The following is a 144,179-nucleotide window of genomic DNA, read 5'->3' as shown; positions in this document are numbered from 1 at the left end:
AATGACAATGAGTGAAAGAACAAGCAAAGCCAGCTCCTTCCGCTCCTCTGGGCCACACTGACCTCCTATCAGATAGAGATAGCTGTTCTGGAAGCTGAGGAGATGGTTCAGTGAGTAATAGCACGGGCTGTTCTCTGGAGGACCCAGGGTTGATTCTGACAACCATCTGTAACCTAGTCTCAGGGGATCTGACACATGCAACACAGACATAAGTGTAGGCAAAATGCCCATATACATAAAATAAAGGGGAAAAAATTAAAAGATAGCTGCATGAGTCCTTTAAATATTATCAGTTTTATATAAATATTACATATTTATATTACTTATATAAATATTTTAAAATATTAACAGAATTCCTTTGTATGAGTTATGCGTTTAACCAAGGCCAGAAACTAGTCTATTGAATTTACAACTTGTTTTTATTGTCTCCAAATGAGCCAACCAATTCTTGACATTGAAGACCTTGCTTGGGACCTTGCTTGGGACATAGTTCATGAAAGAATTTTTATGAGATTATTTATATGAGATTCCTATATAGAAATTCTAATTCCCCCATTTTAGTATGTGACCTTTTGGAAACAGATGTTGCAAATATAGTTAATTAAAAGTATGTCAGATGGTAACAGGCTCCAATTCAGAATGACTCATGTACTTATAAAAGGTGGTATTTGGACTTAACTACGTAGGAAGGAGATCATGTGACACAAAGTCAGAGATGTGCAGAGCAAGGAACACCACAGATTTACCTACAGACTCTCAGGAGTCAGTTGGGGGAAGAACAGAACATACCCTTTTCTCAGCCTGGAGAAGAAAACCAGGCCTGCTGGCATCTTGGAATTGAAGTCTTTAGAATCACAAGACCAGTAAATTTTTATTCTTCAATCCCCAAACCGAACAAACCCCAAGACTTTCATCCATACCACCCCTCACGCTTTTCTTGGTCCTCTTGTTTCTTGCCCTACCTTGAGTATCTGTGATGGGGAGACAAAGAACCAAGAAGGATGGTCTTGAACTTCTGATCCTCCTGCCTCTGCCACCTAAGTGCTGACGTTACAGGCAAGTCGCCACAGTGCATGACTCTTGCCCTTCCCACCCCTTCTCCCCATTTCTCTGCTTCAAACTTTCCCTGTCTCTTACGGCTCTCATCAAATGCACCGTAATGTATCATGATATACCTGGGCTTTATCTTATGTAATTAAATCAATATGTCTGCTTTTGTTGCAAAGTAATAAATATATACTATTTTAAAATGTATTTTGGTGGGGGCTGTGGAGGTCGCTTGGTGGGAGAGCACTTTCTGTGCAAGCATAAGTACCAGAGGTCAGATCCCCAGCACCTATGCAAAAAGGTAGGATTTTGTGAAGTCTACCTCTAACCCTGGCCTTCAAAGGTAGACAGGAGCATCTCAGGTGCTCCCAAACCAGCCAGTCTAGCCAATGAGTGAGAGACCCTGTCTCAGAAAGGAAAGAAAGAAAGAAAGAAAGAAAGAAAGAAAGAAAGAAAGAAAGAAAGAAAGAAGGAGGGAAGGAGAAAGGAAGGAAGGAAGGAAGGAAGGAAGGAAGGAAGGAAGGAAGGAAGGAAGGAAGGGAGGGAGGGAGGGAGGAAGGGAGGAAGGAGGGAGGGAAGGAAGGAAGCACTTAAGGCCTCCATACTCCTATGCATAGGCATGTGTACTTGCAAACACTCACATGCACACGTGTGTGAATAAACCAGGCATGATAGTACACATCTATAATCCCAGAATTTGGGAGACTTAATCAGAGGGAAAAGAAGTCACCCACAAGTACAGAGGCCTGTTATCATGTTCCAGATGTCAACAACAACAAAACAAAACTGGAAAACTAGATTCCACTTTTACCAGCTCAGTCCTGGGGAGGCCCCCTGATTCAGAAGGCAAGGAAAAATTCTCTTTCTTTTCACTTATTTACTTTATGAAGTGTGTGTGGGGGGGGTTGTTTGTTTGTATCTTGTTTTGTTTTTGAGATAGTGTCTCATTCTGTAGCCCAAGCTGGCCTAGAATAATCCAGGCTTTGAATTTGTGATGATCCTTCTGCCTCATCCTCCCTGCCTTAGTTATTTTTCTATTGCTGTGAAAAGATTCCATGACAAATGCAACTTAGAAAAGAAATGGAACTTGCTTACAGTTTCAGAGGTTATACAGCCCATGATCACCCACTCAGGGAGCATGGCAGAAACAAGCAGGCACAGTACTGGAGCAGTAGCTGAGACTTAAGTCTAATCCACAAGCACAAGAGAGTAATCCACAAGCACAAGAGAGAGAGAGAGAGAGAGAGAGAGAGAGAGAGAGAGAGCACCCCACCCACACTTGTTTGAAAACTGAGCCCCATAGACCTCAGGTATTTGAATGCTTAGTTACCAGCAAGAAGCACCATTTGAAAGGATTAGAAGGATTTAGGAAAAATGGCCTTGTTGGAAGAAGTGTGTCAGAGGAACTGGGCTTTGAGGTTTCAAAAGTCTATGCTGAGCCTAGAGTCTCTTTCTCAACCTAAAGATTAGGGTATAGCTCTCGGCTACTGAATCATAGACTGCATACATGCCATCATAATTTCTGCCATGATGACAACAGATGAAAGCTCTGAAGCTGTAAGACAGCCCCCAGTTAGATGCTTTCTCTTATAATAGTCACACTGTTCATGATGTCTCTTCACAATAGAAGAGTGACTGAGGCAAAAGCCTATCAGGAATGGCATTGAAACCTCAAAGCCCACCTCCAGTAACCTCCAGCAAAGCCATACCTCCTAATCCTCCCCAAATAATTCTATCTAGCATATGAGTCTAGGGTGACCATTCTCTCTCAAACCACCACACTCCCAAAGTCCTAGGATATAGGCATGAGGCAGCATGCCTGACTCTCCAGAAGTTTTGGTATAGATGTAAACCTACATCTGATTTACATATAATTTAATTTGTTTGTTTTTTGGATTTGGTTTTTTTGAGACAGAGTTTCTCTGTATAGCCCTGGCTGTCTTGGAACTCACTCTGTAGACCAGGCTGGCCTCAAACTCAGAAATCCACCTGCCTCTGCCTCCTAGAGTGCTGGGATTACAGGCATGCACCACCACTGCCCAGCGTTATAATTTTTAAAGATACATTTAAGAATACATATTGTTTTATATCTTTCTTTTCTCCAATTCACAATAGATTTCTGTATTATATATATATCTTTGCCAAGGTTTCTATTTTATTTAACCTGTTTACAAAAAAATGTTTACACAGAGTTCAGTTTATTACTGTAGCAATCAATGCTAAAATTAATGTCCCTATATTTGTATTTCTGAGCATTTATTTGACTGTGTCTATAAGATTAAAATCTCCTAGAACTATCAGGTCATGCCATTTTTAATTGATTTATTTATTTTTCTTATTCTAGGTACATTGATGGTTTTGTTGGCATGTATGTCTGTGTGAGGGTACCAGATTCCCTGAAAGTGGAGGGACAGAACCGTTGTAGCTGCCATGTAGGTACTGGGAATTGAATCCAGGTCCTCTCGAAGAGCAGCCGGTGTTCTTAGCCACTGAGCCATCTCTCCAGCCCTAAATATGCATTTTACATGTCCTCAGATATTTTCCATGGACCTTTGTAGCCAACAGGGATGGAGCTGCAACCATACTCTGACAATTAATAATTGTGTTACTTCAAAAAAGTTATTTTTAGGTCAGACATGATGGCACATACCTGTAATCCCAGCACTCAGGCAGCAGAGACAGGTGGATCTCCGAGTTTGAATCCAGTCTGGTCTACAGAATGAGTTCCAGGCCAGAGGGCATCATAGTGAAACCTTCTGGTGAGACCCTATCTCAAAAAAAAAAAAAAAAAAAAAAAAAGACCAAAGCAATCTCACTTTCCTTATCTATAAAATGGGTATAATTTAGTCTGCCTCGGAGTTGTCAATGAATCAAACAAAACAACAGTTCACACACATTCATCCCTTTCTTTCTCATTCATATCCAGTTCCCTAACTTCTATTTTAGTTTTTGCAAAGATTTGGCAAAGATACCATTCCATGTCAGCAAATATTTATAGAGCTCTAATCTGCAGGGTTTAACAATAGCTGAAGGGACTCTGTTTCTCTGGTTTTTTAAAGATGCACATTGTCTGCTTTAGAGTTTTCAGTACTGAACAGGAGAGGACTCTCCAGATTCTAGTCACCCCAAGGACATGGTGTTGAAACAGTAACAGCACAGTCTGCTAAAAGCTGCATGGTGGTCCGGCATAGGAGTGATGGAGAGGGAATTCATTACACTGTGCCCCTCCTTTCCTACGTAAGGGAGACACTGGGGCGGAAGACCAAAGCATTGGGCTAGAAATGACCTGAAGCCTTGCGTTTGCTCTTGAGGCTGCGCATATAGGTGGCGTTCTTCTCCTGCTCTCTCTCCCTGCTCCCAGGGGAAAGCGGATGCGCCAAGAAGATGTGCCACTTTTGGTCCCGTGGCTGTCCTCTGCTCTGGAGCAGTTCAGAGATGTTAATATTTTCATCTGAGAAATGAGGTTAAACTTGAGCCTGGTGAACTCTCACTTCCGCTTTCATCTGGGCGTGTTAAACATCCAGCTCGCTTCCTCTTTCTTACTCACTTTCTGCCAAAATTCTCCCTAACCCCTGCTGTCTACTCTATCCGAGTCATATCTTACTTTAAGTCGCCCTAAATTTCATATTGAAACTCTACTACTCAAGAAATTCTTAGGAAAAAATAACTGCAAAGCCTTTCCAACAACGTTTAAGGCCACCAGGGTCCCAGGGGAGAAAACTTCATTTGTCCACATTGTACTGGCTTCTTGGCCTGTTTCACCCACACTGTCTATGACAATAGACTCTTAGAGGTTCGTAACTTTGTTTCATTTAAATCTTGAGAAGCACTCAAACCACTGCTGTGCTCAATCACGCACACAGCCTAGGGTCTGCACGTCACACAGCTCTTCGTCTTAGAATGAGGCAGACTGAACAAATGCTTTGAGTTGCTTCTCTAGAGTTGATTTGTCTACCTCTTACATATCCAGGCCCTAGTGTTCTTCCACGTAGATGATTTCTCTAGCTCCCTCCTAGAGTTTCTCTTTCCAATCCACACACCTTAAAGCTGTGAGATTGCTTTTTCTAACATGCCGATTTGGCATGCCCCACCACCCCCTCTTCAGACTTAAATGGCAACAATCTGTGACTAAATACAACAAACTGTGCTTTGTTCGCTTATACAAATGGGTCAGGATGCCTACCAAAAGTCAGTAAATTAATTTAAAAAGAAGAATAGATAGTAATTAAAACACAAAACCAACCAATTGCATAACATACTGGCTGATCTTTGCAAAGAACCTGGGTTCAGTTCCCAGTGCCCACAAGGCAGTTGGTAACCTCTCTAATATCAGTTCTAGGGGACCTGAACCCCTCTTTCAGACCTCTCCAAGCACTAGGCACACAGGTGGCACACCCTCTTACATTCAGGTAAAACACGCATCCTAAAAATAAATAAATAAATCTGTTTTGAAAAGTAAAGCACCTTGGTTTCTAACAGCAGGAAAGAGTTTTAAAGGTCTGCTTTTAAACATGTTATCAGTTGGGTTGTGTAGAGTGTTCCCTTTGGTGTCTAGTTTCTTTGTTCAAGCTTAGGGCTGAGATTCACCCATGTTTCTGAATGTAGCGATTGTCTATTCAGTCTCATCTCTGAGTGACGTTTCATTGTATCAACCCAGCTCTGCTGATGTCTACATTCTCCTTGTTTTCTGCTTCTGCTTTGGTGAATAGGGCTGTTATGAACGTCCACATGCATGTAGCACATGTCCAAATTTATTCCAGAGGATCTCTGGATGCCTAAAATAATATACACTGTGTCATCAAAGTCTTAAACTTAGTTTTCAAAATAAAAGGCAAGATTTGAGATATAGCTGTGTTTGAGCTTCTCTATGAATCAAATTCCTAGGCATAGCAGTGGGTCTAAAAATAAATGTGTATTTCAAAATAATAGTGTGCATAAGTGAAATTTCAGAACTCCAGCCAAGCTACAACTTGCTAGGAAAGTATTTGTGATTTCAATTAGTTACGGAATCATAGACACTGGAACGCATTTGTGATGTATTGAATACAATCCTAATTGATGAGAGGTTACATTTTAATTACAGAGGGTTTTATCTTGTTGCTTCCTTTGTTTGCTTCATTGTGGTTTTGGTTTTGGTTGTTTTAGTTTTGGAGACAGCCTATCACCATGCAGCTAAAGATGGCCTCAAACTCATCAAGGTCAAGAGACCTTCCTTGGTCTCTTGAGTGCTAGGATTACATTCAGAGCTCCCACCCCACCCCACCCCCTTTTTTGGATAGGGTCTTGCTATATAACACAGGCTGGCCTCAGCCCATCCTTCTCCTTCCCTAGTCTTTAAAGAACCGGCATTCTGGGCATATTCCTCCCTAGACAGAGGTTACTGAAAAAATAATCATTTTCTCCCTCTTTCATCCAAGTTCAAGAAATCCCATAATTCTATTACATTGAGAAATTTTATCTACATTTAAGTTCCTTAAAAGCAGGGAGCCTAGTCTAAACAATTTATCTTATTTTTCTGTAGCTGTGATAAAATATCATAACCAGAGCAACTCGTAAAAGAAAAACTGTTTCATTTAGCTTATGGTTTCAGACGATTAGAGTCCATGACCCTGGAGTGAAAGAACAGCTGAGAACTGTTGATCCACCACCATGAGGCAGGAGGAGGGGCCAGGAGCCACAGGAGTCTTTTGAAACTCCAAAGCCCATCCCTAATGACACACAGGCCACCCCTTCCTCCAACAGGCCAGGCCTTCTAATTCTTCCCAAATGGTTCCACCAACTAGGAACCAAGTTTTCAAAAATACACACTTATCCCTGTGTTCACAGATGCATAGGTGCACACATATACACACACATGGAGTCCAAAACACAGCATTCAGGGTTGACCCTCAGGTGTTGATCCATCCAGCGTCTACTTACTGGCCTCAAACTTGCTAAGAAGGCTGGCCAGGAAGCCTCAGGGAGCCTCCTGTCCAGGCCACTCTAGCACTGAGATTACAAGCACGCATCCAGCCATGCCTGGCTTTTTGTCTTAGGTGCTGGGGCTCCAACTCAGATCTTCATGCCTGTGCAGCTGGAGCTTCAGGGACCGAGCCTCAGTCACTAAATAAATATTTTTGAATGATAAACTCATAAGTGACAATAGTAATATTGAGCTTGTCATATGTGCCACATAATGTGATAAGATGTTTAAAATGTTTTGCCTTTTTTCCTCTTGGGTTTTTATTGCTTGTTTGTTTGTTTGTTTGTTTTGTTTTGTTTTGTTTTGTTTTGTTTTGTTTTGTTTTATGACAGGATCTCTCTATGTAGTTCTGGTTTTCCTGGAAATCTCTAAGTAGACCAAGCTGACCTAGAACTCAGATTTCTCTTGCCTCTGCCTCCCAAGTGCTGAGTTAAAGTGCCAAGTTTGTTCGTTTGCTTGCTTCCTTGCTTGCTTGCTTGCTTGTTTTAGACAGGATCTCACCATTTCTGGTCAGCCTTGAACTTATAAATGTCTGCTTGCCTCTATCTCCCAAGTGCTAGGAAAGAGTAACCTAAGTCCTTTAAATAGCTAATGACAATGTCTTAAATCTTCTTTACAAATTGTTGGTCACTCTCAGCAGTTTATTGATGAGGAACCAGAGACTTGGGTAGGTTATGTAACTTGTCAAGATCTTTTTTTTGGGGGGGGGGGGGGGTTGGATTTGTTTTTTTCGAGACAGGGTTTCTCTGTGTAGCCCTGGCTGTCCTGGAACTCACTCTGTAGACCAGGCTGGCCTCGAACTCAGAAATCCGTCTGCCTCTGCCTCCCAGAGTGCTGGGATTACAGGCATGTGCCACCACTGCCCTAGAATTCCAAACACACAAATTTCTGATTCCTTAACCTATAGCAGACTGCTGACTTCAATGCCTTACCACTGACAGTTGAATGAAGGAAGTGATTATTGTACACATGAAGGAACAAATGAGTGAATTTAACCACCTGTATTCTACAACTTACAAAACAAATGTGGAGAAGCAGTAGGCTGGAGTTAGTGACCCAGTGCGGTCATTGAAGGGTGTTTCTATGTGTGAGGCAGTTTCCCCTTTGAAAAAGGTTACACCCAGGTACTCATTATCTACTGCTCTTTAACCAGCTGGACAAGCACTGTGTTCGATGGCTTGTGTCTACAGAGTCAGGCTGAAATGGGTAACTCCCAGGCCACAGGTGCATACAGGCTGTTTGTGGGAAATTATCTGATGCCCCAATTTTTCTCCTGCTAGGACAGCACTCATAAAAGTCATCCTCCAGTCTTGACATTTTATTTTATTTGAGATGCAGAGGAAGTGATGCAAAGGTAAGAAGGAACCCCGGGGCTCAGGAATTCCAGACAAATCTCTTCTCCCACAGGCTCGGAGAGTGGCTTGTTTTTACAGAGGGCTAAACCAGACTGTTTTTCAGAGCTCAGATTCTTCTTATTCAAAGGAAATAGATTAAGTGTGTTCTCTTTAAAAAGGTTTTCTCAGGCCAGCAAGATGGGCTCAGCGGGGACGGGTGCTTGCCTTCGCCAAGCTTGGCGACCCAAGTTCCACTACTGGAATCCACGTGGCAGAGAGAGAGCCAGCTCCCGAGAGCTGCTCTCTGAACTCCGAGCTCAGGCTGCAGCACAAGCACGCACCCCTCAGTTAATTAATTAATTAGATGTGGAAAACATTAAAGGTATTCTTCAAGGAAGGTCTCCTAATCTTTAAGAGAGGATAAGATAACCAAATGTTTAAACATATTTCTGAATTTAGTCATTCTCCTGTTATCAATTTAAAAAATTGTCTGAAGACTATTCATGTTTAAACATATTTAAATATATAAATATTTAAAGTAGGGGTGGAAAAGGGAAGGTAGGCGTGGTGGTACTTGCCTTTAATCCCAGCACTTGTGAAGCAGAGGCAGGTGGATTTCTGTGAGTTCAAGGCTAGCCTGGTCTACACATCAAGTTCCAGAACAGCCAGGAAGAGATACCTTGTCTTAAAAAATAATAATAAAAATTAAGGGAAGAAAATTGCCATTATGATCACTCTCCAATTATTTAGTTTCCAGAGCTTTTGTAAATACATCCCCCCTACACCTGAACCCACTTGTGCATGTAACCCCATATGAGCAGATTCAATCAGATAGGCAAACGCAGGATCTTCCTGTACCATTTTCTTTTTTCCTTGTCAATATGTCACGGACATTACACAGATGAACATCGGGGGTTATTGCTAGCATGTGGAGTTCCCTTTGGGGAGTCCACATAGTTGCTGTTTACAATCCCTTTTACTGAAAGCTTCATATTATTTCTTTAGTTCGCTCTTGGAAACCACAAGGCAACAAACAGCCTTATGACAGTCTTGTGAAAATCATCATTGTGGTGGTTTGAATAGGTACGGCCCCCATAGACTCATGTGTCTGAATGCTTGGCCCATGGGCGGTGGCTCTAATAGGTATGGCTTTGTTAGAGTGGGTGTGGCCTTGTTGGAGGAAATGTGTCACTGGGGGCAGGGGCTGGCTTGAGGTCTCCTGTGCTCAAGCTCTGCCCAGTGTGGCTCAGTCTCCTTCGGCTAACTCTCGCTAACTCTCGGCTCCTCCAGCACCTTGTCTGCCCATGCTTCCCGTCATGACACTAATGGACTAAACCTCTGGAACTGCAAGCCAGCCCCAAATTAAGTGTTTTCCATTTTGTTATTGTGGTAGTCATGGTGTCTCTTCTCAGCAGTAAAGCCCTCGAACTAAGACACTCACGTTTGGATTCTGTATCACAGCCTCTTTTACATGGGTTTACTAGGTCAAAAAGCCCTGTTTCGATGGTCAGGAGTTACGGACAAATTCCAGAGCTGCCATTTTGAAGCCTCATTCCTGAGGACATTTTCCATTAAGTTTCAACCGACTGAGATGCACAGTTCTGGAGTATCACACTCCCATACTTATAAAATCCCTCTCCAGAAAATTTGATGTCTTTTTCCCTCAAGGGATATTTTAGCTTCTGCTCAAACTATCTTTTATTTCAGGAGGGCATTATTTATTTGCAGGAAAGCTTGAAGTCCTCTAATGCCCCAAGTAAGAAAGGGACCAGCACTTCCACAATACATATTTTGTCCCTGGCCAATGAATACACACATGTAACTTCACTAAGCTCAGGTTCAAGTTCCCATCAGAAGTTTTTCAATTGCACAAACAAAAATAGCCTGTGGTTTGAAAGGGAAGGGGAACACTAGGAAATGTATAGGAAGTGATTATTTGTTTAAGACTGGTGCAAGGGAAAGGTCGTTAAATTGCAGGAGAAACAGCTGAAACAAGAACTTGAAACATCTGTGTGGTGGCGCACACCTTTAATTCCAGCACTTTGGAGGCAGAGACAGGCAGATCTCTGTGAGTTCGAGGCCACCCTGGTCTATATAATAGTGAGTTCCAGGACAGCCAGAACTACATAGTGAGACTCTGTTGTAATAAAACAAAACAAAATATCTGAAACCATGCCATACATTTCAGGCTTCAGAAACATTGATTTTGTGGTATGCTAAGAAAAAGAATCTTCTTCATAAACTTATTAAGCACCGTTATGTCAAGACATTTTTATAGAGATTGTTTCTAATCTTCCCAACAAATTTCTATATAGCTGGCAATCTCTTTCTTGGACAGACAAGGAGATAGGCTCCAGCCATTCACTCAAGGTTTTGCAGCCAATAAACGGCCTGAGTTGACTCAGGTCCACCGAATTTTCTTTCCTGTAACTGCACTGTCTGTTTTACCACTCAAGCACTCGACTCAGACCTTCATGCAAGTGGATATGCTGATTGAAGCACAGCTTGGCCCAGCCACTGGAGCGCACGGAGATAAGTGATTTTTTTTCTGTGGGAAAGCGGTTAACAGGTCACCTGTCAAAGCACATTGTAAATGAGGTGCTAAGGACATAGCACAGTTGGGAGAGCTCTTGTCTGGCATGCAGATAAGACCTGGGTTCTATTCCCAGCACATCATAAAGCTAGATATGGTGGTGCGTGTAATCCTGGAGCTTGGGAAGTGGATCAGAAGTTCAAGGTCATCCTCTGCTAACTTGGAGTCTGAGACCAATCTGGTTTTCATGTGATCTTATGCAAAACAAAAACAACAACAACAAAAAAAAAAAAACTAAAAATGGGGCAAGTTAAGAAAATAATATTATAGATGAAATTCTGCAGTTGACACTGGATCAGTAAACTTTCACACCGTCTTCCTTCCATCTCTATTTTATACAGAAAGAAAGAGACATACAGAGTAATGAAGAGAGTTCCTCAAGCCCACAGCTGCCTGGCACAGAACTGTGATGACTTACCTACTCACCTATCCAGTAGCAGACCCAAGCCTCCAAATTTACAGGCACATTTTTAACATGTATGTAGCCACACATCTATATATACATATATAACTATGAAAATGCTGGCTCCTTTGCTAGTTTATTCATAACTGGCTGTCCAGGGCTGTATACCTTTCTTCAGTTTCTGTCTTTCACAGAAATAAAGGCACAAGAAAGGATCAGGGACAAGACCATCTTGTATTGTCCTTCCTTTTCAATGCTCTGGATTCCAGTTCATCATAATAATGAAAGTCTTGACACGCTTAAGGCTGTGGCATGGGAGAAGAGGAGAGCTGGAGAGTTCCCAGGAAATACAAAAGCCAAGCCCAACCGGAGGCATGCCCTGTGAGAATTCTGCTGCTCTTCTGAGGGACTCTCTTGGACAGAACAATCGCACCGCACCGCGCCCTTGGAGAAGGAGATAAGGCTAAGAAAGGCCTTTAAGAAAACCCGACCATCTAGTTGGAGGAGTGAGGGCAGAGTGAATAGGGTCAGCCTACGCCTTTAATCCCAGCACTCAGGAGACAGAGACAGATCTCTGTAGGTTCAAGGCTAATCTGGTGTACAGAGTGAGTTCCAGGACAGCCTATAGCCTTTCTCTGAGTTCTACACAGAGAAACCCTGTCTCGAAATCCAGAAAGAAAGAGATAGATAGATAGATAGAGAGATAGATAGATAAATAGATAGATAGATAGATAGATAGATAGATAGATAGATAGATAGAGAGAGAGAGAGAGAGAAAGAGAGAGAAGGAGGGAGGAAGGGAGAGAGAGAGAAGGAGGGAGGAAGGGAGAGAGAGGGGAGAAAGAAGGAAGGAAGGAAGGAAGGAAGGAAGGAAGGAAGGAAGGAAGGAAGGAAGGAAGGAAGGAAGGAAGGAAGGAGGGGAGGAGGGGAGGAAAGGAAGGGGAAGGGAGGGAGGGAAGGAGAGAGGGAGGAAATAAAGAAATCACCATCGGGTTGCAGTATGTTGTGCCATAGGCCGACATCAAGGGGGCTGGCTCAGAAGACCCATCCTTGGCTGAAGTGGCTGGCCCTGTGTGTTTGAAAGAAGATTGCTTGCTGTGAGCACCACCCTTTATTCCATCCCAAGTACACCCCATATGAGAGGCCCTTCTGGTGGCAGAGATACCTTCCTTACAGAGAAATTAAACCACCTCTCAGGAAAAAAGAACCCACTGTCTGGAGAGAAAAATACACTCATCCCCTCATCTCAAAATCTCTGTAGCATAAGATAAATTGGATTTGAAAACTGAGGGCCTTGTTCTTGAGTCTGGAGGCTTGACTTAGATTAGATACTTAAAGTCTTACTATTTAACTTAGTGTAAAACCCGGGTGAGCACATTGCTGTAAAGGCTGCAGTTAAAGCCGTGCAGTTCAGTTAACAATTAACATCCAAGCCATCTGAACCTCGGAAAGTCCACTTAGTTGACTGTCTAGTTCAGGGAGATTTTTTTTTTTAAATGTAGTTTTAAATAGTCAGAGAGAACATCAAGGACAGGTAGATGGAAAGACCAGGTTCTGACTCACTCAGGCTTTGGGGGCCACTGTGTTGCAGGGATCCACAATCCAACATCTGCTACTCCGTGGCTCTTTGATCGGAGGCAAATTGCTCCTTCCTACCCTCACCCCCCACCCCGTGCCATTGTTTCTATAATAGGGTAATGTCTGATGGAGAGCTAAGGGTTAAATGAGTAATAAAATAAGAAGCTTACAACAGCTCCCATACAAGGCAAGTCCCCAGCAAAGGCTAGCAACCATACTCCACATTTTAATGATAAGAATGACGACCTCCTGCTGCTCGCTTCTGAAACTGGACAACTGGCCATACAGCATTCGTCTGGTTTTATATCAGGATGTTACTGTTATGTTTGATTTTCACAAATAGCAACCACCCCTAAAAACACAAAATAAAAAGTTCATGAGAGCGGCTTCCACAGTCGACCTCTACAAACGCGGCCAGCAATCTGCGAGTGATTAGCTTTCATTTTTATTGCTCCTGTTAAACTGTAACACGCGTGTTCTCTCTCCCTGGGTGTGGTTTACACTCCGAATGCTGCTGGCTGTGCTCAGTACCCTATCTCAGCCATCATGAAGAGTGAGATGGTGAGAAACTGTCCCTCATTCTCCTGTTACTAATTTCTTACAGTTATTAATTTCTTAGAGTTTTCAAGTTATGGGTCCTTAAGAAAATATGGGGAGGAGGTCATCAAATGACAAAGCTTTGACCAAATGATAAAAAGGGCAGGATGTTCTATTTTCCCTTGGGGGCCACTGAAGGAAATGAGAACTAAATTTGACACTACGAGTTCTCAGGCTCACAAATTGATGTCTTAGGTTATGCCCCGCCTGTCCCTGACCATATAATCCAAAGGTAGAGAGAGACTCCTCAGTCGGAGTGACAGCTGCATAGAAACTCTAAGTGTTGAGAGTTTCCAGGGAGGTTTCTGTCTGATGTGTAAACAAAGGGCATTGTGAAACAGGATCCAAGGGCTACACCCAGCCCTTCTTTTCCTTCCTTCTTCAGTGGTGTGACTGTTGTCAGTCCACAGGGCTGTGGGATGTCTGTCAGTCCACAGGGCTGTCCATCTGCCTGTTCAGGCTCTGCTCTGGACATTTACACTTGGGTGAAACTTATGGTGTGACCAGCTCCCAAGAAGGACTTGTGAAATCTCTCTCTAATTGCAAATTGCAAGATTTATACCATTGGGTCCTAGCTTATAGGACAAGCAAGAGAGACCACGTTAACATAAGTAAGGCAGGAATTTACCGCAAGACTCGCTGCTTATCCTGGGGAAAACACTGCATAATCTGGCCTGGGAAAGACAAGGTGCCAAGTGAGTTCTGGGAGATCTTTGAAGTCTTATCTAATCACATTCTCTTCAGGGACCTCCCCTGAGTAGGACTCTGATCTTAAGTCTTTGTAGCACTCTCCTCCAGATTCACATGCATGCCTGGGAGGGAACATCGGGTTGGTCCAGCTTGGGACCCATCGCAGAAAAGGGCAGGATGCCAGTGCCATAGCAGTGGGGCACAAAGGGGTTCCTGGAAGGATTGTGGAGCACTCTTCCCAGAAAAGGAATGGATGCTGTGCAGACAAAAATACATGTGCTGCAACCACCAGGGGAATGTCACAGACCTGTATACACAAGGTCATTTTGGATGTTCCAACAGCTAGGCAACCAATGTACTCCATATGTCAGCCCCTGCGAGATGACCCTATTCTGCTCTCCAAGGACCTTATATAAGTCAAATGAAATAAAATAGACTTCAGGATTCTTTTACTGCTTCTTTTTCTTCTCAAGAGCTTTAATCAATGTTATAACCAAATATATATATTTAGGTTGGCCTTGTGAACTCATGATCTTTCCACCTCAAGGGCCCTCAAAGTTAGGGTTACAGGTATCACTAAGAATTCAAGTATTTTGGGATGCCACCAAAATGTGGTTTCTGAGGTAAACTACTGGGTTAGTTTGTAGTTCACAGTCATGTAAAGTGCTGGCCCTACAATTTTCTAAGCACAACCCCAGACTCATGAAAGCAGAGTTTTATAGGGATGGGTTAAGGTAAGGGCTGTTTTAAAATATTATGTAAGTTGACCAGATTTTGGTGTCACTTAGCTTTGAGAACTACTGACCCAGATTAAAAGGAATTTCCAAGTGTTTACTGAGCTCCTTCCAGTGCTGTAGACTCAAAGGCTACATACAACAAGAAACAAGATAAACCAAGCGCCTGCTCTTCTGAGACTTAAGGGGAGGAAATGACTTTATAAATAGTGTTTAAAAAGCAGCAAGATAATTATAGGATGGAATAAGTTCTCAGGAAGAGAGAACAGGGGACATCTCAATCCTAAGAGAATGTTCAGTTTTTCTTGTCAAACCTTTACCTCTCACATCTTCTCCGTATCAGATATTGGTGCTAAATATCTTGAAGGATCGAAGAAATGATCAAAGACTCGTGTCAAAGTCCTGGGGCCTCCATCTCCCATTCCCCTTCCTTCTCTCACGCACCCTGTCCATGACATCCGCACGTCATATGTGAACTCTGCCTCCAACAGCAATGCCAGCCAGACCATCAACCTCTGCTCTTATTCACAGCTACCCCTGCGACCAGACCTCAGTTCCTCTTGTGCTTGTGACTTCAATTGCTTCCTAACTGGCTTTACGATGTCTAGCCATATCTATGTAGCTTTTATTCTCTGTACAGCAGCCAGACTGAGATTTCAAGTAGAAATGAGACTCTCCTTGGCCTGAAGCCTTCTGGGGTCAAGCATGTCCCTCCTGGGATCTACCAAATTTACAGGGTCCAGCCCCTGAGCTGCCTTGCGGCAGCAGCCATGCTCCATCCATCACAGTGCTCCGTCACCCCGCCCTCCCCCCTTCCTCCTCTAGCACGCCACTGAACTAACTTGCCCCTCCAGCTTCCTGACCACAGACCATTTGGGTCTCATCTCACACTAACCAGAGTAGAGCCAGTCCACCACATTCACCATCCCGAAGGGCGTTTCATACATCGTGTCTGTATCTGTGAGGCTCCTCCCTTTTAATGTTATTTCCACTCCGACATCTGTGCTTTCTCAACACCATACAAATGTTACAACGATTGAAGGGATCTTTATTTTGTTCACTGCTCTGTCCCTAGGACCAGAAATGGAGCTGGCATGTCACAGCAAGTCAACCGAAACTGTTACCTTGGAGAGTGGAGATGTACTTGAGATGGGTAACTTAGGCTGTCAGTAAGGAAGCCTCTTTGGGATTCTATGGTTAATGCTTCTGGGTCTTTTGGCTGACATCAAGGGTGGGGTTATAGATTATAGAATACATAGATTGCCACTTTGTTCTTCGCTAAGTCTACACTCCAGACGAACAGATTCCTTGCTATTCTATAGACCTACCTCCTTGCCCCCTCTTTTCCTCTCCCTCTTCAGTGCAGATACCTGAGTTGTGCATTCCCCATGTATACATTCCTGAGCATAATTCTGGGGGCACTTGACCTACTGACCCACAGAGTGTACATGCACCCCTGTGTCCTACTTTCTCTACCATCAAAAGACCATTATCGAACCAGACATTTGCATTTTAGTCAGGGTACTACTGACTACTGAAAATTTAGGTCAGTGTACTACTGCTCCCAGGAAGGACTTGTTTCAAAAACTCTCTTATTGTAGATTACAAATGTTCATATCACTCTGGTACTCTTCCTATACAGAGACCCCCTTCCTGTTTTCTCTAGGACAATTGTTCCCTCTCTGAAGACACTCAGGGGTTGACCTTAGGGCCTGTGCATAAAAGCAAGTACTCCACCGTTGAACTATCTTATTCACCCCCTTTAAGGTATTTTATTTGGGGACAGACGCTCACAGAGTTGTGCAGGGTGGCCTTGAACCCACTTTGTCCTTCAGGATGGCTTTGACATGCCAGCTTCTTGCCTCAGCCTCTAGAGCAGCTGAGGTGACTGTCCTGTGCCACCAGGCCCAGCTCCCCTCTTTGATTCCATTTGTGTATTTCATGACTAGTGTGTGTGTTGGAGGTGCTATTTATCTTCCTTGGGCCTCAGTTTTCTCATGTGAACAAGAGGATTCATGCTACTGACTTAGCAGAATTGTTATCAGGACTAAACATACGCAGAACTCCCCACCCAATGACCACCACAGAATCACTCGTTATGTGGTGGCTACAGCAATTACTATTTCTTCTTGTTGTTAATAGAACTATAGCTGGATCATAGTAATTATTAATAGAAAACATTACCCATAACATGACAGCACTTTAGGACATGTTCATCATTTGCTTGAAGATTCACGTTTATTATCATATGGGGTGATTTTGCAATGAGTTCCTTCATACATTTGTGTTTTATCTCCCAACCAGACAGGCTGCATGTGCCAGATGAGTCCATTGTTCATAACAAGGACTCAAGAACTATCTGTAATTATGCGTAAAGGCCCCGAGATTTAGAGACTTGAATTGTGTCAGAGCAGAAACTGATTTGAAACCCAGATCAGTTGCTCTGCCGGTTTTGTCTAAAAGCGTGGGCTTGGTTGCACCTGATACCGAAGTCGTGTGCTGGTTCAAGCCCTGCCTCCCACTCATTCAAAAGATGTGTGTGAGCACCAACGTGTTACACGTAACTTCTTCAAAAGTTAGGAAATTCAGGGGTCTGAAGGCAAAAAGCCCAGTGGTAAAACATGTGCTTAGCATGTGTGAGGCCCGGGATGCAATCTTCTGTACTCCCCTCTCAAATCATAAATGAATAAAGAAGGAAATTATGGCATTAACTTGTCAGCGTTTCTGGCATGTTTATAAACTGTATTTTTGCAGTTTCACTCTCCCAAGAAACGGGTTTCTTTGTTGGACTATAAGAACTTAAAGGACACACAGAGAGCTCCGCATGATGAACAGTAGGTTCTGGAGTCAGAAAACCTAGGTCTGAATCCTGGCTCTACTAACTATTTGCTTTGAGGCCCAGAGATCATAGCAGAGGTAACAATAAGGCTCTTCCCTCAGTTTCTTCAGCTACGAACAAAGCCACTTGGAACGAGCTTTAACGCTTATTTGGAGCATGAAATTGAGCACAGAAAACCCTTGGCACTGGCACGCTTTACTTTGTTAAGAGATGGAGACCGAACCTTGGGGCGTGGTGCATGCTCAGTAGTTGCTCCATCAACATCCCTGGACCGGGACTGGCATACTTTGAGGAGCCAAAATATGAACAAAAGAGGTGGTTGGTCTACTAAGAGCATCTCCAGAGACCCCAGGTCTGGGTTCCAGCTTTCCCATGACTGCTAGCAACCCTCTTTGGCTCCAGTTCCAAAAGGACCTGAGACCTTCTTCTGGCTTCTGCAAGTGCCAGGCACACACGTGGTCCACAGACATACCTGCAGCCCGAATACCCATGCACATAAAATAAATCTTACAAAGAAGCTCAAAGTGCGAGCCGTCCTTCCATCGCTAGCTGATGTTTACTCTACAAAGTACAAACAACAAGGACAGGGAACAAAGAGAATGCAAACAAAACTCTTCCTCTGGGCATGGAAGGGAACAGACACACACTCCAGTTACAGTTTGTGTCAGACATCAGAACAGAAGCTCTCCATAAATTGAATCATTGAATTCAATTAATGGACTGAGTTAATTCAATTCGCAGTCAAGCGGGTATCATCTTAAGGGCGAGAGTACCAGGGCTCATCGAGGGGCAGTGTCTTGATCACGTTTCCAGAAGGTGGGCCAGATTAGTCTCTATCTAGACACGTAATGGAGAAATCACTGAGCGGCCTCATGGATGTGAGTCTCTGAGACACCATACGCACAGCATAGATTCTATAGGGCCACAGTGTACCCAGAGACTCCTCTGGGGTGATTCAGTGTTCAGCCCAAAGGTTAAAGATTCTAATTCAGCATATCTGAGGTAGAGCCTAGGGATCAGAATTTTAGCAAACACTGTGAGTGATTCCATTGCAGGTGTTGTCTGATCCCATCCAATGCATGGGCTGTCAAGAGAACTCAGAAGTTAAAGGCCTCGTTAGATAAGCCTGGAGACCCAAGGTCAATCTCTGGGATCCACACAGTAGAAAGAGAGAGGCGAAACTGTCCTCTGACATCCACATGCCTATGGTGGCATGTGTGTACTCATACGCAAAAAACAACCAAAAACAACCAAATAGATCAGGCTGTCAAGACGGGCTCACTTCCACAGACGTACTGAAGATTAACAGCCAACATGACCATATGATGAGAAGATTTCTGCACAATGGATGTATTTTAGGTTTTACACAACAGTTGCCTCATTTGCATTCCCTTGCCGGCTGGCTTCTCTGTACATACACGGATGACTTTTTCATTTCTTTCTTTTTTTTAAAGGGAAGTGAAGTCTTCATAGTTTCCTAAATAAAATTGGCAGAGTGGGTTGTTTTGAGGACTCAGACAGACACCAAATCTAAACCCTACCTGCATCCTCATCTGATTCCTCTCTCTCTTCCTTGGCTTCAACCTTCGCTGGGGCCTCAGCAGCAGCAGCAGCAGCAGCAGCAGCAGCCAGGGCTGCGGTGATGCCAGTTGCTACAGTGGTGGCAGCCACAAATGCCGATGGACACGGTTGAGCTTTTCAGTAAGTGCGAAGGTAGACTCAGACCCCACAGACAAAGCCAGGACCCACATGTACTCTTTGACATGTAGTCTGGAACGTGGCATTTAGACAAAGGTCTGCAGAAAAATCGTGGGTAACATGGTGGATAACACACACACACACACACACACACATCAAAGGAACTGAGGATGCGATTTTTTCTATGATGTCAAGCCCTCTGCTGTCAAACACGTGCTAGATGATCAGCCCAAAAAAGAAGGAGGCAGACAGTCCAGCATCTTTTGTGATGGGTTTTACTGACTCCTCTCTCTCTATAGCCTTATCCTCTGCACACCATCAGAATGTCAGATGTGCCCCTGGAGACTTCAGTGGCGAGGCTCAAAGCCTGGGAGAAGGAGGTCTTCTTGGGCTCCAGTCCAGTGTTCTGGCTTGGCACAGTGACTTGACGTGAGGCAATAGTTAGCCCCAGAAGCACCTGATTGGCCATTAGCAAGCTCTTGATCTCAGGGAGGTCCTCCTTGGTGAAGCCCATGTGCCCTACATATATGGCAGGAGTTTCTCCAGAGTCGGCCTGCATCCCAGATGCCCTGGAATGGCCTTGCACATGCCAATGCTCTGTCCCATTCCCCACAGCCTTCCTTCCAGGGGACATGCAAGTCTGTTGTATTTACTTGGGACCCACACTGCCTGTCCTCACAAATAACCGTTTTGGATAATCCTCAGAAGTTGGATGATCTTATAGAAGTCCTTGGGTTTCCAAGTCACCCTGTCTTCCCTGGGCATCACAGTGGTGAGCGTACCAGGGATTGTCACACAAGATTTAAAGATGATGTCACTTTCACAAGAATGCCTGATGTCTCTTTTTAAACCTATCATTCTCAACCTTCCTAATGCTCTGACCCTTTAGTAGAGTTCATGTTGTAGTGACCCCCAACCATAAAATTAGCTTTGTTGCTACTCCATAACTATAATTTTCCTACTGTTATGAACTATAATGTAAATATCTGATATGCAGATATTTGATATGTGACCCCTGTGAAAAAGGGTTGTTTGACCCGTAGGTTCGCTTCATAGGCTGAGACTGTTTTAAACAATGATGCTGTTTATTCAAAATGCTTTGCTGCAAAATGTGTGTATATATTTTGAGTTTCCTTCTCCCTCTCTCTCTCTTAGGTTTTTTGAGAGAGAGTTTCTCTGTGTAGTCCTAGCTGTCCTGGAACTCACTCTGTAGACCAGGCTGGCCTCGAACTAAGAAATCTGCCTGCCTCTGCCTCCCAAGTGCTGGGATTACAGGCGTGCACCACCACCGCCCGGATGTGTGTGTGTGTGTGTGTTTGTGTGTGTGTGTGTGTGTGTGTATATATATATATATATGAAAAACTTATCAGTTTATGAATAGAGCAGCTGACAAGTAAATGCAAACATAATTATATATATACATATATATATACATATATATATACATATATATATATATATATGTATATATATATATGACAGCTAACAGCACTAACCCAGGCACTTTCAATCAGATCACATCACCCTTAAGTTCCCTTCACACTGCCCTCCTTTTGACTACCAGAGAACTTTAAGAATCTGTGGGTGGCCAGAGCAGCCCCCACCCAGAGCTTTCCACCTTTCTCCTGTTCTAAATGCATTTTTCCGGAGGAGGGGTGGTGGCCAGGCACAGGGCTGGACCTGACGACTCTTAAATTGATTTCATGTGACTTTGTATGTGCTATCTATGAGTGGGCCTCTCAATATTTCTTATTCTTATGTGTAGCAGTTGTTTGCTTGCTTATTTAGTTGGTCACGATGGTTTTAACCCACCAAATAGTACTTATAAATACTTTAAAAAATTAAGAAGAGGACCTTGAGAATGATTGCTCACTAAACCTCAGGGATTTATCAAGCCTGATTACTTAAACAGTTGTCTGTCGGATGTTAGCTAAAGTAAATCATTTGAAATCAACCATATAGGTCACATAGTGCTAATAAAACATGCCGAGGGATCCTAGAGTATTGTGCCCTGATTATGTCTCCTTGAGGGACGGAAAACTCATTAGCATGAACTCCTTGTCAGTCCTTCCTGTCTTGTTCCTCGATTCCTCTCCAGACAGGTTTGGCATAAAGGGGCTATCGGAATGTAAGCAGTCTGATCAAGTTGCAAGCAAATGGCTCTTCTACCCCTCTGATTGCACACATGACATCACATAGTATGTGAAGGCTGCTATGCTTCATTAAGTTTACCTTTCTGTCTGAGTACTTAAATTTTGGATGACTGGGCTATGGAGAAAGTTCTCTATACATGTGTAGCGCTTCATATTCAACTGCAGATCATATTTCCCCACCCTGGGGAACATCCCCAAAGCTGAGAAATTTTTAAATTGGAAACAGCAGGGTTGTGTGTACACATGTGTGCATATGTGTGCGTGCCTCTGTGTGTATGTGTCATGCGTGCATATGTGTGCATGCATGTTTGTATATGTGGTGTGTGTGTGCATGTTCATGTGTGTGTGTGTGTGTGTGTGTTTGAGAGGATGCTATTTTTTTTTCTGAAGCAGTAAGTAGCAGAACAGGTCATTTAGGAAAAGTCTCTTGAACTAGATAATTGATTTGAAATGCTTCTATCTACCTATAATAACACCTTATTTTTTATAGTGCTTTGAGAGGTTCAAAGCATTTCCACATTTATGTTTCATTTGAAATTCATAAGCCTGTAAACAGTTAGTACGAGTACATCAAGCCGCCTCCACCTGAGGCCCAGGATATCAAGAAACTTGTTTGAGGTCGTATAACCAGTTGGTGTCACAAAACCAGAACACCAAGATTTGGAAACTTGGGCCTATATTTTCTTGGCAGAAAGTGTCTCTGTCACAGCTTGATCTGCCCGGAGCTCATGTGGAGGTTTGTGGCTACAATTTAATTGGAGAATACAAATCAGGCATGCTTAACCACTCTGCAGAAGGAAAGCTGTGTCTCTTAGATCAGGACTGTGTCAGGAAAGGGGAGCAGAGAATGGACTCCGTTCTTTCAGACAATGCAAATTAAAACCCAAACAAAACCACTCTGTGATCAGTTCCAGGGCATTTGAGGGGCAATTCATTCACTAAATTGTGCATTCATCTTTTTTTTTTTTTTTTTAAGAATCTATTAAGTACCTTTCTATAAGATACTGCACTCAGTATTTTGGGAAAATACAAAGAAAAGTATTTAATTTGGGGTTTTGCATATGCTTTGAATTATGCAGATAATCACTGTTTTATTCATTGTTCACTACCAACTCATAGATGAAAAGACTTCCAGGCAGAAAAGAAGTATAAACAAAAACAGATGATAGAAGAAACTGGGAAAAATGAATTTCCTTCAATTCTGTCCTGGTAAGAAGAATGTTGTTGTTGTTGTTGTAGCAATGTGACAGAAACTCTCTTGCTAGATACACAGAGTGCCAAAGTCGTGGAGTCATCTAACAGAAAGTATATTACAACACTAATGCTTCTTGGAACATAGGGGGCTGGGGAGTCTCCACCAGGAACACTGGTTCAAGAATGGAATAATAAGCTTGTCTTCTGCCCCAGGCCTTCAGTATCCCCAAAGCTTCTCCAAAGACAGAAATACATTTATATAATGCTTTCATTTCCATGGCTCCAAAATAAATAAATAAATAAATAAATAAATAAATAAACCTTTCCCTGGCGGCAGGCATGTTTGATGGTGCAGACCAAAACAAAGGCACCAGTGTGCCCAAGGAAATAACAACTACTGGAAGGTTCTATGAGATAAACATGAGTTTGCTAATGGGAGGTTGGTTTTTCCCCCTTGTTGGCTTTTGTATTGTTTTATTTTTTTAACATTCCTCTTGACGACTTTTTTCTCTTTCTGGTGCAAACATGTTCAAACCTGAAGGCAAAATTTGTGTAGATACTGTAAGTATCAGTTCATTTATTTCTTTAGGGACACACACAGTGATCTTGATGTAACTACTTTGTTGACAAGTCTTGTTAAGTCCCCAAAGTGAATGATTAAGAAGTGTCCAGTTTCGCACATATTCACTTACCTGGCCTTCGTGGGAAGAACGGGCACTTAGCATTAACTCCAGCTCTGTCCATAATGGAGTTCCATGCTTCCCACCTCTGGAAATGACGGGTAAGCTCTAAAATCTGTTCTAGCTCACTGGATGATGCTCCAGCTTTTAAATAAAAGACAGGTACAGTCAGAGTGTCAGCAGTGGTACTCACCTGGAAGTCCAGCTCCCTGGATGCTCAGGCATGACAGTCTAGCAAGACTCAGGGCCAAGTAGAGTTTTCAGTGGAAGTGTGCTCACCTAACTAAAGTCAGTGCTCGGCGTGCGAAAGAAGTTATTCGTACTGATTCAGATCACATGGGAACACAAAGCACAACCAGCCATAACAGGTTTGAGAGTGTTCCATTGTTCAGGACCTGTAGCAGAAGGGCTGTGCCCACAGGTGGGCATACAATTCTAATTCAGCCCAGCTTGCTTATTCCTGTTACAAAATAATTATGTGACTAGCAAAAATCAACTCCAATCACACTGAGCATGAAAACTTATAACCCACTGCCCCAGCCCTGGGGATCGAGCCCAGGATGTTGTGCCTGCCACTCACACACGCGCGCGCCACCAGCAGCCTCATTCTCAGCTCTCAAGTACTGGTCAACTCACAGTTTAAGGAAATGTAATTTAAAATGGGACTCAGTGCATCAGCCAGTGAAAGTACAGGTATGCCACAAAGCCATCTTTATTTGAAATTGAGAATGGCTTTTTTAGCATTCTCTTCATAAAAATTTCAGCCCAAATCCTACATTGGACAAAGCAGAGACCTAAGGGACCAAATATTGTTAGCTACTTGTTCAGTACCATACAGGCCATTAGCTAAAGCCATGGGAAGAAAAACCAATGGCAGAATATTTTCTATGGTTTTATCTGTTCTTATTTGGATTCCAAGCCTCTACACTCAATATAATAAGAAGGGTAATTGGTGCTTTGTGCTTATATGAAAGAATATTAAAAAAAAATTGAGACTATAATGCAGTCTTCTGGTGGGCAGGGCACATCTTCATAATCTAAATAGTAGATTTGGAAGCATTTAAAATAAACAAAGCCACTTGGATTTCCTAATTTTTCTAATTTTCAAATTTTCACTCAATAGATCTGTTATAATTTTCTAAAAGTAATTTAGATATATTTTATTCTGGATATAATAGATTTTATAAGATAGACAGACATAAACATTGAAATCTATCAATAAAATATATTCTGATACTAAGTGCCAGTATTAAAAAATATATTAGAATTGGGTATAGCAGTGCACACCTCTACTCAGAGAAGTTGGGAAGCAGAGGCAGGCAGATTTCTCTAAGTTCGAGGCCAACCTGCTCTACATAGCCAGTTCTAGGCCAGCCAAGGCTATATGGCAAGACACTGTCTCAAAAAAAAAAATACAAACACCTCCCAGATTACATATATAATTAATATAATATATAATCATATAATGTACAATATAAATATATGTGTAAAAATAAAAATGTAAATATAAACATGTTAGAAGTTTCAGCTATATTTATAGGCATTAGTACTCACATGAGGTTTATGTAATTATTCCTTTCATACTTGTAGTAAATACTAAATAGTCTATGGTTATTTAGTACAGTAGTTGGAAATTAAAGATTAGCACACGTGGCTGATCTGTTTCAAGGCACACAGCTTTATTTTAACAATTAACTCCAATATTAGGAGTAGAGAGGGCTCTTTAAAATTAGTGCTTCTAGCATTTCTCATTGACTCGCTCCCTTCACCCAGTTAATTTTAACCTTGACCTCCCACAGCTGTACTGCTTTGCTCAGTCTAAAAAAAATTTCCCGATTCCACGCCCCCCCCCCCCGCCCCTTTACATCTGATGAAGCAACAGTGGAGAGGAAAAACCAAGCCCATTCCTTTAAGAAAGATTCCGCCTCCTCTCTTCTAAGCCAGCGCCTCACGGCAACCGTGGAGTCTCTTAAGTCACACACTTTACAACTCAGCATTGGGAGAAGCAGCCGCCGCTGCTCCGCGGCTGCAGTGGGTTTCCGTGCAGCACTGCAGAATCCACACCTAGCCAGGGAAGACGGACACACGTCGGCTCCCCTGCTCGCAAAGCAGCTTTGGATCGCCTGCAGGTAAGCACGTCTCTTTCGCATTTTGTTCAGAATGCGTGGGAAAGGCAATGGTCGCGGAATGCACTCTTCATCAGCCATGCTTAAAACGTTATGCGAATCTGCCGTCCTTTGGAGGTGGCTTGGGGTCTACAGTTCTGGCACACACACGTCCTGTGTAGTGGAGACTATTATATGATATGTGCTCCTACAGTACTTTTTTTTTCTATGCGTAAAAAGGCTAACCTTGATGCATGCAGAGCATTTTTCTTTTTAAATGCAGAAAACACAGCCACTCCCAATCTCGCTCTCAAACACTGCAGATATTTTTAAATGGCAAATAAAATGACGGGCTGAGCGCTTCCTAGATATCATTTTCTTTTTAAACCTTAGCAAGTCTTCCCCCACGATTGTTGAGGAGTGTTTAAAAATAAGAAGGCATGGTCTTTTTTTTTTTTTTTTTTTTTTTTTTTTTAAGCAAATGGGCGATAGTGGCAGACTAAAATTTCTGTAGTCCAGTGGAGAGGGAAAAGGAGGATACATGAATTGCAGTGTGTTCCAAGAACGCTATTCATTTGCCACACTTCGTATGTGGGAAGAGGAAACTACATTTTAATTAGCACATTTTTAGGGAAAGGGAATGAAGATGAGGAGGCTGGCGCGAAGTATTTGAGGGGGAAGAGAGCCTGCAGATGAGGAAGGAAATGAAGTGGCCTGTCGCCAGTGCCTTGGAAAGGACGGGAGATAAGGGTGGGGAATGAAGTTTGCTGTGTGTGTTAGGGTGGGGTTAACCCCAGGGACCATGAATCACTAGAATGGCGCTGGGAGGAGTGTGCTCGAGGGTGAATTCGTGCAGTGGAGAGGGCATGTGTGCCGGAGCGGTGTGCAAGTCGTGGGTGGCGGAGGAGAGCAGCGTGTGCCTGAGGTCTATTTCGAGAATAGGTTGGGGTGAGAAACACGTCTGGGAGGCGGGGTGGGCAGCCCAGAGTCACCTGTGGAGGGATCCCCGACTCTGCAGATGAGTGTTGCAAAGTTTGCCTGGCCTTAGACTGATTTTGAAGGCTGCTGGCGGTGCCTAGACTTCTCATCTCCCAAGAGGTCAGCTCTCAGAAGGTTTAAGAGGCAATTAGCCAAAGTAGGAGTGTAGAGTTTGAGCTGATCCAAATGAATATAAAGGCCCTTGCCCCGTCCCTCTGTGGGAAGTGAGTAAAGGCGGGAGGCTCCCCTAAACGCAATTGTGCTGAGAAGAAAATCGAGGCCCCTCCTGTGGCGCCCGTGTCGAAGTTCAACTGTTGTGGCCTCTCCCCCCAAAACCCAGCAGACTCAGTGGGCCTCAGAAGCTCAATCTGAATGCTACGGCTCAGCTGAGATTCATTGGGTGGGGGAAGCTCGTGGGATTGGGGAGGCAGATGTTTCCGTGGCGTCACCCTCCCACTTTCAATCGGCTTTCTCTCGGGGTCGTTTCCTTCTCCGGCAGCAGATCGGAGCTGCACGAAGGGAGGAAGACCTTGCAGAGGCGCCAGGCAGGCGCCCTGCAACAGGCCCTCCGCCTGCAGAGCACGTAGGCCCCCGCTGCCGCAGCTGCACAGACACGGAGCTGGCAGCACGAAGGGGGCCTCGAGGGGCGGGGCCAGAGATCGCAAGGGGCAGCAGAGGCGGGGCCTGGACGTGCTAGAGCCTGTCGGGGGCGTGGCCTATTGGGAGCGGAGCAAGAACGCTGGCCCGGGAAAGGGCGGAGCCAGGGGCACGCTTTTGAGCTACGAGAGCCTAGCCCGTACTGGGCGGAGTGAAGGGCGCCGCTGGGGCGTGGCCTATGAGAGGCGGGGCCGGAGCTCTCGGGCCATGTGGGGCGGAGCCTTGAAGCTGGGGTGCTGGAAGGGTCAAGCCTGTAAGGGGCGGGACCAAGGGTCCTGGGGCGTGGTCTATGGTAGGCGGGACCAAGGCTCTGAGGCCTGTGGGGCGGGGCCTTCGGGATGCTAAGTGGGTCTAAGCCTGTAGGGGGCGGAGTCATGGGTTCTGTGGAGGCGGAGCCCAGGGGGCGGGGCAGAGGACGTTCGTGGGTAGTTCGGCTAGTCCCGCCAGAGCGCGAGGCGCCCGCCGGTAACGGTCGTCGGGCGAGGGGCTGGAGGGAAAGGAAAGGGCTTTAATGATGTTTTGAAGCAGCGAGAGCTAGACGCGTCGGCGGCCAGGTGTCGGCACTTCCCGCTGCCGCGGGCTCGGCATCCAGGTCCTTCGTCTCCACGCCCCCTCCCTTCCCGGCCCTCTCCTCGGGAGCCGAGCGACGTTAAGAGGCGGCGGCGGACCGGGCGGCCGCTGCAGCCCGGCGGTGGCGAAGGAGGGGGGCACAAAGCCGGCTGCGCTGCGAGGTAATCCTGCGGGAGCGGAGGGCCTGGGGTCCCGCCGCGCTCCCCACGCGAGGGGGCGTCTGACGAGCTGGCCGCGCGGCCTCAGGTGAACCATGCCTGGAGCGGGAACGCGAGCCCCACGGGGCCGAAGAGTGCAGACCTGGGGGTGAGGAGTCGGGGTGCTGAGGCGCGAGGTCGGGTCTCGGGCGCCGCAGAGTGGGCCGCGACTCACCTTGGCGTCCCCGGTTGCCCCCGCGAGGGCGTGGGGTTGCAAAATCCTGTTCTGCCCGGAGCCTTGCTGACCCCGACGGTGCGCGCGGGGACGGTGAGAGGTTCCCGCGCTTGGAGAAGGTGGAAGAAGACCGTGTTGATTTGTTGTTGTTTTCCCCCTGGTGGCTTAAGAAACTTAAGTCACAAGTTGAAATTGTTCAACCACTTTAATGTGTGTGACCCTCCCCAGCGCACTCTAAAAGCGCGCGCGCACGCACACACACACCCTCCCTCCAAGCATTCCTGTTACTTTATTCTTCTTTGCGGGGTGACAGCAGCAGGTTTGGTTTGCTGGTCTTTGGGGCACTTCCAACCTCGCACTTCCAGCCTCTTTGGAGGTATGTAATAGCTGAGGCAAGGCCACTGTTAAACCAGGCCTCTATTAAAATGACAAGAATGGCCTCAGGTGAACGTGGGTTTTTTGTTTTGTTTTGTTTGTTTTGTTTTTTGTTTTTGCAGAGATTTAATTGCAAGTAGATGCCCGTTTAAAGTGGGAGTGTAAGGAAAACCACTAAATATCCTTGGCACATGTGCTCTTGGAATTGACTTTGCTAGAGTGGTGTGGGATTTAGCTCAGCCAAGAGGCTTTGAGTGAGGATTAGGAGCAAGGCTCAGGAAGGAATTGATAAGACTCTGGGGCTTGGGATGAGCTACACAAACATGTGTGAGTTCTTTACGGCGAGTTACTATGAAATTATAGAAGTTTTAGAGTTAGCAATATGAAATGATAGCCTTTCTTAGAATGGGCTCCCTCTTCAGTGTGCTGAACATGTGCTGATTTGGTTGTAGCAGACTTCTAGTAAAAGTACAGTGTAATGTGCCTTTTTAAACTGAAGTTACCTGGCCAATAGAATGACCTGTGTATTTAAGGTACAGGACTGACTCATTGATAGAATTGTTTCTTTTCAAGAACTTCTGGAAGATGTTATAGCTAAATCACCTTTGCATCTTACTTAACTTGCAGGGTAACTTTTTTCCCTCTAAAATTGATCAGATTAACTGTAGTGAGGAGTAGTGGCAGGACACTCTGCGACGTTGTCCCACCTAGTTTAATTGACCCAGGACTGTCAGCATGTTGGTAATAGTTGTTTTAAAGGAAAAAAACCCAGCAATTTACTACCTATCTAGAATGCTAAGCATAATTGAAGGAGCTCTTTAGATACTTGGTTAAGAGATGTGTTACTAAAGTGAAACATTTTTGCATATGGGATATTGGGAGGTATTTGATAGTTTTGGCATGTGACAGATGATCACATAACCCCTGAAAAGATTTTGTGTGACTTTTGGAATGTGATATGTAGTCAGTGGTAAAGGAGAGTGAGGAGTTATGCTGTACACTTACTGTTGCTTACCTTTTGTTCAGTGATGTGCAATGCTTTTTATAACTTGCTTCACCACTGTGGTTGATAGCAAGTTATATGATAGCAAAGAGATTGGTTGTAAATTAGGAGCTCCTTAAAGCTATGCTTAGAATTATTATACGTAGCTCACATACCCCTTTCTGATAACTGAGTGCAATGTAAAGTTAGGGAGAAATACTAAAACATTAAGCAAAGGAAGAGGTCTGTCTGAAAGACATATACAAGTCGCTGAGCTCTTTCTCACCTTAAGCATTTTTGTTATAATTAATGTTTGGTGCTAGCTAGTTCACATTCCTTTGGAAAAAATTAGTCGTGTAGAATGAAATAGGAAAACTTAGCATGTCTAATCAGCAGTGCTGCCTTTCCCTTTAAACATAAGCTTACGTGAAATTGTTCAAGTCCAATTTGACAGTTGCTGAACAATCACAAATCAAGTCAGGTATCAGAGATTCAGAATTAATGCTTAAATACTTTATTTCATGGCTCTCATGTTAATGTACTCTCCTCTGAACTTGGGGTCCAACCCAGTAGTTATAGCTGCAGTGTTAGGAGATCTTTGGGGTTTTGTCATTGGTTTAATTCTCTTGGCTGAGAGCCAAGACAGTTTCAGATTTACTGTAATGGTTGCCTGTGTTAGATCAGCTCTGAAGTACACATTAGAATACTCGGACTGTGATGTGGAAGGAGAAGGTTTGTTACCTACTAGATGCATATAGAATAGTCCTTGGTTATTTGCAGTCTTGTTTTCAGAATTTTAGTGATTACTACTCAAATACAGTTTAAAAAAATTAAATGGAAAATTACAGAAATGAGCAATTCTTAAGTTTTAAGTAACTTTATAACAGTATATTATATGTTTTCTTGGTTATTATATTCCTGTCATGCCTAATTTATAAATATTATAAAAATAACCATAGAATACATATACTAGTGATTTCAGACTTTTACAGGAGTCTTGAAACGTATCCCTCTATTTCTTTTAGAAATGGTGAATTATAGGGTATGTGTGTTTTGAGTATTTCTAATTGGGATTCTGTTATTTTTAGGTAAAATTAATGTATTTACTTGGTTTTCATTCATTAAATGTTTACTACCTAACAAAAATTAAAAAGTATTAAGCAAAACGAGTTTTGTAGTTTATTTTGTTTATTTCGTATTTGAGAGTCAGAGTCTTGTTTCCCTCAACTACTTTTGTTGAACATGTCAGTGAGAAAGCCCCTTCCATCCTCTGGGGCCTTATGTCCTACACTTAGAGAAGGACACCCTAGAAACCCTGCAGAATGGTTCTGACTTTCATACTTGTCTGAGAGTTCCAAATGACCATAACCAATAAAAAGTTTAAAATGGACAAAATTTAATCTTTTTGAGACACAGTCTCATATAGCCCTGGCTGGCCTCAAGTCCACTATGTAGCCTCAAGTCCACTATGTAGCTGAGGATGACATTCCTGAACATCTGTTTCTTCTGCCTCCACCTCTGGAGTGCTGGGATCAGAGGTGCACACCGCCACACCCAGTTTTGTGTGGTACTGGTATTCATGCCCAAGGGCTGTGCTTATTAGGTAGTACTCCCCCAAATGGGTCACATGGCTAGTCCCAGTCGTTGACTTTCAAAACAGTGTTTGAAAGTTTGCACCTTGAAAGGGTAGCATAGATTAGTCTTAACTGTGCTAAAATAAAAATGAATAGGCTCAGCATATAGCCTCAGATGGAGGTTAGGTCTAAATTGAGCCATTCAAAAGGACCCACAGCATTACCTTATACCTTTACACCTTCTTCAAGGTCGGCTTTGGTTAAAGCTTAGCTGAAGTGTGAAGACTTACTGATAGAAGATGGACTTTGAAATCTGGGTTTCAGATTCTCTGAAACTGGTAGTGAAGATACTGCTGTGCAGGAAACACATCAGCTAACATTTAGGAGTGATACTTCCTCATATGAGGCAATAGCTTGGATATTAGGTTATAAAGCTCATTTTTTTTGAAGGGCCCGTGGACATACCTGATATTTCCCATATCCAGCTAAAGGTAAAAATATATCTGAGAAATGTAATGCATTTCTTAAATGTGCTTAAAACCAGTGTCTCAAGTGTATACATATATATGGTGTGTGTGTATGTATCATGTGTGTATCTATCTATATATACATATATATATATTTCATGTGTATATATGTGTGAGTATGTGCTGGCATTTTATTTTACTCTTGTTTGCATGTATATGTTTGAGTGTGCACACATGCTCTGACTCTGAGACTTTGGGTGCACATACATGCATGTGGAGATCAGAGATCAACTTTGGATATCATTTCTCAGGAGCTATTCACCTTGTTTTATTTGTTTTTTTCTTTGCTTACTTGTTTGTTTTAAGACAAGTCTCACTGTGTAGCCCTGGATAGAACTTCCTAAATAGATTAGACTGACCTCAGATTAGAGATTAGGCAGTCCTTTGTTCTTAAGTGCTGACTGTAAAGGCATGTGCTGTCATCCCTGGCCTCATCTTGTCCTGGCCGGGACTTGAGGCTGCTCGCCTTTAGGTGTCTTTCACCACCTTGCCAGTGCTGGGATTCCATTCTCAGCCTTTTCGTTTTTAATTTACGTTTTAGTTTTAAAAATTACATACATTTGTTTGTATGTACGTGTGCGGTCATGTGCATTGTGTCATGGGGTCTGATGTGGAAACCAGCTTGATGGTGTTAGTTTTCTCCTTCCATCATGTGTGTTCTAGGGATCAATCTCCAGTTGCCAGGCTTGGAGGCAGGTGCCTTTACCCACTGAATCATCTTGCTGGCTTTTTATTCGGGTGCTAAGGATCAAACTCAAATTCTTATACTTTACTTAGTGATCTCTTTAGCCCCTGTATGATAATTTTAATGCTCATAGTATGTGTTAAGGCAGATAGATATCAAACATTGAATTACAGGCAGAACTTATGTCTGAGTAATATGCATGAGTTCATTATTTTATTGTTTTAGCCATTCCCTTGAAATGAAGTTTGTGATATTTTATTTCCCGTCTCTCACCGAGAAAACCTTCCCTTAGGTGGAATGGGAAGGGTCACCCAGACCTGAGCCAACCCTCACCTCCGCTCTCAGGGCCCGCCAACTCTCTTGCTCTCACGGTGGCTGCCACCTTCGAGTAAGCTGGAATTCTGAAGTTTCTTGGATCTTGGGGATTTGGGTTATGTCTTTAATTTGTCATCATCGTCATTGTCATCAGTATTAGTGTGGCATTTCCCACAGTAGGTCCACTTATTCTGTGCAAGGATAGCATTTCTTCCTTTCTCCTCCACAGCATTCTCATCTTTTGTTCTGTAGGAATGATGGCGGAACATAGTTTACTTACTATGCCATAGGGTTCCCCACACTACAGAACTTTGAAAGCACTACTTGCAGTTCTTTAGAAATGAATCCAACCTCTGAGAGGCAGAGGCAGGCAGATTTCTGAGTTTGAGGCCAGCCTGGTCTACAGAGTGAGTTCCAGGACAGCCAGGGCTGTACAGAGAAACCCTGTATTGAAAACACCAAATCCAAAAAACAAAAAACCAACAACAGCAAAAAAAGAAATGAACCCAACAATTGTTAGCTGCTCTTGTGTTTCCACTTTCTAAGTGGGAGAGGACTCAATAGGGCCAGTCTTGTAATAGCCGAGGAGATGCTGGGAAAGGCGTTGGCTTGTGAAGGGGCGTTAGACCTTGATGCCTGGGACTTCATTGCTGCTTATGGGTTTGGGGTAGCTGGTGGAAAGAAGAGGGATTGGCCATGAAGTGAGTACCCCGCTTTTCTGCCACACCCTTTCCTTTCCTTAAGCATTGGACTAGTGTGTCGCCCTGCCTTGCCGCTTGCTTACGATGTTTATCATCAGGATAATATTCTCTCTCCTGGGGAAAGGTGACCCTCTTTTCAAGTTGATTCCTGTGTCATTGCTGAAAATTAGCTTTTGGGAGGAAATGACACTGGAAGGAATTTCTTCCATTTCCACAGTTGACTTGCTTTTTAAATCTCACAGAAAGATCTCTGAAAACAGAGATATTAAAACCTCACTCATCATCTAATGGTTAGGAACCATTTGTGTGTGTGTGTGTGTGTGTGTGTGTGTGTGTGTGTGTATGTGTATACACCCACATGTGTGTACACAGCATGGTTTGCATACCTGTGAGCCCCAAGGATCTTCCTGCCTCCATCTTCTGGGGTCGGGGTTTTAAGTCCGCACCCCCCAGGATGCTTTTCTTGGGGTACTGGGGATTGCACTCAGACTCTCATGCTCTGGAACAGCTTTGCCCGCTGAGCCAACTCGCCTCAGGAGCCTTTATTTTTTATTATAATTTTAATGATCCTTGGATTTATTTTTATTATTTTATGTATATGAGCGACGCATCTGTGCACCACATCTGGTGCCCTAGGAAGTGGTAAGCCCTTATGTGGGTGCTGGGAATTAAACCAGAGCCTTTACCAAGTGCTCTTAATCACTGAGCCAACTCTCCAGTGCCAGCCAGTCTTTATTAGAGTAAAATACATTATCAGCAGTGAATGAGAAATCCTCATTGCCTTAAACATGTCTTAGCTTTGTAAAGCTAGATCTGTAGTAGTTTTGTATCAAAATGTTTGATCTACTTAAGTGGATGCCAAGACTGACTTTCTTTTAAAAAAAAAATGATTTATTTCTTTTATGTGCATTTGTGTTTTGCCTGCATGTATATCTGTGGGAGGATGTCAGATCCCCTGGAAGTGGAGTTACAGACAGTTGTGAGTTGACATGTGGGTGCTGAGATCGAATCCAACCCCTAAAATTGCTCCAGCTTACTTTCAATTAGTGTTGAAACTGGTGTGTTCTTTGTCAATGATGAAATCATAGTTCTCTGCATCATAGACAGAGACATAGTCACCAGCCATGGGAATACTGTCATGTTATTACTAAATGCCATGGGGTGGGAGGGCATTTTATGCCCGAATAAGAAAATTATTCTTGTTTGCCAAAGTAAAGTCTCTGAGAAACTGATTACTTGGTGGCCAGTTGAGTTCCTGGTTGCACGTTGCATTTGATGGATATAACAATCTCAACTTCTCTGGGCTCTTTGATAGGCAGACCAGGCTTCTCACAGATTAGGAGAGTACCCTTGGGCTATTTTAAGGTTTCTGGTTTGAGCCATCTGCTTTGAGGAACACATTCCTGGAGGAATTTGATTGTCAGTTAAGTACTTTGAAGAAGGAATCCCTGCTCTGTGTCTCTCACACCTGAATGTCACAGCAGTGCTTCCCAGAGCTTGCTGAATTTGGCCCTGAAGAGAAGAGTACCATCTACTGAGTGGCCCGCATCAAGTTGAGCAGTGTCTTAAGTTTTTCTTGCAAGACTCAGGAAGTTTCTGGAGAAACCAGGCCTTGACTCATTTGGAGGATTTGAAAGGCTCTTAGTACCAAGTGGAATTGTTGCCTGCTTAATTTTAATTATGTTTCTCAGCGGGAGGCCTGACTGCACAATGAAGAACTAATTCAGTGCATGCTGGAATGCATGGGAAAGAAGAAACCTTAAGAAGTTGTTGGATTGATATTAAAAACAGTCTAGTCATGATGAAATTAATAAACTAGGTGGTAAACTGTAAAATTGTCTTTGAGGTATTTTTATTCCTAGGTCTGGTTATTAATGGTTCCAGCAAACTGGAATGAAGCTTTTCCTCTTTGTGCCTTCTTCTCTGTCTCAGTGAGTGGACACACTGATTCATAGTGTTTTGTTTTTGTTTTTTGATGTATCCTAGCTGTCTTGTAGGTGTTTGCTTTTGTTTCCCTATCTTCCTGACACTGTAGTTAGCAGGAGTAGATGCAGCTGGAGTTAGTAAAGACTGCTAGAGGTCAGTAGAGGCCACCTGGAACAAGCCTGTCATAGCCAGATAGAAGAAACTTTGGCAGTAAGAACTGAAAAGAAGCTTTGAGATTGTTACTCTAAGGCTACCCTTGACTGGTCTACATTCATTATATAACTGATCATTACTGTAAGAATGCCCTTGCCTGTTCTACATTCGTTATATAACTAATTAAGTAGCCATTCTCATTAGCCCTTAAAAACTGCCAGAATCATGTTGAAGTATTATATTTATCTGGTTTAGTGAAACTAACTTTCAGGTGAGCATACAGTCAAAAGTTTTTTAGTGACTCAGCGTCCTTTCTAAGCACATGTCCATAGGCTTGCGCGTGCCCTTGTTAGTGACTGCACAGAACGTTTGAACCAAGACTAGATTACTTCTGTCATCATTGGAAATTTTCTTTTAGATGGAGGAGCAGATTGGGTAAACAGGATTGAAATTTCACTAGAGTAAGGAAGTATTCATAGCATAGATTTTTAAGTACTCAATATTTGGTTTTTCTGTATTATTTGTTCTTTTTGTTTATTAGTTTAAGCCAACAGAAAGAGTTTATTTAGCCATAAAGTGAGTTGTTTCCCATGCTATAGCCATTATTCCTAAAATATATGTCTTCCTGGGAAGGATGAGTGAGTTAAACTTACAGGTCTCTGCTGGGTTCAGTTATGGGGTGGGGAATAGAAAGAGAAGGGACTTTCTTTTTATGTATCATTTATTTTAATTGTTAGGGTTTGCATGTGCATGTCAGTCTGTCCATCTGTCTGTGTGAATACAGATGTCTGAGGATCCCTCTCTGAGAATACAGAGGCAGGCATCAGATCCTCCCAGAACTGGAGTGAAAGGCATTTGTGATACAGGTAGGGAGTCATCTGATGTGGGTTCTAGGAGTTGAACTGGGGTCCTCTGCCACAACAGGATGTTTCTTAAATGCTGAGCCATCTTTCCAGCTCCTTATTTTTTTTTACTCCTAAATATTTTTAAGTTGTAGGACTTTCTGTAGGGCTATGATAGCTCATGTCCATAGCATGATAAAATTCAACTACCTGCCAATCTGAGATCCCAAGGGGAACCTCAACATCATGTGCACACCAAGGACTCTCTGCACACCACGGAATATGACATACATCATCTATAGTAATATTTTATTGAATTCATGGAGCCATTCAATTAAGAGATCATAATTGTGTGTGTGGTGGCTCACACCTGGAAAACCTGCACTTGGGTGGTTGAGATTTTGAAACAGGAAAATTGTGACCAGTTTGAGAATACCCTGATCTACATGGAGAGTTACTGGCTAGGCAGGGCTGCAGCATAGGACCCTGTCTCAAAAACCAAACCAAAATAAAACAACAAACCAAACAAAACAAATGGACAAATTACATGCTTACTCTTGTGTGCTGTTCTTATTCATGTTATATAATTTACCCTTAGTAGATAGCCTTACTAATTTAGAAAGCTAAAGGTCACTGTTTTTTTTGGGGGGGGGGTTGTTTTGTTTTTTGTTTTTTGTTTGTTTGTTTTTCGAGACAGGGTTTCTCTTTGTAGCCCTGGCTGTCCTGGAACTCACTCTGTAGACCAGGCTGGCCTTGAACTCAGAAATCCGCCTGCCTCTGCCTCCCAGAGTGCTGGGATTACAGACGTGCGCCACCACCGCCCGGCTTAGAGGTCACTGTTTTGATATAACTAAAAGCTTTAAAAAAAAAAAAAAAACTACATTATGTGTCTATTTATGTGTTTGTGTGTGAATTTGTGCATGTCCATGTAGTACCTACTGATGCCAGAAGGGGGTATCAGATCTTCTGGAGCTGGAGTTATAGGCAGTTTTGAGCTGTCCCTATGTGGGTGCTGGGAACTGAACCTGGGTCCTCTGTAAGATCAGAGCATACTTTGAACCACTGAGCCATTTATCCAGCTCCTAATGAAAAGCTTCTAACATTGTAGTTAGAACACAGTATGTATTGAACACCAGATGACAGGCACAGAAAACAGATTCCATAGAAAAGAACACTGCATAGAGTACTTGGAAAGAGGGATAAGAGTAGGCCTGAAGGGAAGCTAGGGTTTCACTAGTTAGAAAGAGCAGAAAGAATACGAGCGAGAGAGTCTGTCCATGATTTTTTTCTATAGCATGATGAAGGATATTTTAGGGAGTAGCTCACAGTCACTTCTTTTTCTTGTTTGTTCTAGAATGTCTCAGTTGTGAACTTGGACTTGGCCAAGCTTACAACTTATAATTTACTCCTTATAGAAGAGTCTGACTGTTGAAGGCACGCTGGTGTCCTTGTGTGTTAAGTGTGAAGAGTTGCGGTGCATCCTCTAAGACTCTCGGGATGCTTGTCAGTGCGAAGAGCATGATCCTCACTCGCTCTTGGCTGGGTGTGAGGCAGCTGAGGCACCTCTGATGGGGTGCCGTGCAGATCACGGGGTGGGTCTCTGAATGCTCATGCTGTGCGTGTCCTTGTCTGTGTGTCAGCCAAGAGGATAGATAGCATCATTGTAGGAGTGTGTTACCTCTGGAGTTGGAGCTCCTCAGAAGCCAAGGGCTGTAGCAGCAGCAGGTCCTTTCCACTAACGTTGAGACAAGCCAGGAGGCAGCGTTTGTAAAGCAAACTGCTCAAACACTGGGGTGCATTTTCCCAGAAATGGTGACTTCAGCTCTCATCCTGATTGTATTGTGCTTAGGACTGTAAATAGTAAATGTTTCGTGGCCTCTGTTTAGATTTCCATCTTTGAGCAGCTTGATGCTTCTTCCTTCCATTTGTTCCTTTATTCATTCAGCAAATGTTTATTATGCAGTTAGCAGTGTGCTGGCTCTGTTGTAAGCACTGAGGACTCAGTAAGCAAAACACACAAACTCTTCTGATCTAATGGAGTTGATGTTTGAGAGAATAAATAGAAATAAATAAATGAATATATTATAAGTAATGTCATGCAGAAATAGAGAACAGGAAAGAAGATAACAACTCTGGAGGACAGACTGTCAGTTAAATAGAAGGACAGACAGGACCTCACTGAGCAGGTGGCAGGTGAGAAGGGAAAGGGTTCTGTGTGAGCATATGAGGAAAAGCTTGGCAGGCAGAGGAGACCAGCCCAGAGCCCTGCATGCCCACCTAGCTGAGGATGGAACAGAATGGGGAAGAGGAATCAGGAAGCCTGGGGTGGTGCTGGACAGAGATGTGGCGGCTGATGTGTGTTTCTTTCCTTCCTGTGGATTATTCTTTTATATATATTTCATCTGGATTGCACTTTCCTCTCCCTGTAGTCTTCTTCCCACCATTTCCCCTCTCCCCTAGATCCACCCTCCCCTCCCCTCTCCTCCCCTCCCCTCCCCTCCCCTCCCCTCCCCTCCCCTCAGAAAAGAACAGGCCTTCCAGGTACTTCAACCAAATACAGCATAGCAAGCAACAGTAAGACCAGGCACATATTCTCACACTAAGACTGGATGAGAGACAACTCAGTAGGAGGAAAAGGGTTCCAAAGGCGGGCAAAGGACTCAGAATCAGCCCCTGCTCCCACAATTAGGAATTCCATAAGAACACTGAGATCACAACCATAGCATACACTGACATGTATTTTTAAAGGACTCTTTGGGCTGTGTTATGAGCGTAGGGCATAGCAGGCAAATGTGGCTGCAGGGAGACTGCTTAACAGGCTGATTCAGTGACCTAGATGAGGAATAATAAATACATCAGTACAAGAGGTGAAACTGGGTTGGGTTCTGGGCCAACAGGATTCTATAACTGGTTTGTGGGGTGTAAATGAGAGAGCGCAAAGCTCGATCCTAAATGTTCAGTCCCAAGCAAAAGGCTGCACACGTTTGGAGAAAGGGAAGTGACAGCGCCTAATCTGAGGCGCTGTATGTATAAGGAAATGTATTAGCAGTTTGGAGATCAGTGCTCAGGGACACGCCTGACAATCATCATGGTTTCTTCTTCTATCTTTTTAAAGGAAGGCATATTCAATCCCTTTAATGACTAGAAGGAAAATGTTGCTATAAAGGCTTGAAATATTATTATACATCCTTAGTGCTTTCAAGGCTTTTAATTTATCTTATTCAAACCATACATGTATTATAACTTCTAATAGCACATAGTACCCAAAAAAATCCTTTTTGTAGAATAATTTACTTTTAATTAAAATGTAAAAACAGAAATTAACCTTGTTGTAGTTTTTTTATTTATTTATTTATTTTATTTATGAGTACACTGTAGCTGTCTTCAGACACACCAGAAGAGGGCATCAGATCCCATTATAGATGGTTGTGAGCCACCATGTGGGTGCTGGGATTTGAACTCAGGACCTCTGGAAGAGCAGTGAGTGCTCTTAACCACTGAGCCATCTCTCTAGCCCCAACCTTATTGTAGTTTAAGAATGTCTGTGGCTGTAAGTGGAGTAGCCTGGCTGTTTCCCAGCTAACATGGTTAAAACAGTAGTGGTTATCATTATCCCCCGACAGCTCTGACAGCTATATATTCAAGAGAACATAAACATGTTTCCACAAAAAATTATTCAGCAGTGTTCATATAAGCATTATGCATAATAGCCAAAAAGTGGCAACTGAGCATGTCTTAAGATAGAATGAAGTGCTCAGACTGACAGACAGACTTATGCAAATGAAGAAGCAGGCTCGGAAAGGTGCGTGCTGTCCTTTCACTTTCAGGATGATTTAGCAGACAAATGTATAGAGGTGAGGAGATGAGCAGTTGCTGCAGCCGGCGCAGAGGAAGGAAGGGCTCCTCAGAGCAGTGAGGGCTGTGGTGTTGTGACTACTTAAAAAAGAATAAATTTAACGCTACAAGGATTATACCTTAGGTTATAAGAAAGTATCAGGGAAATATGTATTGTGTGCATTTATCTATTCATAAGAAACAAGCTGTCGATGTGACTTATTTCTGAAACAGCACTGCTGTCCCAGGAACATGGTGGATGAAGCAAAAGTTACCACACCCAACCTGGCTCAGCTTTGCTTCAAGAGCTTAAGATGCTTTCATACAGAGAGGAACCAAGAGGTGTTCCTGGGACGTCATGAGTGCATCTCTTTAGTACCCGAAGAATTTCCTAGATAAGCAAAAGAGGACTCTGAGTCTGATTCTCTGTGTGATACCACCAGTCTATGGGCTCCAGGGAGCAGAGCCAGCTTATAAATAAGTCAATAAAGGTGAGCTGTGTTTCCATACCTATAATTAAAGAATATGGGAGCACTCAAATTACAGTATTTTTTGGCAAGGCCAAGATGATACTTAACTAGTGAAATGAAATATATTACCATTGAAGATGACCTGCTTAGGAATTACATGAAAGGGTGCTTTAATTTGTCATATGCCATCTACCTTAATATTTAATTTTTATTATTACTACTACAACCACCACTACTACTTTTGGTTCTTTCAGCGTGCCATATAGCCCAGGTTGGCCTCTAGCTTATTGTTTAGTTGAGGATGACCTTGAATTTCTTATTTTCTTGCCTCTAGATTAAAGGAATGCACCACCACACTCAGTTCTATGTGGTGCTGGGGACTAAACTTAGGGATTCATGATGCTTAGCGAGTACTCTACCAATGGAGTTACAGTCTCAGTGCTCCCCCACCCTATAATACAAGACTACAGATGTATGCCATCTACTGGTCTTTACTTTTGCTAAGATATAATTTTTATGGCATAAAATTAACTCCCTAAATTTATTTTAGAAGAAATCTTTCCTTACTGCAATACAATTTTCTAGAAAAGAGGGATAATTTATTTGATGGCTATGACTCCCACTCCATACCGAGTGTAAAGGAAGTGTGTCCTGGCATGATGTCTTACACCTGCCATGGGATGCTGAGGCAGAGGGACTGCTACTAGATACAGGCTACCTGGCTACATAATGAGTTGTGGGCCAGCCTGAGTTGCAGTGTCATATCCAAGTAAAGGAAAAAAGGCAGAGGGATGGCAGGCAGAGGGGATGCTTAATCCTGTTGAGGAGAAACCAGTCAGGGAAGATTTGGACTTTCATAGGTCCATGAGGTTTGGCTCCTAAGGAGGAAGGTGAATTATCAGCGCTGGTAATGGAATCTCAAAGCCATCGGCGAGGGTGTGGTAGGAGACGAGAAGTAGGAACTGTAAGGTCTAGAGCACTTGTGTATGACCTTGGGTAGTGTTTCAAGACATTTAGATTTTATTCTGTGGCACCTGTTTTAGTTAATGAAAGTCAGAGACTCGGCATTGAAAATGCCGTGGTAGTGAAGGGCATGCGTGAGTGCTGGCAGAGTCAGGCTCGTGGGGCTTTTAGAGATCAGCAGGTGGGCCTAGCCATGGCTTGGGACAGGAAAGGGAGTGAGCGCCAAGTGGTCTGGCTTCACCACAACCTAAGGATCTTAAATAGGGGATTGTTTTGATGGGTTTCTCTCGAGGTCCACAAGCATGGGATTACTGCCTTACAAAAGGGACCTCAGGGACCTCCCTTACCCTCCTGCCTGGGATGTAGCAGTTAATCAGCTATGAACAAAAAATCTGGCCCTCACCAAACACCAAATCTTTTAACTTCTGGATATAGATTTCTCAAAACCTCCAGAATCATGAGAAATAAAAAATGTGTAAATGTCTTTTCTGTGGTGTTAGCAGAGGCCCTCATGGATGATGACGCACTACAACAGGAGATTTGAAGGAAAAATTCATGCGGCTTGCTGAAGATCCCTGTGGATGGAAAGCCAATGATTTTATCCCATTTTCACTACTATCGCTTGATCCCAGCTGTCCTACTAGAAATTCAGAAGACTTAGCAAGTCTTGGCAATATTCTTCCTTCCAAGACATGCTTTAGAAACATGACTATTTATTAATCTATTTGACTACTTGTCAGCTAGTCTCACTGACAGTCTTTGAGGTTGCTTTCATTTGTGGGTTTAGTCATAACTTTGGCCAAGGACTAATCCTTTTGTGTCCCAGGGAAGCTGCATCCCCGTGTTACACTCTTGGGCTTTGCTTTAAACTTTCGTGAAGTGAAATAACAAAAAGGAAATAATCGGGTTGCATTGGGTGTTGCAATACCATGTCTATTGTGTCTGAACTGTAGGAAGTCATTGTGCCATTTTAAAGATTTTCTTTGATTACAGTTAGTGGTTCCTCATGGAAGCTTAAAAGTAACCAAATGTGGGTTACTTGACAAGCTAACAAATGGCTGGATTATGTAAGACGCTAAGTAGGGATGTCAGTAATCACCTGCAGGGTCACTCTTGTTTTGTAAATTGAATGGAGGCTTGAATCCTGCAAAACCTCATAATCTGCTCAGTGAAATGATTAGCATAAGATTTGGATCCTCTGGTGTTTCTGATAGGTATGATTGGACATTGGTATTTATCTTTATAATAAGATGTAGAAAACACTGATTTTAAAGTGATTTTCCAGAGTAGGACTCAGAAAAAACTGAATTCACAAAATCAACTTGTAAATTATTTTTAAAACTTGCTTTAGTGTTTGAAAGTTTTTTGGTTTCTCAAGACAGGGTTTTTCTGTGTGTAGCCCTGGCTGTCCTGGAACTTGCTCTGTAGACCATATTGGCCTCAAACTCACAGAGATCTGCATGCCTCTGCTGAGTTTAAAGGTGTGCACAGCCACAGCCCAGCTAAAAGTTTTAAATATTAAATAATAGTGGGTGCTCAAGAGATGACTCAATGGTTAAGAGCACTTGCTGGAGGCCTAAATTCAATCCCTGGTCCCACCTGGCCTTCAGGACCACCTGCTATTCCAGTTCCCAGGGGTCTGATGCCTTCTGGCCTCCATAGGCATACATGTGCATAAATTTACTTGCAAACAAAATACTCACAAATGTAAAATAAATCTTAAAAAATAATGTTTGACATGATTTGTTTATCCAAAATTATTCTTCATAAAATATAAGATGTTGTATGAGCATAAAATATAATGAAAACAAATCAGAAGTATAAAAGGTACCCCAAGTGTTTCAAAATTAAGATTTATTTAAGTTTATATTAGACTTAATATTTTAACCAAATTTTTGTAAAATACCATTTTGAAGTATTTAAAATTATTTTTGAGTAAGAAATAGGACAAAGTCTATAAGATACAGAGTTAAACGTGGAAAATTGTTATTTCATCATTAAATGGTTCAAATATCCCTTGTACATTTTTCTAGAAGTGTTTATTTTAGGGATTCTGAAACAAGACTTTTTTCCTGCATACACCTGTCCAGTATATTGCTTTAGAAGAAGTAAAGCTAAATTTAGTCTCAGAACAGCCTGGAGAGGTCACAGTGTGGTATCCCAGCCCTCCTGTCTTTGATGACGCTCCCTGTCCTTCCTGCCTTCCCGCCTTCCCATCCTTTCTGGGAAGCAAGAGTTTCCTGAAGTTGGACAGATGTTTTGGTAGGGCCAGGGAATCTTCAGAGGTGCTGGCCAGTTGAAGTCTGCCTCCAGGGTCTTTCTGAACTGCTGATGTTTTACTTTTTACTTGGGTTTTATAGTGACAGGAGCAGGAATTCTGAAACTTTCAAAGTTGGAGAAAGGGAAGAAAAGGAAAGTCTAGAATCTCAAACGTCTTCCTCTGTTTCTGACAGAGGACTCAGATTGTGAAGGGACACTTGAGGCTGTGTGCCCTGCAGTGCTCCCGCTCCGCGTGCCCCAGGCTCCCACTTTGCAGTCTAGTGCTCTCTGCTTTCTCTCGGGAATCCCGCGGTGCAGTCTGGGGACCGCGTAGAACTCCACTCGGCCTGGCCGAGATAAGGCTTTGTACAGGTGAGAGACCGTAGGGGCTGGGGATTGGGGTTTTGTTTTGTTTTGTTTTTCTTTCTTTCAGGAAATAGTACTTAGTGTTCTCTTCATTTTATAAATCTTTCATTGAATTGGAGTTTTTTTTTTTTTTTAAATCTGGAACATGTCATGAACTTTCTTGTTTTCTTAACAAAAAGCCATGCTGATCTTCTGTGTATTGTTTCAATTTAGTATGCTCACCACTGAACCAAGTCATGTATATGGTAAATGTTTCTGACATGTTTAGGAACATTATATTGAAAATTCAAACTGGATGATTTGGCTGCCTTGACTTTTTTTTTTCAAGGAACATATTTAAATGAGAAACACTTGCACTTCTCCAAAGCAAAAGGTTTAGATCATTTGTTTGAGTGAAATAGATTATAGAACTTTTGACCCCAATTTTCCATTATTTTTCACTAAGTGAGCTATTACATAAGGCACAGTAAAGAAAAGAAATCTGTTGTTAGAAATGTTAGTGTTTTGAAATCTAGTTCTGTATTTATCAGAAAGAAATAAATTTAGTTATTAAAAATCTATTTTGAGACTAGGAGACATCTCAGACTGTGAAGTGCTTTGTCTGTGGGCATGATGACCTAAGTCTAGACCCTGGCGCCCACATTTTCAGGTAGGGTCTCACTCTACAGCTCAGGCAGGTAGGCGCCTCCTTCTGCTTCCTGGGTGTTGGGATGCAGGTGTGAGCTGTCATGTCTGGTAAAGGACAGCTGTTAACATTAGAGAGCTCTGGTTCCCATTGCTGCTGGCCTTTGGCAAGAGATCTGTGAGCCTTCCCATCATCTTCAGATGGAGAACTGGGCTAAAGACAATGTCTCATCTTGCTTTGAAAGTGATGTGACAGGACATTAAATAAAGTATGTCATAAGTATAGTATCAGTTCATAGTTGATCAATAAATATGTATTGACTAAATCTTTCCTGCTTGCTATACATAATCCCTACTGAGAAAGAAGAACGAGGCAGCAAGAATGAAATGAAGGTAGGGGGTATGTACCAGGACTGGCCTGCCCGGCCCTGGATCGATTGGGTGTCAGTGACCAGAAGAGCAAAGTAAGCCTTGTGGTTAACTGAGGTGACTTTGCTTGTTTGTTTGTTTGTTTGTTTGTTTGTTTGATACAGACTCTCAGTGAGTAGCTTTGGTTGGCCTGGAATTTGCTATATGAACTTATAGAGCTTTGCCTGGGATTAAAGGTGTGCACCACCACACCTGGCATAGTTATAGTCAGAACTATAAAAAACAGGTTTAGAAAGAAATTACGTGAAATTGTTCATACTCTGCTTTGCATATAGTAAGAAACTGATTTTAACCTAATTTCAGTGCATTTATCTCATTAAGCAATAACATCTGTTTGTTCCTAAAACTTATTTCAAATGTTGAAGACAAAAATATCAGTTTTCAAATTTTTTTTTTCTTAGCTAGGATACAATTGTATTGTAGTCTGTTCCTTCAAAATAGTTCATAGAGTACCGTTCACAGAGTGCTGGATTGTTGGGATGACTATAAACTTGTGCAGTGATTAGAACAGAGGAGAGCTCTAAAAGGAAGAAAAGCAGCCACTTGATGACTAGCTAACCTTAATGCAGTGATTTGTTTTTATTCAACTTTTAACATTAGTTACATTCTTAGACAGAACGCTGACTTTTTATGACATTAGCCGTATGATGTTTTCTGAATCTACTTAGAAGGGTTTTTTCAACTACTTATATTTATGATTTGCTATGTGCTTTGGGAAATTTATTTAAAAATCCAAAATATTGAAATGTGGTCAAAGTGTAGAGAGTTCCAAATAGATGATTATTGAACTAACTGTGAACTCTTCAAAACTTCAGCCTCCCCAGTATGTAGATAGATCTCACCTCTGGTATTGTTATTGGCGATCAGTCATGTTTGAAAATCCAGTTGTTTGCCAACACCATCTGGTTATGCTTTACACACTTTGAACATATTCTTGAAGAAAAGCAAGCCATATGGACAGTTTTCTTTACTGATGCAAAGCTGTTTCAGGTTTGGTTGAACGTTAACAAACTTAGCTGAAGGCAGAACATCCAAATGTGTGAGGCACAACTATACTTCCTAGATGAAGGTTTCCTACGGTTACTTGTCCTTCATTTTCTAAACATTATTTCAGTGAAGTCCCTTAAGGAGATGGTCTTTCTAAAAGTGTTCTTTTAGATTTGTAGAATTTAGGGTAAACCTGATTGGAATGTGTTCCACTACTGAGCAATCAAGAATGGTGTTGATAGATGTGATTGGTCAATATCCCTTCATCAGTTTCTAAGGTCCAGCAACTGTTGTCAATGCTGTGTGTGTGTGTGTGTGTGTGTGGTGTGTTTGTCATTGCTGACTGTATCAATTTTTGATATTCTGTTGTTCCATTGCAGTACTCAAGGTAATAGAGTCTTTTGGAAACATAAAGAGAGCTGTGAAATGATTATAAATTACTAGAAGCTGGTCTAACCAAAACTTATCAAGTAAGAGAGATTCCTTAGGGTAGGCTCTTGCTTGCTGCCAAATTATAGCACTCCACTGTCCAGAATGCATGCACCAGCCACATACGTGTGACCATTGCCCCCTGAAATGTTGTTTAAGCACACAATAGATTTTAAAGACTAATTACAGAAAAATGATGTAAAAATCCTCAATTTTTAATATTGATTATACTTAGAAGTGAACTTTCAGTGTTTCATTAAACAAAATATATTAAAATTAGATTGTGAGCATGTAACCCCAGTCCTGGGGAGGGAGTATAGTGGTAGAGACAGACAGACAGTTCTCAGCAACTCTCATCAACCAGTCAGCCTAAGCAAAGCAGTAAATTCTGGGTTCAGTGAGAGACTCTGCCTCAGAAATAATGAAATAAGTAAGGCAGACAAGCCATTGAGGAAAGACATCCTCATATTAACCTCTGCCCCACAGGTCTCATCTGCACGTGCATCACACATTGCACCCTGAACCTCATGTAAATTAAGCAGTTGTTTTTGCTTTTGTATTTTTTAAATGGGACTCTCTATATCACAGATTAGCCTTGGGCTTATGATGATACTCCTGCCTCCCAAGGCCAGTGTTATAAGCACACATCACCTTGCACAGCAGATCTTCCTGTTTACTTTTGATATACCTTAGAAGTGTATATGTGCCTCTGTGGCTAACATCCTAGTTCTGAAGAGCAGTGCTCCGTAAAGGACGTGCTGTGCTCCTTGTTGGTGGGAACTGGTGGAAATCCAGAAAAGGCTTCCTTAGTTCCTCAAGCTTCAAGGACTCCAGCCTACATGTTTGGCCAGTTTAGGTAACAAGTGCTGTTTTTGTTTGGAGGAGTTTAACTCTGCTACTGCCTCTGCTCTGTAGCTTTCTCAGGGTAAGGTTAGAAACAGGAAGTGGTTGTTCCACTCTAATAGGTGCTTGCTGACTCTTGACCAGCCTTCTTGAAGACAGGTGACAAAAATAAATTTATACTTACTGTCTTAGTTCCCATTGCTGCAACAAACACCATCACCAAAAAACAAGTTGAGGAGCAAAGGGTTTCTTTGGCTTACACTTCCATATCCCTGTTCATCACTGAAGGAAGTCAGGGCAGGAACCTAGAGAGGCTGGAGCTGGTTACAGAGGCCATGGACGGGTGCTGCTTACTGGCTTGCTCTCCATAGTTTGCTCAGGTTGCTTTTTTATAGAACCCAGGACCACCAGCCAGGGATGGCACTACCCACCACTGGTTGGGCCCTCCACCATCAGTCACTAATTAAGAAAATGTCCTGCAGCCAGATCATGGAGGCATTTCTCAATTGAGGTTCCCTCCTTTCAGATAACTGTAGCTTGTATCAAGTTGACATAAGACTAGCCAGCACAGCTAATGTTCTTTGGGCACCTGTCATGTATGTACATTACATAAAACATTCAACCTAGTGTTGTCTGAGCTAATATCATGATATCATGACGTACACATTTTAATTTTCTTTCTTTCTTTCTTTCTTTCTTTCTTTCTTTCTTTCTTTCTTTCTTTCTTTCTTTTTTTTCTTTTTTTTTTTTTTTTTGCTTTTTTCAAGACAGGGTTTCTCTGTGTAGCCCTGGCTGTCCTAGAACTCACTCTATAGACCAGGCTGGCCTTGAACTCAGAAATCTGTCTGCCTCTGCCTCCCAGAGTGCTGGGATTACAGGTGTGTGCCACTACCACCCGGCACATTTTAGTTTTCTAGGTGCTTTGGTATGAAGCACTGTGTAGTAGGTAAAGGAGTCTCTTACCCAAAAGATCCTTGCACTTAGGATTCTTGTATTGTTTCCCTCCAGGCTACCCTCTAACCCCATTGTGTACCTGGTGAGGAGTTCATGTTTGAAGTTTTCTTTTTAAAAATTTAATTGAGGAAAATTATGTTATCACGTACAACATGTTTTAAAATAGTATTGCACTAAGCATATTTACACTATGGAATACTACTCCTGGATCCTGGAATGGGGAAATCATTTGAAATGTAAATCAAGAATATATCTAATAAAAATAAATACATAAATAAATAAGAAACCATTTAATTGAGGAAAATTATGTTATCATGTATAACATGTTTTAACATAGTATTGCAGAGCATCTAGATTAACTATTTACATATGCCTTACCTATTTTACATATTTTAAATTTATTTTTTTATTTTTATTTTATTTCTTGAGATGGGGTCTCACTATATAACCCTAGCTAACCTGGAACTAACTCTGTAGACCAGGCTGGCCTCGAACTCCCAGAGATTCTCTTGCCTCTGTCTCCCGAGTGCTGGGACTAAAGGTGTGTGCTGCCGCCGCCGCCGCCACCGCCACCGCCACCGCCACCACCACCACCCAGCTATATGCTTGTTTTTTGTGGTGAGAACACTACAGTCTACTTTCTCAGATGTTTTCAATAGAGACTTCAGGTTATGACAGCCTTTTGAGCAGTGTGAAACATCAGAAGCTTGTGAAAGAATGGCCTTCTCATGTTGGAATCCATCACCAAAAGTTCTTCAGAAGCTTTCAGGAAAAGATACAGGAAGAGTCTCTTCTAAATGCCAGGAATACCAAATCTTAAGCTTCAGAGACCAACCACATAAGAAAGCCTTCTTACAGACAGAGTGTTGAAGGAAAACAAAGGGATGAAGTAAGTCCTGGGCTGGATAAGCCTTGTGTAACCTAGGCCATGCCTTAGTGGCCAAGCCCTTGACACTGCTGCACTGAGAAGGAACAAGCAGACCTGTCAGAGCTCTGGCATGCTAGCTGCTCAGTTGGACTGGCTGTGACTGTGATGTGAGTGCTCTGCAGCTGGGGACTGCCTTGGATCACCACCTGCTGTCCCCACTCAGGTTCAAGTATCTGTTACTGACTTTGGAAAGACAAAAGGAAGAACAGAAATATTTAAAAAGTAAAGCAAGACTGGAGAGGGGAGCAGTGGTGATACCTGAGCACATTTGGAGAGCAGAGCATAGCCAGGCAGAGTGCTGTGCATTGCGGCCTCAGCACTTGGCAGCTGAGGCAGGAGGATTTAGGATTCATGGCCTGCGTGGGTTTCAGAGTGAGTCTGAGGAGAGCGACGGGGAGGGGAGCACAAAGTGCAGGAAGTGCCAAGCATAAGGGCCTTTCTGACAGGTGTGGGGTTCCGTGTTCCTGAGTCGGGCGCACAGTGCCCTCCCTGTAACTCTAGGGAATCTGGAGTCTGAGATGACAGGGGTCTGCAGTTGTCTTGCCTACTCTGCCTTTCCTTCATGACTGAGATCATGGCAGATTTAAATGCATGTTGTTTGTGCTCATATGCTACATATGTTGTTGTTTTTATATTGTTATTATTTATCTGAAATATCTGAAATTTCATCCAGAGGAAATATGTTCTATGCACCAAAGCCATCCATATTGTGATTAAGAGCAGTGAGAATTCACTGCACAGCCACATTAACCAGTGCTGCTTTGGCTCTCACCCTGGGCGTTATAAAGGGACAGTGGCCTCCTGGGCGACGGGAGTGTGAACCTCATGACTTCTCTAGTTCAGTCCCTCATCCCTTTAACCCCTGTAAAATTGATTTGCTTTGTAGGTCAGTTATATAATGTTTGTATGCATGATGTTGTTCTGGGTAAAAAGCTCTCTTGAATGGCTATTTTGGAAGAAAAGATTGGGATATATTCATAGCAATAAGCTTGGTTTGCATTTCTGGGTGACTCATGATCTTCAGCTTCTAACCAAGTTAGTGAAGGGTTGCTATAACTACCAGATGGCAGGCTTTTCTAGTCCAGAGTGAGATGCCAACAGGCTAATAACAGAATAGACATCTGCAGAGTTAAAGCACTGTGCACAGGATTGGAGTTTTATTTAACTGCTCATCTAGTGTAAAGTGCATAGTCAAAGGAGGTTCAAATGCGTTTGTGTGTGATACAATTGTTTGGCTTTCAGGACAGTCTGGGAATGCATTTGTAGTGTGTATTCTGTGTAAAATGCTGTGTGTCTAAAATCTACTTGGGATCCATCCAGCTGGCAGGTCAGATGTGCTCAGTTCCAGAGACGGGGACTCATAGTGGAAGCAGTGTTCGTGCAATATAATTACTCTAAAATTAGTTGCTTTATAATTAAAAAATTCTCAAATGCTATCTTAAAAGATACACAGTACAGACATTAAACATCTAGCAGAAATACTTCATGCTCGTGTTGTATTCTTACTGTTAGAAGCTTACAGAAAAACACAGGGAAATAAATTAATGAGCTACCCTCAGTCGATTTTAATTTCTGCTTTGAGTTCCTAGGATAATAGGTGTCTCCTAGGACTCTGTGAACAGACAGATGCTAAAGTGCAGAAGGCTGAAGTGGTGCAGGGCATGTTCTTCTGTGTAGAGAAAGCTGTGGTCATGTTCTCTAGGGAAGCAGGTAGATAAACCCATCTCCACTTAGTTCAGGTGAGACAGACCTCAGATGGGATGTCACTGCTGCGGCCCCTGACACTGTGAGGAGGGCTCTGCAGAAGGACAGGAACACACCGCCACGGGTTCCCATTTTATTCCCATGCCACTCACTCACGTGCTGTATACCTCATCAGTTTTAGAGATTTCTCAGCAGGATAGTTCCAAGCATGGCGGTAAAACCACTTTCTTGTACCTTCTTTGAAAGGTTCACAGTGCACCTTAGCACAGTGCAGACTGAGACTGAGACGTGTGCTTATGGGTGGACCTCAGTTAAATTCCAGTGTTTTCTTCAGTGACTACAGCACCAAAATCAACATCCCCCCCCCCCAAATCAATCCTATAGTGGAGCTCTTATTTCTGGACACGTGATTACTCTTTTCCTTGAAAATTCACACAAAAGATGTAGTTGTTAGTTACATCAGTTTTTCTAAGGCCATTTTACATACAAATATTAATTTATTTTCTGTAAAATGTAGGTTCTACAGAGAATGTTTTTGAATTACTATATATTGTATATAATATAATATAATATATCATTTGGATGTATTTGATGCTTTTTATAAATACAGATTTCCTTTTGCTTAAAAATAACATTTACTTCTGATCATATAATTTTCTTAACAAGCTATTTCACAAAATTATATATATATCATAGGATAAAATATAACTATTTTAAATTTAATGATTATATTAAGGTATGGTAATGCTATTTAAACTAGACTGGTTGGGTTTTTTTTTTATTGGTTATTTTATTTACATTTCAAATGTTATCCCCTTCACAGTTTCCCCTTTACAAACCCCCATCCCATTCCCCACCCCCTGCTTCTATAAGGGTGCTCCCCCACCCACCCACGCCCACCCACTCCTGCCTCACTGCCCTGGCATTGCCCTACACTGGGGCTTCGAGCCTCCACAGGACCAAGGGCCTCTCCTCCCAGTGATGCCAGATAAAGCCATCCTCTGCTATATAAGCAGCTGGAGCTGGGGGGCCCTCTATGTGTACTCTTTAGTTGGTGGTTTAGTCGCTGGGGGCTCTGGGTAGTCTGGTTGGTTGATATTGTTGTTGTTCCTGTGAGTTTGCAGACCCCTTCAGCTTCTTCAGTCCTTCTAACACTTCCACTGGGAACCCTGTGCTCAGTCCAATGGTTGGCTGTGAGGATCTGCATCTGTGTTGGTCAGGCTCTGGCAGAGCCTCTCAGAGGCTCATACCATGCTCTTGTCAGCAAGTACTTCTTGGCATCAGTAACAGTGTCTGGGTTTGGTGTCTGCAAATGGAATGGATCCCTAGGTGGGGTAGTTTCTGGATGGCCTTTCCTTCAGTCTCTGCTCCGCTCTCTGTCCCTGCATTTCCTTTAAACAGGAAAAATTCTGTGTTAAGATTGTTTTATTTTTAATTGAAAGGAAAATTAAAGATTTCAGTGTTCCAAACTACTGCTTTATAATCAATTACATTGAGTGAGATTTTGAGGTTCTTTCTAGACAATGGACTCTAAAGGATGTTCAAATTACATATACATACCAAAGCTTATTATGGTAGAGTCTCTAACCTGAGTATATACATCAAAGATTTTAAGCATTTTGCTTTCCATGAATTCCTTAAGAGTGATATATGAAGGGGTTTTTTTGTTGGTGGGTTGGTTTTAACAGCTAAATTTGGACCCTGAGTCATTTCAGGGTTGAAACTTGTATCATTTTGTGAGTAATAGAAAATCCTAAGTATAGATAAGCTAAGTAAACCAGTGTATAAAGTAAGTAGGTTAAACAAAAAAGCCTAACTATCTGACGTGTGGTTTATAACCAACTTCCTACCAGAAAAGATTCTCCACCACACCAAATACCGAGATGATGTCTTAATTTCATTGTATTTAGGAAGTTGTGTATGTGGCTTTGGCTTACATTTGCTGAATAACTAAAACCGGTGTTTTATTGCAAGGCAGTATTTAGGACTAAGCCCTCAGACACTGAGTGGAACATTGAGGGCAGGAACCTTTCTTATTGAGATGAAAGGGCTTTTTGTAGTTACATAAGGTGGTGTTCCTTAGGTGATCATCCAAACTGTGTCATTGTTCAGTCTGTCCATCATCCACTCTGCACCCCAAGGTGTGAATCTCTAACCCCACCCATCAGCAGTCCATGCTTTAAGGGAATTGTAGGCTATAAGGGAGTTAGCTTTCATTGGTCATGTTGGTCAAATATATATGTGTGTGTGTGTGTGTGTGTATACACACAAACATGTGCCCCGTCTCCTTTAAAGCCAAATTATTTGTCTTTATGGATCCTGCCTATTCAAGTCCCGCCACGTAAGTTTCTCACCCTCACCCCCATGCTGGGAAATGACTATTTGCTGTTGTGCCAGAGTTTCTTAGTGTGCTAATTTTTGCTTTTGCTCCTGTGTTTTTGAATTTCCCCCCCTCCTGTTTGTTTGTCACAAAGAAAAACATGGTTTTCTTATGCTTTCTTATAGTAGTTTCATAGTTTCAAGTCCTAGAGTCTTTAATCCAGTTTTATTTGATTGTTTTTTAAGTCGTTAAAGCAGAGTTCAGGTTTCTTTCCTTCTGCTGCTCAGAGTTCCTCTGCCTCCCCTCAGCGGCTGAAGGGATGTAGAGGGGGTGAGATCCGAGGATCTGCTTCAACAGTTCATGCTTGCACACTCCCATCACGTGCTGTCCTTGATGGTGATGTGTGAAAGGACCATCCATACAGACTGGATACAGAGAGTGCCACACTGGGGCCACCAGAGAACTTCCTGATGTCAAATTCTGATGCTGTCGGTGATGGCCAATGTTCATGGAAGCACACTCTGAGTGTGTCTAGGAAGGCGTTTGTAGAGAAATTTAGCTGAGGAAGGAATATGCAAGCTGGTCAGCACCATCTTAGGGACTTGGGTCTCAGACTAACTGAAATAAGAAAGTGATCTGAGCACCATTTCATCCTTCTCTGCTTCCTGCCTGTGGACCCCAGAGACCGGTTGGCTCATGCTCTGTTGCCATGCCTTCCTCTCACAACACACCTCCAGCCGAGCCCTTTCACCCTTCAGTCACTTTGTCAAGTATTTAGTCACAGAAATGAGGAACATGATCAATATGCTGCCCTTAAGCAAATCATTAGGGAAGTTATTTTTTCCTACAGATTTCCACATTCTGTCATTAAAAAAAAGCATATTAGACATGGCTACCATGAGTGAGGTGAGTGAAAAAATTTAGTGGGAAATGTGAAGTGGTTTTCTTCCCAACTCAGTGAAGACAGTGTAAACTGTTGTTTGTTTGTCTCAGAATGCATCTCTGGCTGACTTGGAGCGTGCTGTGTGGACCAGGCTAGCCTAGAAGGCACACCAATCTGTCTGCCTCTACTTCTGAATTACTGGGATTAAAGGGGTGCACCTCCACTTCCTGCTTGATGTTGTAAAACTTGTCAAGATAAAAAGGTCATTTAATGAGTTAGTTTACTGAAACATCAGTGAACAAATGGACAGTGTCAGGATCACACAGCATGCATACAGTAGAATAATTTATATGTAATTGCACAGCAAATTTTTATGATTATCACCTACTATAAGGACTACTTAAATTCATATTTAACCATGCACTGTCCTATTATAATATAAAACAGATAATAGATTTATAACAAAGATTATGTCACCGAAACATGTATAAGCTGTGTTCTTTGGACTGTAGTCTATGTGAAATGAGAAGGCATTGACAGATTTACAGGAAGTGGAGTGATGTGGTCAGGTTTGTGTTTTTAATAACTTATTTTGGCAGTGGTATTGAGAATAGCTGGAGGGATTTAAGGGGAAAGGTAAAGAGATCACTGGTAGTAATCCAGAGAGAAAGAACGAAGGTATGAGGGAAAATGGTGAAGTCAGAAGAATGTGGAAGGGGAAGGCCCTGGCTCAGGCATGGAGGAAGAAAATGTGGGCAAACGGGCAGACTTGTCCTCCCCTCTCCCAACCTCATTCCGATTCCCTCCCGGCCTCCCCTCCCACCTCCAGTCTGAGCAACAGTAAGAGTTTGGTTGTTTAGCATGAAGGTCAAGATTCTGGGGCAGGCGTGGGAACTAAAACAGGCAGCTAGAAGTACCAATCTGATCTGTCAGACCTTGGCCGGAGACATGGTGACCAAGGCTGTGGCTGACAATATGGCTGTCCAGGTGAGTACAGAGTGCCGCCAAGACTGGACTCTGACACAGAACACTGCATACAGTCAGCCTTTCTCATGGCCCAAGCACAAACAAGCTTGGGGAGGGGGTTACCAGAACATGGACAACCTATCAGTGGCTCCACCATGAAGAAAAGGACACCCCTTCCTTTAGCAACCGCTAACTGCGAGTTAATGAAGTCCTCTGGGGAAGGGTGGATCCTAGTGGGCCCCTCCCCATTCATGGTATTCAGTCTTGAGCATATTATCACACAGTGAGTTCATGAATACAACGGCTATCTCGGCTATCTCGGGTCTTCTGCAAGACTCTTTTTCTGCTAGACATCTCCCATCCTGTGGTTTTTACATTCTTCCGCCCTCCTTCTAATTATTCCCTGGCCTGGCAGCTGTATACATGTCTCGTCAGGGCCCGGCACTCCATGGTCACTTACTCAGGGCATACTATCTTCCTGTGCTCAGTTTCTCCAGCTAACTTCTCGGCCACAGAGCCCCTTTGAGAATTGATGAAAGCTGTGGACACTCCCCCAGGAAAATTTAAGGATAATTTTCCTTCTCTCTTTGAGAGAATTCAAGTTGAATTTTCTGAAGTTTATCCATGGAATTTTGGAGCTCCTGTGAACCCTGTATAAAGAAATTCCTTATTCTCACCAGTAGTTGCAGACACCTTTACTCTTAGCCCTTGGGAGGCTAAGACAGAAAGATCTTGAGTTCAAAGATGCCTTGGCCTATAGCAAGACCCTGTCTCAAAAAATTGAAAACACAGCCCTGGAGAGATGAAGATCAGAACTCTGGCTGCTTTTCCAGATGGTAAGGGCTCAATTTCCAGAGCCCACATGGTAGCTCACAGCCACTTGTGACTCTAGTTCCAGGGCACCTAGTGCCTGCTTCTGGCCTCTGAGGATAGCAGATGCACATGTAGAGCATTGTCACACATGCCGGCAAAATACACACATAAAGTAAAAATCGTTTTTAAAAATTAAAAACAAAACCATATATAGATAAATCTACTTCTTTTGTAACTTCATGACTTTGTTGCAAAATAAGGTTTTGAAATAGAGTTTGTGACTTGATTGTTATAAATGTATAGTAAATATAAACCAGATGGCTGAGGGTGTTAAGATCATAGCAGATGAGGGAAAATAACCCCGGCAATTTACTGTAGTGATTCTTCTACAGTTTTTACATTTCAATAATTAAAATAATGGTCTTGATACACTTTCTGATTTCTGTTTGTTTACAGTGTGGATACATTCCCTTTTTTGAGTATTTTTGTATAGCATATGGTTATTGGTATTAGGATAGTCTATCTGGATTCTACAAGGTCATTTAGGTGTTAAATTAATTTTATAATCTGCATTTCTAAAAACGCTCCAGGAAACTGTAATACATATGCTCTCATACCCTACTGTTTTTGTGTATAAAGTTAAAATAGTAAAATGGGTATTATACTGTGGCCCTGGTCAGTGTCCTGTTGTTGTGAAAAGACACCATGACCGTGGCAAATCTGATAAAAGAGAGATTTAATTAGGGGTTGCTTATAGTTCCAGAGGTTTAGTCCATTACCATTATGGCAAGGGAGCATGGCGGGCAGGCAGGCATGGTGTTGAGAGTTCTCCATCTGGATCCTCAGGCAGCAGGAAGAGAGAGCCACTGAGCCTGGCTTGGGCTTTGGAGACCTCAGATACCTCCCCCAGTGACACACCTATCCCTACACGGTTACACCCCTGCTCCTTCTCAAGTCGGGCCACTCTGATGACTAAATATTCAGATATATGAGCCTATGGGAGTTGTTCTTATTCAAATCACAGCTACACAATAAGATTATTGTTTTAATCAATGTGCCCAAAGTAAGAATGAGTGAAATAACCCAGAACAGATATTAAAATGAAGCTTTAATTCTGATGTATCTGTTTTGACAAGTTTGACTGTCACATACAGCAGTTTGTCCATATTTATCAGAGTTAGTTAAATACTCCTAACACCTGCTTCATCAATTACATTTATAGGAATTAGATTTACATTACATATATATATGTATATATGTGTATTTATATATGTATTATATACACACGCATATATATACAGCCAAGTTGTGCATTATAGCTGAGTTGACAGTGCTGTAATTAGCCATGTGTTGTAAACACTGAAAAATGAGTTCATTCTGCACAGACTGACTTAGGATAAAATGCCCATTGTATATTACTAATTTTGAAATTTAAGTTGCAGACTGCACAAAGCACTACCTGGTTGGTTTTGGGGTTGTTTTTCTTTCATTTTTGGGGGGTGTGGTAGGGTATTGTTTATGAAATGTGAATAAGAGTTTCTGTTTGTATTTACTAAAAGAATACCAAACAAATGATTAAAATTTACTTTGGGGTGATGGTGTATAAGTAATAAGTATTGTCTTCATGATTTACTAATACTTTCAGAAATCGAAAACACTGCATAAAGCTTGAATTCTTAATCACATATATCTTAATGTGATTAGATGACGTTGCTTTTGTTTGTTAGATGGAGCATGGGCCATTGAGTTAGAACTAGATTCATATTGGGACTGTTACTTAGCTGACTTTGCAGGAAAACCAGCATTCTGGTGAAATCCATTAAAATACTTTGCACAGTGCTTAGTATCTGGTAGGTGCCTGATAATATTAGTTGTTATTATAATGCTTCTAAAATCTTCTTTAACTGACATTCATGTCAAACTGGAAAATATTCCAGCATGAAAAGTAGAAATAACATCCAGGCAGATGTTTTCACAATGTCTGATTGAACTGTTGACCTTTGTGCCCAGGTATTCTGAATTACGCTGTGTAAACATAGACTGTGATGGTAAGTTAAGGCCTTCCATTAGCTGCTTGGCTGCTTACCACTCTCATACTTAATTTCAGAAATGTTGTATATTTTCCGAATATTAGCCGGCTTCAAAATACATATATTTTGTCCTAAGGACACAGTTCTGTATTTGGTAGAGTTGATAGAAAGATGAGCTGCCAAATTTCACAGACTAAGTTGTTAGAGGGATGGTATTTTCTAAAGTTGAAAACCATTCAAGACCTTTACAGCATTAGTAACTTGTTTTTCCTTGAGTCTTCATATTCTATAACATAGAAATACTCAGAATAAAAAAAAAATAAAAAGATTAAAGGTATATTTACCAAAGAAGCAGGCCTCAAGAGACTTGGATTTCTAGCCTAACCTGCTATTTGCTGACTTGATGTCCCCAGTCCATAGATAATCTTATTCCATGAAATTGTTCTATACATAAAGTGAAGTATAGATATGAAAGACACTGAAGGCTGGAGGCTCCATGCAGATAGAATGAGCCGTGGAATCCTTTGCACTTAGACTTTCTTTGCTTTGTATGTTTTATCTTGTTGGAAGACACAGAAGCCCATTATGTCAATTTTCTTAAAGGAAAGAGATAGTGATGGTAAAAATGGAATTTATTATATATGCATTCTAGCCACTGTATAAAATTTTGGCTTTGCTAAAGAGCGTACTATTATATAATGTTTGTGCTAGCATGCATATGAGTTTATAACCTAAAGGTTATTTAATTGCAGACTGGTCCCAGCCTGCCTTGTTTTGTGAGACAGGATCTTTCTATGTAGACTAGGCTGGGCTCAAACTCAAGAGATGCACAGATGTTGGGATTGAAGGTGTTGCCAGTCACCAAAGACATCAATACCAAAGTTCCTTGCAAATGTTATTACTAATGAGATAACTGGCTGCTTCACTGCAGCCTCTTCCTCAGGCCCAAAGTTCAGGGAATCCTTAATACTCAAGCCAGCACAATCTACAAAGTCCACCAACTCGTGTGTCTCTATTTCTGTGGACACATTGCAATTTGTATGTGCAGATGCTTTGTTTCTGCATTGAATAGTGTGACTTCCTGCTGACAATGGAGAATGAAACACACACACATGCACTCGAACGCCCGTGGGCCCAGGAGGACAGAGAGAGGGAGAGAGGGCAGGAGAGAGAGCTGGGATTCTGGGGGTGGGGGTGGGGTCAAGGACAAGGTGTGGTTTAGCTAATCTCAGTAGGGGTCTCTATAGGGGAGCAGCCTCAGACTACTTTCTAATGCAGAAGTTGTGGCTGATCCTTTGTACACTGTCACCAGCTGTACAAGGACCACAGGGGTCTTACTATTCCCATGGGTCTGAGGTAGTGGGGTCCTTGACATGACTGTGCTCATGTCTTCAATACACACGACTTGGAACTTCATCCTCCCACAGAATGGCCTGTTTTCTCATCAGTTGATTCCTTTATTGAACAGTGTTGGATGTGACTAGCAACGCTTACAAAAAGCAGTAAAGTGTGAGTGAGAACCAGCAAACTTTCCAGGTGGAAAATTGGCAGTGTTGTGGAATAATAGCAGCCATTAATGCTGCCATATTAAGAAGTAAGATAGGACATTATCACTACAGTAATAAGGGCTGATATAGTCATTAGTAGTGTGTAGAGATGACTGCCCAATTAAAACAATCACTCCCCATTCCAGGCGACAGTGGATATACATTTTAGAAGCAAACGAATATCTTTACTTATACTTGAGGAAATAGATTTTTTTTTGCAAAATAAAGAATTTGGAATGGAATGTGAAAAGTTAGTTTCTTTACTTCACTGTGAGCAAGAGTTAACAAATAGACACAGGAAACATATAATTCAGGTATTTTGGAGCAACAAGAGTAAATTTTGAGAATGTGGAGTTTGAAACCATTTACACAATTTTACATTCCAAGATTCCAAAGGCCAGCCTCTGTCAAATACAAGGCAGTGTTCTCTGTAGCCCACCTTCCTCAGTGTCTTCACCACGCACCTAGAGCTGAAGGGGAACGTAGGTTCTTCTTTCAGAGTGTATGTAGACAGTGGTCATTCTCTGCAGATTCCTGCAGACGTGCGTCTCTCCTGGATTCCGATGGTCCGTGGGGGAAGAAAGCACTGGGCTGTTAACAATTCCCAGTTCTTTCCCCAAAGTTTCTGTGGTTGTCTACATCTTCTGATGCCTTAGTTGATGGAGGTGGAGCATGGTGTAGTGATTGTGTTTCCTCAGGTTATGCCATACACCCCTTCTGAGTCTCAGGTCTCCCGTCAGCCCCTTCCATAGCCCACACCATACTCTGTGAGTTGGATGTTCTGTGGCAGCTGGCCCATCTGCACATGCAGTAGATTACACTGTTGGAATAATTGCCAGTAACGCCCCTCAGTGGTGGCTCTAGAAAATTCTCCTTTTAAAACGATGGAAGAAGGAAATTTTACTACTCAAGAGGTATTTTTAGTTTTGCTACCAGATCTTTTATCCCTGGGTTCATAGGTTAGATAATATATTCATCAAACTTTAAAGGAATGTCTTTGTAACATGTGTTGAATATATATATATATATATATATATATATATATATATATATATATACACACACACACACACACACATATATATATATATATATAAAACATGTCTTAAGACTGGAGTGTATTGTTTCATTAGCAGTATACTATAGTAAAGGCTCTTAGCTATCTCAGAATTGGAGATTTTGTAGGAGGTTATTTTTACATATAAGGTTAACCTTTCCATTAGGTTGGTTTTTCGTAATTAAAAAAACATCATATATGTGTTCTGTATCTGCATCAGTCCCCCTCCTTCTAACTCATGTGTCCTGCCCCCCAACTCCTTCTTAAAGTCATGGCTTCTTTTCTTTATTTTATTACATGTATATGAATAAAATATATAAATGCATCCTCCTGAGTCCATTTAGTATTTCTTGTTGTTAGGTTGTTTTCTACAATTACATTCTTTTTTTATTTATTTTATGTAAATGAGCACATTGTCCCTCTCTTCACACACACCAGAAGAGGACATTGGATACCATTACAGATGGTTGTGAGCCACCATGTAGTTGCTGGGAATTGAACTCAGGACCTCTGGAAGAGCATCAGTGCTCTTAACTGCTGAGCCATCTCTCTAGCCCCACCAGTTACATTCTTTAGACATGTGAATGAGATATAAAGTGTTTAGATTATTCTCTAACAATGCATACCAGAAACAGTATAGTGACGATTAGCATACATAGTGTAGGTGTAAGTATTTGTCATCTCTCTGAGACAGAGGGTGGTGACACTGGCAGGGCTGGGCAGTGGCCTCTCACAGGTGCTGGCTAAGCACAGGCTCCATGTGCCAGGGAGGGGCTGTCTCCCTAGGAAACTTGTGTGACATCAGACTTGTCTGACCCAGCAGCCTTTAGAGTTATGTAAATTAGATAGTTTTATTTAAATGAGATACTCTTGACTCAGCAGTTAAGAGCCCTGGCTGCTCTTTCAAAGGACCAGAGTTCATTTCCCACCACCCACATGGTAACTCACAACTGTCTGTAACTCCAGGGGATCTGAACCTCCTTTTTTTGGCCTCCTGTTGAATCAGGCATATATGTGGTACACAGACCTACATGTAGGCAAAACACCCCCACAAATAAAATAATAATAAGTTTAAATTTCTTTTTAAACATTTATGGAAATCAAGAGGATAATTTTGCCTTATAAAATACTTTTTTTGGTTATGTACCCTTCAGTTTTACTATTATTAATACTATTTACTTCGGGACTGAAAGATTCCTAACGACTTAAAGACTTTAAATTTACAATTGTGTTTGCATTGCAAGTACCCATAGACATGTTTGGACTCGTATGCCATGGTGCATGTGTGGAGCACAGCTGAAAGTCTCTCTCCACCCATGGGGCCCTGGGGAGTGGACAGAAGTCTTTTGGTTGCTAACCCCTATTTTTGCCTGTATTCCTTCCATTACAACAAAAACAGTTTGATTTATGTTTGATTGTTTTATTCCTGCCTAAGGCTAAAAATGTTGCAGGATATTTGCTCATACTATGAACCCTGAGATTATGTTATTTACTGGAAAAAAAAAAAACAAAACCCTGTTTCTTATAGTGTGGCTCAGCCCTTAGTACACACCTTTAATTTCTCTGGCTGGAATATAGACACACCCTTGGTTAATGCCAAACAACAAAGGTAAGGTTGTAGAAGGAAGCATTCATGTTTGAAAGTGATGTCTCATTGAGGGGCAGACAAAGTGATGAGCCAGAGGAAGACTTGTGAGATGCCCAACTCTACAGGGGAGGCAAGGGAAGCTACTTAAGAGAGTAGTGCATGGAGAGGCACTGTGTGGGAGGCAGTTCTTCTGGGAGAGTTACAGAAACAGGTTGAAGAAAGAACAAGCGGACTGGTGAACGAGTCAGAGAATGAGGATTCAGAAGAGTAGAACAGATTACCAGAGTTCTAAGGAGGCCAAACAGAGCAGAAAGTCAGAGGCTGAGAGAGAAGCCGGTTTAAATCAGTCAGCTTGGAGAGTAGATTGAGCCAGAACGACTGAGTTGAACCAGCCACCCAAAGCCCAGAAAGAGCTAGAAAGGGTGAGGTTATTCAGCAGTAAGTCCCAGAGTCTGAAAACATTGTAGGTCTAGATAAGATGGTACAGAGTCTAGAAGCTTCCAGGACTAAGCCTAGGTTAGCAGGCGGAGGCAGTAAGCCTTGGGGACAATTACACATGGGCAGATAAAAGTTACTATTGCATAAAAAGCAATTTTAATGAGCAGAATTTTAAAAACTTGTTATGTCCTGATTTCTTTATTATGGAAGTACCCTTATGTACTTCATGTGTGCCAACAGATCCCCAAATGGGTGTTCTGTCATCCCTTTGAGGACAGCAGATGTTGCACGTAGAACGCAGAGAGGGCAAGCAAGCTTCCTGGCCCTCCACAGAGGATGTGCTTGAGCCGCAGTGGGGAAGAATAGCTGCTGTTGTGAATAGCGAGTGACTCACTAGCACACTCAGAACACTGTCCTGTATCAATGAACCTCTTCCCTTTTGTTTGGTGAGATCAGGAGAGTGGAGGATGCTTTAATTATGTGTTTCCTAAAATTGGGCCCCGTGCTCTAGGACTCAGCATGAATTTCTGTGGCATAGACAGAAGCTTAAAATACTGACACATGCAGTTAATCCCAGCACTGGGAGGCAGAGGCAGGTGAATTTGTGAGGTCGTGGCCAGCCTGGGCTACAGAATGAGTTCCAGAACAGCCAGGGCTACTCAGAGAAACCTTATCTTGAAAAACCAAAAAATAAAAACAAGTTAAAAATGAAGCTGCAATCTGTGTTCACTCCAAAATTTTCCTTTTAATGGTGGCTACAGCAGTAGAATTTTTGTTTTTAAGATTGTTATCTACATTTTCATTAAAGTTTGGAAGCTGCTCTAATGAGTCAAACAAAGTGATTACGTGAAAGAAAACAAGCTCGTTTCTGAACCCTGTAACGGCAGAGAGAAGGCTTGTTCCCCAGTATGCCACCAACACAAAATGGTGTTACTGGTGTTCAATACAAAATATAAGTATACTCACTAAAATGAATAATAGTTTTAAAATAATCTGGACTAAGGCTAAAATACGGATGAAATGTATGTGTGCATGTGTAGAAAATTTGAACCTATATAATCATTTTTAAAAGGTATAGATTTGGAAAGACTGGTCGTCGTCATCTAAGAGCACACCGGCCTCCTCATCCAGCTCATGTGGGCTCAGTTCCCAGCACCTGCCTGGCAGCTTACAACTGCTTGTAGAGTCCTCTTCTAGTCTGCGTGGCCCCAGGCACACACATGGTACAAGGCCACACCTGCAGGGAAAACACCCATACACTTAAATAAAATGTAAAAAACACAGTGTTTCATGTTTAAAACAATAGCTGCAGGGAGTAGGAGGCAGGTGAGAGCAAGGGCTGTATGTGATTAAAGGCATGTTATGTGCATGGATGGAATTATCTAAAACATTTAAAAGGCATGATTATACTGTAGAATTAATGGTGTCATTCCCTTTAAGCGTGTTTGTACTTGAAGATAGTCAGCCCACTGAGGTGAAATGATCCTTGACCGAGGCGAACTGCGTTTAGTTCTGTTACTCCTAAAGAGACTGTTTCTGCTTGCTGGGTGTGTGTGTGTAATGTTTTGTTTAAAGTCTGTTAAAGTCTGTGTGGTCTCCTCCTTCAGGAAACTTTTTATATACAATGTCTTTTTTTTTTTTTTTGTCATTTCCACTTTGATATGAATTAAGAAGTTCTCACTTTTCTATAGCCAGGAAATGTCCCAGCAGTCCTGGCACTTGTGTGAGAGGGGATGGTCTTGGAACAGTCCCCTCTCCCTGCCATGTATCCTACGCTGCCCCTTCCCTGTGCTGCCGCTGCTCGGTGCATGTGTGTTGTCTGTGAATCGGCTCTTCCTGTCTCAGAGCTAGTTGTTGTGTAGCACACTCAGGCTGGTGCTTCCTGCAAGGCCTAGGGCAATAGTGGTCTATTGCACTCTGAGGTAAAAAGGGAGTTGGGGAAGTCATTGAAAATTAAAATTGTATTAATTTTAAAGTATTTTTAAGGCATTTTCTTTAAAGATGTCCACAACTCCCTGCCTTCTAAGCATGTCCATTTGAGCACATGACTGTCTCCTTTGTCTGGAGCTTGTCTTGTTGGTGTATGTGAGGTCACGCTCCTGCCCATGCACCTGGAGCCTTTATGCATCCAAGCAGATTGTTTCTAGTATTGTAAATCCATTCCACAGCAGGGGCTGGGGAGCCCTCTTCTGCAGTGCTGTTGCTACTGTTGGCTCTGGGCCACTGCTCTCCAGCGCATAGTGCTCTGGTGCCTAGAACACTGTGTCAGTGTCTCTTTGCTGTACTCAGTTTTCTTTTTAATTACTGTTTGTAAGACACGTGAGTTACAAAGCATTTCAACTCCATACACTCCCTTTGACCTCCATTGCCTGGGATCTGGATTAAGTCCCTGTCTGTGAGTCACATCATGTTCTGTGAAGGGCAAAAGGAAAATTCAGATTTCTAAGTTATACTTGTTGCCACGGAAACAGCTTTCAGAAGAGGCAGGCTATGTATTGTGTGTACAAGTATGCGTTCAGGAGCTAAAGCTAGTTGGTCATGCTTGCTACAGCCTGTTTATGCTGAGTACAGCAAACACATCAGACCCCTGGGGTTCTGTTTTGGGAACATGCTAACTAAAGGTTACCTGTGGACTTCCCAAAATATTGTCATTTGTAGACTTGCAGATACTTCATCAAAGAGGCTTGTGTGGGTGTACTGCGCAGGCCCAGGTCAGAGGGTGAGTGTGTGCAGGAAGTAGGAAGTGAAGGCAGGCGAGCTGGAGCTTGGGAACAGTTGTGTTTTCAGATGCTGCTTCCTGTTCAGCTGAGGAGAAAGTCCTGTAACCTTGCTGCTTGCTAACGAGAGGCCTGAAGCTTGACACATCACAGCTGTATCCTGTGCTCGGTGTGAAATGCATTTGCTTCCCCCCTGTTCATTTAGTTTTTCTGATTTCCTAATACATTAAAGTTGATTCCAATGTTTCATGGAGTAAGAGGTTGGGTGTGTGCTCAGAGAGATGTTAATGTAAACAACAGCGAAACACTAAATTGTAGGCACAGAGAGAATTAAAAGTGTGTGTGTGTGTGTGTGTGTGTGTGTGTGTATTGGTTTTAGTTTTCTTTGTATAGTCCTGGCTGTCCTGGAACTTAATATATAAACCAAGCTACCTTGGATCCCAGAAATCCACCTGCTTCAGCCTCCTGAGTGCTGGAATTAAAGACTAATTCCATGGCTGGCTTTAAAACTTAATTTATATATCATGTTTTTAAGCATATGCGTGTTTTTCCTGTATGTATGTCAAGCACTGCATGGATGAAGTTGCAGTGGAGACCAAGGAGGGCATCGGAATCTCCGGAACTGGAGTGGTAGATCGTTGTGAGCTACCGAGTGGATGCTGGGAACTAAATCTGGGTCCTCTATAAGAAAGAGCAGCCAGTGCTCTTTTGAGCCATCTCTACTGAATTTTCTTTTTTAAGAAAAGGTTTCTCTGTGTAGCCCTGGCTCTCCGGGACTTGCTCTGTAAACCAGGTTAGGCTCCTCTTTCTTTCTCTCTCCTGTTTCTCTTTTCTCTGTCTCTGTCTCTCTCTGTCTCTCAATACAGGGTTTCACTATGTAACCATGCCTGTCTTGGAACTCGCTGTGTAGACTAGGCTACCCTTGAACTCACAGAGATCTGCCTATCTCTGTCTCCTACATGCAAGAATTAAAGGTTTACACCATCACTTTGGTCTTAGAATCAAATTTTGAAACTAAGTCTCAGAAGTGCATGGATACTTTAGGTTAGGCTACAACATACATGGACCTCCATGCCTAGATTATTTCTGGTTTTGGTCATTTTGTTTTGTTTTGCATGTGTATGTATAGATGTTTTGCCTGCATTGTTTATCTGTATCACATTTGTGCCTGGTACCCAGAGAGGACAGAAGAGGGTCTTAGATTCCCTGGAACTGAAGTTACAAACAGTTGTGAGCTGCTGTGTGGGTGCTGGGAAATGAACCCAGGTCCTCTAGAAGAGCAGCCTGTGGCCTTAACTGCTGAGCCATCATCTCTCCAGCCCTTTTATGTAGTATTTTTAACATTGTGTATTTGCCAGTTTATTTGCTCTTGATCTCAGCTCTTCTTTACTGTTACTTTGTCATCCAGATTGTTTTGTTGGATATAGTTCTAAACAGATGTTTAATTCTCACAGAAGTTGCCATTTTTGTTATGCCTCTTTAGTCTTATTTTGAAGTCTGCTACAAGTGAGTCAGTTTCTTGTAGGTGAGATGTGCCTCTGAGCTTCTAATTTGTTCCCAGCCATGTTTTTCTTGATGCTGGCCTCTCCCTCATCCCCTCTGTTAGTTCTTTTGGAATTACACTCTCTATTTCATATTCTGTTTCATCTTCCATTGTTCTTGGAGAGGAGGATGGTGTTTTGTTGTTTCTCTTGGGTTTTATTTTATGCCTACTGTGCTTTGTCACTCCGAGGTATGAAGTTGACAGGGTTCTAGCTATGGGACTTCTTAAGCCATCTATCTGTTATTAATTATCAATTTTCATTACTGAGGATGGTAAATGGTCTGCCTCTGATCGAGTTAGGACCAGTCTGTATTGAGCACAGCACTCTTTTTGTTTTATTTTATTTTTTTTTTTTTTTTTGGTTTTTTTTTTTTTTTTTTTTTTTTTTTGGTTTTTTGATACAAGATTTCTCTGTATAGCCCTGGCTGTCCTGGAACTCACTCTGTAGACCAGGCTAGGCTCGAACTCAGAAATCTGCCTGCCTCTGCTTCCCAGAGTGCTGGGATTAAAGGCATGTGCCACCACTGCCTGGCTTATTTATTTTATGTATATGAGTATACTGTAGCTGGACAGATGGTTGTGAGCCATCATGTGGTTGCTGAAAATTGAACTCAGGATCTCTGCTTGCTCTGTTCCTGCTGGCTACGGCCCAAAGATTTATTTATTATTATATGTAAGCACCCTGTAGCTGTCTTCAGACACACCAGAAGAGGGCGTCACATCTCATTATGGATGGTTGTGAGCCACCATATGGTTGCTGGGATTTGAACTCAGGACCTTCGCAGTCAGTGCTCTTAACCGCTGAGCCATCTCTCCAGCCCCACATTACTCTTCTAGAAAGGAGACTGCTTCCCTTTGCAGGGCATGTCAGATTGCCGTGAGCCATCCGAGACAATATATCCTTCTCTTGGTGTAGACTTTTGGACCACTTGGTCTGCAAATTCCAGATAGAAAGCTGAAACCGTCCTTGTGAAAGAGAGAAGACCTGTTCCGGGGTCTTAGGAAAGAGCCTCTATTTTCCACTCACTGTTCTGGGGGAAACGGAAAGCAGAAGGCTTGTTCATTTGGGTTTGAGTGTTTAAAGTGTTCTGTTTTAAACAGTTTTGCTAGTCTAACCCAAGGTGGCCGCAAACCGTCTTCCTGCCTCAGCCATGCCCCATCCGCAGAGCGGACAGGTATGTGCTACCACGCCTGCCTGTTTCTCTTGTCTGCCTGTTTGAACGTTTCCTTTGTCCCTGTGTTAGTAGGCACACGACATGGTTGCCTAAGTTTTTTTGTCAGACATGGTCTCACTTTGTAAATCAGGCCTACCTGGGGCTTGAGATGCTACTGCCTCAACTTTCTTGGGGCTTTGTTCATTCTTAACTAGTGATGTAACTCTTCATAATTCCAACTTACTGTCATCTTTTTCAACCCTTAATTATTAGTGAATTTTAAAAATTGTTTCTGGTTAACATAAAAAATGATCTGAAACACACATGAAGAAAGACTTCCTGCATTCCCTCCTCTGTTGGTCAGGTAGGACGATCCGGCTTCCAGGTCCCGATGGTGCCTGCGTCCTTATCCTTTTCTACAATTTAGGCAGTTTCTATTGGGATGTAATTAGATGTCTAGGATTTCTCGAAAGGACTCTATAGTCAGACTGTAGAGTTTCAGAGTCTGGCTGTGTTTAGTGGTGGAGCATTTGCCTGGGTTCCATTTCCAGCACTCCTCACCAAACCAAACCAAACCAAACCAAACCAAACCAAACCAAACCAAACCAAACGCACTTCTGCCTGACTCGACTGCAGAAGAGGTCAAAGTCTGCTTTTCAGCATTAGCTACACTTTCTGTTTTTAAACTGAGCAGAATGTTAGTGCAAGAGCCACTTCTGCTCTGCGTTAAGAATGTTAGTCTAGGAACACCAACTGCTTTGCTTTATCAGGTTCGTCTTGACTTCTGTGTCACAGGAAAAGCAAACACTGTTGAATGGATGGTACCCTTTCTCCAGTTCTCTAGACAAATAGAAATTAATGCTTACAAGAATGAACAGAGTTGATTAATGTAGTAAATCATCCACAAGAAATGCCTCACTAAAACCTTAAAATATCTCCTCATTGGAAAGGATTATGCAACCTTTCCGTTACACAGAACCCAAAGTGTTCACTTTCATTAACTTTCCTTTCTGAGAGTATAGCAAAAAAAAAAAAAAAAAAAAAAAAAACTATTAAAGTTGAAACCAGAAAAAAAAAAAGTGATTTGCTTCCTACAGAAGTCCTTTCTAAAGTCCATCTTGTGGCTAGCCACACAATTGAAAAAAAGTGTAGTAATAATTGCTTTCCATTCACAGGTTGGTCGGTTGGGGATGGGGTGTGTGTGTGTGTGTGTGTGTGTGCACGCGGGCGTGTTCATTCCTCTTCTCAAGCACATGGCCTCAGACATACTAAGTAGAACCCTTTACCGAGGAGCTTCGAGTTAAAACCAACTCCAAAGGCAGCTGGGGCCATCTCTGCCCGCCCCCTGTTTTGTCACGTGCTGCATTGGCGCTATGGGAATCAGTTTAAGGGAGTCAAGAGTTGGTCCAGATTAACAACTTGGCAGCTTGGAACCCAGCAGAGCCAAGTCCTGCTTATCTTGAAATCCGTTTTAAATGCCTAGCCATTGAGGCTTGTCTCTATAAGCTGCCAAATCTAAAATCAGAACAACAAAAAGTTGTGCTCATCTAGACAGCCCCAAATTATTGTCAGTATAACTTATCTGGGCCTTGTTTTTTCAAAAATGGCATAGTTTATGGGAGTAAAAAGTTATATCTTCATGAGATAATGTCCAGGATTAACATGGACTTCTACTTTTCTCTAAGTTCTCAGTTTTCAGTTTTCATTTTCCTCTGTGAGACAGATGTATGTACTGCCTTTCTGAAATGCTAAAACTGCTGTTATATCTACTTTATCCTAGTTCTGTGATTTAGTTATTCATTTTTAACATACTTTTAAAGAGATAGCTGTTTATACATCAACTTGTTCTATGTTAAAAACTCCCCTTCTCTTTCCCTTTAGATTGTGTAACCTTTCAGCTAAACAAAACCAAAATTGTTCATTTGCTCAACCGTCTCACCCCTTGAAGTCAGCCGCAGTGCTCCCTGTGGGTGTGGCCCGCCACACTTGATTGTCTTATCTCCTGCCACCACCCTGCTGCTCACAGCCCTCTCTCTCTTTTCTTAATGTTATTCAGTTTGTGGACTGCCCCAGAAGCAGTTGGTTTTGTGGTCTGCTTTTTCTTCTGTATATTCTGAGGAAGTTACTTACATGATGGCTTAAAGGTACATGTGTCATTGAGAAATTTCTGCCCCAGGATTAAACTTTTCTGTATGAACATTTCAAAAGGCAAAATAGTTTTTGCTCTTATTAGAGCTTACATATTGCAGGTGTGAACTCACAAATGTATAGAACATTTCTGAATGACTCTTGCTTATGTAAACTATTTGTTCCCCATAGTTGGCTCTACCCCAGTATAATGTGATTAAATGCCTGAGAGATTATATTTAAAAGAACCTGGCAAAGACTCTAAAGAATTCACATAATATCAATAACTCTACCTTAGTATCTCTTTCATACAGACTTTATTTAGTTATTTTAAATCATTTTTTCTCATGATGGTATGCTGCAATTGATCATTATGTTCTTTAAATTCATTAAAATGGGGAACATGTTTATACTTTGTGTGAACATAAGTATTAAATTTTCATATCAAAAGTAACTTGATCAAAATATTCAATCAGTAATTTGACATAATTCCTTTCACCCTTACAAAAGAGTTCTTTTCATCCTTTTAGCCCTTATCCCTTTTATTTCCAGAGCTCAGTGTCAAACTGAAGGCCTTCACGGGCTGTGCTGCCACTCAACCGCATTCCCAGCCCTCCGCAGACATTCCTTTTCCCAGTCCACAGAACAACCCTGTAGTCAGCATCTTCCCCTTCTTCTCGGCCCTTCCTATAACACGTAGCCTCTTATGCTGGAGACCTGTAAGGTCTTCCACTTGTTGACTGGGCCTGCTTCCCTGCATCAAGCTGCCGTAGGCTCCTGAGCTTGAGGTCAACCTGCAACCTTCCTGTACCTTTTTCTGAAGTGACGACAGTGTGGCAGACTACAGTTTGACCAGCTTAATTTATTAATTAACTAATAATAAGTAATTCATTGACTGAATTATTTGTATGTTATTGTTTAGCCCAGGGTAAAAACACAGATTGTTCCCAAAAAGTGTGTAAATGGCTCTTGGATTTCTTTTCTTAGCGTGCAGGTCAAAGGTTAAAGTAACAATATAAACATATGACACAGAATTGTGTAAGTTGCCTAATAGAGTGTAGGCTCCTTGTAAGTGAAATTATACAAACCACTATACACTGTTAACCAGTGACAATTTCTTTAGCATCAATTGCAATAGCTTATATTTTAGTGTAAAGTTGTGTATCAAATACAACTTTAAGAAGTATATTGTCTTTGCATGTCTTTCCCTCCCCCTCTCATAGCATATATGCTTTTAAAATCAAGTTCCAACATAGGATGGCTGCAATCTTTCCTGTTGGGTCTTTTCTTTGACTCTCTAATACATAACTGGTACCATAACACTACACTATTACTACTGTTTAAGAAGTTATCTTCTCCTTGTATATACTAAGTTGATAACATTTTAGGGTCAGGATCACTCTCGTTTTTTGCAGTCTGTGCCATGAGACTGTGGTGCATAGTAGATGTGCAATAAATTGTTGTTAGTTGAATAAATGAATTAAAACAGAATGTAGAAAAAATATTTTATTGGTGACTTGGTTTACCAAGTTGGACTTTAAACATAAGTTTTAAACATGTAAAGTCAGAGTGAGCACCTGGTGAGTACAGTGTAGATTTACCATAGAGCAAGCTGATGCTGTAGGAACCCCTGGGGGCAAAGTTCACGGCTGTCCAAGCTGTATTTATAAAGCATGTTTGTTTTGGTTTGGTTTGTTTTCCTATCATGCTGCCAGTTTGCCAAATAGCTGGCAAACCTATCAGCTATAGAATTCGAAAACACCTCTGGACACTTTTAGCTGAAAACAGAATAATGCATGAGCTGCAGAATGAGGGTAGAGATGGGAGAAAAGTGTCTAAACCTCTTTCTTTCCTGGAGGGAAGAGCACATGACAGCATCTGAGGACAGCATCTGAAGGAGGGCACAGTCTTACTGTGTGGTCACTATTTGAACTTAGCCATGTGAGTTCCTCACGGAGGCTGAGGAAGCAGTTCCGCAGAAAAGCGCAGCTCACATCTTTACAGCTATGCGATTAGTTTTGTTTTTGTTTTGTCTGTTATCTGGGAGACTTAAGCAGAGGATAAGGAGTTCATCACTAGCCTGGGTTCCATAGAGACTTGGACATCAGCAGGACTACAGGGCGAGACCCTCCCGCTCACAATGACAGAGTCTGGTTGCCTTATGGTGCTGGGCATCCCGCTGAGGCCTGGGCAAGCCTGGGCAAGCGCTCGTTCACTCAGCCGCTTCCTGGGCTCCAGACTTTCATTGTTTACTTTATTCATAAATTCACTTCTTCTGTGCAATAGGGATTAATGTAGGACTTCATACATGCCATGCAGGTCTCTTCATACTAAGCCGGACTCCTAACACTTCACACTTTCTAAAATTTGAGGCTTTGGTTGCCTAGATTGGCCTTGAACTCACTCTGTAGTCCAGGCCTGGAACTTAAAAACACTTCTCACTCAGCCTCACAAGTAAATAAGCCGCTAAACCTAGGAACTTGAGATATTTTTAATAGTATATAATTTATTTGCTCTTGTGTGTGTGTGTGTGTGTGTGTGTGTGTGTGTGCGCGCGCGCGCGCGCACATGCACAGAGGCCAGAAGAGGGCCTTGGATTCTCTGAGCTGGAGTTGTAGGTCCGTGTGGCATAGGCAGTGGGAACTGAACTTGAGGCTGCTGCTGGGAGCCAGCTTAGTTGCTGAGCTCTCCCCAGCCCCTCCCCTCCTTTTCCTCTGGAGTCTTTGTCTCCATCCGAGAGGTGGTGAGTTAGACAGACTGCCTGTCTGTCAAAGAGCCAAAGCCTGCTCTGCTGATGCACCTCAGGTTTGGCAACCTTGGCGATATAGTGCAATCTTACTAGTTTAACTTCTGTCTGAAAATGGGAATTACGGCTAATCTACAACTAATAATTTGTAAAATATCTTGTCTACCTTGGTAGGCGCTTTTTGTTATGGTCCAGGGGGAAAAAAAGGCCTATTTTAAATATTGACCATCTTTCATTCATCCTTAACTTCCTCTTTTTGAATTGCTACATTTTAAAGCCTCTGAGTGGTTTGTGTTTGTTTTGTTTTGAGATAGGATTTCATTTGTAGCTCTGCCTGACCTGAACCATACTACATAGAGCAGGCTGTCTACCTCACAGAATCCACCTGCCTCTGCCTCCTAAGTGCTGCATTAAAGGTGTTCATCGCCATTATGTCTGGCCTCCTTTTGAGTCCTGGATTCTCTCTTTTAACAATTAGTAGTCTACCAGAGCATTACAGAAGCCAAGGCCAGCATTAGCATCCATATTTGTGTCAGGTGGCCCTGCCTTTAAGTAGCTCAGCATTAGATATACCAGAGAGGCGTGAAGAGAGGTAAGGAGTGTGGTGCTGGAGGAGAGCAGAGGGTGACACCTGAGGCTGGAAACTCTAGAGTAGCTGCTTTCCTTTGCAACCCGTCTTCACAGGATGAGTAAGTAAAATCTTTGTCTTTCCCAGATGAGAAATTAGAAGAGTAGCAGAGGTTTTGTCAGACAGGAATTTTAACTCACAAGCTCAGAGAGGTAACTTGTCTTCTAAATTACCAAGGGTTGTTGTTGGTATCACCACCACCACCACCACCACCCACCACCCCCAGCCCCCGAGAAACAGAAACCCTGAGAAAAATAACTTCATCCTTATGCAGGGCTTTTCCTGAGCCCTCCCGCGTCCAGAAGCATCTCTGACTGGAGCTGTTGGACAGCAGACTGCTCTGTGAAGCAAGTCCACCTCTCCCTGGAGCACATGACTGTCAGCTGCTGGCTTTGGTTACCTTTTGAATTTTACTCCCTCAGCTAAATCTCTTGTACAATTGCTTGTCCCCCTCCCAAATTGAGCTTTCTTAAACCAAGATTTTAACTATAAAATAGGCCTACTGTAAAAATAGCCTATGATTAAGAAGACACTTAGAGGGTTTTTTTCTTATTACAGGTTTTATGCGTGTGTGTGATGGGGGTGGTTTCAAAGATCAGAGGATAGCTTGTAGAAGCTGGTTCTCTCCTTCTGCCCTGGGGTCCTAGGAATCAAACTCAAGCCATGAGGGCTGGACAGCAAGCCCCCTGCAGACAGGCACTGCTCACCTACCCACATCCTTATTTTTTATCTCAGTTCCACTGGTTGCACAACCTTACTTGCTTAACCTCTCTGGTTTCAATCTCATCTGTAGGGTCATATGTAAAGCACGCTACAGTCTCCCTTGTTTCAGCGGCACTCCTCTGGCGGCATCCCATGTGCTCAGTGCTGTGCCAGGCCTGGCACTACACCTTCTTGTTCTCTTCTTCCTTCTCATCTTCTGGCACCTGGCCTTCTCACTGAGTGGCCCACCTTAGTTTTTACAGTGAAATAGCAAAGATATAATTAAAATCCGAGGGACTAGAGACATGGCTCCATGTCTCTCGAGAGCATGTCCTGCTCTTCCAGAAGACCTGAGTTTGGTTCCCAGCAACCAGATTAGACTGCTCCAGTCTGGTTACAGCAACCATCTGTAATTCCAGCTCAGGAGATTTAGAGACCTGTCCTCCACAGACACCTACACACATGTATACATACACATATACAAACACATGCACATAAAAGCAAAATAAAAGAAATAAAATAAAAAATTATAATAAGCTAATTACTAGAAACTCATTTTTAAATTTCCTATCAAAGACCTTCATGAAGTCTTGTTAATGTTAGCTCAGCCCACAGGCTGTCATTAGTTTAGTCTGATAAACAGCTTACACAGAACCCGCTTTCCTTAGCCATCTTATAGGTGGAGAAATTCCTTCCCCTGTGCATTTTCAGCTAGACTAAGTGTCCCACAGAGCTGGATCTTGCCAGACAAAGGTTTAGTTGCTAATGGTTATACCATACTTCTAGAGGTCATGTCACATGAGCAGAGATAAGTCACTTTGTCCCCTGTATGTTTTCAACTAGATGGCATTTACTGGGAAAGAAAAAGGCCCATTTTTGGTAGTGCCTTCTATTTTCAGTCTACCACATATTTAAAGTGCATTCATTTAACAAATGAAGCTCCAGGCTTCAGAACTTGAGTTAAGGCAATTTATTATGTTGGGCTGAGTTCTGGTACCAGACCCTGGTGGGGGTGAAGGGGCAAAATTAATGTCCCATCTATATTATGCTTGAGAATGTACAAGGATTAGGAATACCTAAACTCTTATGCAGCTGACCTTGACTGGTGACCAAAACAGAAAGGTTAAGAATTCAGAGATAGCAAGTTTCTCATTTCATTAAAAACAAATAAGAAGCAAAGACAATAAAACTAAAATATGTTAGTTTTTATGCTATCTTTTTTAACTTTCCTAATAACTAGTCATAACCATTTTATGTACTGAAAATTCATTTATTTTATACATGAAAATATAGTATAACAATGGTATTTTACAAGATTTAAATAACAAACATTTAATATAAAAAGGGAGTTGAAGGATAGAGAAAGGGCATAGGCTCCTTTTAATCTTTGTTTTATGTATGTTGGTGATTTGCCTGCATGTATGCCTGTGTCAGGGTGTCAGATCTTGGAGTTACAGTTGTGAGTTGCCGTGTGAATGCTGGGAATTGAACCCAGGTCCTCTGAAAGACCAGTCCGTCCTCTTAGACACTAAGCTATCTCTCCAACCCTGAGGATAGGCTCCCTTTTGAGGTATATGATCCCACACTGTAGTTGTTAAGCCCTCTGGCACTCAAAATGCTTTCACTTAACATCCACAAAGCTGAGGAGCAGAAGGAAAGAAAGTCTCACTCTTTGACCATTACTCTAGAAGATTGGATCTGTAAATGTTAATCTTTGAAATGACAGATGTATGTGTATGTCAAATAATGTCTGAACTAACTAGAAAAACTTGCTTTATTGTGTGATTGTGGTATAAGTACCATTTCCTGAGAGCTTTTACATTGAAGGTTTGGGGTGTGTGTGTGTGTGTGCGCGCGCGCAAGTATTAGTTTTATCTAACTATGGGCCATGTGGGTTCCTAAGAATGTCACATCTTGTCTATGCCAATAAATCAGTGTGTCTCTTCTTGTTACTAAATCTGATGTCATTGGCAGAGTTTCCTCTCTTGGAAAGGTAGTACTCAGAAATGAGAATTTCTAAAATGCATTTCTTCTGTCTGTGATTGGGGTATTTTTGAGTTTTTAAAACTATGAAATAATAATGACTAGTCCCAAGAAAACAGAATCTGGATTTCATTTGTCTCCTGACTGTGATCTTAGGCACATTCCTGACATGTCACAAGCAGCTCGTGTCTCTGGATGTGCAGTATCAGTTTTCAGTAGTTTAAAGCCCCAAAAGGAAACAGACTGATTTTCCACGCACAAACAGCTGGGCATCTGGGGATGGAATTAATTGCTGATATATTGGCTGTGTTTTTCTTCTCCTGTCATTTCCTTTGCAGCTGTGAAAGTGAAATTTGACTTGAAAACAGACATTTCCAGCAGTGTGAATCCAAAAAATATTAAGAGAAGATTCTTCTAATAAATAATAAAAGCTGGCACCTTTGGGCTTTACAGTACTGGGCGTTATGAAAAGGGACAGAGGTTGGTAGCAGGTGACTCATAATTCCACAGATGGTGAGAAGTAAGTGCAGGTGCTGCTCTGTGAAAGGAGCCGTGGAATGGTTACTTCTTCATTTGAGGGGACTTCATAATCGAGGAAGGCTAGATCAGTGAACATCCCTTCATAAGGTCCTTAAGAGGGTGTTCCAGGCTGTCTCTGAGACTAGGAACGTGTCCAGTATTCCATAGTGATTTGTTCTTTCAGAATGACGGTATAACAGTTGTGGAGGGTAATAAGACATTTATTATTAAACATTTTCCTGGGTTTCTCTCAAAACCTTTTCTGTTGTTTTACATTATATGTAAAAAATTCATGGCAACGTAAAAAAACATGCTTGGATATTTTAATCAGAGAAACATATTCAATTGTAATAATTATAGAATGAAAAATTAGCTCGCACCTCTGAGTGTTTATGTGCAGAAAGTGGTATTTGTTTAAAACTAATTATATAATTATTGCTTAATAATAATTTATACTAAAAATTACTTAAAAAGATTTTCAAATAGTATTTGTATTTGCATTCTATAGAATATCTTATTTGGAAAAAAGTCATATAATAAAATTTTAAACTAAAATTCTTATAAAATGTATTAGTAGATTATTGTGAAAATTTTGAAGTATGATTTATTTTAGTGATTATTAACAAATTACTTTCTCTTTTATGTACACATTTAATGATGTACCAAAGAAAGTCCATAGTCACATCCTTTTTCATATATATACATATATATATGTATATATATATATTTTTTTTAATTTACAAGCTTTATGGTAACCCATGCCTTTAAGCCCAGAACTCAGGAGGCAGTATCAGGTGCATCTCTGAGTTCAAGACCATCCTATCTAGCAGGTTATTCATAGACACCTTATTTTGAAAACCAAATAAACAAATAAATATTAAGATTAAAATTAAACCAAAAATCTTTTTAACTTTCTATGATTCTGGGATATTTAATCCGAAGACAAAAGTTTCTGAGCACAGAGGTCTCAGGTGTGCATGGGCTGAGTAGGTGGATGAAGCTGATTCCACAGCCTGTGCCATAGGTCATGTGGCAGAAAGCAGACATTAAATTATTCTTCCCTGTCATTATGTGTGTGGCATTTAGTGGGTCTGGGTTTGCCTGAGGCCCCAAAGGTCTACAGAACCATGGCAGACATTTCTGACCCCATCCATTTGGAAGAGAACTCTAGAACATGACACCTCTCTGTATGGATGAAATAGCAGTATCTGGTAGGTCAAACCCACACCAGATTAGGGCTCACATTGAGTTCATTTCATGAGAACTGTGAAGCTTCTCTAGTTTTTTTTCTTTTTTTCTTTTTCCTTTATATAAATTGTGTGTGTGTGTATGTATGTGTGTTTGTGTGTATGTATGTATACATACTTGGACTCAATATGTGGAGGTCTGATGACACTTGTAGAAGTCAGTTACCTTTCTCCACCATGTGTGTTCTGGGAATTAAAGTCATCAGACTTTTAGCAGCTAGGGGACTCTACCCAGAGAGCCGTCTACTCAGCCTGACATTCTTGTTTTGAAGACAACTCTTGCTAATTAAAATTGTTATGCTTTTATTGTTTCTGTGTTGCTAAAAGTAGAGGATTGGTAAGGAGGAAAAAGTGGATAGTTTGTGTTATATTCAAGTCCCCTAAAGTAATATTCTAGAGCAAGCAACGTTTCCGACACCTTGAGCTGTGTAGAAACTGCTGTTACTAAACTTAGAAGCTGGCATGGTCGGACTTCCTTAACAGTAGTTCACGTTCACCTCCGTGTGTATGGGTTGAGCTGCCTGGGCTGCCTAAAGAGCCTATCTCTGCTAAAAAGAAACGAGCCTGGAGCTTATGCCCTGGCGGGAAAACTGACCCGCAAGCATGGCCTTCTCCTCTGTCTCTGAGAAGAACTAACCAATGAATTTTGACTCTGGGGCCCTGGAAAATGCTGTGGCAATATTAATGTGCAGTTTGCTCTGACTGTAGTCTGTCTGGGTGTGTTGTTTCCCCCAGAGTGGGCTCCACCCTTGCACTAACCACACTGTGGATATCTTGCTGCTTAAAACAAAGATCATTTTAGGGCAGCATTGCATCAGAATTGCCACACGAAAACAAGTTTAAGAAATGTGCAGAGGCTTCGTGGGTTTTGTAAGTAGTACCTTGTGTGTTCTATTACCAATAGCTACTGGCTGAGGCGGGGACAAGGCTGAGAGGGTCAGCAAACCCTGTGCCAGTCACTAGCAGCTCGCAGTGCTCGTCTTTGAAAGTAAGCTGTGGCTTCTCACTCAACTGGTTATTTTAGGTCTTTCTTATGCTATTTATCTACTTGGTCTTGCTTTTAACTGTTTGTGGTTATCATTGACTATTTAAAGAAAGGAAAATACTAGTAGTTTACCAAGTGTGCAAATTTTCTAACATTAAAATGTTAAAAGAAGGGTTTTGTACTGAATTTATTAGTCACTTTTGCAGCATAATTGGGCAGTACTGCATTTCGAGACATCGTGGCATGAACTTTGTGTGTAAGAGTGGGTTCATTGAATTAAAAAAAGGCAGCCTCTAAAGAGCCTTTATTTCTATCATAATGATGCTTTGTCCTGTTGCTGTTGGGTATTTGTTGGAAGAGTTGGGGCAGGCTGCAGCCCAGAGTTCTGTTCCATGCCTGGGCAGTTCCGTCGGTTCCGTGCCTCTGTGTTCTCTCTAGAATTTGTGACGTGAATGGTAAGTTGAACTGTAGGAGAATTATTGTTCAGTGAGGTCTGTGTTGAGCAATTTTTTTTTAACTTCTCTTCTCAGAAGTCTGGGTTTTGTTTTAGCTGGGTTTTAAATGCCTATAAAGTGTTCAATTATGTACTGACCAGAGTGGGCATGTGGAGAGGCCGAGATTTGTGACTTGTTCTCTTGGTTGTTTGTTCATTATGCGCTCTTTCGGGGGTAGACACACCCATTCAGTTCCAGCAAGTTTAGCAGCCTGCACCAGTCGAAATCATGCTCAAATGTTGAAACTGGCAGATTTCTGTCGAGCTTTTGAAGTGACGTTGTGTCATCTTTTTTGTTCTTAAACTTCCTGTCAGCACCTTGCTTCAGCTTCCTCTGTCATTGTTTGCAAGTTAGTTGTCTTGACTTGGCTAGGAGGGAGGGAAGGAGAAAGGTCTGCTGCCGCGAGAAGGTGGTCAAAAGATGAGCTTCCTTTGGACATTATGTTCCTCACCTATGAAATTAGGAATCCGGGTCAGCCCTCCTGGACACTTCCCAGGTTACAGGGCTCTAGATCTCTTTGTAAAATACACTTAACCAGAAACATGAACCGAGCAAAGATTTTTAGCTCACAATTCAGATTCATTCATATAAATGACAAGAAAACTAAAGCCCTGCATTAGATGCAGCTTTCAGGAATTTTAAGACATTTGTGTTCTAGTATCTGGGATGCTATATATCAGCTTATCCAGAAAATGGATTCCAAGTGGAATGGTCCAGCATGTCTGGGAAGGCTGCTTGCCTTCCGTGAATACCTCTGGGCTCAACCTGCAGTGTTATCAGTATAGACTTGACTATGTAGCTTTTAAACACTCCTCCAGGATATTTTGCAAAATACATTTCTCATGTAATACAGAAAACATTCTACTGTTTTCTGTTTCATTTTGAAAGATGTTGACTTTATTCTGCTGAAGCACTCTGTCGTGCCTTTACCTGTAGGAAAGGAGAATTGGACTTAAACTTTCACAGCTGTGCCAAAGCGAAGCTTGACAGCCAGCTTGCTGCTAATTGTGAAATTAAACTATTTTAAAATGTGTTTTTATTTGGAACTTTTATTTAAAAATCAATAGTTAATGTCTACTAATACTCTTATTTTTTCTTAAAGTTACATAATATAAAAAAAGAATAGAGTGGCTATTTTTACCAGGCCCTTTATACCTGTCCCCTATACCTATTTTCCAGGAAATATACCTATTTCCTGTTTGCTGTAGGAATATGGACACATTTCTCCTCATTCATGCCATACCTTGTTCAGGAAAACTGACACACACACACACACACACACACACACACACAGAGATAAACTCACACACACACACACAGGAAAACACACACACACACATACCCTGACATGGAAGGTTGGCAGATCTTCTCTAGAGAAGTAACTATGATGGCGAGTCTGACTAGGCATGGCCTGGGGAGTCCCTTCAGCTGCCTCACCAAGAAGTTGCTGCCAGGGCTTTACAGTTCCCCTCTGCTCCAGTGTACCTCCTTGTTGTTGTTTTTGTTGTTGTTGCTGTTGTTGCTGCTGTTGTTCTGTTATTGTCACTGAGCACCTTGGATTTCTTTATATTGATCAAACTTGTTAAAAAGATGAAGGAATATAAAAGCATACTTGATAATCTCTTTATTACCCTAGTCCCCTGAACCTTACTCCCCAAAGAGTAATTTCTTCTCTATTTCTCTAGAAATTTCCAATAAATATATGTATGTGAATATGTCTATATCTACCCAAATACTTAGATGACTTTTTAAATTCCATGTAAAATGAGCTATGCATACATATTATGTGTTTAGCTCCTACTTGGTGAGAGGCTGTGTGGTGAGTGCTGTGTTATACCTCAGTGTGTGCTCAGATGGGCTCTCGCCCGATGGGTCCTGTCTGATGGCGTCTGGACCACGCTAGATTGCTTCCCATAGAGTCCCTCTGTTGCACGTGCGTTTGTTTCACTGCCTCCGTTTTGAGACAGGGCTGTGAGCTGTAGTGAAGAATGCCAGTGCTTCATGAAAGCAGATCCCTCACCCACCTTCCTCTTCTGACTAGACAGCCAAGAGCAGGCCCCATACCCAGGACCCAGGACCCAGTACCCAGGACCCAGTACCCAGTACCCAGTCACGCATGGGAGGGTAAGACTTGCTCCAAAGGGGAAGAGTTTCTAGCACAATAGTGAAAAAATGTTGGATTTGAAGCTTGGTAACTTGAATGTGAGACTGTGGGATCGGGGTACCACGTCACTTCTTTTTATCCTTTTTTTTTTTATCATTTGTAAGTTGAGAGGCTGGCTAGAGGAGTTTTAAGCCTCCTTCCAACTTTAGTATGGATGTAGTCTTTTGTCATAATGTTGATTTAACTTAAAGGACCCAAATTATATGATTTCTGTTACTGAAATTTAACATCTTTTATATATATATATTATAAGGTCTGTACTTTATCTGAATATGGCCTAAGCTATGCTGTAAGGGGAGCAGTGGGATATTATTCTGTACGTCACAGGAGCATCCTTTTCTGATGGTTCTTTGTCAGCAATGTAAAGCCCATTCCAGAAGTAATACCACATCTTTTGGTCAAACGTTAAGAGAAAATTGTGAAATGATATTTGCTTTAAAAGTGGGTCTTGATAATTTCAGTGAGTCCGCCTTTAGGAGATGATCCCAGGGCTCTTTAAAAAATGGCTCCGAGAGCCAGCAAGGTGTCTTAGAAGGCACTTGTAGCCAGGCCTGATGGAGGAGAAAAGCAGATCCCTCACCCACCGACCCGGTGATCACCCTCACAGTCGTGTGTGCACTGGCAGATGAACAAATGGGACTTGTAACTTTACAAGTCGGCTTCATTTTGTTGAAAATCCTTTCACACCTTAGCCCTCTCACTCTCCCCTTGTCTCTTGAACACTGAAATCGGCACTACTTGACACCATCAGTTTTCTGCTTTAGTGCTGAGGAAGCAGGCTGGGAAGTGACCTGTACAAGGTCAACCTGCTACTAGAGTTAAAAGGTACCAAGGTCTGGGGGTTCTGCTGATTCACACAAGGTGTTGAGCGGTGCCTGCCTCAGTGTTGATCTCATGCTTGAGTTGGACGGTAGCTGTTCCAGAAGCAAATGGCACCAGAACTGCATCTGTGGTCACAGCCACACAGTATGACATCTCTGGAGGCCTGGAAGTTGGGGAGTCCCTGTGTTTGTGTGCTTGTTACACTGGCTTCTCCGCAGAAAGCCTGGTCTGCTTTAAGTAAGTGTACTTTAAAAATCTGAGTCTGCTGTTAACCCAAGTAACGGTAGGTAAGTACTATATTTACTGACCAGTGTGTAAGTGCATGTGTATTACTGTCCTACACGAGCACCCTGGTGACTGAGATGGCCCCACTGCATACATCAGGCCTACCCCAAACTCCTGGTCCTCCTATTTCAGCATCATAGATGCTGGGATCAGATCACAGTTGTGTGGTACCGTGCTTGAGTCCTATCTCTCTGTCACTTTCTGTTATCAACTGGCTATGAACATTAGCAAAAAACTTGTTAAAATTTGAATTTGCAAAAATACATGAAACAGTTCGTTTTCAGTGTTTTAAAAGAAGGCCGTTAGAGCAGTGTCAGTTACTGTCAGCACTCTTCTGTCCACAGATCTGCTAGGGTGGTTTTTTATTAATCAACCTTTATATGAATTACACAGTGTTGTAGTACTTGAACTAATAAGTTAAAGCTCTGTTTTCCCTATTAAACTATTTGTAAGATAGGAAAGCTCGCTGTCGTCATTGTGCTTCTTACATGATTTCTTTAAACAATTGCTTATATGAAGTTAAGGCTTGGGAATGCTGCTGCTGTGTTCTGAGGATACTCTGATAGCTTCTTTGTCAATTCAGCTATTGTGGCATTTTCAATGGAGGAAGTTCTCCATGGTTTGGATATACAGGATGCTGCTATCCACAGGATGTTGAACAAGCTTTGCTTAAACATTTGAAGCCGTTTTAGGAAAACAATTCACTGACAGCAAAATGGACAAATAGATAACGGTTTGTGCTGAAGCAGAAATCCATTTTAAAGGACAGGGATAAAGAAGAGGGGAGGAAGGAAAGGAGACAGGGGGTTGGGGGAGCTGGAACAGACACATCACTGCGCAGGTCTGACGCAGTCCTCCCTGGGAGCCCAGTGTTTGCCTAGAGTCCTGTGACACACAGTGGGAACTCACTTCCTATCAGGAAATGCTGATTTTCAATGTATTATCTTGTTGAGACAACCACAGTGAACAATAGGCTATTAACATTTTAGAACAACAAGTGTCATAACTAAGCCAATATTTGCTTTGTTTTGAGTATTCTTCTAAAAAAAAGCGTTGGCTGAGCTTCAGAGTACATCGGACCATTAATAACCGCCTCAGCGCTTCATAAGCAGAGTCCTGACAGCTACCCAGGCGCAGAAGTATCCGGAGGGACCCACCTGTGCAGGCTCAGCCTGCTTTGCCGGTGTGGAACATCAAGAGTGTGCATACTTCAAGTCCGTCTTTGTGGTGTGGAAACTGTTTGCTCAGAAACCTGTTTGAATTTTCACATACATCGTGGAAGCAAGGGAAAGCCTCAGACTCAGTTCTGTTTTGAAGTGGCAGACCCTCATAGGTGCTGGCACTTCCAGTTTTACAAAGTTACAACTAAACCTGTGTGTGTGTGTGTGTGTGTGTGTGTGTGTGTGTGTGTGTGTGTAAACACATGTGTAAGCGCCTCATGTATGATGTGTGTGCCTGGTGCTCACAGATTTCTCACAAGAAGCTGTCAGATCCCCTGAAACTGGAGTTGTGGGTGGTTGTAAGCTGCCCAGTGTGTATCCTGGGAAGAACCAGGATCCTGTGCAGGAGCAGCTAATGCTCCTAACCACTGAGCCATCCAACTCTCCACCCTAAGGAACGCTTGTGACTTTTGAGTTAGAAAGAAGCAAACCTTGTTCATTTGGATAATTCATACCTAGTCACTACTATACTTAAGTGAAAAAGTAAAACTACAGAGCTAGAAAAGATGTAAAGATCTTTTCAAGAGAGGTCAAGTCTCTTCGGCTTGTGTGTGGTGTTTGGGTCTTCACCTTTTCCTTCATCTCTCCCTGTACCATCTTACTGCTAAGCTTCTCAGCGTCTTCAGATACTGAGGGTCTTGTACACCTCTTTCATTTGGCAACTGATAATCTGGTGTTTACGATGATTTACGTCTTCTTACAGACATCTTGTATTCTCTCCATGCTTACACTAGGAAGTCCTGGGCTGGTGGGGTGGCTTAGTGGGTGCTGGTGCTTTCCATCCAGACCTGGTAACCCGAGCTCCACCCCAGAGGGCACAAAAAAATGGAAAAAGAGGACTGATCCCCCAGAGCTGTCCTCAGACCTCCCCCACATACATGCCACAGCACGCCCCCCCATGTGCACCTCCTCCCCCAGGTGCACACCCTTCCCCGGGTGCACACACAATAATAAGTAAATTTTAAACTAGAAAGTTCTTTTTAAAAGGGACTAGACTGTTACCTATATTGCTTTATGCCCTTTCCCTAATACCTGAATTGGCAAGTAATTGTTTATAAATTAATATTTGCTCTTTGGATCAGTAGTATTATCAGAATTGAGTTTTTGTTGTTGTTCTGTTTTATGTGTGTGTGTCTGTGTGTATATGTGTGTCTGTGTCTGTATGTGGGGGTGTGGAGGTGTATGGGGGTGTGTGAATGTAGGCTAGAGTTCAGCATCAAGTATCTTCCCCTGTCGCTGTCCACCTTATTTTTTGAGACAGGGTCTCCCACTAAACCTGGAGCTCACTGTTGGGATAGCCCGGCTGGCCACTGAACACAGTAATCCGCCTGCCCGCACAGCCTTCCCCACTGCAGTGTTTAGTCACAAGTGTGTCTGAGAGCCTCTTCGTAGGTGCGGGCGACCAAACGCGGTCCTCGGTCTTGTGCTGGAACATGTTACCCATTCAGCCATCTTCCTTTTTAAAAGGTGATATTTTTATAGTATTGTTTTTATCTGGCCTCAGTATATGTAATAAGTATAGCTTTTTAAAATTAAAATTTAAAAATTGCTCTTTTTATAATCTCATGCTTCTCTTTAGTAACTTTGTAGTCAAATTAATTAATTTCAAATGTAAATCACAGTATTTATTTCCTCAACCACCCTAGGTACATGGTCAATTTGATGAACCCCAAAGTTTGCTATAGATCTGTCTTGGTTTATTCTTAGGTGGATAGAGTGCAATATCATAGGCCAGTGGCCCTATTGAGTAACTTTTAAGTGCATAATAAAGAAGTTGTTAGTCCAATTTCTCCACAGATGAGACAGAGTACTTTTGGAGCAGTGGAGTGGAATAGACGAAGGCTAACTTTTGATGGGAGGAATGAGTTGGCTCTGAATAAGATCTCAAGATAGAGACTGATACCCAGATAATACAGAGAAGAGGGAAACAGTCTAAATATAAAAGAAACATGGCAAGCCTTTGGGAGAAAAGCCACTTCCTATTAAACCTAAGAGTGACAGGCCTTTGAAGTCTCTTAAAGCCATTTTTCAGAGCCTGCATGTTATTTTAGATCACATCAGCGTTTCTACCATGAATCCTAATGTTTGTGTGCTTGTTTTGTTTTGTTTTGTTTTGTTTGAGACCGTTTGATGTAGCCTGGGCTGGCCTGGAACACACAATGACAGGAATGACCTCATACCTCTGAGTCCGTCTCTACCTCCCAAGTGCTGGGCTTACAGCATGTGTGCCACCCTAGCTGTTTCTTATGCTGAGGACTGTACCCTGGGGTGGGGCCAGGGAGCACCAGGCTTGCACTCTATGACGGAGCTACATCCCTAGTCTTCTAGTTTGTTGTGGTTTTTTTGTTTTGTTTTTTTGTTTTACAGATGGGATTCTTAAGATGCTTTTCTACCTTAGTAGGAAGGGCTAGGGAAATAGTATTCTGGGAGAAAAATTGTAACAAATGGCTTGTGCTTCTCAGTAGCAGCCAAGAGCCCTAGGAGCTATCATGTTCACACTGCCTTTTAGATATTTAAAATAAAACTTTGTAGCCTTTTCACAAGAGTATAACACTATTCCTTGAAATCTAAAGTAGACACAGCATGTTCACAAAACTCTGGAGAAGTACTTAAATTACTAAGCTATGCTGATGGCTTTTCCTTTGACAATGACTTACTTGATGTGGACTTTGAGTCCAGCTAAATAGACACTGTAGAGCTCCACTGTCAGTCAGTCCTTGTGAGCCGAGAAAGGCAAGAGTGCTGCTGGGGCCTGAATGTACACACAGCCCGCAGTGGACGGGGCCTTCGCATGGCGGCCACAGAACCGGGCTCGGTTCAGAAATGGTATAAGGTGCTTCAAATTGTTATGAAAACAAAGCCTCCAATTTTTCTTGTTTTTAACACTGACTGCATGCTTATCCCTTTGAACTGGAACTTAAGGTATACATGACTTTTTCAAAGGCTACTTATTGCCCACTAGTTTCAAAAAATAGTATCTTAAGCAAAACCTTTATGGTATTTTAGTAAGTGTTATTTATATTTCAGAACTTTCTTATATTGATGGAATATATATGTGCAAGTGATCTATAGTCTACATTCTGTGTATCTTCACAATCTAACAATAGAGTAAGAGTAAATAGAGGGCTTCGGGCGAGGTGGCTCTCTCCAGACTTGTTTACTATGGAGACATGATAGGCTAAACCAGAAGAGTAATGCCTCATATTCTTTTAAACTTGTTACATTCACTGTAATGAGGGAAGATCAGGAAAGACAGTATCTCTTGCAGGAATTACTAGTACTCATAAATTAGTGTTTGTTTCTCAGTGTCCTTATAGATTCTCCATTAAGTTCTCAGACAGCTTGGACATTTGGGTTGTTTCTCTTCTCTCACTGTGTGTTCACTCTCTGTGTGTGCCAGAACAGACAGACATCTGGAAGGTGAGTGCACAGGTCAGAAAGCACCAAGACACACTGCTCACGCTCCCACTCTGTCAGCTGGTCTGCTTACCAAGCTGAGTTCTGTGTCTATATCAGACAAAGCCTAGATCTCTTTAAACAGCAGTTCATGTCAGACACTGTTCTGTGTAAAGTAATGGGGTGTGTGTACAGTCTAGGTACGAAGACCTAGCCCTAGAAAAGACCTTTCCTTTTTTTTTTTTAAGATTTATTTATTTATTATATGTAAGTACACTGTAGCTGTCTTCAGACACCCCAGAAGAGGGTATCAGATCTCATTACAGATGGTTGTGAGCCACCATGTGGTTACTTGGATTTGAACTCAGGACCTTTGTAAGAGCAGTCAGTGCTCTTAACCACTAAGCCATCTCTCCAGCTCCCTTTCCTTTAAAGTTAAATATTTTAATTGTCTAGATTCCACTTTGTAGACCATTGAATTTTGCAAATAGCCAGGGATGTTTCTTTGGTACTGATTAGAGGAAAATTCCCAAGTGCCAAACCCTTCATTTCATTCTTCTGTGTTCAGATAAACTTCATTTTGAAGATAGCCAGTCTATGAAAATACATATTTTACAAAAGAGTTCATATTTAAGAGTGGGAACCTTGATTTGAGTCTGGGATAGGAAAGAAGTTGAAAAGTTTTGCCAAAAGATCTTAACAACTTTAAGTCTAAAATAATTCAAACTTTGGAAATAAGAGTGGAGATGAAGAGAATTCTGGTTCTAGAGCCAAACACAAGAATATGACCATGGATAAGTAGTGTTTGTCTCTGCTTGTTTCCTGTGGTAGTTTGAATAAGAATGGCCCCTGGAGGCTCATAAATTTGAATGGTTAATCATCGTAGTCCCTGTCTGTCCATGTCTTGCAGTCCCAAGACCCTTTGAGAAGGATTAAGAGGTATAACCTTGTTGGAGGAGGTGTCACCAGGGTGGGCTTTGAAATTCAATAAGCCATCTCTATCTCAGTTGGCCAACTCTGCCTAATACTTAGGATCGGATGCAAGCTCTCAGCTACTGCTCCAGCACCATGCCTGCTGACCTGCTACCTGCCCCAGGTTGGTCATGCGTTTCTCCACATGGCAAGAGAGAGGTAGCTAAGACTCTTCTTTATCAGTAAGTTGAGGTAACAGTATGCTTCTGCCTTAAAGCAATTAAACAGAGCATAGGAGCTCAAGAAAAGTTGGGTATTTTGAAATCATTCTCCTCTTGCCATATTTTTATTCCCGTGTAATTTGGTGAAAACACAAGACTAAAATAGGGCAAAGTGGCTGGACAAAGAAAGAATTCAGGTAAACAAACCCTTAAGAAGAGGGCAGCTTCTCAACAAAAGACATTAGGAAGAGCCCAGTTCTATGACCAGTGAGTATGAGAGATTTATCTCGCCCTGCCATGTAGGCAGAGCACAGGGACAGGGTATTTTTGGAAAAGGGTGGTAATTGGTAGAAGTCCACAGAGGAATGATTAGAGGTCTTCAAAATTAGTAACTCAGCAGCCGGGCATGGTGGCACATGCCTGTAATCCCAGCATTTGGGAGGCAGAGGCAGGGGGATTTCCAGCCTGGTCTACAGAGTGAGTTCCAGGACAGCCAGGACCACACAGAGAAACCCTGTCTCGAAAAACCAAAAAACAAACAAAACAAAATTTAGTAACTCAGCAAGGTTTTTGTCTGTTTCTTAATAGTTGAGTAAAGCCAGATATCAGGGTGGAATCTAGTAGCAACATGGACCTGACACTCAGCAGCACTAAGTCAGCTTCCTACAGGCTCTCATGGCCTGAGGGGGCCAGTCCCAGTATGCTGCCAGAGTTGTAGACTCGGCTTAGTTTCTTCAGTAGAGAAAAGGGCAGAAATGCATGCACACAAAGCAAGAATGTCAACTAGACATGTGGCCTTGGGAAGCCACCCTTGCTTAAGTGAGAAGGACAGTTCATCAAACTACTGTTCTGTGATTTGGTACCTGCTGTAACATCTCAGCTCTGGGAGAGAAAGACCTGCTGCAGCTCATGTTTGTGATCGGAATTCTTGTTGAGTCATCTTCATGGGGTTATACAAAGACAGTTTTGTTCACAATCTAACGTGATAACATTTTCTTGCTTCATTTTTCCTCAGAAACTTTTCATTCTACCATGCATGGCAAAGGTTACAGCATGGTGAAAAACATTGTCCTTGTATCAGACGCTTTGTTTGAATTACTACTTTCATGTTTTTCATTTGTTTTGCAAAGCTTTGGCTCTTCAAAAGTGTGTTCTCCACACCGTTCTGATAGTAAACTGTTCCCTAAATAGGTATTAGTGTGGAAAGTCTGTTAGGATAGTACGGTTTGCTAGTGCTGCCATACAGTACACAACCAGATAGCAGGACACAGCATTTTGTTATACTCTTGAGAGTTTTGGAGACTAGAATCTCAAGATGTCTCCAGCTGGTTCCTTCTAGAGGTTCTGGGGGGAATGTGGCCATGCCTCCTTTCTGGATGCCACCCATGCACAGTTGGTGTTCCTAGCTTGCAGCCCATTGTCTCTCTCATCACCTGCACTTTGTTGGAGTATGTCTCCTCTGTCATGTCCAGAGGTTCTCAAGACACAGCAGAGCTTGGAGCAGTTGATAATCTAACTCAGTACAGACGCTCCTTTACTTATGGGGTTACTTCCTGTAAACCCTTAATAAGGTAAAAAGTTATTCATAAGCCTAACCCAGCAAACACTAGTTTTCTGCAGTGTTTATAGAAAATGGTATAATATATATACATATATGTATATTAATTATACTGTATAGCAGCTTAGTAGACTGTAGAGTACTGACTGTGATTGTGGTTGAGTGGGTGCCCAGTAGCAAGAGAAACTCATCGCAGGATCCAGCCGTGGCACAGTGCTTCAGAGTGTTACTACTCTTGGCTCCAGCACCACCTGGTGACCTCCAGCTCTCTGTAGTTTTGGTGTCAGAGGACCTGGTCCCTAGGATGGCCTCAAGCGTTGCCGCATGCATGAGGTGCACAGACTTGCAGGCACCCACACAAGAGCATAAATGAGAGAGAGAAATCATATATGGTGACCAAAGTACCACTAGTATATGTTTAGAGAATATTATTTTACTTTTCTGATATCAGAAGTTACTTAATAAAGATTTTAGTTTACTTGAGAATAACAGAGAGCACCTACTGTATTAGGCCTGTAAAAAAGATCAAAATTCAAAGTATAATTTATGTTGCATATATATATTGTTCTCAAAGTGTCATGTAGTTTTAAAAATCGTGAATCCAAACCATTCTAAGCTGGGGATTATCTATTTCCTAAGGAATATCAGCCTTTAACTTTAAGCTTGGCAAGATGACTTAGCAAATACTAATCAAGAATTTCTTGGGGCTTGAGAGATGGCTCAACAGGTAAGAGCGCTGACTGTTCTTCCAAAGGTTATGAGTTCAAATCCCAGCATCCACATGGTGGCTCACAGGCATCCATAAAGAGATCTGATGCCCTCTTCTGGTGTCTGAAGACAGCTACAGTGTACTTACATATAATAAATAAATCTAAAAAAAAAAAAAAGAATTTCTTTTTATGGACTTCCCTTAAAAACCATCATTAGGTTTCTACCCTGGCAGGTTATAACGAAAGAAAGAGCACTTGGAAGTAATTTCTTGGCACTGTTTTCTGGACTTAATGTGTCACACATCTATGGCTCAGCACTAAATTTCTAACAAGAAAGCAGATCATGTTGTGATTATGTGGACCTTCTTCCCAGCCCAATTATAAAGGCTGGAAGATCTTGTTCAAATCAGACCCCTTTGTAGTAAAGATCTGTTGGCTTTTACAGCTGTATTTTATCAGCTATGGTAAAGAAAGCCAAAGTCTACCGCTGAAATCCCTGAAATAGATCAAAGTCTCTGTTAAATTTTTGTGTTTAAAAACAAAACTTCACTTTTGTTTTGAGTTATTTTTAGTTTTTTTAATTGTATGTGTACATGCATGCATGTGCATATGTGAGTGTAAGTGCCTGCAGAGGCCAGAGGTTCCCTGGAGCTGGAATAAACAGGCAGTTGTGAGCTGTCCAGTGGGGTGCTGTGGCTAGAACTCAGGTCCTCTGCAAGGGTAGCATGTGCTCGGGACTGCTGAGCCATCTCTCAGCCCCTTCCTCTACTTTTTTTAAATGTATTTTTAATCGGATATTTTATTTATTTACATTTCAAATGTTATCCCCTTTCCTGGCCCCCCTAAACTCCCATCCCATCCCCCCTTCCCCTGCTTCTATGAGGGTGCTCACCCACCCACTCCTGTCTCCCTGCCCTCAAATTCCTCTGGCACCAAGCCTTCAAGTGGACCAAGGGCCTCTCCTCCCATTGCTGCCCTACAAGGCCATCCACTGCTACACTGCGGCTGAAGCCATGGGTTCCTCCGTGTGTACTCTTTGGTTGGTAGTCCAGTGCCTGGGAGCTCTGTGGGGTCCAGATGGTTAATATTGTTGTTCTTCCTATGGGGTTGCAAACCTCTTCAGCTCCTTCAGTCCCTTCTCTAACTCCTCCATTGGGAATTCTATTGGGAACCCCGTTGCTCAGTTCAGAGGTTGGCTGCAAGCATCCACCTCTGTATTTGTCAGGCTCTGGCAGAGCCTCTTAGGAGACAGCTATATCAGGCTCCTGTCAGCAAGCATTTCTTGGCATCCACAATAGTGTCTGGGTTTGGTGACTATAGGATGGATCCCCAGGTGCTGCAGTCTCTGGATGGCCTTTCCTTCAGTCTCTGCGCCACATTTTGTCTCTGTATTTGCTTCCCTGAGTATTTTTCCCCTTTCTAAGAAGAACTGAAGCATCCACACTTTGGTCTTCCTTCTTCTTGAGCTTCATGTAGTCTGTGAATTGTATCTTGGGTATTCCGAGCATTTGGGTTAATACCCACTTATCAGTGAGTGCATACCATGTGTGTTCTTTTGTGATTGCGTTACCTCACTCAGGATGATATTTTCTAATTCCATCCATTTGCCTAAGAATTTCATGAATTCATTGTTCTTAATAGCTGAGTAGTAGTACTCCATTGTGTAAATGTACCACATTTCTGTATCCATTCCTCTGTTGAAGGACATCTGGCTTCTTTCCAGCTTCTGGCTATTATGAATAAGGCTGCTATGAACACAGTGGAGCATGTGTCCTTGTTATATGTTGGAGCATGTCTTGGGTATATGCCCAGGAGTGGTATAGCTGGGTTGTCAGGTAATATTATGTCCAATTTTCTGAGGAACTGCCAGACAGATTTCCACAGTGGTTGTACCAGCTTGCAATCCCACCAACAATGGAGTAGTGCTCCTCTTTCTCCACATCCTTACCAACATCTGCTGTCACCTGAGTTTTTTATCTTAGCCATTTTGACTGGTGTGAGCTGGAATCTCAGGGTTGTTTTGATTTGCATTTCCCTGATGACTAAGGATGCTGAACATTTTCTTAGGTGCTTCTTGGCCGTTCAGTATTCCTCAATTGAGAATTCTTTGTTTAGCTCTGTACCCCATTTTTTAACAGGGTTATTTGATTCTCTGGAGTCTAACTTCTTGAGTTATTTGTATATATTGGATATTATCCTTCTATCAGATATAGGACTGGTAAAGATCTTTTCCCAATCTGTTGGTTGCCGCTTTGTCCTATTGACAGTGTCCTTTGCCTTACAGAAGCTTTGCAATTTTATGAGGTCTCATTTGTCAATTCTTGATCTTAGAGCATAAGCCATTGGTGCTCTGTTCAGGAAAATTTCCCCTGCACCCATATGCTGGAGGCTCTTCCCCACTTTCTTTTCTATTAGATACAGTGTATCTGGTTTTATATGGAGGTCCTGGATCCACTTGGACTTGAACTTTGTACAGGAGATAAGAATGGATCATTCGCATTCTTCTGCATGCTGACCTCCAGTTGAACCAGCACCATTTGTTGAAAATGCTTTTTTCCACTGGATGGTTTTAGTTCATTTGTCAAAGATCAAGTGACCATAGGTGTGTAGGTTCATTTCTGGGTTTTCGATTCTATTCCATTGATCTTCCTGCCTGTACCAATACCATACAGTTTTTATCATTATTGCTCTGTAATACAGCTTGAGGTCAGGGATGGTGATTCCACCAGAAGTTCTTTTATTGTTGAGAATAGTTTTTGCTGTCCTGGGTTTTTTGTTATTCCAAATGAATTTTCAAATTGCTCTTTCTAACTATGAAGAATTGAGTTGGAATTTTGATGGGAATTGCATTGAATCTATAGATTGCCTTTGGCAAGATGGCCATTTTTTACTATATTAATCCTGCCAATCCTTGAGCATGGAAGATCTTTCCATCTTCTGACATCATCTTCCATTTCTTTCTTTAGAGACTTGAAGTTCTTGTCATGCAGATCTTTCACTTGCTTGGTTAGAGTTATAGATAATGTACTATTTTATATTATCTGTGACTATTGTGAAGGGTGTCGTTTCCCTAATTTCTTTCTCAGCCTGTTTATCTTTGATCTTCTTGAGTCCCAGTCTCACTGTGCACTCCAGGCTGCCTGTTCACGCCCACCTCCTCCTCTGTCTCCCGAACACTAGGAATGTCTGCTACCCTTCTGGCTTTCTCAGTGTCACGTCCCCGTGCATTTGATGTATTGTACTTAACGCTTAAGATCCTAATGTAGCCGGGCAGAGACAGGCGGATTTCTGAGTTCGAGGCCAGTCTGGTCTACAGAGTGAGTTCCAGGACAGTCAAGGCTACACAAAGAAACCCTGTCTTGAAAAAACAAACCAAAAAAGACCCAAAAAACAAACAAACAAAAAACCAAACCAAAACAAAAATAACTGATGGTTACTTAGTTTTAGAGGTAAAATGAAATTTTTCACATTTTGCGGATACCCGTAACTGATACATAGCAGTTAACTATACAATTAATACCTACAACTTCCAAAATACTGAGCAGCATTTGTGTGGTCTTCTGCACCTTTCCACTAATGGCTCCTCACCCAAATACTTTTTTCTTTTTTGCCTAGAATTCAGAATTGTATGACATATGCTTCACTCCTTTAGGACCCCGTTTATAGTCGCTGCCATGTCAGTCCTCAGTCGCCCGTCTCCTCAGTGTCTGTCTGTACAAAGCTTATTCACATGTTTCATTCAACAGCAACAGATTAAAAAGAGCACGTGCATAAGGAGGAAGCATGGGTGTGGTGGGAGGCCTGCTCCATCTGGGAGGACTGAGCATGCTCCTGCCGCCATGTCTGTCTAAGCACATCTCAGTAGGATGCTCTTCATCTCTTATGTAGTCTGGAAAAAACACATTGGGGCTAATTCTCTAGCTGATTTTTGCTTCTAATTTTTTAAAGACTTTAAGTGAAATGGCATAATAATGGAAGGTTAATGGGTACTTCCTTATCTTTAATAACTCATCACTTAAGAAAAACATGTTTTTTCAGTATTTACATCAAACCATTACATAATTACCTCATTTCTACATCTATTTGCACATACTAAGTTGATAGGCCAATAAGGCCATTCATGAACTACTGCACTGTACCCCTTCCTTTTAACATTATTCATGTGCCAATAATATTTATTAAGTATAAACAAGCATGGTGTGATAGCCCTTTTCACTTATATTTCATTGAAGAAGTAAATTTAGACCATAGAATAACCTAAGAATGACATGTAGAACTCATACATGTCATTGCTATGAGTTTTTACCAATATATGATACCTTGAGCATTCTACCTTAAAAAAAAAAATCTCCATCTTGAAGGATGGTTTGATGTCATCTGCAAAATGTGATCTTCAAATCCAACACAGTCCAAGAGAACTGGCATGCTATCAAGAGCCACTGGCACAGTAAGGTGTAGTGTCCTGTCGGATAATCAAATCTTCCTCCTTGGGGGATGTGGAAAATTACCCCTTACTATTATTCAATGCCAGGTTTCCTTGTTTCCATTTTTTCTAACTTCATGTTCTGGTCACTTTCTCAAATCTACTGACTGCTGCGTCAATTGTATATAAAATTATGTCTAGCAGATGAAAGCAACTCAAACTTAAATCAGTGGTTAAGGATATGGCTTGTCACAGTCTGTGCAGGGTCTAAGTTGTTTTCTAAAGCTTCAAATAGCCTCATGTTCCATAGGAATTGTCAGAAGAGCTAACACAATAAACAGCGCTTGGTTCTTAACTGAGTGCTGCTTTGAAGTCCTATTTGATTATTATTCCAAGTGTGGGACAGTAGGCTGAGACTTGAAAGCACAGCATCTCTCCTTATTGGAAAACAGTTAAAACTACCAAGAATTTTAAGTTTGGAAAGACGTTTTATAAGTAGACATTTTGTTTAAATTGTTCATAATATAGGTGTACTATGAGCAGGTTAAGGGTTATAACTGCAGCCAGTGCCCACTGTTGTGGGGACTGTACCCACAGGCCCCACTCCAGATTAGCAAGATGGTCAGGAGCGTCTCTAGTGGGATTTTAAGGTAATAATTTTATAGGGCTATAAATTATGCATCATAGACTTTTCCTGTTCATTGTGTGTGACTGGTGGGCTCTTTGCTGTTGTTTTGAAGCAGGCTCTCAGGTAGCCCAGCCTAACCTGGAACTTGCTAGGTAGCCAGAATGTCTTTGAACTTTTCATCCTCCTGCCTTCACCTCCCAAGTGCTAGGATTATAAGCTTGTAGCACCACACTTGGTTTATATGATGCTGGATATCAGCCCAGGGTTTCATGCATTCTACACAAACGCTGCCAGTTGAGCTAAAGCCCAGTGTGGTTTTTCATGTAGTCACAGAATTATATGGTTATCATCATAGTTATTTTAACATTTCATCATTCTTTATTAAAAAAAATCTTACTAGAAGCTACCCCTTATTTTTTTCCCAACCTTAAACAACCAATAATCCAGATTCTGCCTCTGCGGGCATGCCTGTTCTTTTTTGTTTGTTTGTTTGTTGTTTTTGTTTTGTTTTGTTTTTTTTTCAAGACAGGGTTTCTCTGTGTGGTCCTGGCTGCCCTGGAACTCACTCTGTAGACCAGACTGGTCTCGAACTCAGAAATCCGCCTGCCTCTGCCTCCTAAGTGCTAGGATTACAGGCGTGCACCACCACCGCATGGGCATGCCTGTTCTAAGTATTTCATGTAAATGTGTGGACCGTGATAACTGCTTCTTTTAGCTTTCATAGTGTTGCAAGATTTAGTGTGTTGCAGAATGTCCATACTTCATTTTTATGTTTGTTTTGTGGCTGGGGATTGTGTGTGTGTGTGTGACATCTGTGGCCCTATGGACATGAATATGCACCTGTGTTCATGCAGAAGACAGAGAAGGCTACTGAGTGGCTGTCCTTTCACTGTCTTACTCTCTTGAGGCAGGGTCTCTTACTGAACCTGGATCTAGGCTGGCATTCATCAAGCCCAGTGATCCATCATAGAATATATTTCATGTTAGCCTCTGGCCTCTACATGCACACATATATATGCAGTAGCACACACTTGTGCACACATGAACCTAACCACACACACACATACACAGGAAAAAATGAAGAAGTTGCATCTTTCTTTTCTATCATGCACACACTCCTCAGTCTTCTGTGCAACTTACCACATGTGTGTTATAGAGATCTTTCTTTTCCATGTCTCAACTGACTGTAACTTAGGATTTCTAGAGCAGCATATTGAAACCTATGGCACAACCCACTACTATATCAATAATCAATATCTTCAATATTTCTTTAAAAGGCGGGGAGAAAGACATTAACATAGAAAGTATCAGAATGACCATCAAAGAATCGGGTCATTAGTTTATTTCATTTTATATCCTAATGCTTTTATGTGAATACACAGAAAGCAGTTTTCTTATTATGGTTACGATATTTCAAAGGATCTGAAAGCCACCATTCTAGAGTGCCACTTCTGTGTGGTGTCCTATTCCTTGTGCTGCATTGGTACTATGTGGATACTTGGCATGAGACTTTTTAAAGTAGAGTTTTATTTATTCTCAATGTTTTCTTCCCAGCCCCAGCCCCAGAGCTATGGATCAACTAAAGAGCCATGTGCTGCTAGGCAAGATATCTACCACTAAGCTAAACCCCCATCTCCTTAATAATACTTTCTTAAGTCTTTTATTACACTCATGTGTTTGTGTGCATATATGAAGGTCAGAGGTCAAATCTCAGGAGTTCTTTCAAGGTGAGGTATCATTGCCCATAGAGTCATTTCACTGGCCACACTCCTAGTGTCTTTATTTCGAATCTGAACAGCCAAAGATTGTACCAGAGGGAAACCCACAGGGCTGACACGTTTACAATGTTAACTGCCAGAAGTCTTTACATTTTACATTAAAATTATACTTTTTTAGCTGAAAAAGCACTGTTCAAAGATAGGATACTAGTTTGCACTGGTTTACACTAGTTTATACTATCTTTAAGTTCAGGTGTACATTACTGGTAGGTACTAAAAGCATGTGTATGATATTTTAAAAGGGTGTGGTCAGTTTTAAAAAGGAGGTACCATGGAGCTAAAAGTTATCAGTTATTATCTGGATACAGAAGTATTTATGCTTTGAGTGAATTGTTTGGGGATAAGATACTCCACCACTAAGTATTCCTTCCCTGGGAGGCCAGAAATGACTACTGCACAGGTTCCTTTCAACCTAGGACAGGTCTTAGGGTTTTATTGCTGTGAAGAGACACCATAGCATGGACTTGGTGGGAGAACATCACATACATGTATGATGTCCTTAGTTAAGACCCTCACCCAAAGCTGGCTCGCAGTGGCCGCTCAGTAGCAGGGCTGACAGTGACCCTCAGCAGCTGTGTCTCGCTTCGTTCATGTTCACACTGCACACCTTGAGTCCCAGCTCTCCTGAGCACACTGCCCTCTCTCACATCAGCTCTGCTCTGTTCTCCACTTCAACAATGCTGCCATTGGAGGAATTTTATGTAAATGAATCATGCACCAGGTAACCACTGAAATTAGCTTTTTTTGAAGTGTTATATATTATATACTCTTTGATATTATACACAAACCACAGTAAGTGCCTTTCAGTAGTAAAAGGCAGCAGCATCCTTGACATAGAGAGTTCTAATTCAGTCAGCACTGTCAAGACAGTTGCTTCCCAGTGGTTAGCCAGTGGCTGTAACAGGCCAGAGAACACAAGCTGAAACAGTGAGTCTTCTTGTTGCTGCCATGGCAATAGATTGTTCCTAGGGTTTAAACATAGCCATGTTGCCCAGGGAAGTGTTATCCTCAGGATCAGTAACAGTCAAGATCAGTGAGTCAGTTGTTCATGTAACTTCTGCGACAGGCTTCTCCTTGACTTCTGTGGAGATGAAGTGCTGTCTGCCTGAGTGATGCAGTCTCCTAACTGTCACAGTTCTGACATTCTCTTGGGAACTTATTGAATCATTTGAAAAACCTAGTCCCGTGACTTTCATATACCAGGAAATTATGCCTGCTAAGGAATGGAAAGATCCTTGAATGGGGCAAAAGTTTGGTCTGACATAAAGCGTGCTTCAGGGGAGGCCCGCCCAGGCACCTCACGGTCAGTACGCAGGGCTTTACTCTGGGGTGTTTTGATCCTTGCTTCCTTTAAAAACTCAGTTTGACCAAGAAAGCAAGCACAGCAATAACAAGAGGAAGAGAAGGAAGATGACAAGGAAGGGCAGGCCAATCTGTTGTCCCCTAAGTTGCTAAATATTGGTCAGCTTGGAAGGTCCCACAGATGACACAGGACAGATGGCATCCTTCCCCATGGTTGGTTCTGCATATCACACAGAGGTGTAGATTATATCCCTGCTCTCTACCCTGCCTGGAGTAGGTTGCTTCGCTTTTTCCTCTTCCTGGTATGAAGACCTGTCAGTTTCCCTGCTCTTGACCTCCAGATGCACCACCATAAGACAGTTTCCCTGGGAAGCAGTAGAGCAAATTAAGATGCACATAAGGGCTTAAAATCAAAATGGGAGAAGAAGAAGATGGCCCAACTACATGGCACTGGCTTTTTTTTTTTTTTTTTTTTGCCTGAATTTTACCAGGGTCTTGATCAAATTATAAAAATTTTCCTCCTTAGATCCAAATGAGTTGGCCTTAGAGTATATTTTAAGTTAAATTATTTTCATTTTTAATTGTGTCTGTGTGTGGTGTGGGGCGGGGGCAGGCTTGTGTTTTGTGGTTCCTTGGATCCCCAGGGCTTTTGTTTGAGGTGTTTGTGAGCTGTTTGGTCTGGGTACTGGGAACCAAACCGAGTCCTCTGCAGGAGCAATACCTGTTCTTGATCATTGAGGCTATTTCTCCAGTCCCTTCATTTAAAATAAATAACATCATATGTTTTTTAATTTCAGTATTTAGACATGAATTTTCATTAGCTCTGAAAACAGTCATTTCTAACTTAGCATTATAATCTAAGATAAGTTTTATTTTCTTTTGTGGTTGTTAATAAATGTTTTCCTACATAAAAAAATGTTTCTAGTATTTTTGGAGAAGCTGCCATTGTAAATGTTTTAAGTGCTGGGAGTCAAACCCAGGGCCCTGAGTACGCTCGGGTAATTCTCTCTAACCGTTGGACCTCCACCAAGCAACCTTTCTCCATGATGCTACTTTTCCATTTCTCCTTTTTTTTTTAGATTTTACTTTAATTTTATGTAAATGGGTGTTTTGCCTGCATGTATGCACCACATCTGTGCCTGGTGCAGAGGCCAAAAGAGGGTGTTGGATCCTCCGGGACTGAAGTAACAGTTGTTAGCCTCCGTGTGGGTTCTAAGACTTGAACCCAGCTTCTCTACAAGAGCAGCCTGTTCTTAGCCACTGAATCATCTCTCCAGTCCCTGAAGCTGCTTTTAAAAGAAAGTTTGTTTCCATGAGTTTCAAAGTTCTGCTTGGTTCCTGAAGGTGGATTTATTACCAAGGTGTTGTAGTAAGTGCTCTCCTGTCTGTGTGTTCACTCTGTAGAGAGGAAGACTTGAGACATGAGTTCAGACACCAGCCAAGCAGTGATCACCACTCCTCCTCCTCCCAGCATGCCTCACAAAGAGAGGTATTTTGACCGAATCAATGAAAGTGATCCAGAATACCTTCGAGAGAGGAACATGTCTCCTGATCTACGACAGGACTTCAATATGATGGAGCAAAGGAAGCGAGTCACTCAGATCCTGCAGAGTCCTGTGAGTTGAAGTAATGATAGGCCTTCCTCTTTGGAGACCTTGGTATGATGTAATGAAATGGTTGAAAGTCTTCAGTAAAGAGGGCTGGGGAAACAGTGAACTTGTGCTTAAAGAGTGAGCAGACTCACGCATAAACGCACGCGCGGAGCTGTACCAGTAGCAAGCAGGCATTTCAGTAATGGCCATTCTCTTGGAATGTTTTCTGGGTGTAATTTCATCTAAAGAAAGACAGATGGTTCTCTGAGAGTTTGAGGATACCCAATTCAGACATTATCTGAACAGACAGGCAGGTATACTCAAGTCCTGTAAAAAAGCTAGATATATTCATGTGCATAGTTTTGTGTCCCTGTGGGTACTTTAACTTCAGCATTCATAAAAGTATAGAAAGACTTCAGGATGTTGACAAGTTCTGTGCTTTAGTGGCCTGTTGTTAAATTAACTCATGCAGGCACATATATATGAATGCACTCCACATTAACTAGGCTAAAAGTAGATTATAAATTTAGCTTAAGCTGAAATTTTTGTCAAAAAATATATTTTTGTTTCTTTTTTTTGTTTCTTTTTGTTGTTGTTGGTTGGTTGACTTAAATCATATTGAAGTAATTTGTTAAGTTTCTTCCAGTTATTTAGTGCAGTGGTTTTCCACCTTCCTTAATGCTGTGACCATTTAACACGGCATTGTTATCTTCATCTGTATGTGGTGGTGACCCCAACTGTAAAACAAACTTTGATGATGCTTCATACTGTGATGCTGCTACTGCTATGAATCATAAGTAAATATTTGTGCTTTCTAGTAATCTTAGGCAACCCCTGTGAGCCCTGAGAGGTCATGACCTGCGGATGAGAACCCCTGCTTTGGGTGGGATTCCACAGGCCGCCGCATAAAGTGATGGGAAGTGAGACTCACTGGATCTGAGAAGCAGAATGGATGGATAAGTTCATGCATACTGAAGATCACAGCACTCCTAAGGCAGAGTCGGCACATTTAGGCACATGGCATTTAGGTTAGGATTATATTAGGTTTCCAGTTTAGCTGCTAAAATAAGCACAGGCCATCCAGGCTGCCTAATGCCGCCTGGTAAATCATTCTGTTATGTGCCCTTGTGAATTTAATCACAGGAGTTGAGTCCAAAGCCAAAGGGGAATTCCATTCTGAGTGATTTTCCACTACCAGTGGCTTTGACAAAAGCGTTGAAAGATATCTTACAAAGTAGTGCAAGCTTTGAAGGGTTTTCTAAGTGTAATGCCAGTTTAGAAGCCTTTCAGATGGAGCAGAGACAAGCCAGAGAGGTGAAGATGGCGGAGCACATGCACTGTGACTTGCTGTACTCAAGCCTAGAGAACCCGCGGTTAGAGCTAACCTACAGCCAAGTGATTATTGTAGCCAACGCTGTAAAGTAATTGAAAGAATGAAATCAGACCACATTTTGTTCAGGACTGTAAAATAGTGACTTTTTTTTTTTTTTTTAAGGATAAATGCCCCAGAGGACCAGTCATTAAACATGGAAAAAGTGCGAATTTATATGCCAGATTTTTCTGTTTTCTAGTATTCTTCCATTAAAGACATCATAGCTTTGAGAATATATATATATATATATATATTCTTTTTTTGTTTCTTTTTGTTGTTGTTGGTTGGTTGGTTGGTTGGTTGGTTGGTTGGTTGGTTTTGTTTGTTTTGAGACAAGGTTTCTCTGTATAGCCCTGGCTGTCCTGGAACTCACTCTGTAGATCGGGGTGACCTTGAAATCACAGAGATTCACCTGCCCCTGCCTCTTAAGTTCCAAGATTAAAGAAACTAATGAAAGCAAAATACACTCTTAATTAAACTCGTATTGTGCACCAGGTACCTGTTACAAATGTACAGCAGTCTGTGAGCCTCCAAACATTGATATCCCTACTTCACACATGAATAAATTGAAAATGGGAGACATAACATAATTGGCTGAATGGTTTCAGCTTGGTTAAATGGTGGGCTTGGAATTTGAACCCAGGTGTTGTTCGTTACACTGTAATTACTGAAGCCTTCCAAACAGGGAAAGGTTCCAAGTCCTTTTTTGTTTTACATCTTCACATTTGTTGCTTAAGTTAATTCAGCCCAACCCAGGGAGAATGTCTAGAAATAAGACAATATGGGAATATACAAATGTGAATATTTGATTTTTTGCATATGCAAATATGGAAATACAAAAAATAGCATTTTATTTCTTTCACCTGAGAAAGCTTTCTAACCTCTTTATTTATATATATATATATATATATATATATACATATGTTTTATGAAACTCAGTTTTATAGTCTTACTCAACAATAAAATAAAAGGATGTAAGATTCAGATAAGCTCAACTCCTTCAGCATTTTTTAACCTAAGCATTATATACTGTTTTACTTTAGACTTGTGTTTGATAACGGAGCTGTTTAAACTGTCAACTTTGGAGACAAACTAAGTGTCTTAGTTAGAGTTTGTGTTTTTGCACAAACATCAGAACCAAGAAGCAAGTTGAGGAGGAAAGGGTTTATTCAGCTTACAGTTCCACATTGCTGTTCATGATCAAAGGAAGTCAGGACTGGAACTCACGCAGGTCAGGAAGCAGGAGCTGATGCAGAGGCCATGGAGGGATGTTTCTTTCTTTTTTTTTTTTCGATATATTTTTTATTTACATTTCGAATGATTTCCCCTTTTCTAGCCCCCCACTCCCCGAAAGTCCCATAAGCCCCCATCTCTCCCCCTGTCCTCCCACCCACCCCTTCCCACTTCCCCGTTCTGGTTTTGCCAAATACTGCTGGAGGGATGTTTCTTACTGGCTTGCTTCCCCTGGCTTGCTCAGCTTGCTTTCTTATAGAACCCAAGAATGGTACCACCCACAAGGGGCCCTCCCCCCTTGATCACTAATTGAGAAAATGCCCCACAGCTGGATTTCATGGAGGCATTTCCCCAACTGAAGCTCCTTTCTCTGTAATAACTCCAGCCTGTGTCAAGTTGACACACAAAACCAGTCAGTACACTAAGTTTTCAAGGAGAATTTTAAATTGCAACATTAAATTACTTCTTTAAAATGTATAATAAAGCCGGACATGGTGGCGCACGCCTGTAATCCCAGCACTTGGGAGGCAGAGGCAGGCGGATTTCTGAGTTCGAGGCCAGCCTGGTCTACAGAGTGAGTTCCAGGACAGCCAGGGCTATACAGAGAAACCCTGTCAAAAACAAAAACAAAAACAAAAACAAAACAAAACAAATGTATAATAACATGCAATGAAGTTGAAATCTTATTTTTTTAAAGAAAATTATTTATTCTAGTGGAGAATAGACATTTTATGCAATTATTACATAGGAGAAATCAATCCTCCATTTAAGTAACAGACTGACAAGACTTTGTAAGTAATAACCCAGCTAATGAATTTTGCTATCCTTTGCTCAAGTTGATTCTTTACTTTCTACCTAAAAAAAATGGAAAGTTAATATTACAGTAACTGAGATAAACTAGACATAGATCATCTAGAAAATGAAAGGCACACCGCCCTAGTCATGCGCTCTCCTGGTGTGGCAGCATTAGAAGGAGAGGTTAGCAGTACAGCTCTGTAAGACAGGCACCTGAACAGACAGAAGGACATAGAAGAGAGCAAATGCTGAGATTCCCCCCAACTAGAATTTTTAGGAGGGGACTCCAAGAAGATGGTTACAAAGACAAATCAGATAAAGGGAGGAATTCCTTAGAGAGAGGAGCAGTGGAAGTCCAGCACTTCCCTCTGACAAAGTCGAATGAGCAAGCAGACAGAAATGCACATTGTGATACGATATGAGGAGGCTAAAGGTTAGACCTGGGCGTTAGGGTATGTGGGCAGGCAGAATAAACCAGGAGAATTACAAGGCAGTCCACCGTGCACTTCCTGAAGTCCCAAAGGGCCAATGTTTGTTCATTCCTTCTATTTAAATCTTTTTCTCTAAAGTACGACCTAATGCATGGGTGTGCAGTGCTTGTTTTCTATTGGTGCTCAAGACTTAGCTCATCCATCATTCAGTAGGAAACTCACTTAGCTTGCACTTCAGTGGCCTCATTGGTAAACAAGGAAACTGCTTTACACATCTGTGAAAAGACAAGGAAGGATCGGAGGTGTGGGACACAGTGCCAGCACACAAATTGATAAATTAAGGCACAGGATGTTTTTGTGTCAATACTTTGAAGATTATAGTCATAATTTCTTGGACTACTCTGGTCTTTGAAGGCCGTAAAAACTCTGTCACCCTGACAGCATTCTGGCTTGATCGTACTGTTTCTAGACTGTCATAATCTCCAGTCCCTCCTTTCTTATGCCTGGGTGTAAGGAGGAGGGCACGGTTTATGCTGTGGCTTTATATGTTGGTACTGGAGACTTAACTTGCTCTCCCTCTCTAGAAGCCAGGGTGTGGTGTAAGCTTGCTGCAGCTTACAAGCTGGTGTCTCATTGTTTTGATATACATCCCTTGCTGCATGTGGGCAGGCATTTGGCCTAGCACTCTAGGGTCACCATAACCCACTAATAACTTTGTTTGCTTTATCCTCAGCCAACCAAAGGCTCTGGTGCCGGGGCTCACTCAGCATTCCTGGTCCCAGCACACCTGCTGCCTTGTATGTGGTTTCAGAATTGCATCCCACATCTGATAAAGTTAGGAAAAGATCCTCTGCCCAAGTAAAAATGCTACCTCTAGAGGGTTTTTTGGTTTGGTTTGGTTTGGTTTGGTTTTGGTTTTTTTTTTTTTTTTTTTTTTTTTTTTTTGGTTTTTCAAGACAGGGTTTCTCTGTGTAGCCCTGGCTATCCTAGAACTCACTCAGTAGACCAGGCTGGCCTTGAACTCAGAAATCCGCCTGCCTCTTCCTCCCAAGTGCTGAGATTAAAGGCGTGCACTACCACCGCCCGGCTACCTCTAGATTTTTATTCCCTTTAGTTACTAGCTGTGCAGGCTTGAGCAAGTCATTGTATATTTTAATATACAATGTTCATGTGTCCATGTCAGTCAACTACAAAGAATTACTTTATTGACATTTGTTATAAAAATGTAATTTATGACTCATCTTAAAGTGCTTTTAATATTTTGTTGATTGACTTATTGGTGTCCATATTAGAAACCAATGTATTAGTGGTTATAACTATATGATAATATAACATACACAATAATTATATTGTTTATTGCCTATTAGAGCCTTGCTATGTTACCCTGGATGGCTTGTCTGGAATTTAATACATAGCCCAGGTTCTTCTCAAGCTCATCATCCCCCTGCATCAGCCTTTTATGTGCTGGGATTATAGATATATATCACCATGCCTGGCCCTTATAATATTTGAAAGTTGAGAACATTTACTGACAAATTTCTAAAATGAATGGAACAATTTATATCCTAGTAATTGCTATACTTGATTCTGTTTTATGACATAAGTAGTTATCTGAATAACCTTCCAAAATATGTGAAACAAAAATTGACATGAATATGTGTGACAAAATTAAATCCTTAGCTTTAAAGGAATTATCATTTTTGATGTTTTGTCAACTGTATGAAAAGACTAGGGGTGTGGTTATTTACATTAAAAATGGTGTTCTTCCATCCAGAGACTGCCCCACCTGGGGATCCATCCCATATGCAGTCACCAAGCCCAGACAATATTGTGGACGCCAAGAAATGCTTGCTGACAGGAGCCTGATACAGCTGTCTCCTAAGAGGCTCTACCAGAGCCTGACAAATACAGAGGTGGATGCTCACAGCCAGCCATTGGACTGAGCACAGAGTCTCCAATGGAAGAGTTAGGGGAAGGATTGTAGGAGCTGAAGGGGTTTGCAATCCCATGAGATGAACAACATTATCAAGCAACCAGACACCTCCCCCCCCCCCAGAGCCTCCAGGGACTAAACCACCAACCAAAGAGTACACATGGAGGGACCCATGGCTCTAGTCACATATGTAGCAGAGGATGGCCTTGTCAGGCATCAATGGGAGGAAAGGTCCTTGGTCCTGCAAAGGCTTGTTGCCCCAGTGTAGAAGAATGCTAGGGCAGTGAGGCAGGAGTGGGTGGGTGGGTGAGCACTCTCATAGAGGCAGGGGGAAGGGGATGGGATGGGGGATTGCAGAGGGGAAATCAGGAAAGGGGATAACATTTGAAATGTAAATAAAATATCCAATAAAAAAATAGCTTTCTTTGTGGCCTATAGAAGCCATTTAAGACTTAAAAGGTACAGTCATCCTTGATGTCAGATATGATATCTCTGATGCCATCCCAGAGGTTTATTACCTGTGTGACTTTGAATAACCTTGTGAAGATATATGGTCTCATTTAGCAGAAATTTCTGGTCACTTTAACAAATGCTTATAACTCTCTTAAGCAACAAGTTGCTCTTTAATCTTGAAGCCATTAAATCAGTATGCTGAGCAGGTTTTCCTGATTCATGTGTGTCCCCTGGGATATGAGATAAACTTTAACCCATTTCTAGAAAACATGTACAATGTTACAGTGTACACTTGAGACCTTAACCTCATTCCTGGCTCATACTTGCCTCCTTGGGTTTATTTTTTTACACTAACTTGACTTTCCTTGCCTTTGTTTATATTATTTTATTTTTGTTGGAAACTATCTTCAAATCTTCTTGGAAGACACTGAATAATAGACTATGTTTCCCTCTCAAAGCTGATATATAAGTGATATATATCATAGGCAGTATAATTTTGTAACTGAATCAAAGTATTATTGCTGCCTTAAACTGAGCATTTAAAATGTTTTTGTTTTAAAGAGAAGACATGGTTTTATAAGAAGGGATTGATCAGTTACCATGTGTCCAAGTTTTTTCTGTAATTACATAAAAATTCAGTGAGGAGATCCAGAGATTATTGTTTATTATTATTTTTTATTGTTTTTTATTTATTATTATTTATTTTGCCATTAGTGTAGGAAATAAAATGCTGTGCCTGTCTACTGTAGGTACTATATCTTAATTTCTTTGAAATTAAGAACACCTAATGTTTTTTCTCCCTTAAGAGATTCTTGCTACCTATTATTTTATGTTTTATATTTTATTGTAAGTAGCATTGTAAAAACCCTCAGAAGAGGTTTGGGAGAAAGTGTTTTTACTGGCAGGTGAGGTGTGTGTGCTCAGGTGGTTGTTTTGTGTATTGCAGGCCTTTCGGGAAGACCTAGAAAGCCTCATTCAAGAACAGATGAAGAAAGGCCACAACCCAACCGGTTTACTAGCGTTACAGCAGATTGCGGATTACATCATGACCAACTCCTTCTCAGGCTTTTCTTCACCCGCCCTGAGTATGTCAGTTGTGATTCTTTATTTCCTCTACTGAAGAACACTGCACCTCCTTAGCTACTTGTTCTTGTTCAGCTATACAACATACAGCTGGGTCTGCTGGCACAGCCTACAGTACCAACTGCTCAGCAGGATGAAACCAGGGCTAGCCTGGGAAAACTAATGAAGGCCATCAAAAGTAAACAAGAGGCCTAGAGATGTTGTTCAGTGCCGGTACTGTTCCCAAGGTCATAGGTTAAATCCCCAGTACCTTTTCAAAGCTAATAACATCTGATACTTAGAGTAGCCAGCCACTTAGTAGACTTTGTGAGCCTTATTAAAATATTAAGGCATGGTCACTATCCCAGGTGAATGTATTTTAATTGACCCTGGAGAGCACTGTAGTGATTCGTGCTTTCTTTTGGCCTCCCAGTTTCTGAGTGGTTTCAGTCCATCACAGCAGGAAAGGCAAAACAGCTCTGACTGTGAGATGAGAGCCTGAGACAGAGCAGCTCCCCACAGCACAGGAAGCAGACAGTGGGCCTGTTCCTGCTGGCCAGCTTCTCAGCAGTTACCCCACTTGCAAAGGTTGTACAGTCTTCACAATAGAACACAGACTGGAAACCAAGTATTCGACATATAATCCTTTAGTGACCATTTCAGAATCCAGCCATAACAATAACTGTAGAAGAAAACGTTGAAAAGCCATTCACAAGAAACTGTCCATTTCCCTTTCCCGTGTCCTCATACTGAGAGCTGGAGTTGATGATTGCGTAAAGGGCCTGAAGAAAAGCGGATGAAGGAGGAGGAGCAGGAGTCAGGTTGGAAGGGATTCTAGTGAGAGCGTGGGGAAAACCAGGTGCTCTCTCCAGTGCATGGCTCCTGCTAAGAGCAGTGACTTGTAGCTCTGAACTCCCTGTAAGTGCTAAGGCCCATGGGCTGGAAGCGCTAGTGTTTCTGCTGTAACTTTACTCAGAATCTTTGTAGTGACGGGCAGGTACAGGGGCCACACAGGGCTAGCAGATATTGCCTCATGGAAGACTCAGGAGATAAGGGGCTTTTCTTTCTTTTATTTGTCCCCTACTGTCTCTTTCTTTTGTTAATAGAGATTTCTAAGTCAGATTTTACTGAATGCAAGTCTTTTCCAAACACTTGAGACCCAACAGGAGGAGAATATAAGGCGGCCTGTTTGTCAAACACCAAGTTCACCATTGCCTTGGGCCTGCAGGTCCTGGGATAGCAATCTAGGGAAAGGAACTGGGTCAGACTGGAAAGACTCTTCACTGTTAGACCCAAGAAGCTGCCGGCATAGAAAGTGAAGGCCCAAGTGACAGAGGAGAGGGTTAGTGGCTGATGATCTGAGTGAGGAACAGGAGAGGGGAGGGGAGGGGAGGGGAGAGAGAGGAGGGGAGGGGGAACTGAGTCAGATCGGTGAAAGAATCTCAGAGGGAGTTATGTGCCTGTGTTAGCTGTGTGGTTGTGGTTCTATGAGAGGGGCAGGCACATGAGTCACCTAGCTTCCAGAGAAGCAATCTACCAGCAGAAACAAAAATTCAAAGCTTGAGCTATTTTTAAGCACTCTGTTACAGTGGGCATTTCTACTAAGCACTGTTTTAGAGACAAGGACTACACAGGAAGATTCTCTTCCCCTTGGAGTTAGGAGATACACTAAATAAAGCAGATGATGAGACAATAGGGCATCGCCATGCAAGGACCTGGAGTGTGGGGAAGTGCTGGGAGAGTCTGCGCAGTACACACACGAGGTCATCAAAGGTGGCCGCTCTGAGGAGAGCCCGTGTCAACTCATGCTTGAAAAGCAGGGTGCGATGTCTTTAGAAGGAGAGAAAATATCCAAGTCCACAGACCTGGTAAAGGTGCCAAGTCAGAAAAAAATGGGGATGCAATTGGGCTCCTCAAGGAGCAGAAATAAAGATAAAAGCCTGCTTGTTCTCTAGGGGCGAATAGAGCAGAATTAGATGAGGGCACAGGCAGGGCACACGGTATGTAAATGTAATGATGATGTCATCATGGCCTGGTTTGGAAGTTGGCATCTTGTTCCTACCTTTATGGGAAGACATTTTTAAACTGGGGTGATTTTTAAAGACACACTATATTTTCTATGCAAGAATGGACTTGAAGATTTCATAGAATTAATAAGAAAACTAGGAAGAACCAGGGTTTACGATCTAGTTTGGTTTGGGAAATGAAAGAAACTGTGGCATGTTTGCTTTGAGTTGCCAAGATGCTGCAGCTATTGAAAATGCAGTTGAGCACTTAGGAGAGAGCCTTGGCAGTCAGATCAAGAGAAGTGCTACCCAGGCCATGGCTCCACCTGGGGGAAAGAACTAATGCAGACTCCCCTTTGGGTATCCTAGATTCCACATCAGGAACATGTTTGTAGTTATAGGTGGTAGCAGGAAAGCCAGATCCTGGATCCCAGTGACTAGAAGTCAGGAAGTGCAAATGGACTCATTTGGAAGATTTTTGTGGCAATGTGAAAAAAGAGAAGTTGTATAGGAAGTAAAAAGAGAGTAAAGGATAAAATGGTGGTGACTATAAAATTTATTAAAAATTAAAGTATTTTAGCTGGGCACGATGGCTTATGCCTTTAATCTGAATACTTGGGAGGCAGAGGCAGGTGAATCTTTGAGTTCGAGGCCACTCTGGTCTACAGAGTGGGTTCCAGGATGGCCAGGACTACACAGAGAAACCCAGAAATCTCAGGAAAAAAATGTTTTTGATTATTTTGTTTGGCCTATTCGTGATTGAAACTGTTTCTTTGGAGTTGTTTGCAATCTAAAACTTTCAACCTACCCTTTATTTTTGAGACAGGATCTCATGTGGTGCAAGGTGGCCTTGAGCTCATTATGTAGATGCCCTTCAAGGTGGCCTTGACCTTGTGGTCTTGCTTTCTCTACCTCCCAAGTGCACAGGTTATAGGAATGTACCATCACACACACACACAACTGGGTTTCTCTTTAAAAGGTCTTGCAGTTTAAACAGTGCCACAGGCAGGAGCAAGAAGTGGAGGAAATTTACTGCAGTATCCACACGTGAGTTAAGGCACAGTCTCAAGTGTGGAAAGTCAGGACCATGTGAGAAAGGGGAAGCGTGGTAAGTCACCACTGGGACCAGGCGGTAAAAGGAAAGACTGGAGCACACTCTTAATCCCAGCATTCAGGAGGCAGAGTTAGGTGGTAATAAGACACTGTCTCAAAAGAGGGGGGAGTTAAAAATAAAATTTAAATAATAATGAGTAAAGACTACTAATTGAGCTTATAGAAGTTGTAATGTCAATATTACAGAAATAAAGAGAAGAAAGCAAGAAAGGTGAGAGTAGAATGAATCACTGTGAACTTCAACTTTGTATGTTACTGTCACGGGCTTTTATAAATAGCAGGATGGAGGAGGAGGGCCTGCCTGCTCAGAGAGGAAGACGTTCTCACAGACAGCACCCGACTGAGGGAGATGTGTTCATGAAGAGAAGCAAAGGAGGGAGGAGCATAACAGAGGAGAAGAGGACCTGTGAAGTAGGGGAAAAGGGAGGGAGCACTGCAGGGTCAGCAGTGAGGGAGCACTGCGGGGTCAGCAGTGAGGGAGCACTGCGGGGTCAGCAGTGAGGGAGCACTGCGGGGTCAGCAGTGAGGGTAAGCAGAAGCTGCTTACTCAGTAACAATTGGACTTGGTAGCTAGAAGGCAGAAGCCAGACAATTTTCATGCATTTTTTTTTCCATTTCAGATGCTTTTATGTTAAACTATGTCAAAATAGATATTAAGAAGTTATCTTTCAATTGATTTTATCATCATCATCATCATTATTATAAGAATAATAGTTTCTTAGTGGCATATTTACCTTTGAGGTCATCTGACCATCTTTTCCAAGAGATGTAACTTGTAGTCAGTATCTCTCAGGTCCAAGGTGAAAATGCTCTCACTAAACCATTCGTGAAGACAGCAACCCTGATTTCTACTCTCATTGCATTTCTCTGAAGGGAGATTGAACCATAAGCCATAGTGCGTGCTGATAAACCTCAGGTGGTGGTTTGTTCACAAAGCTGGAATTGACCGGGCATGGGTGACTTGCCAGCATCTAATTGCTAGGTTAAAGGATTACTTCAGTCAAATCTCTTGCATTTTTCCCCATTTAGGTCTTGGCATGGTCACACCAATTAATGACCTTCCCGGTGCAGATACATCCTCCTATGTGAAGGGAGAAAAGCTCACTCGCTGCAAGCTCGCCAGCCTCTACAGACTCGCAGATTTGTTTGGGTGGGCACACCTGGCAAATACCTACATCTCAGTGAGTCCTTACCTTTGCTTCCTTTTTCTGAAATTCTCACTAGATGCCAACAGTGATCTCTCCTCATTACTGGAAAGTGAAATTTCAGATTTAATGATAAATTAAATCTCATCTCCGAGGAAAAGGCTAATTGCCCAGCTTTCCTCTTCCCACTCGCTTGTCTGTGATGTTCCTTCAAAGGCCAGCTGTAGAACTTCCCAGAGAGAGATCCTCAGTGTTCTCCCTTTCCCATGATGCCTAGCTGATCAGCCTCTGCGGCATTGCAAAGCTCTGGGGCCGGAGGGTGGAGGACACAGGTTCCTCCCTGTGCTTGTGATCCTTAAGAACATGTTAAGAACACGCCTCCTAATTTACATACAGACAAGCATTGAAAGGTAGGAAGTGCAAAATGAGAGAGCGTCAGGTTCTTGTCTGTCTGAGTCCTAACTGGCAAGCAGAAGAGAGGCTACTGAAGGGGAGGGGCACGAGGGAGAGAGAGGGAGAGAGGGAGGCTGGGGAAGGAGAGAGAGAAAAGGAAGAAACCAATTTTGTGTGACAAAAATACCACAATGCTTTATAAACTAATAAACCCATAAATAAGAAATACCCTTCTGTTCCCTGTCACCTGTTTTCACTTTGCCACACTTGGAAGGATGACACTGTTTGGTATAAAAACCATTGAGATGCTGGGTGGGAATGAGATGCACAGTGCTGCAGGTTCCCACAGTAGCCGTTCCTCAGTTTCCCCACTTCATCAATACCTTGATTTCCTCACAGATGTTTTTTTCCTCCAGACCCCTGTCCATTGGAAACATAATCGTAGCCATAGTTATGCTATAACTACAAGTGCCTTGTTCTAAGCCTGTGGTTTTCCTTTCTTCCAGGTACGAATAAGTAAGGAGCAAGACCATATTATAATAATTCCCAGAGGCCTCTCTTTCTCTGAAGCCACAGCCTCCACTTTGGTACTGCTCTTATCCCTGTGTTACATTTTATGGGTATTCTTGTATTTAAGAAAAAATTTAGAGTTCAAGAAAAATAGGGTAACTGACAACAACATTGATAAATTGACTTGGATTATCTGATTTTTTTTTCTCTTTTTTCAGACAGGGACCTTGGTGGGTAGCCTAGCTGGCCTCAAACTCACAGAATCCCCCTGCCTCTGCCCACCAAGTGTGGGCTTAAAGGTGTGTGCCACCACACCTGGCTCTGCTTATATTTTAAAGAAAAACTTTTGACTATTGTCCAACTTAGACAAATGTTTTCCAAACAAGGTCAAACTACAGTCCACAGTTGAATGTAAACAGTCTAGTTGGTGTGCGCGCTGCCCTGCCCTGCCCTGCCCAAGTCTTCTCTTCTCCATGATCCCATGCTAGTGGCTGCCATGGGCATGGGTGCCACAGTGTCAGCAGCGAGCACCTCCAGCCTGCCGCAGCAGGCAGACACCAGCCTTGCTCCATCCCTGCTGAGGGGCTGGAGTTAGTCAGGCCTGGGATCTGTTTGTTGTTTAAGTGCAAACTTTTTTTTATTTTTACATAATACTTGTTTTAGAAATAATATGGGAACCAAGCTACAGCTTGTGTTTTACAAAGTGCTTCTGGCCGCCTTTGCTCTGTGTGATTGATTGAGCTGCTGCAAGAGGGCCACAACATCCAAAACACTATCCGGACACTGGATTAGTGCGCCAGCCCCTGGGGTAGTAGGAAGGCTGTACATGAAGTTTGGTACACATGCACCGATGAAATATATCTTTCTGATTTTTCCAGGTGAAAGTCAACATTATAGGAGAAGTGGTGGACCAGGGGAGCACTAATTTGAAAATTGACCACACAGGATTCAGTCCCCATGCCGCCATCTATTCAACACGCCCCGACGTGAAGTGTGTGATACACATCCACACCCTTGCTACAGCCGCTGTAAGTCAGCCATGTGCCACACCAGAATGGTTACACAGAGTCCTGGTTTTGTGCTTCACGATGCAGTGCTTCGTGGTATACATTTCACCAGCCCCCACTGACCCCTCTGCTCATACAGAAACAAGTGTGTGTTAAAAACTGAGCACTTTAATAGTGGGTCATTGAGGATTTGAGAGGACATTGTTCATAATATTTGAATTGTGCTGTATCCCTTTAACTCTCTCTCTCTCTCTCTCTCTCTCTCTCTCTCTCTCACACACACACACACACACACACACACACACACACACACACCGCTTCTTTCCAGAGACAGTAAATGGAGTGGGAGGTGGGCCACAGTGGCGAGCACTCTGTGTCACCAGTGCTTCCTGGGCCGCCTCAAGAGTCAGGTTCCAGTGATGGTGTATAAAAACTAAATGTGGAATCTTGGGCCCAATCAATAGGTGTCCTCCATGAAGTGTGGGATCCTTCCAATTTCCCAAGAGTCTCTCATCCTGGGAGACATAGCCTATTATGACTACCAGGGCTCCCTTGATGAAGAGGAGGAAAGAATTGAACTTCAGAAAGTGCTGGGTCCAAGCTGTAAGGTACGCAGTGATGTGTTTTCTGGGCTTTGTGGCCTCTGCTTTGGCAAAGCCCTGGGAGCTGTGTGCCCATTCAAGTCCCGCCTGGCCTCTGTCCTAGGTGCTCGTTCTCAGGAACCATGGCGTCGTGGCTCTTGGAGAGACCCTGGAGGAGGCTTTCCACTACATCTTCAATGTGCAGATGGCCTGTGAGATTCAGGTAGGGGCTGCCATGCCCTCTTCTGTTGCTCTATATTTGCCAGGAGTTGGGTTTTGTTCATTTTATTTTCAAAGTCCTGTTGACCAATGACTTATTGTTTTACCTTTTAATAGAAACTCTGCTCTATTTCATTGACAAAGTTTGTGAACTCAGTTATCTCTGAAGTGAAAAAAGGAAAAGAAATTAAAATCCACATGCCCTCAGTATAATCTGAGGAACACGATTTTGCCCACAGTCTTATTTTATTTTCTCTCTAGTTATGGCACTGACTGTGAGAAACAGGGCCTACAGACCAAGAGCCGGGTGCACTGTGGCCGAGCTGAGACAAGGCTGGCAGTGCTAGGAGCAGCAGTATCCCCCTCGGTTTTAGCACACTGCACTCCTTCCTCAGCGGTGCTGAGCATATCACAGAGGCTCTTCAGACCCAGCACAGTCACATGAAGTTAATAACAATAATTTTATTTTGAAGCCAGAAACAATGGAACAGAAAACCTAATTCTTTTTTTTAAAAAAATGATTTATTTATTATTATATGTAAGTACACTGTAGCTGTTTTTCAGACACCCCAGAAGAGGGCATCTGGTCTCACTAGAGATGGTTATGAGCCACTGTGTGGTTGCTGGGATTTGAACTCAGGACCTCCGGAAGAGTAGTCAGGGCTCTTAACCACTGAGCCATCTCTCCAGCCCCAAGACCTGTTTCTAACTTGAGGAGATGGTCTCTCTGTGTAGCCAAGGCTGTCCTCAGACTTGACATCCTCCTGCTGTAGCCATAGTTAGAGCCTCAGGAATGTGCTTCCAGGCTGTCTGTCTGCTAACTTGTCTTGACCAACTTCTCGTTTGCAGTTAAGGTCCTTTTCAAGTGGGCTGTGAGGAGCTTAACAAAGACAAAGAGCATCTCTTCTTTAAAAGCCTTTAAATGTGAACACATCTCCACATTCCTTCTAAAGAATACCTTTCAACAAAAATATCAACTAGACAGCCGTCAGTTAGCAGCCTGGCGAGTCTTATGCACTGTTGCCAGATTGGAACTGTGACTTTCGGAACGTAAGGTCTCTGCTACTGTCCTGATACCTGCATCTTTGCCTTTCCCTGGTGACAGGTGCAGGCAGTGGCAGGGGCAGGGGGAGTAGACAATCTGCTCATACTGGATCTTCAGAAATTTAAAGCGTTCACCCACGGTGTTGCCATGTCTGGAGGAGGCGGTGTAAATATGGGATCCCATCAGAAGTGGAAGGTTGGCGAGATTGAGTTTGAAGGGCTGATGAGGACCCTGGACAACTTGGTAGGTGAAATTTGAACCTAGAATTTGAGTTTCATGTCTGTTGATTTGTGAACAGTAAATCTCATCTCCCTTTGGTTTTAAAACTTATTTCTACCTTCCAGGCTCCGAGTTTGAGCCTTCAAAGGCGCTGCGGTGTGATTTTGTTACAGTTTTAAGAATCAGGCAATGAGAGAGATACTCAGTTGTTTTCCAACCCCAGTGAACACTGTGGTTAATCATTGTCACTACATTATATTGTATACAATATAATGTAGTTATTACAATTTCTTTATGTGTATGGGTGTCTTGCCTGCATGCCTGACTGTGTGTGACGTGTGTGCCTGCTGCCTGTGGAAGCCAGAAGCGAACACTGGATTCCTCGGGATTGGAGTTACAGTTGCAAGCTGCCGTGTGGGTGCTGAGAACTGAATCCATGTCCTCTGGAAGAGCAGCCAGTGCTCTTAACCACCGAGCCTTCTCTCCAGCCCTACAGTGTGTTCCTGAATTGAATCCTCCTACATACTTGAAGGTTATCTTCTTGGACTAGTTTCCTCCTATCTCTATCCTCTGGTAACCACCGCTTTAATCATAGCTGTGAATTCAGCTGTTTTAGATTACACATGTAGGTATACCCGTATGGTGTTTGGTGTTTATGCCTGACTTACTTCAGTTATCATAATATCCTCCAAATCCATCCGGAGTGCCACTAATGCCAGAAGCTCCTTCTTTAGAAGCTGTATAATATTCCATTGTGGATAGGCCACGTTTTCCTTACATTTTCTTCTATAATTTTGAGGGTTTTATTGACACATAATGCACAAAGCTCAAAAGTTTGTAAGTCTGCACAACAAAAAAATATCTTTTTTCCAAAGTTAACCACATTTTTTAATCCATTCCTGTATTGATAGACACATAGGTTGATTCCCTATCTTATTGAGACTAATTCTGCAATAAAAATGGGGGGTATGAGTATCTCTCAGCATACTGATTTTACTTCCTTCAGATCAACATCCAGTAAGTAGTGAGATTAGTAGATTATGTAGTAGTTTTATTTGATGTATTTTAATAGGGTGAGGAACCTCTGTACTGCTTTTGATTGTGAGCGTATTAATTTATAATCCCACCAACCATGCACAGGGGCATTTGTCTCTTTCCCCTTCTCCCTGAGACTCATCTCTGGTCTGCCTGATATTAGACACCCTGACAGATGTGGTTTCATTTGTATTTTTCATAGATCTGTACATTTGAGTGTAGTCTTTTTGCAGAATACCCAGATCCTTTTGTTGTGTTTCTTTAATAGGCAGTTTTTGCTTGTAGTTTTTATATTGACCCTTAGACACATGGCATGGAAGATGTCATCTTAGATTGTTTACCATCTTCAGTGGAAGGTTAGGAGACAAGTTTTTTTAAGACCTAGGAAGAAAGACTCCCAGCCCATTTCCCAAAACCAGTCTCATGTGTAGAAGCCAGCTCCATCAGGGGAGCTGGGTCAAAACCAGGTGCCAACTGCAGCCGCTTGCAGTCATATCTTAAAATTGGCTTAATTTCAACTCCACTTTTATGGAGGCTATGTGCAGTTTATTTTCCTTTTTGTTTTTCAACAGGGGACTCTTTCTGAATCATTTGCTTAATGAGATAGCACCAAGTGCTTTGTTGGTGCAGGTTCCGTTGCTTCAGTGTGGCCTTTGCCTCCCACAGGGATACAGAACCGGCTACGCATACAGGCATCCTCTAGTTCGAGAGAAGCCCAGGCACAAGAGTGACGTGGAGATCCCAGCAACCGTGACTGCGTTCTCCTTTGAAGATGACAGTACACCACTCTCCCCCCTCAAGTACATGGCACAGAGACAGCAGCGTGAAAAAACAAGATGGCTGAATTCACCAAATACTTACATGAAAGTGAATGTTCCGGAGGAGTCTCGGAACGGGGAAACTAGTCCCAGGACCAAGATCACGGTGCGCCTCCATTCTGCATAAGCATTGCCTTCTCAGAGTGCTCTGCCTGATTACTCATGAGTTGAATGTTCCATGTCTGAGTTATTAGAAAAGTAGGAGCTGCTATAAACACAGTGCGCTGTCGTCCATCTCGCAGATGTTCACTTTAGAGCTCTGTTCTAAGCCCCCTTCGTCGATTATCTCACTTTCTTCTAATACAAAGTGGATACTTTTTTTCTAACCTTTTAGATGAAAAAATCAAAAGAGGCTGACTGGTTTTTAGGTAAAGTCATAATTTGAACAACAACACTATCTTGAACCTTCTTGGTAACTACTGCATCACACTGCTGGGTAGCTGATGTAGCTCAGTACATTAAAACATGAACGCTTCCAACGCCAACTTGTGCCTTAGTTGCATAAGTTAGTATAGGATATCTAGTTATTTTTTGGTATGACCCTGTAGATAGGGAACGGGTTACTTTATCAGTTTCAAATGTTTAAGTTTGGATTTGGTTTGGCTTTGGAGTACATACTACCAAACTTACTTCGGGTCCAGAGAAGTGAGAAGTCTCACTGTGCAGCGCTGGCTGTCCTGGAACTGACAGAGATCTGCCCATCTTTGCCTTCTGAGTGCTTTTATAAAAGGCTTGTTTCCCTGCTTAGCTACTTAAAATTAGTTCAAACTGTCATATAAATAAGTAAAATCAATATGAAAATGTTGAGACATTTATTTTACCTGTCTATAAGGTTTCTTCAGGAAAAGATGCATAATTAAATTCATAAGTTTCCTAGAATTTATTTAATAATCAGAGGTTGCCAGTCAGCCCCCACTGGTCTTCCATCAGCCTTCTCTCAGGGTGAGCATGTGGAGAGAGAGGTCCCCCAAGCCCTGCAGTTCATTAGCCCACATGCTTCAGGCCTCGTCCTACCGTCAACCAAGACTGAAAGGTGTGCACCTTGTAGACATGTCTATGACTCGTTGGCCATTGTTACCCTCTGAGATTCAATGCAGGAGACAGAACTCCAAATGCCAGTCAATGCACAGTCATGTGTCTATCTGTCTGAAGTAGTTTCTATACCCTGCTTTCATCTGTGCAGAGGAGACAGCTTTAGGTAGAAGTGTAATTAATTACTCATGTGCACTGTAATGGTCTTCACTTCATCTTAAGTGAATGTTTTTGTGAAGCCACTCTAACTAGCATGAGATATGAGTTAACCACCAAGAAACTGCTTAGTAAAATATGATTGACAGTAATATGACCCCATGAGACTCAGCTACTCAGTGTCTAATATTTCTTTAATGCAAAGCTTCAGTCTAGAAATGATTTTATTCTTATTCTTTAGTGGATGAAAGCCGAGGACTCCTCTAAAGTTAGTAGTGGAACACCAATCAAGATCGAAGATCCCAATCAGTTTGTTCCTTTAAACACAAACCCTACCGAGGTGCTGGAAAAAAGAAATAAGGTAAGACAGATCTGTGGTCATAGGAGATACTTCTTGAAGGGGACTTTTTGGGCTACTTTATTGGGTTCTGTTAGCTACCACCCTTCCAACCCTTATTCCACCCCAATCCCTTCCAAGCCTCCAATACTAGGTAGGAGAGAAAGAAAGACCTCTTTAGACTGCTTCCTGCTGATTAGGGGCATTGAGGTCCTTGGGGCAAGTCCACTCTCCATGGTCTGGATAGCTCCAACCAGCAATCCATCAACAGCAAACGCAGCAGCAGAGCTCAGCAGCGGGGAGCGGGGAGGACACTGGAGCAGCCGCCCCAGGCCATCTCGGGGCTCTCAAATTTATACCCTCCCAAGAGTCCCCAGAATTCTAAATTATCTGAAACTGGCAAAAACCACACCCCTCCCAGAGCACAAGACAGTCATAGTCAGTGGCTTCCTATCCCATACCTGCTGTTAAAACAAAATCACATTCACATAACAGAACTGAGTTTTTTAAGAAACCAAAATTTTCCCTACAATTTTTACCCTGTTCAGTGGTTAAATCACCAGGGGTGGCATCTGGGCACAAGCTTAGAAATTTGAATACTTAAGAATTAAATGCATTAGTTTTAGCTTGATTGGCTATGTCCAGCTCTGTGCTAGTCATCAGTGAACAGACTCCGTGAGAAGTAAATACCCAACACCTTTATCCTTTAAAGTCCTTGTGTTGGTGAGAAGTACAATTCTCTCACACATAAGACACAAGGGGTGGAGATTAGTGCTAGCTAGCGTTCAGATGGTAGAAAGGACTTCATGGAGAGGAAAATTCTAGAGACTCTTACTCAAGAATGTAAGACAACAAACTTTTATGAAAGAGAAGGCAGAGGCCATCTTCATGGTCACCCCAAGAACTTGTTATTTCCATCAGATTCGGGAGCAGAATCGCTATGATCTGAAGACAGCAGGGCCACAGTCTCAACTGCTGGCGGGGATCGTTGTGGACAAGCCTCCTTCTGTAAGTCTGAAGCACTACGTCTCAGGGCTCCACCCTCACAGAAATGCTTTGCTTTGTAATTTTCTTTTTTTGTTTTCTTACTGAAGTTGCTGTAAGTAACCATTTTTTAAAAGATGAAAGAACCCATAAAACTTAAATGCCACATTTCATGCCCAGTTTTCAGAGGCAAAGGTGGACTTGTGGGTTCAAGGACAGCCCAGACAGCAGAGCGTCACACCCATCTAAAAAATGTATCTGCCTTCTCTTGGTTTGTTAGTTTTAAATCTTGATTCATTTATCAGCTGTCAAGTACTGTCTGTTTCTCACTTAAGGAGGAAAGGCACTGCTGTTTCTGTTGTAAAAGTTATAAATTATGATTCCCGATTTCAGAGATTATTAAATATGGAGTAAAATTTATCTTAAACATAAGAGTGGTGAGCCGGGCAGTGGTGGCGCATGCCTGTAATCCCAGCCCGCTGGGAGGCAGAGGCAGGTAGATTTCTGAGTTCGAGGCCAGCCTGGTCTGCAGAGTGAGTTCCAGGACAGCCAAGGCTACACAGAGAAACCCTGTCTCGAAAAAACAAAACAAAACAAAAAAAAAATAAATAAAAATAAAATAAAAAAACGAACAAACATAAGAGTGGTGACCCTTTTACAGATGAACATTTAGTTCAGCTGTTCAGAGTGCTTCCGGTCCTCCCCACTGCCTCCTGAGACGGTGTCATATTTGGTTTTGTTTGCTTGTTAATAAATCAGCTTTCAGGGTGTATGTTTTATATGTGTACTGTTGAGCCTGGTGGGTTTCCCTTGACTACATTTCTTTCCTTTCTTATACAAACTCCCAGACTTGAGTTGGCAATTGCCTTTCTTTTGCATTTGCATAGTGTTTAGGGGTGTGGTACCTTAGTTCTCCCCAGACCTTTTGTTTGATCCTCCCATACACAAAAGATATTGCAAATAAATAACCTTAGTGATTTGCCTGAGAATAAGCCAACTCCAGCTTTAGTAAGAGAAGAGAATAAACGTCAGTGGGAGACTATGCATGGACTGCTAGATCCATAGAGACGGGCAGCATGTAGGCCATTCTAAACAGGTGAGAAAGGAGACCTAATAATATAGTTAGAGCTGAAAGGTACTCAGAAAGTCACTGGGGAGTACTCTGAAAATTTATACTCTAATAAGTTAGAAAATCTAGAAGAAATTGATAAATGTCTACATATGTATGGATTATAAAAATTGGGCCAAGAAGTTTAAAAATAAACAAAAACAACTCAACAGATCAATAACAAGAGTCAAGACCAAAGCAGAAACAGTCTCCCAACAAACAGCTAGGTCAACACTGAAAATCCTGTCTCTAAAACCAAAAAACAAACAAAAATCCTAAAAAAAAAAAGTAGGGATAGACATTCTTTACCTCAGCATAATAAAGAGAGTGCATAGTAAACCTGTGACTAACATTGTACTGAGTGGGCAAAGGCTGAAGATGGGATGGGTTGTCCTTAGTGAGAAACAGCTGTATTACTGAAAGCAATCTACAGATTCAGTGTTCTCTCTCTCTCTCTCTCTCTCTCTTTCTCTCTCTGTCTCTCATTTTTCTCTCTCATTCTCTCTCTCTCTCACATACACACACACACACACACACACACAGGGAGCAGTGGGGCAAGAGGAGAAGAGGAAGGAAGGAGGGTTGGAAATATTGCAATACCTGACTCCAGAATAAGCCCACACTCCAATATCCATAGGACTTATGGCAAAGTACCAAGGACGTCTATCAAGAAAAGGCTGGGAACTGCTTACCCACGTGTAGAGGGCTAAAAGTAGGCCCTGCAGCTCACCCTGCACAGAAACCAGTTCAGAACTATGTCAAAGGCCTTAATTAGGACTTGGAGTTTTGTCTGATACTGCTGTGAAAATCATACTGGGAAATGGGCTGGGGAGGTGGCTCATCGGTTAAGAGCACTGACTGCCCTTCTAACAGTCCTGAATTCAATCCCTAGCAACCATGTGATGGTTCACAACCATTTGTAATGGGCTCTGACGATCTTTTCCGGTGTGTCTAAAGACAGCGACAGTGTACTCATATACATAAAATAAATCTTAAAAAAAATAAAGTGAAAACAAAACTAAAATTTACCTGGAAATACAAAGGATCCCAAATACCCCAAGTAATCCTGACCAACCAGACCAGACTCCACCCTGGTGTTTCACAGTCACCTCAGGCCTTGGAGTAAGTACTTCAAAGTAAGAAATTTTGAAACCCATAGACCTTTTCAAAAATTATAACTGATTAAAGTGACCTTTTGGCAAAACTTATTTCAGGTGAGGACATTTCATCCCATGAGTACAATCCCAACGCTGCTCTGGAACTTTTCCACACACGTGGTCGTACCGGCCCCTCCCCCCTTGCTCTTGCTTAGCCCCTCCCCAGCCCCCTCCTGTTTCCATGATCCATACACTCTAGATTTCACACAGGACAGAAAGCTGCTGCAGGCATCCTTGCGCGTGTCATTTTCACTGAGCAGTGGTATCTGGCTGAAGCGCCCTGCAGTAGTCTGAGCTGGTTGTTGTTTGTGGCTGAGGAATGCTCTCTCACTCGAGAGTTTGTGCATTTTCTTTCACCACTCGTTGTTCTCCATGGAACTCGGTTATATATCCGCTTTGGCTGCTTCAGGTAGATATACCCAGGAGTTGTGTACCTGGGTCATATGGTAGCTCTCTTTATATTCTGATAAGAGCATTTTAAAAGTTAAAAAGCATGTTGCTTTGTCATTTCTTACAGTTGCTATGAAGTAGGTAATCACAAACATTTATGTGAGTGTGTGTGTGTGTGTGTGTGTGTGTGTGTGTGTGTGTGTGTGTGTGTTTAAATAGGCAACAAGTAAGTAAAGATAATGTTATGTACTTGATAATGAGCATAACCTGTTGGGTTTTCTTCGTAAGACCTTGCAGTTTGACGATGACGATCAGGGCCCACCGGCTCCTCCTAACCCGTTCAGTCGTCTCATGGAAGGAGAACTTGAGGAGTATACGAAGACAATCGAGAGAAAGCAGCAAGGCCTGGACGGTCAGTTCCTGCTTAGGTTAGGCCTGGGTTCTGCTACTGACAGCAGAGAGCACCTGAGCTGGAGGACTGAAGGTGGAGCCTCCGCGCTCTCCTCTAGCTCCTCTAGGCTAGACCTTTCCAAGGACAGACAACTACTCTGCAGTTCAGACAGAGGAATCTGTTCTTCTCAGAATGTAATCAGAACCTGGGCTGTGTTACCATACAATTTATAACACCAAGGCTGTAGGAATAAAGAATTACCAGACACAGTAAATACAGGTCTTGCTTTGAACACTGCGTGGTATGTGGACTTTTAGTCACAGATTCTCCAGTACATGATTTTAATGCTTTGTGAAATGTTTGTTCCTGGTGTCTCAGATTGCCAGTATAGTCATTTCAAAATCAACGTTCAACGTAAACTGCTCGTGATTTGAAGTGACTTTCCTGGATACATGGTTCACTAATGAAGTGGAGTTTTTCTGAGTTTGCAACTCTTTGTAAGTTTATAAGTAGGACAGTTAAGAACTGATGATGAAGAGCCAACTGTAGAGGCCTGTGCCTGGGTCCCAGCACCCAAGCCGAGGCTGCGTGGGAGAGTGCATCAGTAGTAGTAGTCGTAGTCGTAGTCGTAGTAGTAGTAGTAGTAGTAGTAGTAGTAGTAGTAGTAGTAGTAGTAGTAAGAAGTGCTAGTGCTTGAGTCCTAGCTCTGCTTTGCTCCTGAATTAAGGATTGATCTTAGCTGGGGCTGGGGCTGGGCCACTGGGGCTGGGGCTGGGCCATTGGGGCTGGGGCTGGGGTATTGGGACTGGGGTGTTGGGGCTGGGGTATTAGGGCTGGGGCTGGGCCATTGGGACTGGGGCATTGGGACTGGGTGTTAAACCACCAGAAACACAGTAAATTGTATATAATGATGTCTGGGCAAGAAGGATTCAAGGAGGAGGATTAGAAGTCTGATCCAGCAGGAGCCTCTGCACTGGTGCGTCTGCATTTAGCGACAGCCAGCATTTCTACCCAAGGAAAACAGTGATGAAAGAATTGTTGTCTGTGTTAGATACCATGGCCTTACCTGGTGGCTAAAGGCTAAGGACACCTGGGCCATCCAAGAAACCATCTTATATTTGTACCTTTAGCACAAAGCAAGTTATCCTACTCACTAATGTACTTACAGAAAATATTTCTAAGTGGCATATTTACCTTGTCTGTTCTACATAAGATGGAAGGAAACATCTTTTATACTTTATAAAATGTTCTTATTTAATCTCTTATTTTTGAAAGCCTAACGATGCCAGGTAACAAATACCACACTCCAGGTGTCACCTTTTGCATATAGTTTTGTAATCAGTCCTTCACATTCCTGCATAAGTTCACTATACTGCTCTAACCGGAAATTGCTAGAGACTGAGTGGGGCCTCTGCCTGTGTAAAGCCTGCTGAGGCCTCCTCAGTCTTTTCGTCAGACTGTGTATTTTGAGTTCCTGTACTAGCAAAAGTTAAACGCATTCATAGTCTCTGTCTGGGCTGCCAATATCCATGCTGCTTTTAACTCATTATGCAGATTACTGTTCAAAGCCAGAAGTTAACACATGAACCTCCTCAGAATCCTAGTGGCTGCCGTGGGGTGGCGGTGAGCATGCTCAGGGCATGGCTGCTGAGCTTGCTGTCTCTCGAGCAGCACCGATGTGCGCACTAACCTCTGAAAGCGGAAGCTTCCTTGTTTGGTTTGCATGGCTTTTAACTGACCATCTTATCCAACAGACGCTGAGCAGGACTCACTCTCAGATGACGCTGCATCTGTTTCACAAATTCAGTCTCAAACTCAGTCACCGCAAAGTGTCCCTGAGAGATTAGAAGGTATTCAATGTAACTCCCCACAGCCGTCACCTCGTAAGTCCTGTCATTTGTCCCATGGAAGGGATCGGACGCTCGCTCACTGTACCTCTGTCAGAGTGTCCCACACATAGGGGACAAGTGCTACTTTTACTCATTGTCTTTATACTGACCCGCTTTGGCCTGGTTTGGGCTAGTCCATAGTTTTTATGAATTTGTGGAATTAAAAATGACTTTACCCTGACATGCACCTTCTAATCAATAGCATGAAGTGCTGAACAGTTTTAAATGTCAAATGACCCTCAAACTAAAGGAAAATATATCTGTTGTCATCTTCGCTTACAATGATTTGATTTACAGTGGAAAGGCAGGTTATCAAACTACAATTTTTGACTGTTTAACACTTGTCTGCTCTTCCCCTTTGTGTCATTAAGAAAATTAGCTTCATGCTAATAGATACGTACATTATTAAATCTATAATAATCTATCCTCATTAAAATTAAAGCAATGAATGGCCCAGGACAGTGCTAAGACTTGTCAGTTTTGTAAAGGAAACCAAATGCTGGCTGAGTAATGATCTAACCCCCAAACCTCTCCTCTGTAGAAAACCACGAGCTCTTTTCCAAGAGCTTCCCCTGCATGGACGCGCCTATCATGATCGTGAACGGCAAGGACGAGGTACATGATGTTGACGATGAGCTGGCGCAGCGGGTCCGCGGGCTGACGACAAGCACCACCATAGAGAACATCGAGATCACCATTAAGTCCCCAGAAAGGACTGATGAGGTCCTGTCGCCTGATGGCTCGCCCTCAAAGTCACCGTCCAAGAAAAAGAAGAAATTCCGCACGCCTTCTTTTCTCAAAAAGAACAAAAAGAAGGAGAAAGTTGAGGCCTAAGTAGTCTTCTGTACTTTGTATGTTACAGTGTGGCATTGCACAGTAAATACCATATTTTAGTTAATCGTTACGATGCGGTGGTAGGTCAGATTGGGAGTATGTAGCAAACTGGACTTTACAAAAACTGGAAAGAGGTTTTACTAAAAGAAAAATATTATTGAAAACTTTCAAATTCATCTCTTTTTATATATCCAAACATGACTGAACTTTCCAGCAGTTGCTGGTTTCCCTTCGCTCGACCGTGCTGGAGCGTCACCGCCCTGCTCGGTGACAGAGGCTGCCTGTTCCTCAGGCTTCCTGCATCCCGTCTGTCGGAAAAACATTGCCAGTGAACAGGAGAATTTTTACTCTCGACAGCTGCTTCCCTTGCCAGTCAGACCTACTTTTGTCCTGGTTACTAACTGTACCGTAGTCTGGGCCCATTGTCTCTGCGGGCATCAATGGAGTGCTCCCAAAGCTTCCACAGACTCCAGAACATTAGTGTACACTGGCACAGAATTTTTTTAAAAATGTTTTAAGAAAATATTTGTTTGGAATTTTACTCATAGTAGAAATTCCCTTACCTGAAGTAACAGTTTGCCAAAAAAAAAGTCATTTTAATAAACTATAATTTTTGAAGAACTTCCTTTTTTATTAGTTTAGAAAGCCCCTTATTTTTCATAGAGGGGATTTTGTACACATAATATGAGTTATTTAGTTTAACTCTTGCAAAAAATAATTTTTGTATGTTAAAACGTTTGTATACCTTCAGTATAAGGTGTCCTGTGCATTTTAGCCAATCAGTTCAGAGTAAAGCCTGCCTGCAGCTTCTTGGCTCTGAGGTGATTCCGGAGTCCAGGGCCTGGCATCAGATTTGAACCGTATGGTGTATTTTTCTCTTAGTATTGCTGATGGATGAAGAGCATCTATCTCATGAGGTAACAAGATGAAGAGGTGAAGGGAAGGGCAGAGTAGAGGAAGGCAGGAGTGAGGAGCACCTGACAGTCGTGCATCCACAGAACATGGAGGTCAGCTTACCGAAACTAAGACCCAGGTTTCTCAAATCCTATTTCCTGCCAAAATCAATATCTTGGTTGACATTTGAGTTTTAAAAGAGGTTACATCCTTTTAGAAGATGGCACTAGAATAAATCAGCAGGTCTAATCCCACCAGCGAGAAAACTACCACGTCTTGATTTTTGCAAACTTAATCTTGATTTTTGCAAACTTAATCTTGATTTTTACAAACTTAAATTTTCTTTTAACTTCCTTTCTACTGTAAATACAAATTTAAACCTAGATTTAATATAGTTTTCTCCATTTTCCCAAGTAATGTCACAGATCAATGTAAATGGATGTTGCAAAACACTCAGTGAGTGGAGACAGAGCGCCCGGCAGGTGCGATAGCATGCAGGCGTGACGCCGGCCGCAGCGCTCTCTGGCCTTGTTCATTCTGACCGCGTGACGCTGCAGACGTCGTCTTAGATCTCACTAACTACTGGAACCTGTTAATCTTGTAGTGGAAATTTTGAGTTGCTGAACTGTGTATCTGAGGATTTTTTTATGTTCTACATCATCTTTGTTGTATTACAACGTGTGTAGACACAGTAACCTGTGAACTATCCTTTTCCATAACTTTTAAAGAATATATATATCTAAATGAATGCAATGTGCATAAATATTTTTTAAACGCAACAGTAAACTATTGCACCTTTTTGCTAATGCTTCTCTTGCTTTGACATAATGAATGAGCCAGTGAACTCAAGTGTCCTGTGGAAAATGTATAAAAGTTATCGATATTGCTCTTAGATGTTATGCTGATTAATGTTAAATCACAATAAACAGTATTTTAAATATACTCTTGCTATGACGAGGTTCCGTTCAGGAGTGGTGCGGTGAAGTGATAAAACTGTCCTCTGAATCAAGGGGTTGTGATGAGCTTGTTCTCAGTTTAAAGTTCATACATAGATCTGGGCTGTGGCACATGCCTTTAATCCAGAAAGCAGAGGCAGGTGGATCTCTGTGAGTTCCAGAACAGCCAAGGCTACAATAGTGAATTGTGTCTTAAAATATTTTTATATTCATGTATACATCATGTATTACATGTATTTGCGTGTGTGTGTGTGTGTGTGTGTGTGTGTGTGTGTGTGTGTATGTGTGTATGTGTGTGTAAAACTCTTTTGTCTTGGTTAGATATGGTGGCCTAAGGCTGCTGATGGGTTAGAAGATAAAAGCTGTGTACTAAGCTGTGTGCACTGAAATCCCACAGGCACCAGTGTGGGGAAAGCAGAAGAGGAAGCTCACACTGCTCGTCAAGATTTGATTTTTTTCTTTCCCCTCGACTTTCTGCCCAGTTACCTTTGTATTTCCTGTGTGTCTGTCAGCCATCATAACACAAATATCATTTGTGTCCTGGTTTTTCCTACTTAGAACAGCCCACCCTGGAGACACCTGCAGTCTCAGCACACGGAGGTGAACACATGGAGGCTTACCTCAGGCCTCAGCTCTGGGAGGCCCTGTCTTCAGAGAGAGCCTCACTCTCAGAGGCCTTCAGCCACGTCCCTCCTGCACATGAATAATTTATTTTGATTTTTTTTGTACTTTGTCCTAGAAAGGACTGCAAGAGAAAGATGTAACAATAACCGGAGAGTGTCGTTAATCAAAGCTTTTACTATGATGACCTATTACAAAAACATAGGACTTCAGAGAAGACTGTATTGATAGTCTTGAGTGTAATGACTTGTTTCCTCAGCTTGGAAATAGCTCAGTGGTGAAAAACAGTATTTCAGACCAAAAGCCTGCCTTCAGAAAGCAGCACAGACCGTTACCTGGGTTCCCATCTGAGTGTAGCCTAGCTTAGCTATTGTTTAAACTCAGAGAACTATGCTTATATGCAAATGCTCTTGGCCACACTGACATTTTAAAAAGCAGTTTTCTTTGTGGCCACTAGAGGGTGTGACTAACCTAACAATCCATTGTCCAGTTCTTGCAAGCTACTTTTTTCTTAGACTGTAGATACCGTGTTTGTTGTGAGGGACTTGGATGACATGTTTGTTGTGAAGGACTTGAATGGCGTGTTTGTTGCTTATTCTCATGAGCGTGTTCCTCAGCTATGTTGTTTTAGCCTAGTTCACCAGGACAGTATCACTCACAGCAGTTGTGATGCTGGTGGAGAGAGTTACCTAGACAGTAACAAGAACAAGAGACAGTTTCATTCTTGTGACAGTGTAATACTTCCTTCTTTCCACTACGGAAGTGCTTGATAATGCCCGTCCCTTTTATGTCTCTTTACACCAAAGATTATGGTATACATAATCTTTGTATCCCAATAAAGTAGAAGGAAGCACGCATGTGCGCGCGCGCGCGCGCGCACACACACACACACACACCGTTTTGTCGATGATGAACTCAGGTTTGTAGGAGAAAGACCGGAAGTCCTGGTTTTTTGACCATCGATTCAGAATCCCAGAATCTGCAGTGCTTTGTGCTTCTCTCCATGTGGCTCGAGTTAGTTGTTTTGTTCTGTGTTGTTTTTAGAAAAGAGCCAAGTCCAGCCACATCAAACTAATAGCTAAGTATGTTTAGATAAAACACTGACTTTTGATTTGAAAGAAATGTTCTTCAAAGTCACGTCAGAGTGAAGACCCTGCGGAAGCCGAGCTGGGCCTTGGCGGGCTCCACCTGGAGCCGCAGCTCTGGGTCCCCATCCGGCCAGCCAAGCAGGAGGCCTGCGCCTGCTTCAGAGGGGCTCTCGGCCATGCGCGCTCGTGTCCTCCTGTGGGGACTCAGAGGAGACAGTCAAAGGCAGGTTTAAAACCTGCAAAGTTGGCTTGGTCGAGACATAAATGTAGATTTCACGGTGAAGGGGCACTTATTAAAGTGAGCCTTGAGATGGCCTTCCCTGGGGAGAATATCTAACCACATGCTGGGGTGCAGAATGGTTAAGTGTGGAGGGGCTATTAGCAGGAGAATGATAAACTTGGTTGTCAAAAGGGGTTCACTGCCAGGAAACAGACCCCACTTTAAGGAGGCGGTCCTGAGTCCACAGTTAGTTGGGGGAACTGCCTTTAATTGTTATTTTAATTCTTGACTTAGAACTGGATGATTGTGCTTCAGTAGGTACTGTCTAAGTTGAAGAAAGTTTATAGATACCATATTGTGTCTGTGGTCCTTAGAGCCAGATTTCTTCAGAGAGTATACCTGCCCAGCACACCGCAGAGGGGCCACCGAGCCAGAATCCAGGCGGGGGTCTCCATATCGGTGCCTCTTGCTGTCCTAACATAATATGGGCTCTCTTGGAACCCAAAGATCAGAACTCAGGACTGGGTAAATGCTAACATTTTTGCAAACATTCAAAACAGCAACAGGTGGGTAAAGGATGTGACTTGCAAGACCAAGCCTGGGTGCTCTATCACACACTTTGGGGGGAGGGGGGGTTCGAGACAGTTTCTCTGTGTAGCCCTGGCTGTCCTGGAACTCACTCTGTAGACCAAGATGGCCTCGAACTCAAAAATCCGCCTGCCTCTGCTTCCCAAGCACTGGGATTAAAGGCGTGTGCCACCACCGCCTGGCCCCACTGTTTTCTTAACATTTGAGCTTTTACTAAGCTCCTGGTTTCCATGGCTTCATCTACAACTCTAGATCAGTGTCCTCTTATGGCCTCCAAGGCTCCAGGCACACATGGTACACAGACATACATTCAGGCAAAACATCCAGAACACAGAAAAGTAAGGTTTTAAAATCTAATAAAAAATGAAGCTTTAGCATGTTTTTAGGCTATTAGCTCCTCGAATTGTTTAGTCAGTCTTCTCTGCAGTTAACCATGGCGCTGTTTTCTTTCCTTGTGGAACTTCAAGTCACTTCTGATTTAAATTACAAATGCACATTTTGATATTCCTAGTACCTAGCAGACAGACAGACAGATGGACAGAAAGATCTACTCTGCAATCATTTTGAGACCTGTCGAGTTTCTGTTGGGAAGGCTTGGCAGAGCCTCTGCTCAGGCCTGCTGAAGTAGGCCAGTACCTGCTTCCAGGTTGTACTGTCACAAGCTCGAGGGTTGCCCGGCTCTACGGCCGGCCTTGGGCTGCACTCTGAAGGCCTGGAAGTCCCTTTCGGTCTCATGTAAGGCCTGTCATTAGACAAGGCTCCTGCTGAGGGTCTTGCCTCAAAAGAAGTAGCATGGGTGTGCACTAAAAGGGGTGGAGTTCCTACATTGGAGGAAACTGAGGTTAGGGCAGGAGCTTGCCACTTCCCCGTGTTGACATTGGGACCCCACCTGGCTTCCACCTGTGCTTCACTCTCTGTCTGTCCGTCTATGCATCAGCCCTGTTGACTTTGGACACTTTAGCCTTATTGGTCTCTTTTGCTTGCTATTTTGATTTCTGGCTTTCTTGGCAGGGGGTGGGGATGGCTGTGTATGTGTTTCTCTTTTTGTTTTTTAAGAGAGAGAAAGAACAGACTTGGGTTGATAAGAAGGTGGGGAGGGTCCTGAAGAAACTGGAAGAGAAGAAAAACATAATCTAAATATATTGTGTGACAAATTTATGTTCAGTTAAAAAACTGAAAGGTTAGCAGCCCAGCCCTAGTGCCCTGGTAGTGCTGGGGCCTCCCAAGCAACTGCTGGCCGGGCACTGCCCTTGGAGGGCATAGACAGGATCCAAACAAACCTCCTCCTTGAGCTGTCGCCTGTGAAGGTCCCCACCAAGCTCTGGTCAGGGAAGTACTGTGCTGGCGCTGGCGCCTGTGCCTGTTGGGTAATGCTAAGGGGCGGAGTGCAGTGGTGACTGGTGTGACAGACATGACTCCAGAGTCGATGGCCCCAGTTTTACAACAGAAGGTATAGATACAGCCAACTTGTTGCAAACACAGGCAAAACTTCCAAAGTCCTTCACTGGACTAATGAAGCTAGACATTACTTTCTGCCTGCTTGCTATTGGAAATGGTGGCCTCAGTTGTTTCAACTGAAAGAAAGCTCATTTGAGGAAAAGAAACCCAAGAATGTATTCCAAATAAAGTTTCCTAATGCTAGGGAGGAGGAAGGCTCCTTCCCTTCCGAGTTTCTTTGCTTTGTAGACTTCTCTACTTAGTTTAAAATATATATATACATTGTGAGACCATAGCGCATCACTTTTTTAATTAAAACAATATTTATGTGTGTGTGTATGTATGTGTGCATGCGTGTGCACACACACATACACACACACATGCATACATACAAAGTATGATAGGGACTTTATTTAAAATATTTCTTAAATTGCTTTGAGTCGTAGCATTGTGTACATAAAAGTATTTTGGCTCCTTCTGACCTTTAGGTCAATATTGAGCAAGAGTATATACACATATACTTGCCAAAGAGCAGGCATGGCTCAATTAACTGCAGAGTTGGGCAGACTGGGTGGGGCAATTCTGGAACTGTTCTCACTCACTGAGCAGGTCAGGTATGAGGCTAACTTGAGGCGAAAGTGCCACTGGCAAGTTCAGGCCAACAAGTGAGACCTGAAACCTCAGGACAGTAGCATCTGGTAAAGTGCCCTGTGTTGGGGATGCTCCAGTCCCTGTCACTATCTTAGCAAGAGCACAGGGCTGCAGCAGTAGGAGCCCCAGCCAGAGGAAACTTCAAGAACAGCACTTCCTTGCTTTTCTGCAGGCTAATGTCAGAAGCAAGGCCAGACCCCAGGTCTAAGGGACCACAGTGCACCTAGCAGTGAAGACAGCAACTGAGACTTAAGAAAAATGGCCGTGCGAATCCTATGCTGAGAAGCCTGAGACAAGCCCAGACAAAGTCTGGCCTGGCTGGGTGCTGACTGTGTGAGTGCTGCAAAGAGAAGCTAGGTGCCTCAGTTTCTCCATCCTCAGGAGCTAATCCTGGAACGCACAGCCAGATAAACAGGTGGGTGGCCAAGGACTTCAGAGGCAGGAAAGGCCTGATTGGGTTTTCACAGGAAGTGGCCCGTGTGATAAGGAGGTGCTGGGCTGTGGAGAGTGTTACACCAGAAGCTGCCTGGAGCAAGAGGAAAGATGGATTGAGCTAAGGTCGGTGCCATTCTGTTTGAATGTCTGGAGGTCATTTCCCATAGAGCCCGAAAAATGTACCTCAGGAGCACTGCTGGCCAGAGGAGGGTCAGAGTGTGGTCAGGGCTTCCAGTGGTGCCTGCAAGGGAGCCTCGGTTCTTCTGGTTTGCCCTTCATAACCTGCCTGTGCCCACAGCTTCTGCCACTGAGTCAGAGACCTCTGACTTGTATTGCCGCGCTTGCCCAAGCAACAGCCTCTCCCCCGGCCTGCTGTGAGAAGCTACCCTGCAGGTGTCCAAATGGTGGCTGAGCCACCACTGGCAAGTAGGACCCCTGTCACCACCACAAGCGCCACAAGTGTGCATCTTCTCCACGGGCCCCACTGCAGGAAGATGCTTGCATTCACCAAAGCAGCATTCCCTGCTGAGTGCATTCTATCATCAGCTAGCACTCTGCTACTGAATCAAGAGGATCTCAAGTTCAAGTCCAGCCTGGACAAGGGAAACCCTGGCTCAGAAACAAAGGCACAAGTGAACTCTAACAAGATAGAAGTTCACTGCTGTATATAAACTTTGGGTCTGATTAATTTCACTGTGTAATAGTTTTTATTTGTAAGTTCTTTATATTAAAGTTGTAATAAAGTAGCCACCCCAAAAAATAAGAATTTAAAAGAAGACTTGGCTAAACTTGAGCAGTACTTGAAGACTTAGTTACTAGCCTGTGCTCAGTCAGCACCATTGATTTCAGCTGCAGAAAAACAGGGACTTAACTAAGCTTGGCCAAAAATAGGCTGTCTTGTTCTCACTGGGGATTGACAGCACGGTTCACCCTGGTTATATGTTAATAACATCCATAAGCCAAAGACATTTTCACACTTAAAATTAAAATAGTTTCTTTAAAAGAAGTCTTATGAACAGGATCACGTGCCCCTGTTTCGTTTCCATCTTGTAGACGCTGTGGTGACCAGCTAATGTAGACTGACGAGTCTGGAGAAGGGGCAGAAAGACAGGTCCACATCAGACCTGGGCTGACTGCTGGTGCGGCTACCTCCTCCTCCTCCTCCTCCTCCTCCTCCTCCTCCTCCTCCTCCTCCTCCTCCTCCTCCTCCTCCTCCTCCTCCTCCTCCTCCTCCTCTCCTCCTCCTGTTTTGATTTTGGTTTTGAGGGTTGTAGAGCTCAGACTAGCCTAAGATCCACAGTTGAGAGCAATCTCAAACTCCAGATCTTCCTCCATTTCCAAAGTGTTATGATCACGGGCCTGTGTTACCAGGCAGCTAAGTACACCAATGCCTTTGTTTGCTTTTATTGGGTTTTGGGGGGAAGGGCTGGGTCTTGGTTTCTTTGCTTTTCTGTTTTTGACAGAGTCTCTCTAGACTAGCTGTCTTGGGGCTCACTATATAGACCATTCTGGCCTCAAACTCACAGATCTGCCTGCTTCTGCCTCCAGAGTTAAAGGTGTGGACACTATGCCCAACCCCCTACCTATGCTTACCATCTGGTGCCAAATTTGTCTTTGGTGAAATTTAATATATTACACATATTCGAATGAATAAAAAGATAACCAAGAAAACAGAACCTCCCAAGCAGTATGTCTTCAGCACTCTGCTGCCGTGTCTATAATCTCAGCACTCTCAGGCCATCCTGGTCTACATAGTGAGTTCCAGGACAGTCAGGGCTGTAGGGAAATCCTGTATACACACACACACACACACACACACACACACACACAAGGTGCTTTCTTGGCGGTAGAATGTGTGACTTAATCCTTGAATTTCTATGATTCTGAACATTGAAAAACAACAACAAAAATTGAAAATAGGAAAGATCAACTAGCATGAGGACTCACCTGTAACCCCAGCACTCAGGAGCTGGAAACCAGAGGATGACTACAAGCTAGAAGCCAGGATGGCCTGTAGGGTACCAACATATAGTCTCAGAAAGATACTGTGTAAGTCACATCAGTGCCAAATGGAAAACTTGACAGTGCAGAGAGACCACCATCTAGTAACGAACGGAGACAGTTTGCATCATGTGTTTGAATGTACATGAACATTCCAGAAGCAGGGTGGACATCACACAGGGTGTTCAGTAAGAAGCAGAATAAGCCTGGAACTGGAGGGGGGGACGCTCACAACTAACCCTTGTTTCTTACTGTTTCCTATCTGCTACCTATGCTAAGAGAGACGTCTTCACGACACAGTGCCTTCTTTCTAACGCCTAGCGTCCCTGAAGACTGTCAGAAAGTGTTCACCGTGGAAGTGAGCCGTCGGCATGGCTGAGTGGCCCGCCATCTCAGAGATGCTTAGTGTGACCTGAGCAGGCAGACCATTTCAAGGCATCAGCCATCCTGCTGTGTGGTGCTGTTCATCCTGCTGTGTGGTGCTGTTCATCCAGAAGCCATGTGTTGAGTGGCCGTCCAGGGGATTACAGCTGTGTCTCATCTTCACCGTCTGGTACAGTAGACCCACATCCACCATCCATTTCTGTGTTTCTGATGCTTCTGCCTCCACCTCTTGGGGTTATAGGGATACTCTAGTACCCCCGGGCTGACCCACCATTTATGATGTCAGTCCTCTTTCAGATCTTCCCCCCAGCTTTCCATCCTGTTACACTTTTACCTACATGTGGTTTCAAAACCTTTTTTGATGGAGCTAGAGAGATGGCTCAGCTGTTAAGAGCACTGACTGCTCTTCTGGAGGTCCTGAGTTCAAATCCCAGGAACCACATGGTGGCTCACAACCATCCGTAATGGGATCTGATGCCCTCTGGTGTGTCTGAAGACAGCTACAGGGTGCTTACATATATAATAATAAGTAAATCTTTTTTAAAAAATCCTTTTTGAAAGGCAGTGGGTACCTAATGCTAAGTTATAAATCACTCCAAAATGTAGATGCTTAAAACTGCACCCTGAAGGGGCCGGAGAGATGGCTTTGTAGTTAAGAGTACTTGACACTCTGAGCAAATCTAAGTTTGGTTCCCAGGACCAACAACAAGCAGATCACATGAGCCTGTAACTCCAGGTCTTCCACCTTCAGTGATACACTCACACCCATGTGCCGTCTTCACCACCACACTTGTGTACACACTCAGTGAGACAATGCACACTTGCTACTGTGTCTCAATTTCTGTGAGTTCTTCCACCCTCAGTGATACACTCATGCCCTGTTATACACACACACATACACACACACACCACACACATGTACGTGCGTGCGCGCGCGCACAATAAGACAATGTACACTTGCTACTGTATCTCAATTTCTATGAGGTTGAAAGTCCAGATTGTTGCTTGGAGTCTCAGGAGGAGTTGCAGCTAGGATGTCAGCCAGAGCCGTCTGAGAAACCTGGCCAGACTTGAGCATTGTTGGTATTAGCTGATGTTGGTATTTGCATTAGATGTTCCCTATGTGGACTTTTCCTGGTCTTCTCTACTGTCCTCTGACAAGGTTGTCCCCAGAATAACTCAAGAGCAAAATGGAAACCGCAGCACCTGGGCGGCTGTCAGGTGCTTCACTTCAGCCAGGTTTTAACCATCAGAAATGAGCTTCTAGCTCAGCAGTGCACACCTGTAATCCCGGCATCCAGGAGGCTAGCCTCAGTTTCCATGACAAGACCTTGAGCTGGCTGTGGCAGTGCACACCTGTAGTCCCTGCTACCCAGAAGACCCAAGTGGGAGGATAAGTTGAGCCTAGAAGCTGGAAACCAATCTGGTCAAAGGAGCAAGGGTCCCACCTCAAATGGGGGAGAACAGGAAAAGGCGAGGAAAGATAAGCAAGCCACCTCGTCCCTCCAGGCCTTGGAAGAGAAGAGCGGCAAAGGATCAGAGTCTGTCTTAGTCAATGTTCTATTGCTGTGGAAGGGCACCACGACCAAGGCAATTCCTAAAAAAGAAAATATTTAACTGGGCCTTGCCCACAGTTCCGGAGGTTTAGTCCGTTCTCATCATGGTGGGGAGGCTGGCAGCATATGAGCAGTGCTAGAGCACAGCTGAGAGCTGTGTCCTGACCTGTGGGCAGAGACACTGGGCGTGGCCCCCAGTGACACGCCTCCTCCAACAAGACCACACCTCCTAATCCTTCTAATCCTTTCAAATAGAGTCACTGTCGTGACTAAGGATTCGCATGTATGAGTCTGTGGGGCCATTCTCATTGGACCACCAATTAGTGACATTCCGGTGACAGCAGAGTGGACAGAGGGTACACTTGGCAGGGTCTCTTCTGAGTCGTGGGTTCAGAATTGCTGTGTTCTTGGTCTCCATGGTGGGGCTGGATCCATAGCATGAAGAAAGTGGAGCTCTGAAGAGGAGGAAGAGGCTACTCAAGGTCCTAACTAGTGATAGAGGAACATGTTATCCATGTCAAACCAAGACCCCCTCCCCATCCTCAATGAAAAACAGACATGTCTAAGAACGGACTGCTTTGACTCTAAGCCAAGACCATCCTGCCACCAGAGAGAAATGAGATTGGCATATGAAGGTGAGTGAGTTCTGAAAGAGCTGTTCTTCTAACACACCAATCCCAAGAGTGTGGAGCCTCCTCCAGCTGTCCCTCTGTCTACTTTTATCAAGATTTGTCCCCCTTAACCCCTGGCTTTGAAAGGTGTCCAGCTCCTCACTATGGTGATGGTAGCACGGAAGCCTCTTGGGTCAACAGGGCAGTCTAATGCAGAGCCCACAGGTATAAGAGGGCAAGGCCCTCCTCCCTCGTATGGGGACAGAGCCAAGTCCATCAGGGTGGACATGGGACACCCCATCAGCCCTGGTGCCTTGCTGTACTCTGGGCACCTGATAAGGCCAGGGAAACACACATGAGTGTGTGTTTCCAAACACAGATTTCTCCCCACGCTGCACGTGTCCATAGTCACTGCGATGTTTCTTCTAAAGGTAGCTGCCTGTCTCTCACTGGGAGATGGGGCTGATCCAGGACAGGACTAGCTCTCATCAGTGTCAGCATAGTGTCCGGAGATCCAGGAAGCAAGGCTGTCTTCCTCCCAGTTCCTCTCAGTAGTGTCAGTCCTATCCCGGAAACAAATGTTTCTGTCAGATGCTCTCCATTTTGCCAAGACTCACACCTGGAGACTCACCAGTTCTCCGCTGGTACTCGTGGAAGGCCTAGTCTCTTATTATTGAACCTGGAGTCTGAATAAGAGGCTTGTCTACTGACCTATTGATCTGGCTCCTGAGACAGGCAGGCAAAATGAAGAAGGTCGGTTTACCAAAGCGGCCGCTAGAAAGAACACTACCTGTGGGGAGGTCACCCGTGCGATGCGATACCCAGGGGACACTTAAGACTTCTGACATCCATTGGTTGCCAAAGATGGTCTGGCTACCAGCCAGTGCTGTCTCTAAGGTGTCTTAGGGTGTGACCTAAGCTCCTCTCTGGGTAGAAGAGTAAAGGGGAGTATCAGCAGACAGAGGCTGTGGGCTTCGCCCCTGTAAAGTCATTGGGTCTTGGTTGGTCTGGATATGAGACGTAACTGTTGGGCAAGCGGCCCTGTCCCAGCAGGCACTTTATGGGATGGGCCAGAGCCACCCTTCATGGAGTAGAGGGAGACTGGGCGTGGCCACATCTATAAACCTGCCTCTGGCTGGCTGCATCAGACCTTCGTCCTGGCTTTAAGGACAACAATTTAGAACCGACTTCCACTGTCCTCACAGCTGGGTTGGTCCCTTCCTTGGAAACTCCAGGACATGTGACATTGATGAGTGGAGCAGGGCGAGTCTCCATCTTGCCTGGTGGCCAGCCCCAAGTCAGTGCCAGCCTGTGCTGTGAGCCCTGAACCAAGCCCTGCACAGTGGCCTGTTACCACGTCACCCTGAGCTGAGCCCCCAAAAGGGTGCGGTGCGGGCTCCGGAGAGGTCGCCTCATGGTAGAGTGGATGGAAACGATAAGCGACGCCAGGATGGTGTGTGTGGCACCTGCCTTGGCAGAGAGAGCAGCGCATGCCATCTGGACCACTGCGCGTCTTGGGCCGTGACGGCGTCGGGCCGTGACCACCTACCCTGTTCACGAGCGATGACCTGCAGGCCCCTGGACACTGAACGCTGTGCCCAAGCCACGATTAAGTGGGGCGGAAATTCCGAGTCTACTATCCCCAATTCCTGAGTCCCATGAGCCTCTGCGTCTCTAAGACGAGTCGTGGCTTCTGTGCCCATTGTCCCCACTTCTTACGCTCCTGCATCCCTGCCCTGCCCCCTCCCCATACTCCCACCCCGAATACAGGGCCAGTGCAAGGGCTCTCTCTCTCTCTCTCTCTCTCTCTCTCTCTGGCCCTGGAAGCTGCTCAGGCAGCCCATGTGATTCCCTGAAGCAAGACAGGCTTTTCCAGAACAAATCGGGCGTGTGTCCTTCAGGAAACAGAGCCCAGCCTAGTAACCTAGTAAAAGGGTGCTGGGTGCCAGGTGCCGGACAGACTCTGCCCCAGAGGATGGCGAGGCAGGGCTGTGGCTTGGAAGCAGGTGAACTTTGGAGCCATACGTGCTGCTCTGAGACAGTCTCGTGGCCTCAGGCAAATGTCCTCTGTGCTCAGTGTCCTGGGCTGTGAAGTGGGCATGAGCAATGTTCCTCCTGGTGTAACACCGGATGGAAGGAAATGTGGGCCACGTTCCTGGCACATTCTTGTCCCAAGCACCCTGACGTCAGTCAAAGGCCCCTGAGAGGAGAGACTCTTCCTGGAGTCTACCTGCTGTCCCCATCCCCCCCACCACGTGTCTTCCTGTCTCCTTCCTCTTCCACTTTCACTCTTCCTTTCCTCATAGCTGACTGGAAGCCTCCAATGGGGTGGGGAGCCTGGGCTGAGCCTCGCCCTCACTCAGGTAGGAGCCAGACACACCTGTGACACTTTGTCCAGAAAGGTAACTAAGCCGGGTCCTGAGTCACCCAATGACCCGTGCCCGTGCCCGCCAAGCCCTGCCCCAGGCCTCTAGGTGTCCCTCACTCCCACCGTGACCTCCACCTGGGCACCCCAGCTCGGGCTGGGAAGAGATGACTACAGAGACCTCGGCCATGGTCGTTTTGGCTGGAAAGGACAATGCAGACTTCTGTTCTCCCTCTTTCCCTCTTCCCACACCCAGAGGAAGGAGACACGGGGAGGGCTGGGACCACTGCTTGGGTGGGTGGCTAGCTATCGGTGTGTGTGTGGGGGGGGGGCGGGGGGATTGAGGCTGCCCAATTGACAGACAGCAAGCAGGGTAAAGACTGGGTCTGAGATAAAGGGGAGGGAGATCACTGGGACAGCGCATTGATTGGCAGGGGTAGCGGGCTGAGGTCTTGGGAGAAGACCAGATGGCTCCTACCACGTCCCCATCTGGGCCTCTGCTAACTTTAAGCCATGTGAGCAGGGCCTGGTTGACAATGGACATAGGCACTGGAAGGAGGTGTGGCCTGAGGTGAATAGTAGGAGGCGGCTTGGTACTCCTCTCTGCATGTCGCCCTCCCAGGCACCAAGAGAGAAGTCCCAAGCTCCTACCTCAGGTGAACCCTCAGCTCATCCCCTCCTGTGAGGGAGGCCATGGGGAGCACCATTAATTTTTTTGACCAAGGACCTGAGGCCCCTACAGTCCTGCTGAAGTGGGTGTTTAGCCTCAACCACCTGTCCTGGGACCCGTACTCCTGAGTCTGGCCCCCCCCGCAGAAGGCAGAGCTTGGAGTGGGGAGGAAAGCGCAGCCTGCACTAGGCCTGGGGCCCTGCAGCACCGCCTCTCCTGTTCCTGGCTCCTGGCTCTTTACCATACTTTGTAGTCTGAGCCAGAGACAGGGTCTGAGGTATGCCCACTCTCTCTGGAAAACTCGTTCCTCCGCTGCTTCTCCTCGGATCCCTGGAGAGGGTTTCTCCGCCTGGCACACCGAAGCCCACACCTTCTCAGCCACCCAAAGCCTCACCTCTCTTTCCAGGCCCATCCCAGGCAGCATGCAGCTAAGTCCTCCCAGAGAGAGCCGATTTCTTTTGGCCTCATCTGTAACTGGGAAAGTGAAGGAGGTGCGGGGGTCAGACCTGCCGTCCCCTCCTCTGATCTTGGCGGGTGCTCTGAAACCGTAACTCAGAGGTCACAAGGCCACCAAACCCAGGAACAATGTCTCTGAAATCTCTCTCTTGGAACCCTGGCCATTGTCAAGGACTATACTAGTCTATGTCCTCTATTGCCCGACTGAATCATTTAAACAAGGAATTCATTGGTACCCCCATCCCCGTGCCCACTCCCCGTACCGCTCAGTCCGGGCCCTGCCACCGGCCTCAGCTGGAGAAGGAGATCTTGAAAACACAACTCCCAGTCCTCTCACGGCGGCCTCATGGCCCCGAGACTTAGCAGAGAAATGAAACCCAACCTTTCCATGCCAGGCGGACATCGGTGATCTGGCCCTGCCCGCCTCCTGGATTTATGTCCCCACTGCCACCCAGACCCTCAGTGAAGCTCCTCGCTCTGTCACCTAGGCCTTCACACAGGGCCTTTTCATGGCGCGACTTCACCAGACTCCTGGGGACGGGAGGACATCCGCCACATGCCGGGCATGCACCAAGCACTCAGTGCTCCGAGCATCCCGCCTTGATAGGATGGAGCTGAGCAGGTAGCATCCAGACCCATCCTGCCCTCGTCCCAGGCTCTGCTCTCTCTGCTGTCATCTGATCCGGTGCCCTGTCTTTCCGCAGCCTTCCACGGAGGCTGGATTCGGCTCCGTGTTGTGCAGGGGACTGGGTGTTGTGTGTCCATGAATTTCAGAGAGGAAAACTCTTCTGTTGGGGTCCGTGCAGGAGTACTCCAACAAGCACGGCCTTTGTAACTCCTGTGTCCAGGGACTCATCTGTGTGTGGTTCAAATCTGGCTGGGGAGCACCGGTCAGTGCATGAATTATATCTCAAGAGAGTGGTTTTGAAAGAGAGATAACCTAAGTGCCCATGATCGGAGAGAAAACAGCAGGCATCGCCAGTGGTACAAAAGGCTGATGTGAAAACATTTTAAAATTGATGAACAGCGGCCTAGAGAGATGGCTCAGCTGTTAAGAGCACTGACTGCTCCTCCAGAGGTCCTGAGTTCAAATCCCAGCAACCACATGGTGGCTCACAACCATCTGTGATGGGATAGGATGCCCTCTTCTGGTGTGTCTGAAGACATGTACGATGTTCTCATATACATAAGGTAAATAAATAAATTTTAAAGAGTTGATGAAGAGCAATAGAAAAGTTATGGAACTCAAAACAGGGCATTTGATCCCACGCTAGTAGTATGAGAGTGTGTGCATGCATGCATGTACATGCGTGTATGTGTGTGGTGCACTTTCATGTGTGTGCTTGAACATGTGCAGACATGCGTCAGTATGTGCATGTGTCATGTGAGCAAGTGCATGTGTTCATGTGCAAGTGCATGTGTGAGCACATGTGAGCAAGTGTGCATATGTGCTCACGTGGTGGGGGGATAGCTAGACATCACCAGTCTTTTCTGGGGCATCACAGTTGCATTTATCCTTTCATGGGCTGAGAGGAGGGAGGGTCTATCTGAACATTATAAGGTCTTTGTACAGTAAACAAGTATCAGCTGTGTGATTTCTAAACCGAGAGAATAAGAAGTCCTCCTGTCTGCTTCCCCCTGGTTTACGACGTAACCAAGAGCCCACACACGTAGCCAGGGGACGCTGAGAGCAGAGCCGGCAGGGTTCAGGCTCAGTGGGGGGCTCCGGGGACATCAGAATTTATTTATTCTTGTCCAGTCTCTATGAATGTTGAGACTGAGATCCACCACTCCCTCTTCAAGACCTAGAAAATCGCTTTCCTTTGGAATGGTCAGCAGCCACAGCTCTGAGGTCAAAGCAAAGAAGGGTGACCGGGGCTTAGAGCGCAGCCAGTTAACCTCTGGAGGTTAACAGCTGTCATCGACATGATTCGATTCAGAATCAGCACGGAAACATATCTGTAAGGATGTTTCTAGAGAAATCTTAAGTCGCGGTCCCGTCCTGATGGTGAGCAGCAGCAGCAGCAGCAGCAGCAGCAGCAGCAGCCAGGTCCCTAACTGAATAAAACAGAACTGAGCTTGTCGTCTCCTGCCATGGCTTTGGTGTGGCTGCCTCCGTTCCGTCCCCAGGCCTTTCCAGCAGGATGGCAAGCACCCTCAAACTGCGAGCCAAGATGAACCCCATCTTCCACAGGTTGCCCCTCACCAGACATTCAATCACAAGAAACAGAAAAGCAATACACTCCTTAAGATCACCCAAACCCAGAGCTTGGGACTCCTCCTGGAAGCTGACTCTTTGCAAAGGAGGAGTCCGCAGAGAGGAAATACTCCCTGACCTTCTGAGGGACGCTGCAAGGCCCGCCAGACCCGAGTAGCCCGGCAGATGCAGCAACGGGTGAGGGCAAAGATAAACCCTCTGCTGAGTCCCAGTGGAGCCTGGCCTGACCATGACAGGAAAAAGGAAAACATTCACTTTTGACCATCTATGTTTCAAAAACACTCAGTCCACCAACCAAGAACCCCAGCCTGGTCTAGTTCTGCCAGGGGACCTGGCACACTTCAAAGCTTCCAGAGGTGCAGGGGCACACCCCTTTAATTCCAGCCCTTGTGAGGAAGAAGCAGGAGGATCTCTGAGTTCCGGGCCAGCTTGGTCTATGTTGCAAATTCTAGGCCACTAAGGCTACATAATGAGACCTTGTCTAAAAAGCAAACAAGCAAAACACAACAACAAAAACCTTCCAAACACCTCCAGAAGACCAGCTTCTGTGAAGTTTAAAGGGACTTTTCCAGGTCTTAGTATCTATTCCAAGAGTAATCAATCTCCAGGGAATTAATTACTAACTAGGGTGCTTTCCAGAAGGGGAAATGCAAAAGAACCCAGTTAGAACTGTACAACAATTATTCCAAGCGGGCCAGCTTCAGAAGAATCAATCCACGGATCCACACTCTGCAGCTCAGGCATGTGGATTCTAGGGATCAGACAGTGCTCGCCCGCCCGCCCGCCCGCCCGCCCGCCCGCTTACTCAGGAAGCGCTTCACCCACCCA

General features: G+C 43.1%; 1 protein-coding gene across 6 annotated transcripts; it reads left to right on the top strand.

The window, feature by feature from the left end:
• The first annotated feature begins 25,384 nt into the window (after nt 1-25,384).
• Add3 (adducin 3) lies at nt 25,385-128,036 on the top strand. Of its 6 annotated transcripts, none has more exons than XM_052183809.1 (15): nt 25,385-25,631; nt 100,365-100,576; nt 107,716-107,854; nt 111,980-112,131; nt 112,995-113,075; nt 113,877-114,026; nt 114,470-114,613; nt 114,711-114,809; nt 115,911-116,093; nt 117,771-118,028; nt 119,352-119,471; nt 120,369-120,455; nt 123,375-123,498; nt 125,232-125,360; nt 125,908-128,036. In XM_052183809.1, exons 2-15 carry the CDS (start codon nt 100,382-100,384, stop codon nt 126,198-126,200), a joined length of 2,154 nt encoding a protein of 717 aa, XP_052039769.1. In that variant the 5' UTR covers nt 25,385-25,631; nt 100,365-100,381; the 3' UTR covers nt 126,201-128,036. The 6 variants fall into 6 exon arrangements, with proteins under 6 accessions (XP_052039769.1, XP_052039806.1, XP_052039799.1 ...); XM_052183839.1 differs by having other exon boundaries at nt 25,386-25,631; nt 125,232-125,327; XM_052183818.1 differs by lacking the exon at nt 25,385-25,631 and adding an exon at nt 27,674-27,973.
• The last annotated feature ends 16,143 nt before the right edge of the window (nt 128,037-144,179 follow it).

This window comes from Apodemus sylvaticus, chromosome 1, assembly GCF_947179515.1.
Source record: "Apodemus sylvaticus chromosome 1, mApoSyl1.1, whole genome shotgun sequence".
NCBI classification, from domain to species: domain Eukaryota; kingdom Metazoa; phylum Chordata; class Mammalia; order Rodentia; family Muridae; genus Apodemus; species Apodemus sylvaticus.
Note: the sequence above shows the minus strand (reverse complement) of the source record. Positions and strands in the feature narration are given on the sequence as shown.

Bases quoted from the DNA above. Each gene is read 5' to 3' on its own strand.
- Add3 (XM_052183809.1), top strand. From the start codon at position 100,382: ATGAGTTCAGACACCAGCCAAGCAGTGATCACCACTCCTCCTCCTCCC. The intron at 113,076-113,876 runs GTACTGCTCTTA...TGATTTTTCCAG, and splicing joins AAGCCACAGCCTCCACTTTG to GTGAAAGTCAACATTATAGG. The intron at 120,456-123,374 runs GTAAGTCTGAAG...TTTCTTCGTAAG, and splicing joins TTGTGGACAAGCCTCCTTCT to ACCTTGCAGTTTGACGATGA.